Source organism: Desmodus rotundus, chromosome X, assembly GCF_022682495.2.
Source record: "Desmodus rotundus isolate HL8 chromosome X, HLdesRot8A.1, whole genome shotgun sequence".
Lineage (NCBI taxonomy): Eukaryota > Metazoa > Chordata > Mammalia > Chiroptera > Phyllostomidae > Desmodus > Desmodus rotundus.
In genome coordinates, this window is record NC_071400.1 from 86,952,105 (window position 1) to 87,096,283 (window position 144,179).

At 41.2% G+C, this 144,179-nt stretch overlaps 2 protein-coding genes, 1 long non-coding RNA gene and 2 pseudogenes across 7 annotated transcripts in view; 2 read left to right on the top strand and 3 right to left on the bottom strand.

The window, feature by feature from the left end:
• PCYT1B (phosphate cytidylyltransferase 1B, choline) overlaps positions 1 to 13,258 on the top strand; it is a 100,103-nt gene extending 86,845 nt beyond the window's left edge. For all 4 annotated transcript variants that reach the window (XM_045203263.3, XM_024569919.3, XM_045203265.3 and 1 more), the window contains one exon: positions 9,541 to 13,258. In XM_045203263.3, the coding sequence (XP_045059198.1) occupies positions 9,541 to 9,753 (213 nt within the window). In that variant the 3' untranslated portion in view covers positions 9,754 to 13,258. The remainder of the gene's footprint in view (positions 1 to 9,540) is intronic.
• A 3,022-nt stretch (positions 13,259 to 16,280) lies between these two features.
• LOC112313272 (mitochondrial glutathione transporter SLC25A39-like) lies at positions 16,281 to 17,176 on the bottom strand (annotated as a pseudogene).
• A 4,570-nt stretch (positions 17,177 to 21,746) lies between these two features.
• On the bottom strand, positions 21,747 to 89,384 carry PDK3 (pyruvate dehydrogenase kinase 3). Of its 2 annotated transcripts, none has more exons than XM_024569786.4 (12): positions 89,054 to 89,384; positions 69,357 to 69,498; positions 65,845 to 65,916; positions 61,006 to 61,190; positions 58,628 to 58,717; positions 47,871 to 47,948; positions 42,727 to 42,803; positions 41,332 to 41,433; positions 40,829 to 40,939; positions 37,966 to 38,079; positions 36,132 to 36,271; positions 21,747 to 34,131 (listed from the first exon to the last, which is right to left on the bottom strand). In XM_024569786.4, the coding sequence occupies exons 1-12, from the start codon at positions 89,157 to 89,159 to the stop codon at positions 34,092 to 34,094; spliced, it is 1,257 nt and encodes a 418-aa protein (XP_024425554.1). In that variant the 5' UTR covers positions 89,160 to 89,384; the 3' UTR covers positions 21,747 to 34,091. The 2 variants fall into 2 exon arrangements, with proteins under 2 accessions (XP_024425554.1, XP_024425555.2); XM_024569787.4 differs by having other exon boundaries at positions 36,140 to 36,271; positions 89,054 to 89,383.
• LOC128779951 (chromobox protein homolog 1 pseudogene) lies at positions 26,215 to 26,810 on the top strand (annotated as a pseudogene).
• Positions 89,385 to 96,192: 6,808 nt separating the features above from the next.
• Positions 96,193 to 103,551, bottom strand: LOC128779979 (uncharacterized). Its single transcript, XR_008425995.1, has 3 exons — positions 103,221 to 103,551; positions 101,581 to 101,647; positions 96,193 to 98,818 (listed from the first exon to the last, which is right to left on the bottom strand). It is a non-coding gene; the product is annotated as an uncharacterized lncRNA (long non-coding RNA).
• Positions 103,552 to 144,179: the final 40,628 nt, after the last annotated feature.

Below are 144,179 nucleotides of genomic sequence, written 5' to 3' on the forward strand. Positions count from 1 at the left end.
AAAAGCTATAGTCTTAAAAAAATTTTTTTTTAGAAATGTTTCAATTACAGTTGACATACAATATTACATTAGCTCCAGGTGTAAAACAGTGATGAGACATTTATATGCCTTATGAAGGGATCAGCCCAAATAAGTCTAGTACCCACTTGACACCAAACAGTTCTGCAGTATTATTAACTATATTCCACGTGCTCTAACTCTGCATCCCTGTGACTATTTTTATAACTGGCAGTTTGTACTTCCTAATGCCTTCACCTTTTTTGCCTATCCCTCATCTGGCAGCCATCAGTTTGTTCTCTGAATCCATGAGTTTGTTTCTGTTTTGTGTGCTGGCTGGGTTGGGGGCGGGCTCAACAAATGAGACATCTATGCTGCCCCCTGCCCCTCCAGTCCTCACCTGAAGCTAGTCAATTCAGTTCCTCCCTTATGTCCCTGTCACCTTTGAGCTGCTGCCCCTGCACTAGAGCCCAAAGCAAGTGAATTTGTGAGCAAGTGAGTCTGTGTGCAGGCCCGTCAAGAGGATGCCTCAGTCTGCAGTAGCCCTCCCTCTCACTTGGACACAATCTCCACTGTCTTTCACAGCTAGACGTTATGGGGACTCCTCTTCCCAGCACTGGCACCCTGAGCTGGGGAGCCCTTGCTCCTCAGAGGGGACCTCTGTAGCTGGGATATCCCTCCTCCCTCCTAATTCTTAGTCACCGCACTGTGGGTGTGGGACCTGCCCATTCCGCATCTCCACCCCTCCTACCAGTCTGGGTGTGATTCCCTAGTTGTAGGACTCCTGTTCAGCTAGTCTTCAGGTGGTTCTCAAAAGATGTTATTCTATAATATAGTTGTAATTGTGATGTGGTCATGGGAGGAGGTGAGCACGTGTTTACCTACTCTGCCATCGTGACTGCAAGTCCAAAAAGCTATAGTCTTTTATGACTTAATAACAGAGGTGAGAAACATCGTTTCTGACATACGCTATTGGTCACAGAAACTAATTCTGGTATATTTGGGGAGAACAATACACACTGTTGTGAATACCAGGAGGTGGGAGGGCTATCTTGGCAGCTGGCTAGCACAATTGCTTTTGAGAATTTGAAGCAAGCAATCTACTTCTCAATCACTATAATAGATTATCTGTTCCCATTTATTTAGTCTGATTGGTGGATGATCAGCGCAACATATTTTTCAATCTCATCAGCTGCCACTGTACTTATTTATTAGCTACAATCACGCACTGCATAAAGAAGTTTCAGTCAATGATGGACCACATATATGGTGGTGGTCTCTTAAGATGATCATGCAGCTGAAACATTGCTATCACCTAGTGACGTCATAGCCTTTGTAGCACAATGCATTACCTGTGAGTTTGTGGTGATGCTACTATAAACACACCTACTGTGCTTTCAGTTCTATGAAAGTAGAGCCCATATAATTACTCACAGTATATAATACTTGATAATGGTAATAGATGACTATGTTACTGGTTTATGTATTTGCTATATTATACTTTTGTCAGTACTTTATAGTCATTCTGCTTACAAAGTTTGCTGTAAAAGAGTATGCTATGTTACACTAGCAGCGGCCTCATGCATCTCGTGTTGATTGGGTCCCTTGATTACATCATTTTCCCTTGTACTTGATTTAATCTGGTGTTTTGTTGTAACATGCTGTACAGGCCCGTAGCCTAGGAACAATAGGCTATACCACAGAGCCTAGGTGTAGTAGGCTACATCATCTAGGTGTGTGTAATTGTACTCTATGATGTTCACATAACAACAAAATTGTCTAATGACATTTCTCAGAATGTGTACTTGTTGCTAAGTGATACATGACTGTTGGTGCTTGATTCTTGTGAACAGTCTTGACTCATACTCAAAAGATAGCCTATAACTCAGGCAGAACTACAAAGGGAAGCCTTCCCAACAGAGATTTGGCATTACCTCTCTTTGGACGGGGGTGTCTCTTTGAAATACACTTTGCGTCAAGGAAGGGGCTTTAAAGAAGCTAAATTTTGAAGGTTGGTTGCTATATTGGAGGCAACACTGTTCGCTTTCAAGGTATCAAGTGTCAAGGAGCCAGGATTGAGGAAGGCTACATCAGCTTTCAGGGTTAGGTCTTTGGGGTAGGGTCTTCCTAGGGAAAGTTTGTTGTTTTTGTTTGAAGTGTCTGAATTTCCAGAGCAGACACATTCTCTTTATAAACGTTAGCACCCCAACCACATACGCTGTTTTTAAAAAACATTATGTATCATTTTGAATGATCTGCCACAATACCCCTTCATTGACTGAACCCAGAGAATCATTTTCTATTTGAAATGAAAGTGGGTCTATTCTATTTTACCATGTGAACACAGATCCTTTCCTTGGAGCACCAGGAGGGAATGACCTTAAGTCAGGCGCAAGTTTCTAGTTCATTCCTGGACCACAAACACCCTCTGACCCAGTCCAGTCACTCTGGCAGATCCCTATGCCAACCAAACAGGCCTTTGCCATCTGATGTATAAGATTATCTTTTTTTTTTCTTTTAAAGACTTTGATGGTGTGTTTGTTTTTTGGAAAGAACAAATCTACGTAATGTGAGGTCTACTGGTGGTTGCCAGATGCTGGGGGTGGAGAGGGGTAAGTAAAGTGAGTGAACAGAATCAAAAGGTACAAACTTCCAGTTCAAAAATAATAAGCCTTGGGGATACAATGTACAGCATGGTGACTGTACTGAATACTGTATTACATATTTGAAAGTTGCTGGAAAAAAGTGGATGTTAAAAGTTCTCATCGTACAAAATTCTGTAACTATGTATGCTGACAGGTGTTAACTAGCCTCACTGTGGTGATCATTTCACAATAATATACAAATATTGAATCATGTCATACACCTGAAAGTAATATATGTCAGTTATGCCTCGGCTAAAAAATAAATGTGAGCATAGACTTTTTCCTCTATTGTTTACTCCTGTCGCCTCAAGGTTTCGATTAATGCCTGCATCATGCATAGTGTGCTGTCAGTAAATATTTGTGGGAACAATGAATCTTTGGTCGATTTTCAGACTCTTCATGGCAGGAAAATCCTCCATAATTTGTAGTAAACAAAATGTGTATTTTCAACTTCTATCATGAAAATACTCTACATCATGCTAGCAAAAAAAAAATCCCATTTCATGTATGTATATAAACACACATATATAATGGGATGTTATTTCTACTTCTATTTTGTTTGTCCATTCATCCATGGATGGACATTTGGATTGTTCCTACCTTTTGGCTATTGTGCATAGTGCTGATATAAACGTGGATGTACAAATATCTGTTAAGTATGTTTACACAATGGAATTCTACGCAGCAGAGAGAAAGAAGGAGCTTATACCCTTTGCAACAGCATGGGTGGACCTGGAGAGCATTATGCTAAGTGAAATAAGCCAGATGGTGAGGGACAAATACCATATGATCTCACCTTTAACTGGAAGTACCTACTTTCAGTTCTTTAGGGTATATACTCAAAAGTGGGATTGCTAAATCATATGGTAATTCTAGTTGTTGTTGTGTTTTTGTTTTTGTTTTTCAAGTACCATACTGTTTTCCGTAGTGGTTGCACCATTTTACATTCTCACCGTAATGCATGAGGGTTCTAACCTCTCTATCTTATCTAGTACTAGGTGGGTTTTTTGGTATTTTTATAATAGCCATCCCGATGGTACTGCTCATTTTAAAGAATGTTTTCATTTTGAGAAAATAAATATAAAATTCGGTTTGTGGATTTGAATTAGGTTTCCCACTTGAGCCTTTTTGACAATGGTTTCAAAATTTTGCCTTCCAACGAATGCACAAGTAAGACGTGAATAAACATGGAAAGCTTCTTATTATGAAAGTGGCTAATTACAGAGAGTTAGTCATTGAGAGAAGGGGCTCATTTCCTGGCTGGGGAGCCTTGGGTAAGTTCCTTTGCCTCTCAGCACCTGCTAGGGTTACTGGGAGGATGCAACTGTTTTATATTTAAAACCCTTTACAGTGTCTGGCAGGCATGTGTCATTAGTTGTTTATTGATTTGGCCACAACTGAAACTCTCCGCTTGAGTTCCATTGTTTACCAGAGGTCCAAACCAGATGTAACTAAGATATTTTTCATTTCTTTTTTTGGAGGATATGGTGGAAGGTATCTGAAATACTGAAACCTTTAAAGACATTTGTCATGCCATTTACTGCCTCAGTAGATGTTAAGATCTTCTTAAAAGGAAAAGTTCTGTAGGAGGGGGAAAAATACTTTCATATGGACAGGACTCTAAATAGGACTATTTTCTTGGGAGAAAACTTTATAAATGGAAACCTCTTGATACAGTAGAAGTCTGAACTTAAATACCTTTTCTCTTTGAAAATGCCATGCCAGGGTCTTCATTGTTTGTTATATTTTAAAGTGCTTTTCTTCCCAGGAAGCTCATTACAAATTGTCTCCAGACCTAATTCACTTCAGCTACTTTGTAGGGGAACTGCCCTTCACAGTGCACCAGTAACAGATCAGAGAGCCTGCAAATTGAGACCCACAGTTACTGTGCACAGATACCGCATTTTATGAAGTGTGACACCATTGTTTATCATTAAAGGTTCAAATGATTTCATCCCCTCAGGCAGAATGTTCTCAGTTATGAGCTTGAGTCAAATACAGTAGACAAGTTGTAGATTCCTTAGAAAGTGGGCTTCTAATGGAAATGCTGACAATCCATTAAAAGCAGGAGGGCTAATGGGTGCTACTAAAATTATACTTAAAGATTACAGTAATAAAAATACATATTTTAAAGTGCATGCTAGAAGTTCAAGGATTTTTTTATGTTACTGTTAATAATACGCCACCCTATCCTTTCAGTATTTGATTGTGTGTCATAAATGGGCTTAAGCTATAGCATTTGTTTCGTTTGATTATGAGAGGGGTTGGGCATTTTGGCAGCATTATCGATACCTTTAATGGAAGGTGAATAATTGGTGTACTTGTAGAATTGTGGAATTTTTAAATCTGGAAAGAATCTTAGTGATCAGTAAGTCATCACTATTATATGTGCTAGAGGGGACTCGAGAGTCTAAGGAGTAATGGGCTAGCGAGAGCTTATAAAGGGAAAATGAGTGCTGGCGGGACGGATGGTGTGCCTGAGGCCTCAGTGTTTTCTCACTTACGTCACTGTAGCAGTGGCCTTCAGCCTCACCTTGCTTCAGTCTTCTCTCTTTCTCCCTATCATTACTGCTTTTTTATGATGATAAAAGTAATATATGTTCACTACAGAACTGTTAGAAAATAGAGAAAAAGAGACTAAACGTCGCCTGCAGGCTCAGCACCTCAGAGTTATCACTGTTAATATTTTGGTGGTATTACCCTAATCTCTTTCCCATCTACATGTACAGGGTGGGGCAAAAGTAGGCTTACAGTTGTGAGTACATGAAATATAGTTTATTCTTGAATTACTTATTAATTATTGTAGTATTTTTAAATCCAAAAGCCTGGCCATAACACCTGTGTGAACAACTGTAAACCTACTTTTGCCCCACCCCTGTATATAATACCCTTTACAAAGTTGGGATCGTGCAGAACATACTGTTTGAAAGCCATTTTTATTACTTTGTAATAGCTGGTGAACATATTCACACATTATTAAGTATTCTTTAAGGACTTGATTTTCATCAGCTGCTTAGTGCATCCTCTAAGTTGTGCAAGATCTCTCGCCTATTCAGGGAGTTTTCAGATTTGTGTGTTACGACACTGCACTGAATATCCAGGTACAGAATAAATATTTACCTCCATCTCTGATTATCTCCCCAGGAAGAAAGTTTTTGCACCTATTCCCAAATTACCCCTCAGGGAAACACTATTTTACCCTTGCACTAGCAGGAACACAAGTGTGATCTTTTCTCTGAACTGTCACCAACCCTGGCCATTGTAAATTTTTAAAACTCTTGGGGAACAGTGACATCAACAAGACGGTGACATAGGTCGTTATTGACATTGCTCCCCCTCACAAGAAGTGACAACTAGTCACGGACGAGACACCACTGGGAGAATCCGAGAACACATGGGTGAGGCTGAAGCACCCTCTGCACCACCAAGCCCAAGACTGACCACATTAGAGAGGTTACAGGAGCTGTCACCCACCCCCAGGCTGGCAAAGCACCACGCCAGGGGGTCTCCCCTGAGCCTGTGGTTCCTTTAGTGGGAGAAAGGAGCCGGGGGCGGACATCCAGCTCCCCTATCATTGTAGGTCACTTCTTGGGAGCCCCCAATCCATCTCTCCCCACAGGGGAGTCTACAGGGCTTGGCCGGCAAACCTGCTGGTTTGGACTAGTGCTTGGGTGCTGCAGGTCTGCCAAGATCAGAGTGCTGATTGTTTCAAGCCCCTTCTCTGTCACTGTCTTCAAGATCTCCAAAGATAAAAATGAAATGGGAAAAAATTTAAATTACAACCCTGAATCTTCCCCTCCATCTCCCTCGACACCCCCTGCCAAAAAAAACCCAAAAGAAGGTAGCATAAAACTGACTGGTAATGGTAAATACATAGTCAAATTTAGATTCTGTAATGTGGTAATGCTGATAATGTAATTCACTTACAACTCTAATTTAAAAGCTGGAAAACGTAATAAAAATAACCAGAACTACAATAATCTGTTATTGTTTACACAATAAAAGCATATGTTAACTGTAACATCAATAGCCTGAAATGTGAGGGGGAGCAGAAGTGAAAGCATGAAGTTTAGGGATGTCATTGAAGTTATCAGTTTAAAATAGGGTGTTATAATGTTAAGCTATTCAATGTAAGCCTGCTGATAACCACGAGGGAAAAACCTGTAGTAATTACACAAAAGAACATCAAAACACAGAACTGTATACCTTACACTTACAAAGTGCCATATGTCAACTATATCTGGAAAAAATTTTTAAGTTGGGAAGGTTAAAATATCTTTAACAATCTGATATATAAAAAAATCTCACTTCAGTCATTTTGCATTTGTTTGTTTACTAATCATGCCAAACAACTTTTATGGTTCATTTTTAAGTCTTGTGAATTGCCTGTATATGCCATATGCTCCTTTTTCTATGAAGTCTTTTTACCTTTTATTTTTAAGCTTTCTTTATATACTAAGATCCACAATTTGTTGTTAAATGTTCCAAAATTTTTCCATGTTTTTCTTTTTCTTTTTAGTTATTTTATGGTGGCTTTTTTCAAGTTCAGAAATTTTTATTTTTTAATTTTTTTGTTATTTTTTATCCTCACCCAACGACATGCTTATTGATTTTAGAGAGAGGGGAAGGGAGGGGGAGAGAGGGAAAGCAGCACTGATGTGAGAGGGAAACACGGATCCGTTGCCTCTTGCACATGCCCAGACCGGGACTGAACCCACGACCTTTCCGTTTACGGGATGATGCTCCAACCGACTGAGTCATCCTGGCCAGTGCAAGGCTCTGAAATTTCTGTATAGCCAAACATTAATTTTTTTCTTACATGGTTTCTTTCCTTGCTTTTATGCTCACACCCGAAGATATTTCTAGAACACCAATCTGACTGTACCCCTCTCTTGACTAAAATCTTCCAGGGGCTTCTGGGGAAAAAAAAAAATCCAACCTCCACCTGGGGTTCCAGTCCCAGGCTACTGTCACCCAACAGGCACTTGTACTCAGTATTTTCTGCTTAGCTCCCCGCACCAGCACACGGCTCCCTCTCCACCTAACCCTCTCTTCCGGCGCACGACCAAAGCCCCAGCTCAGACTTGACCACGTCCTGTACAGCACCTGCTCCCAAGAGGGTTTAGTAGCGGGTTGTAAAATGGATAACTCAAACAATAACAAAGTCCAAAATAACTAATAGGAGAATTGATTTTGAGGGTCAGTTTAGGATCAAAAGATTAGACAGAGCTACTGAGTCTTGGTGATGAGCGAAAGGAAGAAATGAGGGAAGAGAGCATGGCAGGGTGCTCAGAAGTGGATGAAACAGAGCTAGGGGAGTGGGTGTGCCACAGGCAAAGAGCAGAAGGTTAGATTTGCTGGCAGCTCTGGGAGGCCTGACACGCAGGGGCTCAGGGCTATGACTGGGCTTCCCAGAAGGGCTGTGTCAGGGAAGAGCTCGGTCTGCAAAGCACCAGGCAAGTCACCTGAGGTCCCAGATTGGAAAATCCATTTTACCACCCAAACCTCCTGCACAAACCCTCCCAGTCCCCTGCACCAGCAAATGGCATCGCCAGCTTTCCAGTTTCACAGGCTAGGAACTGGAATCACTTGATTCCTCTTCCTCCCACACCCACATCCCATCTGCCAGCAAGTCCCCTTGGCTCTGCCTTCAATGTGTGGCCAGACCATGTTACTGCACGATTCTATTTACATGATATTTCAAAACCATAGAACAGAAACCGGGTCTGTTGCCAGAGGCTGAGGGAGGGGGTGCCTAGAAACAGTCCCGAGGGAATTGGGCACTGGTGGAACATTCCTGTAATTTCTTTGTGGTGATAATCACACAGCTGTAGGCATTTATCAAAACTCACAGAACTGTATGCTAAAAAGTTTGATTTCAAGTAAATGATATAGTAACAAAACTGGGAAGAGAACATACCTGGACTCCCAGCATTTCTCAGCATCCTCATGGCCGTCACCCTGGTGCAAGGTGCCACCACCACAGACCTGGATTCTTGTTGCAGAGGGCTCCCAGCAGCTCCCCCTGCCCTCGCTCCCTCCACTGTAGTCTGCTCCCAGCACAGCAGCCAGACTGGTCCTTCAAACCAAAAGTCAGCTTGTTACTCTTTTGCTCAGAACTACAGAGGTTTTTCTTCTCCTCAGAGTAAAGGCCAAAATTCTTACATGGCCACCAAGACCCTACATGACACAGTTCTCCGTGACTTTTCTGGTGACCTGCCTCTAAGCCCGTCCCCCCATTACCCTCCTCACCCAGGTGTCTTCACTCCAGCCCCCATAGCCTCCTTGTTCATCCTTGCACAGGAACTGTATGCTTTCCTCTTGGGTTTCTCTGTCTGGAATGTGCCGCCTCCTAATCACCCTTCACGTGGCCTCCTCCCTCATCTCTTCCAGGTCTTTGCTCTAGTGCCTTCTCAGTGTGGCCTCCCCTGAGCCCCCCGTTTACAGTCTCAGCCCACGCGTCCCCAGGCTCACATCCCTCTCATTGTTTTCCTTGATATCTTGTCATTTTAGTTTTCTCACAGACTGTGACACTACATATGTTGTGGATTTGATTTATGACATTCCTCCTTTTAGTCTTCTGGTACCTAGAACACTGCTATTTACCCAGCAAATACTAGACTCTCGCTTAGATTTTGTAAATGGAAGAGAAGGCGGCATGAAGGAAAGCATGCCGGGCACCAGCAGTGATGTACCCTGGTGTGTCAGCAGCTCCTTTTGCTTCAATTTCACACAGCTCCTCCCCAGAGAGTGTCTTGGCCCATGTGGGCTACAGTACAAGTCTGTGTGGGAACGCAGGCATTTGGGGTGGTGGCTCCCCTTCCCACCTTTCCTTTCTGTTTTGCTGCCATCTCAGATGCCTTGACTAACAGATGCCTTCTCTCCAATTTCTCTCCAGAAGCAGATGTTCCAGGAGAGGAGTAGCCGGATGCTGCAGGCCCTGTCTCCAAAGCAAAGCCCTGTGAGCAGCCCTACCAGGAGCCGGTCCCCTTCACGCTCCCCGTCGCCCACCTTCTCATGGCTCCCAATCAAAAGCTCACCCCCCTCCTCACCCAAAGCTGCCTCAGCCTCCATCAGCAGCCTGAGTGAGGGGGATGAAGATGAAAAGTAAAGGTTGCTGGCAGACTACAAGAGCCATACCATGCAGGCCAGGGAGGAGGGCGGGGACACCGGGGGTGCCTGGGCAGTGTTTGAAGGGTAATAGTTACAGGAGCTGCAGCTCTGCGGGGAGACCCTGAGCTCCACTAAGGGAAGGCCTTGGGACCAGCTCTCCCTCATTCTCCACTCAGCCCAGCACCTGGGCTCTGCAGGGAGGTTTCCAAACTATACAAACCTTCTTAGCATCACTTGGAATGACTCCACTTTAAACTAAGGAAAGATGCAGAGCACCTCCAGGAGTCTTGCACCAAGTGGGGTGCTTTCTGCTTTGGTCCTTACACCTACCCCCACCAAGTGCACCACCTGTGGAAGCGGCTGTTCCCTCAACCTGCTACTTCCAGCTCCTGAGGGCCCTGCACGTTGCCTCCTGCCACCCAAGCTCTGCCAGAATAAACATGTCCCCAGCAGAAACAGTTGAGGCAAAGGCAAATGCCAGCCTACTCACTTTAGCCACTGAGACCTGACATTGCAATGTATCACTTCTCTCCAGTTCCAGAACTGTGGCGCATAAACAAAGGCTTGCTTTAGGCCAGATATATAAAATGTCATCTGCTGTGGTCCTTAATTTCTTATTCAAAGGACACTTTTGTCAAGGAGAGCACCATGAAAGTCCTAATGTACTCCAGGTTGTCCCTTTTCATCAACTGAACTTGTTTTCCCAAACTACCTTAATCTGTGGGAAACTCAACAAAGAGAAACATCCTATATAACAAAGGAAGGAGGAGCTGCTTTGCTTTGGCTCCACGTTTAGCAGATGGTAAATATCTCCTGAAGCTTCTCCTTACAGGATGCTATTATGGAATGGCTTTCCCCATTTCTGACCAGTTAACAGTTTCATAGACCTCAAGTAACAGTTTGATGTACCAGACTACGTAGTATACCCATAGGGGGCGCTACTTGCACGTATCTGTTCTATAACATGCCATCCAGGGTGCAGACCATATGCAACCTGAAAATATAGTTGGTGGCATTTTGCAATATACTCCTTTCCTGTTCTCCCTCTGATAACCCTGCTGAAGTCCTTGGTGTTAAGGACTATCTGGTTCCATTGTGACTTCGGCACTTTTTTGAAACAGCTCATGCTGGATTCCTGTACCAACTGGCTTGGACCAACAAGGAAATGAGTTGTGTTTTTCTCAGGGCCTCCTCCCTATTTTTGAGTGGAGGGAGGCCCTGAAGGGTTTCAGAGAGCACTGTGGGAGCCTCGGTTCTGAGCTCAGCATTTGAACGGACTAGGGAGGACTGTAGTTATCCCTGGCCCTAGGCTTGCCAAACAGGATGCAGACCCTAAGCATTCCTGCTGAGTTGTTTGAAGTTACCAGCCCCTTATCGCAGGAAGGAAGTGAGCAGGTAGACTCAAGGGGTAAAACCACACTCTTGGATAGAAGAGGGACCGCCCAGCTGTCCCAGTAAAGCCTGAGACAAGAGGCCTCAACCAGCTTGTAGACCTCAACTTGTAGGCAGAGCCCAGCATCTCTTGTGACAGAAACACCCCTTTTCAGAGGCCTTGGGAACCGGCCTTCTGGGTGACAAGTGGGGCAAGCAGTGAAGGAAGGTAGCGTGTCTTTCCGCCTCATGTTCGGGTTGAACTACCTCCTTGTCCACCTGGAGATGAATGGTGTTTATTGGGAAGTGAAATCATGAGGTTAAGCTGGCTCAGAATGCCCTTGTTCTTGGCACCTCCTCCAGAATTCTGTCAGCACTTGTGTGGGACAGAGAGCTGGCAGGAACACGGCACATGACAAGAAAATTTCTTTTTGCAGTCAAGGCCTAGAGCATTGCTGTGCAGACAGAACAAGGCCCACTTGGTGGTGGTTCTCTTTGATCATGCACTCAGGGGAAAGTGCCTGCCACTTCAGTTGGGCATGAGACCAGCTGGGCAAAGCAAGGTGGTGGGAATGGGAAGAGAAAAGAGGTGCCTGGAGAGAGGCCTGGGGCAGACAGATCCACTTTTACCTGAATCCTGCTCTGGAGCAAATAGTGTGGGGTGGATATATCAGACTGACTATTAAGTTTGCAGGCCTTATACCCTGTACTGACAGGTGCCACTTAGTAAGATTCAGGGCCATCATAGCTGCCAATTATGGGAAATGGTCAATGCCTGGGATATTCCAGAGATGGGCCAAAACAACCCACAAGTGAGTTCTAAATCTTACCTTATGTCCCCCACCTGACCTCTAACAATACCTCCTAAGACTACAAGACTACTGAGAAGGAATGGGGGTGGATTCTGCCACCCAACATTTCATGCTTTCTGGCCATCAATTTCTCTCAGCCACCCCTCTTCCCAGGAGGAGGTGGGGTTGCTTTGTTTGGGCTGGCTGGTCAACAGTAATGGCCCAGACTGAATAAAGGCTGCAATGGGAGATGTGCAGGCTTGGGGACGTCAGCAGGAATGACAACAAAGGAAGGATTCTTTTGCTCCAGGCAGGGAGCGAAGCTTAGGACTGAGGACCAGAGCATACCACTTAGGGTTCTGGAAGGGGGCAGGTTAAATGACGGTGGGCAACAATGGGGCTGAAAGAAGGTGGGGGAGTAGTTACTCTCAAGTGTCACACCCCCTAACAGGCGAAGAAGGCAGGCTTCCTTTCACAGACACCCGAAGTCAGTGGGTACCCATGTGGGATGTGGGTCCCCTGCGCCCCCCCAGGGCTTCCTGATTTCAGCACTTCTCCATGAGCTGCCACACCCTCCTGCTGGGAACCCTGAAATCAAATGTTCACCCTTCCACCAGCTGATAACATGGGGCAGTTGTAATGTCATGGTCACATTGAATGGCCCGTTTGTGGAAAGCCAGCTCCCATGTGCCAGGACCTTACAAAGGGAACCAACCTCGAGAAGAGTGACCCCAAGACTGAAGTCTACCTTCTGACCTGCTCTGAGGGAAGAGACACAGCTGTGGGACTGCAGTCCTGCTCCATGCCCTAGGCAGTGGTTACTGTGAGTCCATCCTTGGAGGGAGGGACAGGAAGAGTGCAGATTTGTTTTCTCCATCTTCCCGCCTCATTTGAACACCCACCTGCATCCAGGGCAGGATGCAAGATGGCGGCACAGACTCAGCTGAGTCCGATGAGCCCAAACACAGCAGAGCCATTCCTGTGCCTTAGGCACCTGTTTGGCACTGGTCTTGGCCATCATTTTTTTTTTTAAGAAAATAAGCTTATGATGCATTTGCAATTTCTTTTGTCTAGACTTGAGATTTTTGTTGTCACAGCAGTGTGTTCTGGGACAAAGCCATACGAAGAGCATATATACTGTACCTATGAGACAAGGTGACAATGATTCACCTAAGTTAAAGTACGACCTTAAGCCCAAGCGTTTGCTCTGGTGCTGAATAATGAGAACTACTGGAATCAGCCCTCTATCCCACCCCGACCCTCACGCTCCAAACCCACCCCTGCTCCCAAATGGAACACAGCATTTCCAACTGTTTGTAAATAAAGAGATGCAGAATTGCACTTTTGCTTGTGTTTCTCAAAAGTGTGCAAAAATACAGATGGTAGCAGCTGTCCCCAGCTCTGACCAGCTGTGTCCCCAGCACAAGAATGGGACTCTGCGCTGTGCAGCACAGGGCAGCGTCTTGCCAAAGGGCTGACATCTGACTTAAAAGCTAGCCAGGGACAGACCCTCCTGGAGGGGAGGTTACCTGGGGAGTCCAGTCAGGAGCCTGGGTTGTTGGGGCCCCAGCCAACTTGGTTTGTGACCTTGTCCAAACCACTTCTCTAACCTCAGTGTCTGCTTTTGTAGAATGAGGGATTGGAGGGAATGATTTCTGAGGTCTCCTTTGCCTGGAAAGGCCTCTAAATTTACAAGGCAGCCTGCATTGTCCCTAAGCTTCTCCAGCTATGATGCTGTCACTGAGTGACCATGAGAAAGTGCTTACCTCTCACTAAGTGGGAAGCTGGAGAAGAGGTCACCTTCCAGGTCCCTGGAGCCTTCACAACTGTGAACTGGGTCGGTGGCTGATTCCACTCCTCAGACGCTAGGGGCTGCACAGGACCTCAGGCTCCACCCACCCTCCTTAGACCTGACAGAATGCTTTTCACCTGTACTGAAACGTGCGGCAGTGGCCATTTTGACCTCTTCCATCTTTGGGGAAAAGCTCCTGTGATAAGCTGGAGGCTGATGGGGATGGAGGTGCTCAATCAGGATCCCAAGTGTCCACAATTAAGGCAGACACCCCCCCACACAAACACATACCCTGCTCACGTTCTGACAATGCGCTCATGCCCTCCACTAGCCAAATTTAGGAGCTGTTAACGCCATCTGGTGATGTTTAGCTCTTTGAAATAACAACAGTTCTAACGTTAACCCTGACTCTAGAAGAAATAAAACCAGGCCTGTAGTCAGTAAAGGAATTCATTTAAAAACACAACACCTGTTATTCATAGCCCATATGACTTGCCTTTGCCACACACATCAAACACATTCTTGACAGGCTGTACTTAGAGTAACAGTTACAGGTTTTATCTTGACTTCCATGATACCTCAGAAATGTTTTCAAGGGCAAAACAATCAGTTGTAAGGCATAACCAAACTCATGTTTAATAACTCTGACATTTACCCCAAAGAGAAATAGCCTTTGTTAATAAATATAATACCTGAGATAAAAAGGTACATTATCAAAACTGTTTACACACACACACCCAGAGTCCTCTTGTATGGGAGTCTGCATTGGCTATTGAAGTTGAATGTTTAGGCCAGTCCTCTACGTATTCAGCAAGAGCCATTAGATTAAAAAAAGACTCCCTCACAGATGGTTTTCAAACAGAACGTGACAGTTCATAAGCACCAAAGTATATCCTGTGATCAAATTCTTTAAGAAAGCATTGAGTAAAACCCAATAAATAACCAGTAAAATTTGAAAATATCATTAAAGACATAAATATCTGTAGGTGCTAATTGATCTTTATTTTAGGCCCTCTTGAACTACCATAATTCATATTCTAGAAAACCCACTATATTAGCTGACTCTCAGCTGCAGTTGACCAAATGTGAGAAATGTGAGGAAAATGTTCAAAGTAGGGTGGCTTGTATTGTCTCCTATAAGCAACTTTTATTCTCCTTACCTTTATTATCTGTCTGGGGAGGGTGGGGAAGGGGGATTGATTTGCACAGTTACTTTATTTAAAAAAGCAAGAGTTTAGACGTTACTAAAATATTTGATACATAACCTTCCATTCTCAAGAATTAATGAATCCACACCTGAAAGAATTGGGATACTTTACCATTTCCACAGGGGCCTTTTCAACTTAAGAACTTGTCAGTCTAAAATTTCAAAGTTCAAAGAAAACCTTTGAACATGCATGTGGCAGGAGCTGACTCATTACATAGCTTGAGGGGATAACCAGTGTCTCTCATCTGGAATCATGTTTCTAGTGGACAGGCATTGACAATATACTATTTAGTAGCCCAACCACAAATCAACATTAACACAACTGAGTCTTTGATCGTTTTTCTACTTGTTTTCTGTATCAGGCACCCAGGGATTAAGGATAGATGAAAGAAGTTGAATAGGTGTGTATTAGTTTCCTATTCCTGTAACAAATTAGTGGCTCAAGAAAACACATATTTATTATTTTACAATTCTGAAAGAAGTCCAAAATGGATCTTACTGGACTAAATTTAAGGAGTAGGAAGAACTGAATTCCTATCTGGAGGCTCTAGGGGAGAACACGTTTTCTTGCATTTTCTGGCCTTTAGAAGCCACTTGAATTCCTTGGCTTATGGCCCCTTCCATTCTCAAAGCCAGTCCAGTGGTTCTCACATCACATTACTGACACTTCTACCTCCCTCCTCTATGTATAAGGACCCTTGTAATTACATTGGACCCATCTGGATAATTCAGGAAAATATCCCTACATTAAATTCATCAGCAACATGCATTCCTTCTTGCCATAGAATACTACATATTCCCAGATTCAGAGGATTAGGATGTAGACATGTTCGGGGGTGGTACCTTATTCTGTGTACCATGAGATGATAGAAGACAGTGATCATAAGCACTTGAGCCTTCTTCCAGGTCCTCACAGAGTTGAGGAACAGTGACCCTCACATAGAAAAAGATACACATGTTTTTCATTTAAACATTCCTACATCTACTTGTGATGAATCTACTTAAATGTTTCTCTTGAGGTTTTTTTTTTTTTTTTTGAGAGTTCATCATCTTTACACTCAAGGAATAACAGGGGCAGGCCTGCCTACAGCACACACACAGGGGTGTAGACAAGAGGGGGGCAGGTAACAGATTTGGTCTTGAACTTGAAAGGGGAGGGCGGGAAAGTGATGATCCCTGGGGCTTGGGGTGAAGACCAGCAGGAAGAAGGCTGTCCGAGGCAAACGTGGGTGTGCCCAAAGGAGTGAGGGGCTACCCCTGGGGCTCAGAGTTGAGAGGGAAGAAATATGAGGCCCCTCACCTGAGGACAAGGCACTTGGCTCAGTCTCCTCCCACCCCACCCCGTCCGTACAGGAGATGGCCCCCACTCCCTGGCTCCTCTCACGGGCCCAGAGGCTGCTCCAGGTTGAGCCTCCGAAAGAAGCTTTTGCCCAGCTCGTAGGTGCTGATCACGATGGCACAGGATGGGGCGGCCTTGATGATCCTCGGGAGGAAGCCTGCGAAGAGTCCCCTGGTGCCAGACTGAGCCCGGATCCTCCGCAGCAGCAGCCAGGTGGAGTCAGCGCGTGGGGGCGACACTCTCACTGCCTCCACCGCTCCCAGCGCAACCTGGCGTTGAGTCTTCGCCACATCAAAGGGTAGAGTCAGGATGGCTGCCACCGTCCCGGAGATGCCGCCAGCCACAAAGCTGATGCCCACTGACGTCTGGTCCTTTGGCCTGAGCCCACTCAGCCAGCTCTTCATCAGCTCATAGTTGAACCAATACAAGGCTGAAAGGGCACATCCCGAAGAGCGGTGGGGCCCCAGCCCAGCCACATTGAGCGCCAGCCACCCTGAGCCATGGCGGCTCGGACACGTGCACCCAACTCCCGGTTGACACATGCTGAGCCTGTAGCTTCGTCCGTACCAGCTCCAGGGGGCTGATCACAGTCACGGTGCCCAAGCGGGCCAGAGCCCCAGCCACCATGGGCGCATAGAAGTCAGAGGTGAGGGCTCGACTACACAGGAAGGCCTTGAGATGGTTGTAGGCAGTGAAGTAGATGGCGGTGGCTGGCACAGTCATCACCAGGGTGGCGGGGAGGCCGCTCCACAGGGTCCTGGTGCCCTCGTGCTTCACAATCTTCACAAAGGCGTCCATGGTGCCAGTGAAGCGGGTGGGGTCCTGAAACCAGGTGGCGCGGCGGGTGCCATTTGGGCACAAATACAAAGGCTCCAGCACTCCATTGCAGTACAGGAGGCATTTCCCTGTGGATCGGAGAGAGGAGGGCAATTTTGTGTAAGAGAGGCTCCAGAATTTGGTAGGAGGAGTCAGGTAGGAGGCGTCAGCTCGCTGGGCACTGAGGGGCGTTGAGATTGCAGACGAACCTTCACCACGTCCAGTGGGGTCATGAAGAGAGAGGTGACCACAGCCCCAGCACCCGAGGCCACCATTTGTTGGAGGGGGCTAATGCCCCCAGGCTCCAATTCTGGCTCTTGTAGCTCCAATTCTGGCTCTAGGTCGGTACTCGTGCGGCACGGGGCCCGGGGCCGGGGGCCCTTGAGGGCTCTGCGGCCGGTGTGGGGTCCGCGCACGCTCGCTTAGCTGCAAGGCTGACTAGGAAGGCCCTCTCTTGAGTCTTAAGAGAAGCACAGAATAGCTGTAATGGGAGGTGTCTGACCCAAATATACATGCAAGTTGGTCCATGAGGAGAAGAGGAAGTGACTGGGAATCAAACCAGCGACCCATTGGTTCGCAACCCACACTCAATCCACTGAGCCACACCAGCCAGGGCTAAGGAAAGTCTTTGATCATTGGATGTGTTCCTGCTGAAACAAGCTCTGGAATACAGTTTCTGGCTACCAGGCAGAGTCTGTTTCCTGCCTATTCTCTGCATTGTCTGGTTGGTGTCTTTTGGTTTCGGTTTGGTCCTTGCATGTTGACCGCAGCCAGTTTAAGCTGTGATTCACTTCCAGCTATCCAATATGAAGGTACCCCATGCTCCTTTCTAGAGTAACTTATGTTTGCATTGTGGCCTTTGACGTGCATTGTAACTTAAGGTTTAGCATACATTCCTGTGTTAAGCATTCAATAAACATTTGAGTGAGCTACTAGGTGCTGGGGATCCAAAGAATAAAGAGGACACAATCCCTGCCCTCCACTCCAAGTTTAGTACAGTAGCTTGACTCTCAACTCTGGCCTCTCCTGACCTTTGACTTTACTGAGCTCTTGATGAATGGTCCATGTTTTTCATTCTGCCAATTAGAATTTTCTGAAGATTCTACTAAGTTAATAATATCACATTATTGTATTATTCACTTTTGGGTAGGATTCTCTAACTTTCCCAAAGTGCAAATGTTGCCAATTCTTACCAAGAGTAGGGGAGAATAGGAAAAGTAGATTTTTTAAAATAGATTTTCTTTTAAAACCACTCATTGAGAATGCTGAATGCAGGAAACAGATGGTGATACCCCTTAGCTAGGCTCATGGACAATAAGGCTCTGGGGGAGCTACCAAAGTCGTAAGGCATTGGCACACATTTTCCTTGAAGGCCTTAACAAACAGGTGTGGGGCCTTTGCTTGCAATAATTGAAATTCTCCCATTCGGACAGAGCTGTTTTGCAGATGAGATGGTCATTCAAGGTCTCACCCTAGATTCTTTGATTGCATGGTAGCTGGTGGGCCTCTCTCACCTGAATAATGGAGCATTATTTGCCCTTAAAAACTGTTATTTTGTTACCAGTTGAAAGCTTAGGAAAAGAGCAGTTTTCATATAGGAAGTTATGCTCCAATTATTGTGCTAAGGTGACAACAATCATCCTGAACATCAGAAATAATGACCCTAGTATTAAGCGGTTACTAAGGAGCTGTGGAAAGCTTCTGTTGTTGAAATCATTAACATGGTTATTTTATATGAGAACTGGCAAATTCTGTTTGGACAGGAATGCCAGTGAACAATACAAGTAGCATTAGCTTAGCTTAGAGTTTTCCTAAATCCAAATTGACGAGGCCTTTTCTCTCTTTTAAGTATTTTCCAATTATCTGTTAAATAGAACATCAATAAAATGGCAAGGATCCCAAGCCTGCTGTGTACCAGGAAGACGGTATTTGCTGCTGCCAGCATTTTAGCCATTTTCAAAGGCTGGTCTGTAGTTTGGACTTTATCAGTGCTTTTCAACCCTGTCACACGTTAGAAGTTCCTAGGGACCTCTTTTTTTTTTTTTTAATAAATGCTTCCCAGACCCAGTCTGATGGAATGGATCTGAAATGGAGCCCAGCACTCAGAGATTCAAACACGGCCAAGCTGAGACCCTCTGGGCTATAGTTAATATTTCAACTCATAGAACAAAGTGAGCCTCTGAGAGAACTGGATTCAAAGAGGTTGACCATCCGTGCCTTTTATAACAAAGGTAAGAATTGATGTCTCATACAGCTATGAGAGGAAAATGTCTAAATACCATTTTGTTATTTTCTTATCCCAAGAGAATATTATGTTGATGAAAGTGTCATCAATGGGCAGAGGGCAAAGGATTCACTTAAGACCAACATCTAGAAATGATAAAAGTGCTGTGAAGCAGCCAGCCCAGTGACAGGTAAAAATGGATGCTCAATGTTAACTTAAAAAGCTTCAACAGAATGTAATGGCTGTGTATAGCCACACTGTCCAATATGGTACCCATTAGCTACAAGTAGCTATTTGTCAATAAATTTTAATTGATATATTAAATTAAAAATCAGTTCTTCAGTTGAACCAGCCACATTTTAAGTGTTCTGGTGGCTAGTGGCAATTGTATTATACAGCACAGAGAACATTCTCATCATCACAGAGTTCTAGTGGTGGACGACCGTCTACAGAAACCCTCCTACATGATGCCTCATAATTTACTCTTGTGATCAAAGAATACAATCCGCAGATAATCATTTGTAAACATGCATTGTTAAGTCATTGGAAAGATTTTGAAATGAAGGACATGGAAGAGAAAACGTACTAAAATGCACTTTTTCATGGAAGCGCAGACTCTTGAGTTGGAGGATCTCTTTATGAGGCTAAACTGTGCTCACATTCCGAATTTCCAATCAGGGCAGGAGTGGCTGCTACCAGAACGCTGTTCCCCAGTTGTGAATGCTGTGCTAGCACAGCGTTGACTTTGGTGAAATACAGATGGATAATTTAAAAATTCTAACTAAAACCACTGTCACTTGCAAGAGTCATTGGTTTTGTATTCTTTGGGTAAAATATATCACCACATGAAAACAGTTGATTAGTAATTTTAGGTTTTGTGTTTTAAATTTTTAAATATATTTTCCAATCATAAGTTTATTTAGAAAGTCATAGAGGTACAAAAGTTTACCCAGCTGGGCTGCATTAGCTCAGGAAATAAAGTGTCAAAAGAAGGGCTCTTGAAGCTTAGGAGAGAGAAAGGTCAAGGTAACTCACCTTGGGGGAAGAGGAGGTGGTAAGGTAAGACACTGGCTTGCTCCAGAGAGAGAGTGCCTAAAGAGTGCTGTAAAACATCAGACCTGGAAAGAACCTCAGAACCACACAGTCAACTGCCTCATTTTATTTTTATTTTTTTATCTTCACCTGAGGACACTTTTTCATTGCTTCTAGAGCCGGATGAAGGCAGAGAGGAAGGGAGAGAGACAAACATTGATGCAAGAGGGAAGCATCAATTGGTTGCATCCCATACACACATGGACTGGGGATTGTACGTGGCCAGTGTGGGGATTGAACCTGCAACCTAGGTTATGTGCCCTGACCAGGAATTAAACCCACAACCTTTCAGTTATGGGGACGATGTTCCAGCCAACTGAGCCACACTGGCCAGGGCTCAATTCCCTCATTTCATTGATGAGGAAACTAGGGCACAGCTAATAGCTAGCTGGTAGCAGAACCAAAGCAAAGGTGTTGGTTTCCCAACATTAACACCACCCAAGAATCATATAAACCCAAGTTTCTTGCCTCAAATTTTGTTTTTTTGTGTTTTAGTGATAAACACATAAGACAGTAGTTATGTGGGTGTCAAATTTTAAAGACATCCATTCACCACTGAAGGTTTAGTAAAAGAGTAACAACAATCACACATTGGAAGGTAACACGAAGACTGCATCTCTTACTGAGGAAGCACATAGCTACAGCCATGTGTCTTTGGAGGCACTGGGTTCTGGGGTTGGTGTGGCACCAGTTCCTCAGGAGAGACCATGGAACCAATAGCCCTTTCATTAAAAATTTCAAGTTGTTTATCTTTTGCCTATTCCATATAGCAGCAGTTCACAACTTATACTTTGTAAAGCATGTCCCAGGGGTATTTGTTACAATATCAATTCCTAGGTCCGCACTCAGTCGGAATCAGCAGAGCCCAGGAATGTGCATGTAACCAGCATTTCAGGTAACTCAGGTGTACCTGGTCAATGGCCAGTCAAAGCCAACTTGCCCAGGACAGTCTGGTCTACACCTGTTTACAGCATCAAGTGCTCTTTCTCACGGTCAAAGGTGTCCTGGCTTGGACAACATATCATATGGTCCCTTTTCCCTGATCCATGGACTGTATCTTGAAAAATACCACTGTAATAGTTTGCCACTAAGCAGCTCCTTTATTTTTGCCAATAGAACATTCCCCAGAAAGGTCAGCTCAATGTTCCTTGCTACAGAGAATCCAAATTACCTTATTTTTCCTTTGACTGATCATAAGAATTTCAGGATCCTTTGTCCATTCCCAGCAACGTGCAAAGGTGGTTGGTCATGTATTGAATTTCAGAAACTTTTGCCTTCTGAATTTCAGAAGGCAAAGCTTACAGGTGAGAGGGGTGGACTCCTGACCAGAGCTCAGGAAAAGACCACACTGAAGCACAATGAATCACAACTGCCATTTTATTGTTCAGTGATTGTGATACAGAATTGTCCACGTGCTGCAGGACTCATTTGGCTATGACACACATATGGCAGGTGGCCCTGCAACTTACGGAGAACATTGTCTGACTCACACACTTCTCTGGTCATGTTTTTCCAACGATCACAGCAACGAAACACTTTTCTCCACAGAATGTGGAGTGACAAATTAGCTCAAACCGAAGTCATCCTTCACTCGTGACAGTGTGGACCAGCCAGGCCACAAAACAGCACACAGCACGGGGGGTGGCCAGGCTTCACTCTATGAACCACGAGACAGCTCATGAGCACTGGATAGGCACATACATTCATCACTGTAATGAAGCTGACAGGTGCACAAAGCGAACCGGGTGAGAGTTGGACTTACGGGTACAAACATTGTAATGAACTTGTATTTCATACATGAGTTAATATTCTTCTCTTGTCAAGTCTGTTCTCGTTCCCAGTTTAGACTCGGCTTTTGAGTTAAGGAGTTATGATGAAAAATGGGCCAAGCAAGTAACTTTACATTTAAACACAGGGTTAGATGTGTTCACAATGGTGTATTTTACTCCACCTTGACTTTTCTTATTTGGCTCAAGCATTTCTCAAGTATTCACAACTTGTATTCTGAATCTGGGAAATACTTAAGTTCCCAGCACTTGTGGACTTTTGAGGGGATGTGAACTTAGAGCAACAGATGGTGTGATGTGTATATAAACCTGAAGCCGCAATCACAACGTCAAATGACTCGAAGACCAAGAACTCTGCACAGATTAGGCTTAGCCAGAATGCTACAGAAGTTATGTTCTATTCTTCTGAAACCTGTGTCATGTCATGCAGAACGGACGCAAACACAGCTCTGGGTTTTAACTGGAGTGTAGCCTTCATTTCTGGCGGGGCACAGCATGAGAAGAGAGCATGCTAATTGTAACAATGAACATAACAGAAACAAACACGGATGCAATATAACTCAATTCCTCCCACATGGAATCAAGTCCACTTAAATTTTTAAAATACTCAATACTTGACATTTTCTAGGTAAACCTTGCCTTGGCTGTCTACTGAGTCCAAATACATTTAGTTTGGTCTAGTCTGAAAGAATTTTAAGTATCTGCACAATTGATTGGGCAAATTCACATGCCAGCTGTAACAAGGACTTTTAAAAGTGAGAAGCGAGAAACTAAAGGATTATATGGGATGCTTCTCCCAGGAGGAGCTGCACAGGCAGGTAGAGAAAAAGGGAGCAGATAGAGGATCTTGGAGAGCCCTTTCTACTGTACCTTTTACACTCGTTACAACAGCCAGGCAAAATCTGCCCCTGCCTGCGCTCGGCAAGGAAAGCCTTGAAGTCAGCGATTCAGCCTGGTCCTTCTTCACTGGCAGGTGGTGTCTATTGGTTTCAGATCCCTATAGTTATAGGCTTTCACTGTAATTATTCTAAAACATTTGTCCTAATTAAAGATGTGGAACACTAAACTCAGCTCCTTTTTAGATACAGGCATAAACCAGTTCTTAATGTAAATTATAGTACCTTTTAAAACACAGATTGAGGTTTCCCATGATTATAAACGTTCAAATAGCAGAAAGAAAATGAAATTGATAAGGAAGGGGTGCTGTGAGGTATTATAAACAACAATGGAACAATCATACTCATCCCACCTGTTTTCACAAACTCCCCTGCACTACACTTAGCATGGATGGCTAATGGCCAATGCCTTTGACTTCCGATTGGATTGAACTTCCCTAATAGCCATTTTCATGCCCGGCATATATGAAGAGCCAAAAGAGAGTTACAACTGAATGTTAAGAGTCTTTTTAATTTCTCTCAGAGAGAATCTCGAGGTAAGAATGTTTTAAAACATGAAGTAGTTGTTCTTAATACGCATTCCATTGTAAGGTGGCCATTTTCAAACAATTTGGAAGGCAAAGATGAACTGAAGAGCCGTACAACCAGTGACAAGTGCCACAGTTAGACATTCCTTTACTTCGCTGACATAGTGCTCAGAGTATATATGATCTTGGACATTTGTGCTGTTTTAGCCCATTTGCAAAAGTTATGTACAGAACTCAAATTAGCAGGCCACTTTTAGGTTGGCAAAAACTTAGAATTATTTAATAGAATGTTCTTTCAACTGACGTGTTATTATCCCGAAAGGATTCCTCACTGAAAAGCCAAGAAGCAAAAGTACCGAAGAAAATCAAATTGCAGGATTTTTCTGTCTGTGAAAATCTCAGACGTGCGTGAGAAAGACATTTTTTGTATCTACTAAACAAAGGATATTTAGGTGTCATTGATCATGACAAGAGCCTAAAGCCCATGCAATCCGAGTGGTGATAAAGGCAAGGCGCGAATTTCTTGGGTAATCTTGTATTCCTGAGATGACAATACTTTTGAAACTCTACCTCTGGAAATGTAGACAGGAACTATCAAATTTCAACACATCATGATAGAGTTTCAGAAATTTCTATGGGGATTCTTATCAAAGGCTATTCCCTGAGACGTGGAAGGGTAGTGAAAATGTAATTCTTTGAATACAAAAAAATATAACATATAAAACCAATTTTATCTCTTTACTTCTCCATTTAAATTGCTAAAAATAAAAAAGATTTATGAGTATAGTCTAAATTCTTATGTTTTACCTTTCTTTAAAAATTTCATTTCATTAATGAAAGGCCAAGTATGGAAGGATGCTCTGTCTTTTATATACATTCTCTTTCCTAATACTTCTTTTTAAAGATCACTTCTTTAAAGATACAGAACTAAAAATACAGTTCTTACAATTGAAACAAACTTAGTGGAATCCTAAAATGATTATTAGCAATGGAAAGAATACAACTGTAATTCTTCACTTTTGGAATGTATAACATGAAAAAATTAGGCAAACTTGATGAAACCCTAAAATGATTAGAACTTTTAAAGACTAGAATTATAATTTTGTACTTCTGGAAAATATAAAGTGAAAAAAAAATACCTCTCTGTGTAAATTAAAGCTCAAGCCATGGTATTCAAAATTTAAATGATTTACATAATCTACTAAACTTTGTGTTTTGTTAGTAATTAATCTTCCTGAGGCTGATTTTGTTCTCCTTAGTGTTCACTTAACTAAAGTGCTTAATAAAATTTCTACAGAATATATTAGGCTCTCCAAAGATGAATATTATTCCGAACTACAATCTGACAAAAATCTAACTACATTTAATTATGCTTGATTAATCCAAATGTCACTGAGAGATTTATGGAACAGAGCAATATTTTTCAGGTTAAGTTCATACTATTTTCACTGTAAGCTTCCTGGATCCAATATTATCACAAATCTATTACTCAGATCTCTTAACACTTAAAAAAACCCACCCCCCAAAATATATTCCCAACCATTCAAACTGGATAGACCACAGGACTCCAGACATGAAGCTCTGATGTTTATCAATTTCAAGATATATGCAGACTCTACCCCAGACTGAAGTCACCACTTCCCAATGGGGAGCATGCTGCCCCTGTAGAGTTACCAGTGGGGGAGGAGACAGGATGGGAAGTCACATCCTGTTAGGGACGTATTAATACTGCCAGGAGAAAGGGGCAGGCTTTCTTTTGATGCAGGCACTAAACTGTATCAGGCATTTGTTTGAAGTCTTTCAGTAGGGATGCCCTAAGGTGCTTTTATGTATATGCAAATAATTCGATTTAAAGGTGACAAATTGGCCCTACCTAAGGGAATAATTAAAGGCATCCTGGCAGCCTATCTTTCTCCATCACTTAGCTCTGCCCTCTGAGCCCGACCAGAGAAGCAGGTGTTAGATAACTGGGAGTGTGCACTATGGCTTTGCTGTTCTGTCCCAGGGAGCAGGACCACCACGGAGAGCCTTCTGTGTCACAAGTAGCAGCCCATGTCCCTACCACTGGGATCATGGGCAATTCATGTCCCTGTTTTAGGGACAGAGAAAAGGCAGAAACAGGTTTATCAAGGATTTTATGACCACAATATTGTTATTTTCTTGTCTTTATTTTGGGAGGTGAACACGGCTAACGCCAACCTGTGGACTTCAGAGAGAAGCCTTCTGGGTAAAATCTTCCATCCACCTCTGACATGGGTGTGGAAGTGTTAAAGAGGGTCTCCTCCTGCCAAGCATCTATTTTAACTGCAGCAGCATCACCCAGATGCTGTAAATAGAAACTCTGTATTTAAATAGTGATTTCTGAAGCCCTAGAAAGACACGTGGACCGTGTTGTAACTGCATTTCTGGTATGAGGAAACAGCAACCCACATTTTTCAATGAAATTTGAATGTAAAAGCTGGTTCCTCTCATGTCACCATGGTTCTCTGTTGGCCAGAGAGACAATGAAATGCAATAGTGATTACTGTGATATGCCACTTCAGTGAGAGGATCGACTACAGCCACCCGGCTTATTGTTTTTCTGGGCGCTACTCCTCGGGTCCACCTAACACTACACATGACGAGCGTGGCACCGATTCCTCTCAGGCTCTTGGGCTCTGCTCTGAGCCATTTATTCAAGGAAGCTGTGGGCACTACAGTGTGGGCAGAGAGGGGCAAGAAGAAAGTAGAGGAGGTGCTACAAGAGGAAGAGGAATATGTGGTGGAAAAAGTTCTCTACCATTGAGTGGTAAAGTAGGAGGGATTCTCAGATGAGGGCAACATGTGGGAGCCAGAAGAGAACCTAGATTGGTCCGACCTCATTGATGAGTTCCTACAGTCAAGAAAACAGCACATGAGACAGATAAATCATAGGGAGGCCAGTACAAAGCTGACTCTGATTCTGAAGATAACAGGGAGGAAAGAAAACTCAGGAAGAAAAGAGTCAGAAAAGCCATGGGGCTTTGCCCAGGGTCTGGAGCCCAAGAAGATTATTGGAGCTACAGACTCCACTGGAGAACTCACGCTCCTGATGAAATGAAAAACTCTGATGAGGCTGACCTGGTCCGACCCAAGGAAGCCAATGTCAAGTACCCCCAGGTTGTTGTATCCTTCTGTGTGGAAAGGCTGACATGACATTCCTACCCCTGGGAGGATGATGACAAAAAAAGATGACAAGAATTAACTCTCCTGAGTACCAGCCCCTGTCACATCTGACTGGGTTTCAAGTGGGGAGGGGAAGGACTTCTACTTGTCTTGATACCATGGAGATGGCTTGAAAAGATGTCCAAGCTCATCTTATGAGGCCGGCATCACTCTGATTCTAAAACCAGATAAAGGCACTACAAAGAAAGAAGATTATAGGCCAATATTCCTGATGAACATAGATGATAAAATCCTCAACAAAATGTAAGCAAACCAAATCTAGCAATACATTAAAAAGATCATACACCATGACCAAGTGGGATTCATCCCAGGGATGCAAGGATGGTACAATATCTGCAAATCAATAAACATGATACACCACATAAACAAAATGAAGGATAAAAATCATACGATCATATCAATAGACACAGAAAAAGCATTTCATAAAATCCAGCACCCATTTAAGATACAAAGTCTCGGCAAAGGGAGAATAGAGGGAACATACATCAATGTCATAATAAAGGCCGGATATGACAAATCCACAGGCAACATTATACTCAATGGGCAAAAACTACAAGCATTTCCCTCAAGATTGGGAACAAAACAGGGATGTCCACTTTCATCACTCTTATTCAACATAGTACTGGAAGTCCTAGCTACAGCCATCAGAAAGAAGCAACAGAAGGCATCCAAATTGGAAAGAAGTAAAACTGTCATTATTTGCAGATGACATACACTATATATAGTGAATCCTAAACACTCCACCAAAAGACTACTAGAACTGATAAATGAATTCATTAAAGTAGCAGGATACAAAATTAATATTCAGAAATTGATTGCATTTTTATACACCAATAATGAAGTATCCAAAAGAGAAACTAAGAAAACAATCCCATTTACAATTGCATCAAAAAATAAAATAAAATACCTTGAAATAAATTTAACCAAGGAAGTAAAAGATCTATACTTGGAAAATTATAAGACACTAAAGAAAGAAATTGAGGGAGATACAAATAAATGGAAGCATACACCATGTTCATGGATAAAAAGAATGAACATTAAAATGTCCATACTAACCAAAGCAATGTACACAGTCAACGCAACCCCTACCAAAATACCAATGGCATATTTCGCAGAACTAGAATAATCCAAAAACATGTATGGAACCACAAAAAACCCTGAATAGCCTCAGCTATCCTGAGAAAGAAAAACAAAGTTGGAAGTATCATGCTATGTCATATCAAACTACTCTACAAGGCCATAGTCACCTTGTAGAGCATGGTACTGGCATAAAAACAGACACATAGATAACAGAGCAGAATAGAAACCTCAGAAATAAACACATGCGTATATATTCAACTACTACCTGAAAAACAAGGCAAGAACATATGGTGGGGTAAAGACAGTCTATTCAATAAATGCTGTTGGAAAAATTGGACAGATACATGCAAACAAATGAAACTAGACCACTTCCTTGTACCATAGACAAGAATAAACTCAAAACGGATTAAAGACATAAATGTAAGACTTGAAACCATAAATATCCTAAAGGAAAACATAGGCAGTAAAATTTCAGACATTTCTCATAGCAATATTTTTTTCTGATCTATCTCCTCAGGCAAGGGAAACAAAAGAAAAAATTAACAAATGGAACTACATCACTGTGACGTTAGGGGGAGGCACTGTGTACAGTGGAGTTTGATTAGTCCCCAACTACAGAGAGCCAGGCTGTCATTCACACTCCTTGGTCATTGTGCTAAGCCAGGGGTATCAAACTCATTTTCACCAGGGGCCACATCAGCCTCGTGGTTGCCTTCAAAGTGCTGAAATAATTTTAGGACTGTATACATGTAACTACCCCTCAACTGTTAAGGAGTTGAAATTTACATTCGGCCCTTTGAAGGCAACCACGAGGCTGAGGTGGTTCCCGGTGAAAATGAGTTTGACATCCCTGTGCTAGGCCCGGAGGGTGAGAAAAGTGTGCCTACTAGAATATGCTGGCCACCAAGGGAGATGCCACAAACAGGCCAAATTAAAACCCCACCCTATGATCCACCTGTTCTTTCAAAACATGGCCACATGTGTTTCTACAGTAGGCCCCAGACCTACAAACCATCGACATGCACGTGCATGAATAACAGAAATAATGCTGATGAGGAATCGAACATTTTTATTTCTTAATGAACCAAATTATAAAATGGGTTGACTGAAAAGAGAGGCAAGAAAAAAACCCCAAACCCTTATGTCACAGTAAAGCTCTCATAAGGGTGACTACCCTCGGTGGGGTAGCTTGGCAAGTGAACTGTTAATAAAAAATAGTATATACTTCTCTTGATAACTCTGATTATATGCTAGTTAGAAATATTCTATTATATTTAATTAACTCATAAATAATTCTCAGTGGCTGATAACATCTTACATTCATTAAAATGTCAAATGTCCCTTACTTTCAAACCAGAAGGTACTAATTTGATGGAATCGGAACCTGAGTTAAAAATTATCTTTCCACTATGAACAATAAAAAAAAATCCTGTGTTGATCAAATTATTAACAGTTCTTTCCTCCTGGCAATATTGAGTCCTTCTGCTTACTAACACGGATTATGATTATGAAGTACATTACCTTCAAAGTTAATGTTTAAGCACCTGGGCCACTGGGAAAGATGGCAGAATAAATGCATGCTTACCTCGGTGCACCTGCCCTTCAATATGCACAACCAAAAGCTGAAAAAGCTCTTGGTACCGAAACAAATAAAAACTACCACCACATACCGAAGACTCCAGGGGAGTGTCTGATAGGCACAATGAAGTTGGGGACTCATCAAAGGAAGATTCTGAAATTTTCCAAGTAAACCTTAGTTGCTGGGCCATTCATGAGAATGTTCTAAAGAATTCTACCAATGACTGTTACTTAACCTGTAGAAAACCAAGAGTGGCAACAGCCCGGAGAAGCAGAGTACATACTACATGGGCACATTTCCAGAAGAAAAACCTAAGAAGGGAGGTTGAGATCTCAGGTGCACCATTTGTTGTGTGCAGCAGACAGAAACGTAACTCAGGAGCCAATCACATACATGCTGACTACAGTAAGTCCTCAGTTAACGTTGTGGATAGGGTCTTTGACTTTAAGTGAAATGGTGTATAACAAAACCAGTTTTACCACAGGCAAATTGATATAGACAACAGTTAAGTTCCTGTGGCATCTCATCAACATTATAACAAAACGACATTATTCAAGGACCTGCTGTACATACAATTCAGCAGAGCCTATGTACAAACTCTCTACACTTTTGCTAACGCGACATCTAGTGGAAATGGGAAAAGTCAAGGGGAATCCCTCTCCCCCAATGGGACCTGGCTACCCCAGGGCAGAGGATCCCACGCTGTCCGTGGAAGGGACTCACAGACAACATGGTCCACGGAGACTGTGCTTCATTCCCTGCTTCCCCATATCTAGACAGCAGGATGAAAAACAAAACAACAGCCTCACCAGTATGACCCATCAAGATCTAGCCTTACACTTCAAGTGCTAAGGTGATCGTTCAAACACTTCTCGCTTCAGAGAGGACTCAAGAAGGCTCTGTCCATCCTCTGCTTGGGCAGACAGAACTGGTCCCGTGCAAGGACAAATAATAAGCAGAAAAGTCATCATGATACTTGTGCAACAATAACAGAGCAAAACAACAGAAAGGGAAAGGAATGAAAGAAACAAAAGACAGATAAACACACTGGAAACAGAATGATTTTAGAAACCACGAAAATGTAGACCACACTGTTCAGCCTCCAAATGAAATGAAATAAGGAGTCAAACAGGACAACACGAGGAGAGAAGAAAGCTGGCAGAACTAAGAAAGAAACAGATAAAAAATAAAACCAGGACAGAAGTGAAAGCCACATTGGAAGCATCAGGGCCTAGAATCAACACTATGGAAGACAGACAAGGAGGTGACAGCAATTAAAACAGTGATAAATATAAAGGACAGATAACCAACAGCCAATACTGGGACAAACTGTTGAAGAAGAAAACAAATAAACTAGTAAGAAATGCAGTCAGGCCAAATGTCAATAATGAATGTCACTGAAAACCAGAAAAGCCTACAGATGTCTGTCAACTCTGACATGCACTCAAATGGAGTTACTGAATTCAAGGATAAACAAGAAATCCCAAGTACCCAGAACAAACACGCAGGTCATCTACCAAAGGGGAAGAAAGTTCTCTCTGGATTCAGCCCTCTCAGCATCACCAGACACTACAAGACAATAGAGTGAGGTGTCCAAAGAATCAAGGGACAAAGGATGTGACCCAAGAACCTGAGAGCCAGTCAAGTTACTGAATATATGGAATAGCAATAGAGGTACATCTGTAACCACGCAAGAAAATCCAACTGAGGCTGCAACCAGCCCACCGAAAGATAAAAGCATCAACCCTTGAATGAGGAGTCTCTGTATGAAGGGCTGGCAGTGAGCACTGAGTTCATTCAAGCATAAAATTAAATCTAAATAACTCTAACAATTACCTACCGCTATATACTTTCAGTTGCCTGTCTTCCTCAGTAAAACTTGCCAAATCCATTCGATTATCTCTAACTAACCATGCCAAAATAAAAACACACAAAAGAAAACCTCTCCTGAATAGAATTCTCTTGCACTAGAGAAAAACTGTGGTTTACATCTTACCCTTGAGGGTTGGTACGCCCAAGAATTTCCTCAAGAGAGAGAATGCTAATTACTTGGTGCATTGCTGAGAGTACAGGCCTAGGAATAAGAAGACCCGACTACTCACTTTGGTTCTTCTATTCACTTACCATGTCACCTTGGCAAACACCATACTGCTTTGGGACTCATGAAAAACAGAGATAATGCCTGCATGCTCCCCCTCACGGCAGGGTAAGGATCAAGGGATGCTGTATGTAAAAGTTCTTTGGGATCGACAAGCAAGGCTATAAACCCATGCTGTCTGGTTGGATGGAAAGAACCAACTGTATTAAGGGGTCGAAATGAATATGCAAAGACCAAGAAAGCATCAGAAGCCTCCTGTGGATCCATCCCTGCTGAAAGAAGTAGGGACTTTCATTTCTCTACATTTTGAAGTCACTGCTTAGCACCACAACAAGGAAATTCGGCACTTCCACAGTTCCTGACTGGAACGGTTTTTAATTTGGGAACAAAGATAGTTTAAGAACTTAGAAGGATGTTGCCCTCCACCCATGGTAAATGTCTCTCAATTTTCATGCCTTCATTCAGCTAATATTTATTAAGCACCTACTATGTGCCAGGCACTGTTCCAAATAGTAGACACATTCTGCAAATACTTAAAATCAAGTCAATGAAAGGCAAAGAGAGGAACAGGTTGAACTAAATGAATTTTGTGGAAAAGGCATCAATGTCTATTTATATTACAACTTCCATGTAGACTTTTGACCATTTGTTTAGAGACAAACCTGTCAAACAGCCAGAGAAATGCACCCGAGTTCAAAGAATCATGCACAGCTAACAAAACGAATAAACAAATATTTGGGGGCACTAAACTGCAAGGATGCCAGATGTTCCTGAAACTCTTCTTACTTTGGTTACTTCGGGAGCAAAGTTAAATTCTTAATGCAGAAAGCAAAGAGGAGGCAAGATCATACTGGCATGAGATGGATATGAGTAAACCAGAAAGCATATGAGTAGAGGACTACTAATTAAATCGCTAAAACGTTGAAAGAAAACTACTTTTGAAAAAGACCTGAAAGGGAGAAATGTGATAGGATTTTCCCACACGGTGTTTTCCCTCTTTGACCTTTACATGGGAGCTTGCTGTTAGGGCATAATGATCAATGGGTCTTCCTAAAGCACAGTGAAACAGAGCAAGGTAGGAGGGAACACTTCCAGAACCTTCCTTCCCCCCACAGTGCACCATACTTGAAAGTGTAAAGGAGTAATAAATGGAGGCCTAGCAAGATACTCATATACTAGCTAATGTTGATAAAGAAGCCAGGGTTTCTAAATGTAAAGAACCACTATTTTTACATCTTTTACACAACGAAATAATCATATGAAACAGCCCTGGTTGGGCCTCCACAAGGACCATCTTGTCACCCCTGTGTTGGAAGTCATCAGCCTTTCTTTTACCTGATTGTGAGTTTTCAGATGCGATCCTTCCAAGGATGGAAGAAATGGGATCTTTCTGAAGATGAAGGGAACTACCACATGATGAAATGAAAGAAACACGTTCCGTGGAGCTATGTAAGTGATGGGGTGTAATCTGGACTTTCGGAGAGCTCCCCTTTCTATGGGTAAATAATGAATCCTATTTCCTCACCCCAAGTCCTCTGCCAATTCCAACTTTCAGCGAAGAGCAAAGGATTGTGAAAATTAGATCGGCAATTCTAAAACTGGCTAAAATTCATGAAACTTAAAATGATGAAGACCTAGGGCACTTTTCAAAATAAACTCAAAAGAACTTTTCCCTTCAATAGTCTATTTTACAACTAGTGATGTACCTCACACGAGGAGTAGCAATTCCTTAGAAATCTACAAAGCAACATAACATGACAAAGGCACAGTATTAGATTGGTAAAAAGTGTACATAAGTGTAAAAGCTCCCCTTCCCGCTCTTTACAAACTGGATAGTGACCGCAAGGTAGTTTTTCACTTAAGATCTTTGAAACCAAGCAGCTAAGTGAAAAATTCCAAGACAACTTTTGGAATGCTTTAATGGACAGAATAAAAGTATACAAATGAATTTTAAAATAAAACCAATGCATCAAAGAGTAAGATCTAGCACAGAAGTACACACACCTCACAGTGAGAACACAATCAGATGGCGGAAGCCAAAACTCTCCCTCAGAGAGTGAGGAAGGATGTGTATGAGAGAGGAGGGGCTCTGGGACTGAATCATTAAGACACACTCAGCTAGCATCTTCAACTTCATGTTCCCCAGGCCTTCGTTGGTGGTTTGGGACAAACGTGGTATTTGGTCACAAACTGCAACTGTAGAGATCTGCTGTGTCTGGAATGCGGAGGGACCTTAGAACCCTGGGTACACTGTAGACATTTGACTCATGATAACGAGGAGAGAGGTATGAGGACACGAGAGCACTCACGAGGCTCTGTGCTCTCTTATGATGGCACCAGCCAAATCACAACATACCATGAAAAATTACTCAGTTAACTACTTTAGTGGAAAATCTGAAGTTACTACAGGAAAAGTTTCTCTGGCAAAGGTCCAGCACTAGAATAATGATGGTGTCACGCTCAGAGTAGAGGAAAGGAGCTCAGAGGTTGACTTGCGCAAGATGATCTTTCTTCACAGAGAGGACCAAAGCACTCAGTTCTCTAAGAAAGTTCTATTAGTCTTGATCTTGTCTCTACAAAGAAAATAACGGGAATATCCATAGTGAGTTTATAAGCATAACCTTCTCGATTTTAAGCAAGACTTATTCAGAGCATTTAGTTACAGTGATAATTCAAAACCTCTTGCCTTATCTCAGAATTATTGTCTATGGTTACTACAGAAAAAGAATGATCACTAATTACTTATCTGTACTTTAAAATAGTTCTTTAGTGTCAGTTAAAAACCTGGTTAGAAATGAGGAATGACTGCTAACGGACCCAGGGTTTCTCTTGGGAGTGATGAAACTGTTTAAAATTAGCTAGTGATGAGGATCATGCAACTCTGTGAATACACTAAATACCATGGAATTGTGCACTTTAAAGGGATGAGTTTTATGGTATATGAATTGTATCTCAGTAGAACTCTTGTCACAAATCTGATTAGAGAATACATTTTCTTAGAATTTCTCATTCACCTAGTGAACTTACCATACCTACTAAATACTTTCCCAAGATTACCACTAATTTTTCTACTTCTGTAATTTAACAACTTTAATTGCCAGGCTAACCATTTTAGAATTTTAAAAATTGCCTTCTGCTAAAATATGTTTGTGTAATAATATACTAGAAATTAAGACTCACAATTAGTATACAACCTGCTAAAAATCTCTCAAGAGTTTTAAAATTGCCTTTAAAACAATACCCAATTAAAGTCATCCGTTTTACAATTCAAACGGCCCTTATTTATAAAGACTGCTTCTACATTACCCAGACGACTCCCCCATCAGAGCAATAGTTTGAGTTAATTAATCACACTGATGCCCACTATGCTACCTGCCTTACATACAGACTGAAAACGGAATCAAAGGAAGTTGATCCGGATGTTTCAGGTGATTTAGCTTAATCTTGGCCAGGGATGGGGTGTGTGAGTGTGTGTTTGCATGTGCGTGTGCGTACACATGCATACCTGTGTGTGCGCTTGCACTCATGGGCAAGCACACATTTCAGATTAGTCACCCGTCCTGCAATACTGCTCACAGGTCCCTCACAACGCTTCCACAGGAAAAAGTATGGACACCCTTTATGTCATTCATCACAAAGACCAATGATACGACAAAGGTACAAAAGTACAATGCCATATAAACTATATTCGCAGACAAATACCTTTCTGTGGCATTATGTTAAGACAAGGTTTTCAGATTAAGAAGAAATATATACAAATAAAATGCATTAGGGAGAAACATTGCATTCCTAAATTTGAATGAAAAATATCAATATGATTGGCTGTTTTTTAAGTATACAGTTCAATTGTGTTAAGTGCATTCACGTTGTTGTGTAACTAATCTCTAAAACTTTCTCATCTTCCCCAAATAAGGCTGTCGCCCCAGTAAACAATGCCCCATCCCCCTGCCTCTGGCAACCACCATTCTAATTTCCATCTCTATGAATCTGACTACACTAGGTACCTCATGTACGTGGAATCCTTATAGTGTTTGTCCTTTTGGGTTGGGCTTAGTTCACTTATTAGCATGATGACTTCAGGTTCATCCACATTGAAGCACGTGTCAGAACTCTGTTCTTTTTAAGGGATAAATAATATTCCACTGTGTGGCTCTATCATATTTGTTTATCTAGATTGGTCATTTGAACTGCTTTATTTTTTCAGTTTCAACCCACGGAATTTCTCTAACTGATCTTTTCTGTCAAGCTCTGGTGGATGATGATAAACTGCCAACTCAATTGCTTTTTAAATATGAGTCATGGCTGCACCCACTGCTGTTAAGGCCTCCATAGTGCACGGACCCCTGGAACAGCAGGGCCTCTATTTGAATGGCTGCTCTGGCTGCCCAGTTCTTGCTCTTGTTCCTGGGGTGTCTGGGGTGAGAAAGCTGCTGCATTCTTTGTTTTGGGGATCACTTTGCTTTTCCAGTGATAAAACCATAAGGAAGATTTGGCTGAAATTATCAGTTGTCTGCCTGGTGTATTCTGAGGCAAAATCAGATACTCTAGAATAGAAAGCAGAGTAATATATTACTGTTTTGCCTTGTATTTTGAAGCATCTCTGGGCTCACTGCTGGGATTGCTCCAATCGTCGGCTTCAGGCATGGTCTTGTAATGGCGCCAGGCTGACTTATTAAAGACTGGAAGCCTCTCGAATGATTCACTTGAGAGAGCCTAATGGAAAAAATACACACCAAAAGGGCCACAGTGTCATTTGTCTCACATGAAATACCAATCCAAATTTCACTATTTAAAATGTCAAAAACCTTAGTACATATTTTTGAATTATATTAAAATTATACTATTTTAGATTACTTAGACAAGCAGGATGAAATAAAAGCTTTTTTAAAGGAATATAAACATTCACTCATTCAAAGCCAGAACTGACGTACACGTGACCAGAACAAAAAGCATTTGAATCGAGTTTGACATACTTTTTTAAATTCTCACCCGAGGACAATTTTTTCATTGATTTTAGAGTGAGGGGGCGGGGGGCAGACAGAGGGAGAGAAATATCAATGTGTGGTTGCCTCTCGTATACACCCAGACTGGGGACCAAACCTGCAACCCAGGCATGTGTCCTGACCAGGAATTGAACTAGTGACCTTTTGCTTTGCAGGACAATGCCCAACCAACTGAACCACACCGGTCAGCGTGACATGCTTTTGAGTATATGGTCTTGGACCAAGCACTATTGTTCACTGGGCAACTGCTCTTCCAAAGGGCCCACAAAGAAATAATATTTCATACATGCTAGATTTATGAACATAAACCCATAAAGTATTATCAAATATCACACCATTTAAATGCAATGACATCTAAGATAAACACTCCAAGTAACTGGTTAAGTTATGATATAACATATTACATGTATGTTATATGTTACAACATACAACAGAATATGTGGCTGTTAAAAAGGAGCCAGTTCCACATGAACCTATATGGAAAGATATCCAAGATATACTGGAAAGTAAACAAAAAAAAGCCAAGTGCTAAAATAATCATTTGTGTGAAAAACAATTAGATTTTGCCCTGGCTGGTGTGGCTCAGTGGATTGAGTGCCAGCCTGCGAACCAAAGGGATGCCAGTTTGATTCCCAGTCAGGGCACATGCCAGGGTTGCGGGTCAGGCCCCTGGTGGGGGAGTGTGAGACACAACCACACGTGTTTTTCTCCCTCTCTTTCTCCCTCCGTTCCCCTCTCTAAAAATAAATAAATACAATCTTTTTAAAAATTAGACTTTTCTAGGAGAATCCATAAGAAACTGGTACCCAAGGTTACCTCCGGGAAGCAGAACAAGGTGCCTTAGGGCCAGTGGTGGGAGACACTTAGTTTTCCATTTTGTAGCATGGGCCTATATTATCTGTTCAAAAAATACTTCAAACACTCCAGTTTAGAAATAAATTAAAGTCTAACGCCACCAATGAATGAAAGCCTGTGTTACAGAGATCTTTGTTATTAGATTAGCCTTTTATATAATCCTATTATGATCACTGCATTGCTGTAACTTTGGGAAAGCCAGCAAGTTTTAAAGCAAAAGACTAAAGGGTAAAAGACTCCAGTTTATGATAACCTGTCTCCTTTTAGATTAAGCCTTTCAATAGCTATGCAATTTGTTTTGAAAATCACAACTTTGAATTATGATTTTACAAGTCATTATTTTACTTCCTCTATCTCTATGTTTCATGCTTTGCTATATCTATGTGTAAAATCAAGAGTGGGAATTATGTGGCATGGTTTTCACACAAACTGAAGTAACTCTGAGCTGACTATGACAGGTGATAGATGCTATGGTCTATTTCTCAGTTATTAGAATTTACAGCTTTAAAGTTTAGATGCCTTCGTACTAACAGAAATAAAGTGTAGTACCTTCAAGTAAATTACAGCATCTGTACCCACTCCTTCCATAGAATACAGTTTTAGATCTCCTTGAAAATATCTAGCATACAGGCGAGAAATTGGCAAGCCATAACCAAATCCAGCCTGCAAAGAAAAGAAAATGAATACAGTTGAGACAGGCACGCACGCAAACACGTTTGATATGAGGATCACTCAGAAGACTAAAAGCAATTCTTGATTCAGATTTAAAGAAAACACATGATTGATACGACCTTTACAATGATGTATATGCTCATCTATGGCAAACGATCCATTTTCAGTCTACAAAAACACTTCTCAGAGGTTTGGAAAATACTAGAAAAACTGCAGTTTTTGACTAACACTTTCTTAGCACTTGAAAGCAAAGGGTTTTTTTTGTTTTGTTTTCTTTTTAGTATGTTTAAAGCAAACCCCAAATTAAGCGGCATTTGAACTGGCAAGAAAACTAAACCACACTGTTCCAAAGTTTCACTATCAGACTCCCTTGGTCTTTAGAGCAAAAATTAAATTGAATAGCACAGGAGTGCAAAGCTACTAGCACCAAGGCTAATGCGCTGAAAAGAAAACAATTTCCTAAGTGGCTTCTTCCTAAGGTTCTGGGAATGCTACAAGATTGTGATATATGCTAATCTACATATTTTTAGAGACAAGAAAAGAATTCCAGTACCTACCCATATCTCTACATCATAGAACACTGTCAGTAACAGGTTTGGGGGGTAAAAAAGATCTCAGGTATTGACAAGAACAGTAAGACCACTTGAGGCTGACTTCAGTGATGCTGGGGTTACAGGGGAAGATGGAGCACACGCTTCGGTCCCTCTGATTAAGTCCACTGCCAAGGTTAACGAAGAAGGCAGCAGGGCAACATGCCATGGAGTGGCAGTTGCCTGGGCTTTAGGATGAGATACACCTAAGCTGAAAGACACTTTTTGTGAAATCGAGCAATTTACTCAGCCTCTCTGAGACTGTTTTCTCATCAGAAAATGTAATTTTAAAAAAATTACCTCATCAGACATAATAAAACTAAATAGATGGTAATTGCTATTATGGTCACTACAGAACAGCAATTCTACCAAGTTACATGGATTTCTATCATCTTTCCTAGATTTCTCCATCAGGGTAGGGACTAACTCAAAGGGCTGGGTATGACAGGGGAGTGCACCCTGTCATTTAAGGGTGTTAAGACTGGCAGAATATGACCAGTAATGAAGACAAAAATATCCATAATGGTGACTGAAATCACCACAGTAAAGAAACCAGCATAGTCCAGTAAGACACCAAGGAAATTGGCCTCCTCCATTCCAGCAAGGCCCAGGCCCCTGTTCTCAGGCCTACCAGGGACCAGCCGAGCACACCGGGGGCCCATGCAGTCCCCAGTGTGAGGAGACAGGTAAGGCCTCTAACTTGGACTGGGTGAGGCTCGGGAGAGTTTTCCCAGGGTGTCAAAGGATCAGTAGGAGTTGGCTAGGAGGACATTTCTGAAAGAGAAATGCGTGTGTCAAGACAGAGAGCTGTAACACAGTAAGGTGTTTGGCGAGGGAATTATGTTTTCTAGCAGCACACATCCACACACCCAGTTTAAAGCTCAGGACAGTTTACAAACTGGGAGAGACGTGAGCGGAAGCATGTCTTCCAAAGGAGAGGCCATGTGGTAGGTACGCTGGAAAGAACGCAGAGGCAGCTGGTGCCATAATGAGCTCAATGACCTGGGGCAAGGTACTAAGCTTATCTTCTCATTTATAAAATGGGAGGTTGTTTTTGTGTTTTTGAAGGTCTCAATCATTAACAAATAACTATGACATAACAGCTGTTCCCAAGATGCTATTCTGAGACCTGGAACAGATGATCCATATTCCTTTTAAATAAATGAGGAAGGCTCTAGTTTTGTTCGTAGTATTTTTTTGTCCTTTGACATTTATTTAAGTAGGTACCAGAGCCTGGTCAAGGCAATGCCTTTCAAACTTGATCTTTCATGAATTTACTTGAATCTGATATAAGTGACATCCTCTCTGCTTTCAACATGCTGTGTTAATAACTCTGTCTTGAATAAACAATGCAAAGTGTTAAGATTTTATTCATATAAATAAAATATAATCTTACATGCTTACCAGTTGGGTAGGACTTGAAAATGAAGCTTAATTTATAACCTGAACCATTTCTGCAGACTGATAGATGTTGCTGTGTTTAATGACAAAGGGTTCAATTGTTGTTTGTCAATTAGAAACACTCAGCTGGGGAAGAAAGTGTGGCCCTACCAGGATCTAAATGCTGCCATGGTAACCAGACTTTTCTCACTGCCTTAATAGGGCTGAAGGTTATTTCCAGACTGAGTCAGAAAGGACTCTAAAAATGCATATACCACCTATATGATTTCTGCTTATGTTCTTTAATATACAAAATTTCATGTGTTCATAATTTAACATCTTAATTATATAAACACATTTGGTGGGGAAGTTCAAAGGCCTGGGGTGATTTGGTACACAGAACCAAAATGCCAGGACACACTGCAGCCATACACGCTGTGCTGTTCCTTTGCTCACTGCGATTAAACTTCCACCTCCTCCAAGGGTAGTGCCAGGCAGTAAATGGTGCCCCTGAAGCACTCGTACCCAAAGGGAAATGGCTTTTCTCTGTACTTGCGAATAAGACACTGAGCTCTGAGTGTGTCTCAGACACAAATTACAGAAGAAATCTAAGTCCAAAGGATTGACAAAGAAAGTAGCTGTGGTATAAAATTCTCCCTCCTTCAAACCATGCAAGAAACATTCCAATTCAACAAGGTTCACGCCCAGCCCAGTCGGAGTCCCTGCTCATGTTAACAATCTTCCCTTAAGCCGCAGTTTACGATGCTTACCAGAGGGGCAGCTCTTGTAGGCTCCAGGCTTGGTCTAGGAGCAGTCGAATACATGTAGTTAAAAAGACGATCTATTTTTCGAAGGGGAACACCACCACCTAGGTCACTGATCTGCAATGGAGGAGGAGGTGGGGTAGGGGACAGTCTATACTTAGTAGAAGGCAACAAGTTTGTTAAATAAAGCCCACATGAAATTACTCTAAAAACGTACATGGGCTTTGAAGCCCCAATGAAATATGGTTCCTCTGTGAACAGTGTAAAACAAAGGAGGCAGGGAAGCTGTGGGATCCCACAGGCTTGGGTTTGAAACCCTGTTTAGCTTCCTGGAAAACGAGGTACTAATGAAATTTAAATGAGGTAACTTCAGCCAAAGATCTAATACAGTGCTTAAAAATACAACATTCAGTAAATGTCAGTTTTCTTCCCTTCCCTCTGATTCCTCAATGTCTAGATACTATTGAATGAACTGGTAATGAAAGTGTATGTGCAAATCGAGCCGTTACCTTAATGGACAAGTCTTCTTTACCCAGAGTAACAAGGGTTTTAACCGAAGGGTAGGCTTCTTTTCTGTCTTCATAGAGTTCGACGGTTGCTCTCATTGAGTTCTGAAATAATAAGACCTTTTTTAAAGCATACCACTGACTCACAAACCACATTTTAAAAAAAGAAACTCACATGAGGATTACCTATACATAATTCTTTTGTCAGAGAAATATTAGTACTATTTACATGGCTATTTTTTTCCTTCTAAAGAACTTAGCTAAATGTGTGTTCAGATCAAGGAAACACTTCCAGATGCCGGATGCTTTGTTTTTCACCTAGTTTGAGCCCCATCTACCATAGTGTACATCTGTTTTTCTTTCCTTCCTTTTTTCCATTGGTTTTGCTTTAGGGTATTCAATTATTCAGCTTTCAACCAAGAGGAGTGTTTTGGTCACATGTGACGAGGCCGCCGAGGCTCACTGACATGCTCTCAATCCTGCCTAACGCTGTGCAGTGACAGGGCGCCCGCCCTCTACAGGAGGCGGGAAACCTGCTTCCCACAAAAATTAACCATGTGGCCGAAAAGAAAAAGTAGAAGAAATGTCAGTTAAGAAGACGTTCTGAAAAAGCCACAGCTGTTCAGGAGAAAGCTCACAACTGAATGCCCATCTCGACCTTTGAGTGTTATCTCAGTAACAGTATAATTTGGGGGTGCAAATCAGCACATCTGATTTTCAGGGGTTCAATTTAGGGTTTCACACATATTAGGAGAAATGAAATATTACTGCAAATGCCTTGTGCCTGTAATGCTGTTACCGTGAATGGCACTGGCTACTGGCTAACAAAAGCAACAGCTTACACGGTAGAGTCTAAAGACTTTTTTCGGTCGGGGGGGGGGGTGGTGTTCTCTTTGGTCTAGCCATTCTATGTCTTGCTCCTCTTCCTCTGTCAGATCTTCTGAATCGACTCAGATATGTTAAAGGGTTACAGTAGCTCTCAGAACTAGAACAACTACTAATGTACCAGCACAGTTAATGCTCAGAGGCATAAATACGCATAAACATGTTTTTATTTTAATCGGGCTGCCATCAATAAAGCCTTTGCCAGGTTTGGAAACAAAAAAGCATCTCTAATCTCATAAATGAAGAAAAAACACTATGGATTTTACATAAAATCACTAAAGTACAATTAAGCTTCAAAATCAATATGTACTAATATTCACGAAAACTATACTGTACACAGCAATTTTTCATCTCACAGTGTAAAAATTATAAAGCCCACAGGATATCAGAAATAGAATTTTAAAAATGGTTATGTAAAACCTTTTTCTTATGCTAATTTAATGAATCCATTATGCCCTGAATCAAAGTAATTTAAAATGAAGACTTCTTCCCATGTTGTTAAATTCCACTTACCTTGAACAACTCGAATAGCATGTGAAACAGATGTGAGGGCACATAAACTACCTGAATAGGTTTGTTTGGCGCTTTGGCTGAAAACAGAGACAAAACAGTCAATGAGGAAGGGCCAAAACTTGAAGAAAGTCAAGAGCGTTTGCATTCTGTTTTCTGAGTACCTAAAACAGAACTCTACAAAAGGCCAATTTAGGTTTCCACCTAAAGGCAGGGCTGGACAAATCTTTGGCGGTCCAACAAATACGGGGTGCCACCCAGTTCCTTTAGTTACCAGCTACGTGACCTTGGGCAAATTACTCAATTGCTTTGGAATCTAGTTGAGCCAAACTGGAATATTATCACCTAAGCATAATGTTCTGAGCATTATGTAAGGTCTTCCAAATATTGCTCAGTATTTTCCAAATCGGGAGACACCCACCCCTAGCAGTGACCCCACAGGTCAGCAGGGGGATGTAAAAGGCATACAGGAAATAGGGCACATCTTTTCAGTGAATCAGACTAACAGTGATGTTAAATTGTGACAGACAAGGCATATTATAGACTAGAATGTAAGATTCCCATAACCTTTTACTACTAGCCGCTAACAGACAGTGTCCCAGAAACCTACAGTCCTTGCTCCTTGCATCAGGGATTCTGTGGGGAAAATCTGAGAAGTAGCAAACTCCATGTCAAACACTAAGACCAGTGTGGGCCATAGAGTAGATGCTATAAAACTTAGTCCTTGTGACCCGAAATCACTTAAGGGACTAAAATTAGGTGAACTTTCTCAAGTAGAACACAAACTCACCCATGTTATAATTCCAACCTAACTGCTTCCTCTAATAAAATACATAATGAAGAGCATAAAGTGGAGAGAACATTCGTTTGGTGTTTGGCAGTTTATGAAGAGCTTGAACATTGTGCAATTGAATCCTCGTGACAATACTGTGTAGGTCAGAGAGTGGGTGGCACTGTTATGGGTAAGGACACGGGCTTTGCAGAGGCCACTGGACTTGCTCACCATAACAGAAGAGGCACTGAAATTGGATACTTGAACCAGGAGCTTTTGATTCTAACTCCTGAACTGTCTGATGATCAGCTATTTTTAAAATTATTAATATATACAAATGATTTTGAAATTTGTTAAAAAGGAGGAAAAGGAGGAAAAGAACAAGTTCCTCCCCCCTTTCCCATAGGAGCCCTCTTTCAAAATAATGAATAGCATGTCTTGACCTAAGATCAAGTCCCGACTTAGGCATTTAATACATATATTAATAGGTACCTAACCCATTTGGGCCTCAGCATTCCATTTCTGAAATGGCACAGAACATATCTCCCTGGGTTAATACAAGGATTAAATGAGATCTTAGTGAGAAACTGGTTTACAGAGAACGTGCCACATTGTAAGCAGTCAATAAAAGTTGCCTATTATCATCACTAAAAAAATAATGTCTATGCTATTAATGGAGTTACCAGTAATGGCTTTTCCATTGTTACACAGAACCACTTGCCTGAAAACAACCACAAAAGTATCCAAGATTGGGAAACTAGAGGCCAACAAGCCCAAGATAGATATGTACCTTTTCTATGAAACATCTTATAACAAAATATACATGGTATGAATTGATATTTTTGCTTCCCACCAAATCTAAGCTATAAATCAACCTCTTGACAGAAAAGACTAATCTAGAAATGATGAAAAGTACAAGGAGTAACCACACAAGTCTTATCTTTCTCAAGTCAACCCTCACTTCCAATGGCCACCCTTTTGAAAATATCCAGTATGTGCCGGTGCTATATTTGAGGCCCTAGAAACATCATCCTTTTATTGTTCCACAGGGTGAGCTTATGGATGAGGAAGCCGGGTGTCAGATGTGAAGAGACTTGTCTAAGGCCCACATCTAAGTTGTAGGATCCAGATTTCTACTGCCTGGCTAGCTGTGAAGTTCATATCTTTCCCTTAGGCCATGCTGCCATGCCATATGGATGGATGCAGCCAAGGTCAATTAGAAATGTTTATTTGCTTAATGTTTTGGCAACTGATTTCTGAAGAGAAATGAGGACAAGTGTGATGAAATGGCTACTCGTCTTTGGTGGAACCCACATGGGTTGCCACAGGTGACCAATCAGAAATATTTGATACCTCATATGAGGCAACTAAAATGCTGTTATTTTAAGGGTCCTGTTAAATGTATTACAGAAAGGATAATAAAGGAAGCTTACTATAGCTGGTCCCCAGTATTGAGAATTGTAGTGAGGACTGGTAGATACTGTGGTGTTCACATAGTATGTTCTGCATAATACTATTTACCACTTTCTCAAGAATCAACATTGGAAAAGAAAAAAAAATGCAGGGAAAAAAGAAGGTGACGTGTCACAACTAATAGAACTTAAATTCTCAGGCAGCAACAAATTGTTCTTTTGGGTTAATAGCAGTCTTACTCTTCCAAAGTACAGAGCCGAGGGGACCAAGCACTGTCACTGACTATTGTTAGAGGCACCCACTGTTTCACGGGAGCACCCCAAAAGGCGAGGCCATGCTAGCTCACACAGGCTCTGAAAATCAATCCCTAAGTCTCTGGATCTGATCTGACCCCTCTCTGAAAACAGTCAGGTATCATGTTGTGGGAAACACGCACACACTCTCTTTCACTGTGAAGCAATAGAGTCTACTTAAGGTGTTCAGAACCAACCTCCGACCTGCATCTCTAATACAGAGCTTATTAGAGATAAAACACAGTCTTTAACAGCACTCACAAAGGGCTCTGACATTCAAGAAATCATAAATACATTACTCAAAGCAACAGGAAACTGGTGGCTGCCTATACCCACCGGCATTTATTTATCTTAGTGACGGGGAAAAGCGCTTCAAAAACCATGCGTGAAACAGTGCCAAAAATAGGCATAAAGCTCTTCTCCTGGCGGGGTGCACTGCTGTGCGTGACAGCCTTGCTGGGAAGGAGCGTGCTGACACAGCTGGCACCTGGGAACCAGCAAGAACAGGCTCGCTGATCCAGCCTTTGGAGTGAGTGAGGCTGCCATTCATGCAAAGGAGCAATTGGTTACTAGCTGTGAATTTAAGTTCCATGTTTGACAAACAGAAAGCCGGACAGTGCAGTCAGGCCCCACCTAACCAGAGAGAGAAAGAGGGGTTACCAAGATGCTATCTACTCAGCAGTATTCAAAGCCAAGTCCACTTGGTTCTCATAGTGTGTTGATTCAAAACAGGGGCACAACTCTTAGAGAACCCAACAGACTTTGAAAGCTGCTTTGATTCCATACCTTCTAGTAGAATGTAGGGGCAAATGTCTTACAACAGCGGCCTGAAGTGTCTTCACACTTTGATCTCATTAGAAGAAAAATATAGTTTTGATATATAGGGTCTGGCACAAATAACACCCCTATTTACGAGCTCGAAATCTATACCAAATCTTTTATTACAAAATCTTAAGCACGTATCCTGCAATATAACAATATCACACTCAAGCACACCATAGGACATTTTAGGGGAAATGTTCAAATTGCTGTCCATCTTATGTGAGACATTCACGCACCTTACCAACCACGCTCAAGCAGGCCTTATTTCTGCCAGACCCTGTATTTTGAGAGGGAATTCAGTTTTTCAGTATCTTTCACTGTAAATGCCCATAACCTAAGACTCAGTAATTCCACTTCTAGGAATCTAATGCACATTCCACACATTCACAAATTTTCCCACCTTCAAAACACACACAGACACACCCACACATCTCCATTGGAAAATGATGAAATAAATTATGGCAATCTACACTACAGATAATCTCTACATGACAATACATGCAAAGATCTTCAAAGTGGAGTGAAAACCACATTATACAACATGTATAGTTTCAACCCCATTTATGTAAAAAATGAAACTCTGTATGGGACTGACAACCTAGTGGAGACTTGCTTTTATTCTACATTTCTGTCTTGTTTATAGTTTTACAGTGAGTATGACTTTTTTTTGGTAACTTACAAATTAAAAAAGTAACATGAAAATAAAGGTTCATACGGTTAGTAAAAAGTTGGCTATAATGCTACTACCCACAATTCTGTTGTTTCTATCTATAATAATGGTAGAAGTCCTTACAAATATTTTCCAATGAACTTGCTCTATTACAAACCTTTATAGCCTGTGTTTAAAAGATTCTTTCTAAAAAGATTTTATGTTTTTACTTTTAAAGGGGAAGGGAGAGAGAAAGACAGGGAGAGAAACACCAATGTGTGCTTGCTTCTTGTGCACCCTCTACTGGGGACCTGGCCTGCAACCCAGGCATGTGCCCAGATTGGGAATCGAACCAGTGACCCCTTGCTTCATAGGCCAGCACTCAATCCACTGAGCCACACCAGCCAGGGCAAAAGATTCTTTTAAAGCATTATTTTAAAGGGCTTCATAGTAGTCTACTGTATTTTGTAAGTGTACCACAACTTACTTAAATACCCTCTGTTGTAGAAAACTTGGATTTTCTAATTTTTCTCTATAAAGAAATCACTGTGATCACCATTCTTATACATACAATTGTGCATACCTCTCTTTTCTTATACTAAATTTTCTGAAATTTAACTTACTAGACTAAAAATATGAGTATTACTAATTTAATTTATTGGGTCAAAGAGAAAGAATATGGGTAGCATTTTTTGAGAAAGGCCATATTGATTTGAAACTTATAACAGAAATATATAAGTGTTAGTAAGGAAGTATTTTTCTGGGTGCCAATTCAAAGCAATAAAATATTTTAATCATTGCCATTTTAAAACACAAAAACACATCTCTATGTGTTTTTCTGTGTGTTTTTGTTTGTACTTCTTTGATTAATAAAGTTAAACACTTTTCTATAGGTTTATTGTGTATTTTCATTTGCTATTTTGAGAACTGCCTATTTATATACCTTTGTGCATTTTCTACTGGCAATGTAGAAAGAAAATGTTCCAAGAACTTTGAGTTCTAGTACATTACACATTCTTGTACAAAAACTCCTTACAACAATATACCTAGCTGACCACAGATAAAGAAAAGGTTTTAAGAATATATAGAAGATTTTAAAAATCAGCATAATTTTAGGATCTCACTGAAATATAGCTCAGGTATAATCAGTTTTTTAGTCAAATTCTTGTATTTAAGGTTAAAATTATTCTTCATTTACCATTAAATTCTTCAACTTCCAACTCTGGAGCTACCATGTAATACTGTTCACATAGCATCTTGGCGGTTTCGTATGCATCTGTGGAGAAAGAAAAAAGTTTAGCAGCTGCACTAATAACTCAGGCATAAGTAGATAGATAGATAGATAGATAGATAGATAGATAGATAGATGGATAGATAGATGGATAGATAGATAGACAGAATAGATAAGGAAATAAGGACGATTCCTAGCCTGAAGGATTTAGAATTAATCAACTACTGCCTTCTTTAAAAATAGCCTTTTTGGCTTTAATAGAAATACTATGACTGAACCAAAATTTCTCCTTTAAAATTTTAATGACCACCACAACATCAAAATACTGCATTACTGATAGTATGGCCTGCTCTATACTAACCACACATTTGTTTAACTTTTAAATATTCCTAGAAGGCATTTTTCATGAAAATCTATAAACTCAAGACTATACTTCTGAACACCATGCAACCTGACTGAATTATAGCAAAATTATAATTGTTGTAATTTAAAAGATAATAATGCCAACAGTCTTAAGATTTGTCAATTATTTGTAAATGAAACATCAATAAATGTTTGCTGAATGAATTAGTTTTTCATGAACCACACACTCTAAGTTATTGGAGATGCTACCTTAGCTTAACAATGTCCTTTAAGTTAGTTAAAGGTAACCAGGTTGGGGCTGATATTCATCAAAATTTGAGGAGCAACAGTTTGCTTTTGAAAGGACAGAGAGAAAGACATAGGATAAGATGATTAGGGCCATTACAGAGAGAGCTGGAAGAGAGAATTCAAGAGGTTACATCCTAAAAAGATGGGGAACAATTTCAGAAAGCAAAAGTGCATTATTATATACTGCATGTGTGCCTTTTCTCCTGAACTGTGAGCAATTTGAGGTCAGGGTTTGTCTTACACTTGTTTTGTAACGTACATAGAACTGAATATATGCCTGTTAGATGGTCAATAAGTATTCCTTGGTTTGATAAATTTGAAACCTTTCCATAATTTATTTTTTAAAAAACTGGCTTTATTGAAATACTAATACAAGTCACCCATTTAAAGTATACATACCACTCACTGGTTTTAGTGTATTCGCAGAGTTGTACAGCCACCACCACAATCAACCTGACATTTTTAAAAAGATTTTATTTATTTATTTTTAGAGAGAGGGGAAAGGAAGGAGAAAGAGAGAGAGAGAAAGAGTGATCGATTGCCTCTCTCATGCTCCCCACTGGGGACCTGGCCCTCGACCCAGGCATGTGCCCAGACTGGGAATCAAACCGGTGACCTTGTGGTCCGCAGGTTGGCAGTCAGTCCACTGAACCACACCAGCCAGGGCTCAACCTGACATTTTCATCACCCTGGAAAGAAACTCGGTAACCATTAGCAGTCATTCCCCCACCCCAACCCTGGGCAACCACAGATGTATTCTGTGTCATTAGATTTATTATTCTGAATATTTCATATAAATCGAATCATAATATGTGATTTTTGGTGACTGGCTTCTTTCACTCAGCATAGTGTTTTCAAGGGTCATCCATGTTATAACATGCATCAGAACTTCATTCTTTCTTATTGCTGAATAGTATTACACTGCATGGAAGTGTAATATTTTTCACTTATTTCACATTTCATTTATTCATTCACCCACTGATGGACATTTGGACTGTTTCCACTTTTTGGCTATTAGGAATAACGCTACTATGAACATTCACGTCCACATTTTTGTGAACATATAGTTTCATTTCTCTTGGAGATACAACTAGCAGAGGAAAACCACTCGATCATGCTGTAGCTCTACGTTTAAATGTCTGTGGAACAGCCAGACTGCTTTCCAAAGTGAGTTATCTTTTTTAATTTCATCTTTATAATTTCTAAAGATCGGATATTCAAATTACTTTAAAACAATTCATGGTGTATTTGCAACATTCTCAACTAGATATCGGCTCTTTGGGGACAGGCTCATACTTCTTCTACATTACCTACATCAATACTGTGCAGACACTTGTTTCAGATTCAAGAGGTAAGAAAAAGAGGGAAGGAAGGAAAGGAAGAAAGGAGGAAAATAAGCCCTATAGAATTTATATATGTTAAAATTTGATGTATCAACCTAAAATAATATAAACATAAGGTTTGGGTATATTCAGACTGTAAGTTTTGGTCCATTGCTAATATTGCTACCAAATTAAAATTTTATATAGTATTTGACCACAGAGTAAAATTCTGATCATTTTACTAAACTTCTAGGATTAAATCACTGTAAAGAACCACAGATAGAGACATTAGAATAGCTCTGATGAGATGGAATAATGAGGAAATACTAGTAAGAGGAGAGGAAAAAAAGAGTTGATCAGTGTGTAAACAGTCATTAAAGTAGGACTTAATTTAAACTCTAAAAAATTGCAATCTAGAATTATATTAAATCTGCGGGTTTTTTTTCCTAGGGTCGAATAAATCTCATTAAATACCCATAAAGTACTTTTGTCCAAAGAAACCAAGATGCACTCTTTCTGTGTCGCCTACACCACCAAACAATGCTACATCTCCACCTAGTGACGCGATCGCACAAAGCCGGCCAAGAACTTCCAGGGCCACTTTCCTTAAACCGACAAATACTGAAATCTAAAAGTCACGCTTCACTATCCATACATAAAGCCAAAACATCTCCACAAAACAACTCCTCCAAGTATATAACACCTTAAAGGTGTTCTGACATCATTCTTCCTCTCACTATGAAAGGAAAAGAACCCACTACATGTGCTAGCTTCTCACGGCATTCACTTGCCCGGTGGTCATTATTAAGAAAAAGTGTTACGCAAATGTAACACGTGGAAGAGATGGTAGAGTCCAGATAGGGGCAACCAACTCGGGCCTCAAAGACCCAGAGTAGTTCCTAAAACCGCATGTGAGTAAGAATTTTTTAAAGCAACATGAGAAATTATGGTGCATCGATCCTGTCATTAAAAACTGCATTATGATCCTTGAAAAACTCAAACCACCACAGTGAGACTCACATACACCAGCCACCAGTCAAGTATTTGGGGGGCAGTAATAGTAAAATCTATATCCCTATACATCTTCATAAATTCCCATAGCACATGATATACAGCTGGCAAGCATTTGAAAAATAGAACAACTTTCTTGCCCATGAGTAAGTTTTTTTTGTGTCTCTCTGGGAACTAGTGGCCTTGTGTTGTTCCCAAACCTGGCTGTATGTGGAATTCACTACCAAGTCTTTCAAAAATACAGGTTATAAAATGAACCCCTGGAGACTCTGATGCGGTAGGTCTGTGTTGAGGCCTAGGAATCTATGTTTTAAAAAACGTAGGAAGTCCTTCTGAAGAGAAGCTAGAGTTGGGGACTGCTTGCCAGGCAAGTCAAGGCTGGGCCACGCTAATTCTGTCACTGTGTCTCCAAGGACATGAATGATCATGGGGTGACATATACTTCAACTTGTATTTCACTTCTCTTTAAATGAACTAACACAAAAAGGAAAAAGCTTCAAAACATCACCAACATAACCAAGACTCAACTATGGGCTTATAATTTCATTTCTTTTATTCTAGAATAAAATGCAAGTTCTATTTATAACAAGCTTTCAAATAAGACTTTTCTACTTTTAATGAGAAACCAAAATTTTAACATGTGATAAATTACCAAATTACTTTTATCTGCAATATATCTGAGCCAGCGTTGCAACCTTTGAAAGGAAATATTAGGAAATGGTTATGGCTGCCCCTGAACATAAATGCTATTCATTGTTTTAAGGATCAGTTTTCAAGGACAATAAGATATTGATCATAAAGTCACTTAGAGAACTGTAGGTGTGGCACATATATACTTCCCCAGGCTAGAATACTCAACCTCTAAACACACAAGACTAATTATTTTTTAAGGATTTATTTATTTTTAGAGAGAGGGGAAGGGAGGAAGAAAGAGAGGGAGCGAATCATCAATGTGGGAGAGAAACATCAATCGGCTGCCTCTCGCAGGCCCATAACCTTTTCAGTTCACAGACTGGCACTCAACCCACTGAGACACACCACCCAGGGCCTAATTTTTTATTTAAAAGGCCATGTCCAAGTCATAAAGAGTAGGGTGAAGGTTCACCAAGCAACTAGCCAAACATATCCAACCTAGCCAGGAATTAGTTTAAGAAAAAGCACACAGGAATATTTAATACATTATGGAGGTTGTTTTATTATTTTTTTGTTAGAAGACTTTCCTATTCAAAATTCACCATAGAACTTTGCTATCAAATATTGGCCTCTATCATGAATACACATAACCCTTTATTTACAAATACCTCATAAGAGGCTGGACAAGGATAAATTTGACCACGAGCTGAAAAAACAAACATGAAGGTGCCAGGGTCCCTAACTTGGCTCTAATAGGATGCAGAAAACTGTAAAGCTCAAGTTTAAGAAGCCACTATGAGAACAAGGGAATATAAATGATCACAAAGCATTGCAAAGTCACAGATGTGCTCCTTTTTAGAAGCTCTTTTAAGTTTCAGTTTCAATTCTAATAAGGTTTGTCTATCATCATCCTTCTACCCAAAACCCATCCCGAGGGGGAACCACCAGGTTTCCTTTTTGAATCCTCACCCAAGGATGTTTATTGATTTCAGAGAGAGAGAGAGACACGAAAGGAGGGAGGAATGGGAAAGAGAAAGAGAAACATCGATCTGCTGCCTCCCGTAACCACCCCGACAGGGCATCAAACCCACAACCTAGGTCTGTGCCCTGACTGGGAATTGAACCCACAACCTTTTGGGTATGGGACGACTCACCAACCAACTGAGCTACCCAGCCAGGGCCCACCAGATTATTTTTTAAGTACTGGACCCTGTCTCACCCTCCAAACCAGAGCTGACAGGATAAGTGGGGGGCAGAGCATCTAATGGAAAGGCAACCAATGCAGAGGCTGACCAAAATCCTAAAACTTGTGGTGGTAGACAGAAAGGTAGGCTGAGCCAATTAAATCCATCTTTTGAGAATTTAGTCTGGATACTCAGGCAGGGCAGAAGACAAAAGGATACACTGAAAGTTATCATCATCTAGAAGGCCGGGTGTGGCCAGTACTGCTCTAAACAAGTCCGCCAGTCTACGGACAGGAGAGAAAGGCAGAGGAGCCAGGACTTGGCAGCCCAGTTGCAAAGATACACAGAAAACAAACCTTTGTTTTCTGTTTCCCAGTTCCAGTGTCTCTAGCTCCAGCTGTGAAGTGTTTCTGCCCTCGGATTACCATGGGACCTACACGGTCCTTTCAATAAATGTTTCTTCAGCTCGAGTGAGTGGGTCTCTGTGACTTGCAACCTGAAGGGCCCTGGGTGACAGCACGAGACATTATTTCTGAACCAAAATAATGACACACTTTCAGGATACCATTTGTGTGCTATTATGTGAAGCAATAACAGCATATGGGAACAACACAGGCAAGCCGACATCACCGTGAGAGGTGACTTTTGTACCAAGTATTTGAGTTTGTACCTTTAAAATTATCTTACCACAGGATTTTCCATTTCATTCCCTGGTTTCTTACAAAGAAAGGAGGGGAAGGGTCACAATGGAAGGCACCTCCCAGAGGATAATAGAAACTACTTTACAACGCTAATTCTAGCATTCACTACCACGAGTCTATAATTTTCAGATGTGTAAAGGTAGATATTAATGTGCTAAATAAGCAGCAAGGAGGCATGCTTCAGTGTTCTGCACATTCAATTAATGTTATGCACATTGCACCCTACTTTTACACATTTATACAACTGGCTAGTCAAAAATAAAAATATTGTCCCTACCCTTCCACATAAAAGTTTTCCATAGTCTGTCTCAAGAGATCTAAGTATGGAATCATTGTTAGTTGATTAAGGCTTCTTAAGGCTGCAAAGCACATGTGCGCGCGCACATAGGCAAGCACACGCATGCGCACCACACACAATGGGTCATCTGATGCTGGACATCTGAATAGCTTAAACCATGCAGGATCTTCACGGCTGAGCAAAAATATCAGAATGGAGGCTACTACTGTCAGGTACTGATTTCACCCAGGAAGGTGGTGTGTGACGGGCTTAGGACTAGATGTGGGGAAATACACAAAGACTATGCATTGCATACAAAGATTGCTTACATCATTCGCAATTTTATAACGATCTGTAAATCTGGTATGAATTCAAATGTATAAAGCCATGTTCTCACTGGGTTATAAAAATGGGTCACTTTTTATTCTCTCCTCTCTTTCCCCACCTTTTCTAAATTTTCTTCAATGAGTACTGTTTTATGATTTTGGTAACATGGGGTTGGTTCCCTTAACTGACCCAGCTGGGAACAGGAGTTGGATGGTTGACAAAAATGCTGGATAAAGTGGGAAACCATAAAATATGACTACTACTGTAAACATAACTTACAATGTACAGGTAAATACACCACTCACTCCTCTGCCAATCTTTTCACATAAGGCCAAATCCTCTTCTTTGAATATGGATGGGTGTGGGGCTCCAGGTCATCTGTCTTAGATAAACAATACTGCATAGATCTATGAATATTCCAATTCCTACTTCTTTAAAGTGTAATGAACTTGAAGATAACTGTGAAGCAATCCGAGTGCGTATTCCTTCTAAGATTTTTACTCAGTGTTGCCCTATAACCTAACAGTTATCTTACTGACAGTCATTTCATTACATTTTTCAGAGACTCTTCATCAAGTCTTTCCAAAGCATTCAGCTTGATTTTAATAAAAATAAGACGGTTTTTTGTACTATTTCTTCAGTTTACACAACATTTTATTTTATTTAAAGATTTTATTTATTTTTAGGGAAGGGGAAGGGAGGGAGAAAGATAGGGAGAGAAACACCAATGTGTGGTTGTCTCTCGTGTACCCCCTACTGGGGGCCTGGCCTGCAACTCAGGCATGTGCCCTGACTAGGAATTGAACTTCTGACCCTTTGGTTCACAGGCTGGTGTTCAATCCACTGAGCCACACTAACCAGGGCACACACAACATTCTAATAAATTATGTAGTCACAACAGGTAGTATAACTTATACCAATAGTTGGAGGACAAATAATTGACCCTTAGTAAGCACACACCTCATCAGATGGGACACAAGCATTCTGGAAAGTGCGTATGAGCCGAGCATGCTCAGTGTGCTGTGGGTAGCAGTAGGGTGATTTATGAAGGGAATGAAAGGTGGCAGAGAAGCTGATTGTGTAGATGCTGTTATATGTGTTTATTCACTTTCAGAATCTGAAAACACCCTCCACTGCTGTTTTCCTTAAGGGATAAGGCTTTGAGAAATGACAAACATGGTTTGAAAGATGCAGTGGGGAGCAGGGGACATGCCAGTCCTTCCTCCTTACCCCATCAGCGTGGAGGTAGGAGTGTGAATGCACATGTATGTGTTGGGGGAAGTGGCATTCCGAGTGGCAGAGGAACCTGAGGATGACTTTTATTGGACATAGCCTCACCAGGAAGCCAGGCTTTAAGTTATGCCACACAAGTGATAGGAATGATTAAATGAGAGGATGGAGTAAACTTTGTTTACTGACAATAGTGATCTCACTGGTTAACACTCAAAGGGGGCAGGAGAGAGAGTGGTGACAAGGCTGTGAATAAGCCCAGGAAGGGGGCAGAGAGAGGAGGCGGGGATCTGGCCCATGGTAAAACTCATGACTACAAAGGACAAAGAAAGGAGGGAGCAGTGGGCATAAACTTCCATTTGTTTTCTTTGAAATATTCAGTGAACTGTTCTGCACATGATCCTTAGCTAGTTTTTGGTACAAAATTTCTGTCCCTAAGAGAAGCGATGGGACAGAAATTCTGGATAAAACATGGGTAAAAGTAATTCCAAACCTTTGGAACTTTACTCCCCAGTTAAATCAACAGAAGTATAGCTCACGGCTCTGGCCGGTGTGGTTCAGTGGGTTGGGCCTTGTCCAACAAGGTGAAAGGTCACCAGGTTGATTTCCAGTCAGGGCATATGCCCGGATTGGAGGTTCATTTCCTAATTGGGGGCACTTGAGAGGCAACCAATTGATGTCTCTCTCTCACATTGATGTTTCTTCTCTCCCTCTTTTTCTCCTCTCTTTCCCTCTTTCTGCAATAAGTAGCAGAAAAAAAATGTTTTTTAAAGAAGTACAGCTCATGCCACGGCCAGGTAATAGGTACCAAGTCCAATAAGAGCGGTACCAACATTAAGTGCTGCAAAACAGATTATTTTCTCCTTGAGTCCAGTTTAAATAGGTTCCTCCTCACCCTCGCCAATGCCCAACTCACTTTAGCACTGCTCATTCCTCTGTTCTATGAAAGGGCCAGCAGTTGCCTAGAACCCACTGTCACTTACCTAGTTGTACTGACTTGTGGTTAAAATTGCTCGTATAAATGAGAAGCCACACGACTTGTATGATGGCCAAGGACTACTGCTAGTAAACTTGTCTATGGCCCTGACTGGGTCCTAGCACTGCTTTAGGAGCGCTACACATATTAATTCATTTCACCCTACAACACACGACCATTGTATAGATGAAGAAACTGAGGCTCATAGAGGTTACATAACACGTCCAAAGTTGCCCAGCTAACCAAAATGTCCATCAGCTGATGAATACACAAATGTGGTCCATCCATCCGATGGAATATTATTCAGCTGTCAAAAGAATGAAGTACTAATGCATGCAACAACACGGATGACCCTTGAAAACTTATGCTAAGTGAAGAAGCCAGACACAAAAGACCATATATTGGATGATTCCATTCGTATTAATGGTCCAGAATAGGAAAATCTATAGCTACAGAGAGTAGATTAGTGGTTTCCTAGTGCTGGGGTGAGGGGGAGTAGAGAGTGATGGCTAAGGGGTATGGGTGGGGGTTTCTTTTGGGGGTGATGAAAATGTTCTAATTGAATTGTGCCCCTGGCTGCACAACTCTGAATACTCTAAAAGCCACTGAACTGTACACTTTATACGGGTGAATGGTATAGTAAATTCTCAAAAGATTTCAAATTTATTAAACCAAGGAATACTTATCGACCATCTAACAGGCATATACTCAGTTCTACATAAGTTACAAAAGAAGTATAAGACACAAACCCTGACCTCAAATTGCTCACAGTTCAGGAGAAAAGGCACACATGCAGTATATAATAATGCACTATGAATGTCTTTTTTTTCTCAGGGCAGTCAACTCTCTGAACCTGGCTTTCTGATTCCTAACAGCCACCACTGGACTAGGGTCTAATGAACATATAACTATGAGAAGACCAGTCCCGCTCTCCTCCCTCAGTAGGGGCCTGGAGAAGTCATGATCCACCACAGGGTTATCTTGTAAGAGAGCAACCTATAGGATTCTTAGGGAGCTGAGGCTGGGCCTTTCATCTTATAACGGAAATAATTTGAGAAAATGTTTCCTAATTAAAGGGAGGCCAGGACAGCTTGACAAGTGTAGGCTGAATGAGGGCCCCTAGGCCTGGGTCCTCCTCCCTGGGTTTAAAAATGCCCAAAGTAGCCCTGGCCGGGTGGCTCAGTTGGTTGTAGCATCATCCCAAACACCAAAAGGTTGGGGGTTTGATCCCTGGTCAGGGCACATACCTAGGTATTGGGTTCGATCCCAGGTCGGGCTGCATATGGGAGGCAACTGATCAACGTTTCTCTCTCACAGTAACGTCTTTCTCTCCCCCCTCCCAAAATCAATAATAAAAAATATCCTTGTGTTAAGATTAAAAGAAAAAATTAAAAAACAAATGCCCAGAGTAGAGAAATAGCACAGGTTTTCCTTAGCTATGGCTGCTGAAGGTGTGACCTGTTCCTCCAGGGGAAGGCTGCACGCGCCGGGCCACCTTCCTTGGTCCTCTAAGTCTGGCAGCAAAGGCCACTCTGCTTGACGTGGGCTTCAGGGCTTTACAAGGAGACAAGGCCCTCTTCTGCCTCCTACTGACTTAGCGACGCTGTTCAGAAAAACTAAGAGCAACAAAGATCCTCAGCGAAGACCAGGAGCTGTGGTCATGAAAACCTGTAAGTGTGTGTTTGGAGGAGGGAGACGAGGGCCACGAAAGGAGAGACACGAGTAAAGTTGGGAAGGGACAGTTTAGGGATGGGAGGCTACACAGAGAACCGTAATACTGAAGAAAACTGAAGAAGAGGTCCAGAAACCTGGTGGTCCCCTTACAACCAGGAAGGCTTTCTGAAGCTGGCGTCTATCTTAAATGGATAGCGAGGAAACTGCAGCTCATATTCAAAATGCCCGGGTACTGGGGACTTCGGGCTCTAGGGCTCTGTTCTACCCCAAGGCGACTGGGACCGTGTCTAGCTCGATGTCCAGTGGCCCCATGAAGCACACACGCAAGTAGGACGTAGGTTCTAAAGCCTAGGGTGCACATCAGAAAGCCGTTTAAATCTTACCAACACATGTATTCAGCCAAATTTTATAACAAGCATTCTCTAAAATGTTCACATAATAGTGGCAATCAAAACTTAGAATCTTACTTAAGCTGGCAAATGTGTATGGTTTAAGACAGAACTACAAGTAAAACCCTAGTCAGTGAAGTAGAAACTCCCATTTCGAGCATTACGAATTATGCATCTTTTCCTGAACTGCCTAGAAAGAACATTTCCTATTTGAATTAAGTAGCTTAGGCCCAGACTGGCCTGAGGACTCAGGAAACAACTTGGCAACCTCACCCTATCGCCAAGCTACCTTGATTGCATCGCAATCCTATTTGAACTACAGCCGCTAACATTACAGTGGTCTCCTTACCTTTCACGACATCAGCAACATTGCAGGTGGGATCGATACTTCCGATGTGTTTAGGATGAGCAGGATTAGTGTCACCACCAAAGAGAAGTGCTAAACAAACACAAAAGGGAAGGGGGAGATTATAAACAAAGCCAGCTGGGATGGTCAGGCAGAGAAATACAGAGGATTCTCGTATTTGTAAGAATCATTTTAGCATCCAGTGACTTAAAGTAATAGAAAACAGGGTGGGGCAAAAGGAGGTTTACAGCTGTGAGTACGTGAAACAGTTTATTCTTGTATTGTCACTTATTATTGTGTTATTTTCCATACAATCAAACTGTAAAACTAGTTTGGCCCCACCCTATATACACAACAAGGTAACAACAAAGGACAAAGGATGTGCTTTAAGACCTGCCAGTTGCACTTAGTAGGTCCCAAAGCAGTGACATGTGCCAGGTGTCCAACCCTTTCTTCCCGACCCAGTGTGACGTGGATGAAACAACTTCCTTTCATCCTTAGCCAGGTTTACCCACCTTCTTAGTACTACTGCAGACATTTAATCCAACATTCACTAAATAGTTAGAAAACACAGTCTGCAGCATTAGGCCAGCCTTGGGAAATGTCTTCACTGTGAACATGTCAAACGCCTCCATCGTGGAGATTTTTTTTCGATGTAGTATACACAAATGATAGTTGTTCAAGTATCTTCAAAGGTACAAATGCTTACACAATACAAAAGATTAGCAAAACTGTAGTTGCAAATAAAAGCCAAAAGGAGCCCCAAAGGAAAAAGCAATCTGAATTCAAGTGTTCATAGGTATACATATATACAGGGTCTGGCACAAATAATGCCTCTTTTTTATTGTGGAATCTTTTATGTGCAATTTTTTTCTTGTTGTTCAGTTACAGTTGTCCCGCCTTTTTCCCCATTGCTCTCCCCTTCCCCGTCCCCCACTCCCACAGTCAATCCCCCCATTGTCCATGCCCATGAGTCCTCTATTCGTGTTTCTTTGCTTGCCCCTTCCCCTTCTTTCCCCCGTTAACCCCTTCCCCTCTGGTCACTGTCAGTTTGTTCTTTACAAAATCTTAAGCATGTCATTCTGTAACATAACAGTATCACACTCAAGCATACCATGTGACATCTTAGGCGAAATGTTCACATTAAAACTATAAATTATTACACCCATGTTATTACCCTACCAACCCCACTCAAGCAGGCCTTACTTCTGCCAGACCCTGTAAATATTTATTTTTAGGGGAGATTTTAAATTATAAAAAATGATGACTATGGATGCTAGGTCAATAGGGAAAGTTCTAACTGATTAAGTGAAAGAAAACCAGAAGTGACAAGCTTAGTCCGTGCTCTAGAAACACACACATATGTACGCAGACACCCATATTTGGATCAGAAAGAAACTATTATCAAAGTAGTTTAGTTAAATAGTATTTCATTCTCTTTTTTCCCTTCAAATTTTCTGTAAATTGTCATACATTTCTTTGTTTAATAACAAATTACCTTTATTGTCACATCATCGGCGTGATATGCTTTGATTACAGTTTAAGAGTTATGTTTTGCTTGAAACTAATGTGATTTTTTTCAATTATAGTTGACAGTCAATATTTTATTAGTTTCAGGTATACAGCACATACAGTTCTATGTTTAAAAGATAGACATTTAGGACCAAGCCACATTTAATAATTGTATAACATTCATTTATCCAAATAAATACAATTAGTAAAATAAAGGTGCATTGTCCATTTTCTGATTCAGCAAAGAGGATGATTTAGACTCTAGATGTCTGGATGCTTTTTCATAAGAATTATGAAATCAGGCTAAGAGACAATGCTGAAAATAAGCCCCCCAATTTTTTTTGTGGCAAGAATTTTCGTTTTATTTTTCTTATCTGCTTATCAGCCTGGACAGTGGATTAAAACCCTCAAGACAAGATTATGGTTTGACACTTCGCTTAATCTGATTTCACTGTTCACTGTGACATTAAAGATCAATTGCTGATATTGTCAATATGCCAATATTCCCAGAAGGGAAACCACCTAACATCCTGGATAGACTAGAACTTTCTCTCAGAGACACATGAAAGTATTCAGAGATGAATGCGGCTGCCATTAAAGCTGGACCGTCGCCCCCACCAGGAACGTAACAGCAGATGCTTAAAGGCAGACAGTGGCTGGGTCTCCAATAGGAGAATCAAAGAGCCTTTCAAGGATTTCTTTCAACAAAGAATACTAATGACCTGCTTTTAATAGATAAGATTTACTTAGAAAAAAACTGAACTAGGAATGAAATTTCTACAGACGGAAATGCAGACCTGTAACAGGAAAACATTTGGAAGAAATCACTCTGGTTACGACTTCAAACCTGGGCCAAAACCCCAACTTACTGTGCTGGTTAATAAGCATGCGGAAGGAGATGCGGTTGGTATAGAAGCGATCCAGAAAATACTGTATGTTACTGCTAATGAATGGATCAAACCCAAACTTCTCCTTGTATTCAATCACTCCTTGTGCCATTGTAGGAACCACATCATTGTGTCTGTTTCTGATTTTAATCAGAACTTGTAGAAAGCTGTGTGGGAGGGAAACAAAAGTGGTCAGTCTTCATATCTCATGGCTGATGCATAACCTTCCCAGCTCCATCTCTGGACTACTTATCTTCTGGTATTTTTCTAGGCAGAGGCGGCATAATCATTCCAGGCTACAAGGAAGAACTCATGGGAAACTAAAGTATTACCCGAGTTTTTGCTTGCAACTTCCTACAGAAATTCTTCTTTGAGAAACACAAAAAGTACACGGTTCCAGTAAAGAAATAAATGCTCAAATACCTTTTTAAGGGATCCACTGACTTGTTGGATAAGTAATTACACAGAATGCAGGTTCTATAAATATTTGCTGAATAAAGAATTGCAGAGCATATTATTTCTTCTGATGACACGAAGACAATCCAGAAAACATTTCCAAAGATTTATTATGGAGTCTGAATGCAATAGCTTCCATGAATAAATAATGTGCAACTTCTGAAGAGTAAACTTTTGAAATATATTTCTCACAGCAGTAAAATATAATGATGAAATGTGGATAGAATAAAGGCAATTAAAACACCCCTATTCAAGTATTACAGTATATTATTGTAAGGATGCAGAGGGAAATATATTAAGGATGGTAACTAAGAAGAGAAAGACAAGTCAATGGAAGGAAATAAAAAGCTCGGAACCAGGACCAAGGGTGAGTGACAGTGTGTGTATAAAAATCGAGCATGTCGATAAAGCAACATTGCAAGTCAGCAGGGAAACAATCAAATTAGTTGGGACAGCTGGCTAACAATTTAAGTCACAACCCAATTTCAAGTGTTTAGCCAAAAAGTGGGTGAAGACATTTAAATGCGAAGGGGCAAAATCACAGAAAAGATAAAAAGAAAATCAGGTAAGTATACAACCTTCAAATAAGCAAGGCTGTTCTAGGCTTAATAGCAAAGGCAGAAACCACACAGAAACAAATTATATGACCAGGTGAGACTTCAGCAATTCTGTCAAAAAACAAAGTGGAAACTGGGAAAAGTCTATTTGCAATTGTTACTATCCTTAATAGAAAGATGAGCATCCTAACGGAAAACTAGGCAAGGAATCTGGTGTCAGAGGGAAATTTACCAGGGGAAACGCAAATGCCAAAAACTTCACATTCACAAATAATGAAAGAAAAACAAATTAAATCAGTGCAACAGCTCTTTTTACGAACTTCTTCAGAGCACTGTTTGTAGTCACAAAAAAACTACAAACCATTCTAAAACCCAATAATAGAGAGTTCAAATCCCATGACTTACCTGTAGATGAACCATTATGACACTACGAATAATGGTGTAGATCTGTAATGTGGACATGGTTATTTTTGTAAGAAATTTTTTATACTTATAGAAATATGGATGCCTAGTGAAAAGTAGGGATGGAAGGAAATGTTAACAGCGGTTGGCCCCTGGCAGTGGAAATGTGGAGTGACTTTCTTTTTACCTATCTGAGTAGCCTTTTTTCCCTCAATGATGAACTATGTCTGTAACAAATGCACACAAAGACAGCAGACGTGAAAAATCAACTCTGAAATTAGGAGGTCATAATTACTCACAAGAAATTTTATGATGGACAATTTGTCCTTTACCTAATGCTCATTCCAATATATTCATAAATTAAATAGCACCAAAGTGAAACAATTCATTGTGGTAGAGAAGTGCCTTAACTAATCTGAGGGAAGGAGACTTGCCTCCACGGTTCAATTCTCAGACTACTTCCCCAATCTTCGGCAGCTCTTCTGAACGTTATCATTATATAAATGTGCTTCTCCTCCAAGCTACTTTCAACTTCACTTAAATGATTTCCCTGCCTGAGACTTCTATATAACCTTCTCACTGAATGAAAAAGGCCACTACTATGAGTAAAAATGACTCACCTTCACTCCTTCCTTCGTCATGAGCCCCAAGCTTCTAAAATCCCAACACTCCTAACGAACTAGCTGCGTGAACCTGAGCAAGTTACCGAAAGTCGCTGAGAGCTACGATCATCACAATCTTGTGCACACTGGCTGCAGCACTCGGCAGTATACAAAGCAGGCTCGTGTCCATACATCGCATCGGATGGACAACCTGTTCCAGAAACTGACACAGGACTCTGGGAACCACACGGCAGAAATTCAATATCACACACTTTCACAAACCTGGATCCTAAAATTTGAAGCTACAGAGAGGCCAGTCCTAATTTTAGGTTACCAGCCAAACAAACAGTTACTTGCTAGTGACTTCTGAGAAAACAAAGCTTCTGGATTTGATTCATTTAATTTCAAAACCTTCAACAACAGCAAGAGCTGATAGTAAGGAAAACGCTGTATCTGGAGCTCTAACCCAATGCCTCCCCTCCACGTTGCACAGATTCATTACACAAAACACCTAGCAAAATATAAAACAGATCAAGATTTTTTTCCTCTTATAGTCTAATTTACATCTAAACCTGACCTCGCTACTCATGGCTCAAACCAGCAGTTCTGGCAACATGGTACATTGTAAAGAACAATGCTGTACGGGAAAGGAAATGTGATTTCTAGGCCCAGCCCTGCTACTAACTAATGTTATGATCTTGGACAAGTCAGCTTACACCTCTGACCTCAGTGTTCTTGTCTGTGAATTGAGAGGCCTGGGTTCCATGTCTCGAGCTAAGGTCTCGGATAACATGGTGTTTCTCTAGGTTTATTTTTTATGGAACACCTATATTTAAGGTGTTCAGTCTCATAATTGTGTGGACTGGGTTTCTACTTAGAAAGAAATTCCTCAACACAACAGGCCTGCCATATGCATTCACTCGGTGTATATGAATCAGGAAGGAAGAAAGTAATGTGGAAAGGGTACTTAATTTCTCTTGGGGGAAAAAAATCCATGCTCAGAGCTAAGCTTCATGTTTTCTGGTTAAAAGAAAATGAAAAACAGAAATATTTCCCATCAGCTTGAGAATTTAGCAGTCTTCCTGTAGAATGGCAGCAATAGAACTCAGGTTGTTATAGAAAAAGCACACTCTCTTCTGCTTGTCCGAAGTAAAGCCATTATTGGGTTTCTCACTTCAGATGTAATACTGCTTTGAAAAACAATTTATTTAACTGGAAGGGACTGAAAACATTATGTAACAGCTTATTGGTGCAGTGGAAGAAAAGGGCACTGAGCAAATCAAGAACTCAGAGAGCTCTCACCAATTAATCAGAAGGCAATGGAGAAATAAATGGAAGGACTTCCAGTCCTTATGTTGAAGAGAAGGGGCAAGAGGGGACATCCTTGTCTTGGTCCTGATCTCAGAGGAAAAGACATCAGCTTTGCATTGGTCCTTCCTCAAGCGGCTAAAGAGATGAACAAGGAAGAGCAAGTAAGAGTAACAGATTCAGAAGGCTGTAGGACAGATTTGTAAAGGACGGTCCACTGGCAGAGTACTGGTAGATCCAGGGGTGAGATGACAGAGGTTAGACTGTCATATGTAAAATCCTTTTTGCAAAAGATAATTAAAGCATTTGTGTAAGTTTCAGTATCATGCAAAAAAGTTTTAAAAGCTTTCAGTGAACAATTTCAAACATCTCTCCTGCATCACACATTATTAAATCACCTAATCTATATGTAATAGAGCAAGCTGCAGTTTGTAAATCTAATTCATCAAGCAAAACTTTGAACTGTCTGTGGGAGTTAATTACTATAACCAGGAAGTAGTAATTTTGATGTAAAGCAGGTCTCAATGAATGATTCAATTAATATCTCAAGTAAATGTCTTTGTAAACTGTCAGCAACTCAGACTTAACGTAACAATACATAATGCAAGAATTTTATCAGCGGTCAGGATTACTAACTTTAAACCAGCTGCAAGAAAATTTTAAGAAGCGTCCTAATGCAATAAAAAGATTTTTAAAAATGTCATCACGGTCACAAATAGCCTAGTTAGTTAACTGTATGCAATTTGTATCTGGATTGTTTTAAGCTGTAAAAGTAAAGAATTTGTAAGTCTAAATAAATGAATGCTTACAAAACACTGTGAAGGACTGAATAGGTAGATTCACGCGTATACAGAGACCACTGCATTCTTAAAACGACCACTAGGTGGAACATTTACTGCAACATTCAGAGTGAGGGTCCACACCAGTTCCCCATGAGCAAGAAGTATTAAGAATTATTAGATCACAGCATGCTTCACACCATATGATTTCACTCATATGTGGGATATAAAACTGAAAGCAACAACTGAACATACAAGAAAAACAAACGAAGAAAAACTCAGACACAGACAACAGCGTGGTGGTTACCAGAGGGAAGGGGGTGGGGGAGGAAGCAAAGGGTAAAGGGGGGTCAATAAATGGTGACAGAAGGAGACTTGACTTTGGGTGGTGAGCACACAATGCAGTGTACAGATGCTATACTATAGAATTGTACACCTGAAACCTATGTAATTTTATTAAATGATGTCACTCCAATAGATTCAATAAAAAAGTTTTTAAAAAATTAGATCACGAACCATAATTCAAGTATCATTATTCATTTTGTACTGTTAAATTCTTCACTCAATTTTTTTTAAACAAGTGCAATGTTGACTCATTGAAACCTAATACTTTAGTCCAAATCATACTTCTTGGTTCTTACTGACATGAGCTCCATTCACCAAACCATTTTTTACCTAGATCTTTTTACTTTCACGTGAGTCCGGTACCATACTTACTTATCCAAGACCTTTGGATCCTCAGGGCTCTTATTTTCATAATCCAAAAGTTCAAGGAAGCTCTGCATATACCTGAAAAAGAAGAGTTAATATGTCAACTACCTACACAACACCCATTTCTCCTTTCCCCCTTCCTTAGAGTACCCCAAACTTTCACTCAGGTAACATCCCTTCCCATCCCCCCCATGCAGCCCAAGTGCTTCAGGAGAAGCTGATGCCACATAAAGCTCCTGGGTGTCCTGACTTTTCTCTGGGTAATCCTATTTCTCCTGTCACTAATTCCTTATTAGTCTGATAGTCCACGTTTAGTTTAAGCCTGTTACTGTGTCGCATGTCCCCGGACACAGGGATTGGCTCAGGAATGGGCATAATGTCTCAATTCAGACCAGAGAAATAGGAAAAAAGACTTGGTAGAAGTCTCTGGGAGAGAAACCAACTTGCTCTGCTTTTGTGTGCCTTGCTATGTGGACGTGAAGCCTGGAACTGCTGCAGCTATTCTGTCACCAGGAGGAAGTCCAGCCTGAAAATGAAGCAAACACCATGGAAAGCAGTACCTTGATGAGCTCATGAATCTCTGAATCAAACCAACACCAAAAGCTCATCCTATGGCTGGATCTTATAGTTACACAAGGCAATTAACTGTTTAAGCCATGTTTAGCTACATTTTCTGCTACTTACAAACATATCCTAGTGGACAAAATAACTCTATAGTTATATGACCAAAAAAAATGCATATAAATTATAAGAAGTACTTGTGTGATACTCAAATGTGCGCTAAGAACTTAGAAGCTAGAAATAAAGAAGGTTGCTTCTCTCAGTTGAACTCTCTTAAACTCTGATACACCTTTGGGATTAAGAATAGCTCCATATCTCAATCAGGGCCAGTATGAGAAATAATGTGTTCAACATAAAGAGCTAGAGAACACGGAAAATGGGATCCAGAGAGGCACACTACTGGAGCAGCTACATCCAGGCAGGACCTGCAGATCCCGAGGGGATTCAGAGATTTCAGCTACTCAGAGATGATCTCTGCTTTGGGTATCAACATGTCCTGCAAGCACTCTCATATTCTCCTAATGATTTCTAACAAGTAATTACACTAATCCTACTAGCCAGCTTTGACAGAGGATGAGGGTACTTAAGCAATTAAAAATGTCTGTTAAGCACATACATAGAAATGATGTTTTGTTAATTGGCCTCACTTAAATTTTGTGACAATGCATAATACTAAAGTATATTAATCTCTGGCTATATATTTTTAAAAGTCTCTGGGAAGATAAGGCTATGGATTATATATTGCTAAAATTATCAGGTCAAAACACCCTGAAAGGCCACTTTTAAGAGGGAAAAGGAAATGACAACAAAACAGAATGCATGATCTTGCATTGGATTCTTAAATTGGGAGGGGGGCACAACAGAAAGAAAAGAACACTATTAGACATTAGGACAATTAATGAAATGAGAGCAAGTTCTATATATTAGAAAATTACTGGATCAGTGTTAAATTCTCAAATTTGATAATCATACTCTGGTTTTCTAAGAGTTATTCTAAGGAGATACCTACTAAATTACTTAGGGGTAAAGAGGCATGACGTTCGGGGGGAAAAGCACATATATCGTTCATATATATATATATGATATATATATATGAATGATATATATATATATATATCACACATACAAAGAGACAGAATATGAATGAGGATGGTAGAACAAATGTTGTCAAATGTCAACAATCAATAAATCTGTGTGAAGGTTCATAATGGGAATTCTTGCCACTAGTCTTGCACACCCTTGTGTTAAGCAGGAAATTACTTCACGATGGAATGCGTAAGAAAAGAAAAGGAAAAAATGACGTGCGTGTGTTTGGAATGGCCATGGAAGAGGAATGGTGAGGAGACACGAAAGGAGTTGACACAGTCATTTGTGCCTATACTTTGCCAGCAATTCACTTTGCAGCCTCTGAAGTCACTTGTACATAAGTGATAGTAAATGTTTGACTGTCACTGGCACCAGGATCAGGGCACTTGAAAGTCATCTAGACTGCCTAGAGCCCCATCGCAGTAGCCTGAGGTAGTGCTTATATACTTTCTTTCAGAAACCTCTAACTGTGGCCTTGAAGCAATAAAGAAGTCTCATGTAAACAAGTACTTGCTGCTCCTTCTGAAACAAGCTATGAACTTAGGGTAGAAAGCAAATGACTGTGAGATTGAAGCCACGGTCATCATCTCTCCTGGGTCTCTCAGGACCCCTTTGCCTCCCACAGTGAGGAGCTGCTGACTATCTGGGGCAGGGACGGCACTGTGTCTCTAAAACCACCCAAAAGAGTGTGTCTCAAACAATTCACTCTCAGCCCTATGAATTTATTGTAAAACATATAGGGGTGGGCAAAAGTAGGTTTACAGTTGTGAGCAGGCAAAACAGTTTATTTTCCATCCAACAACTGAAACCTACTTTGACCCATCCCTGTATTACTGAGGAATGACTACTGAATGGCCATTCTCTTTCAGTAGCCTGGTCTCCAGTGACCCTCTAAATGCAAGTTCATGAATAGTTCCATCCTCCTTCTATCCATCCACATCATTCCCTTCCCCTAAAATGCTCTCCCTGTCCCTGTCACTTCCAGCCGCTCATTGAGGGGCAGTGCAAAACCACAGCTGGCACTTCTCCCCACAGCCAGGCTCCCACAGCACTTCCTCTGTCCTGGCTTGATAGCACTTTTTGCATCTGGCCTCCCGAACTCCTCCAGCTTCTCCCCTCCCCTCCCCCTCGCGGTGCCATCTACCTTGTTTTTATAACACAGAGGAGACCTGCAAATGTTTCTGGAGTTTATGCAAATCCCTTTCTAAAAATACACCAACTCTCTTACATCCTACCACTCACCAACCTCACCCTATTTACCTAGTTGGTAGTTTACTCACATATTCAACTTCCTTAATTAAATAATGCGTGCTTTAAGCATCAGAGCTATACATGATTGAACTGTAAGTTATACTTGTGAAGATTTTTCATACTTTTCACAGGGCAAATGCAGCATAGCAGGTACTGATGTTTTTCCAGTCCAAGGTCCCTTTAAATGACTGACTTTGTTCTAAAAGAAGTACTGGCTTCAAGGAACTTCTTTAAAAGGAAAACCAAAGGAGAGTGGCTGAGACTTGAGGAAGCAAGATGCCCCACCTAGAAGATTGCAGACGTACTCCCATGGGTCACCGCACTGCTATTCCTCTCTACTTTTCTGTACTTTCCCTTTTTAAAAAATAAGCCATCACATTTGTAAACAGAAAACTAAAATTTGTAAAGTCAACAAAGTGTCTCATATAGTTTAGAAGTATTTACATTAAGATAATTTTGAATTGTCAGTTAAAAACAACCTTAATTGCCTGGAAATCCTGACTATCCCACATGACTCATTCCCATACATGCGGTGCGTGTATTTTTAGGGAGAATGGTCCCAACGCCAAGTGTTCAGAGCATCATGGGAAGACCCCTTTGATGTCACATTATGTACTTACCAACTCTGGACCAATCCCACTGAAGGGCGGTTAAGTAAATTATCTGGCAGAAGGTTAACTTCTCTCATGGTGTTAGCCAGGCGCACAGGAAGCTCCTTCCGTAGAAACATGTATGAAGTTTTCTCACACGCATTGTCTCTCCCTATTCAGAGATGAAAAATGTACCAGGATTTACAGTCTAACAGATGGAATAACGAATGCTCCCATGGTGGCAGTTACTGGTCGGGAAGAGAAAATTAAATAATCCAGCGACCTCTAGTTAAATTTTTATCCTCTGAAATAGCAAGTTTAAGAAAATAATTAGAATAGCAAAAGGACATTTATTCCAAGAGACCATATCTTGAAAGCAGTTTCTTTTTCCTTAACACAAATCTGTTCCTAGCATCACCAGTTTCGATCTAAAAGGGACCTGGGATATAATCTGAATTTGTTTTCCCTGCCAAGTATAAAAGTAGGAGAACATACAAATCCATGCCTGTTCAGAGGGGTTTCTGGAAGGCAACAGATCCATTCATTCCATAAATATTCACCTACTATGTACCAGGATTTTCGTCTAATGTGCTTCTTTGGGCACCACTCTGCCACTCAGGGAAGCAGCCACAGGCCCCATCTCTGACCAAGACACAGGACTCAGGATGTGCCAAAGAAACCAGACCACAGGTGCTCTCAGGAGCAGAGTGACCTACCATGGCACGTCTGAAAGGGCCAGACACTGCGTGATTCTAAAGACAGATGTCAGGGAGTCTTCTGTTGATTGCTCTGAGCTGGTTGTGCATCAATTTTACCTAACTAGTACACAGTGAGAAAAAGGTACCCGGTCACCTGAAAGAGGAAACCTGAGCCCCTTCCCTGAGTGGGTTCCTGATTGACCCCTGCCCCAAACCCCCAGCCCTGCTGTAAACCTGATAGAAAGGACATGACCTTTGGGGACAGAAATGTGCTCCAGTCCCATCTCCTCCATTTTGGGGTTGGGACACCATTGGTAAGTTTCTTAACCTCTCTAGGTTTCAGCTGCCTTTATCTGTAAAATGGGGATGAAACTTCCATTTTTGTTAAGACTGTGATGATGTGTGTGGAGTGTGACAAAGAGCAAGTGTTCAATAACCACCAGTCCCTCTTCTGTCCTCTGTGATACTTATGGGTCCCTCCCAAGTTGCTTACACTGGATAGGCCTTCCCACCGCTCCATATTCCCTGGAGGCTCCTCAGAAATGGGCAACCTCAGGCCCAGGTCCAGAGATAGGGAAGCTCACCTAACAATCCACTCCTCCAAACTCTCCTCATTCTTCCCAGTGTGACAAAGGTGGTGCCACAGGGAGTCGGCTGGGTAGAGCTATTGCATTCCCCCAGGCCAATGCCGTTCAGGGGAGTATTCCATCTAAGAAAGATGGGATCTGCAGTGTAGGAGAGGGACTCAGCACAGGGATCCTGGAAGCTATCCCTTCACCTCTTTCCCCATGAGACTCTAGTCTGCTCTGCCCCCCCCCCCGCCCCTTGGTGGGAGCCCAGGGTAAGTAGCTGAGAACAAGATTTTGTGTGCTGGCCCTTTAAGAGGGCACCTGTGTTATTAGCAGACTTCTGCTTCTCCCTGGGGAGAGAATCCCTGCTGCTTTTCACAGCCAGATGTTACTTCTTCCCACCTCTGGTGCTCTCTGCTGTGGAGCCGGGCTTGCAGTTGAGACCCCATGCTTCTCAGGGGGAACCTTTGCAGCTGAGATATCCATCCTCAATGTCAGCTACCACCCTTGGGAGCCAGGCCAGCCCTTTTCATGTCCCCCCCCCCCACCACCACCACTCCCTATGTGGCTCCTTCTATAAAACCTTGGTTATAAGACTTCTGTTCAGCTAGTCTTTGGCTGGTATTCAGGTTGATTGTTCTATAATTTAGTTGTAATTTTACTTTGGTCCTGGGAGGAGGTGAATATAGCTACTTCCACATACTCTATACCACCATCCTGGATCCCCAAAAGGAATTTATTTTTTAAGTTCAAAAAAATGTTGACATTGTCCCCATAGGAGGAGTAACTTAAGAGAATGGGGAAGAAGAGAAAGAACCTTGTGGTGATGAATCAGAACTGGGAGTATCAGTATGAACTCAGGAAAAAATTAGTTGACTTTTTGGGTAGGGGAAGTTTACATGCTTAAATTTCCATGTCCACAGCATATTTGGAGCATCAGATTAGAAGCGTGTGGGTAGGGTGATGAGGGAGGGTGATGAGAAGTGAGAGTGGGCTGGCAGGCGCCAGGTGGCAAGGGGAGGCCAGGTCCACATCTGTTCTGGAAACCTTCAGGGCTACATGGTTTTGGAATATAAAGGTTTTCAAATTTTAGGAAAGTAAAAAAGATTATGTACATCCATTGTGTAATATGATCTATTATACAGACTCAACATAGGTGCAGTGAAATCTGTGCACATTTGCACAGAGCAGGATAAAGACCATGACCTCAAATCAGGTTGGATAAGCTTTTGCCACGCAATGAGTTTTGCCACCAAAGGTATAAAAGGAATTTCAATTTTTAGAGCTTCTTACACATCAGAGTTCAGATATGAGACTTCGGTCCTGCAGAAAAGTAAAGCCAAGATAAAGTGCTAGCGGTAGACTTGAGTTTGAATCCTGACTCCAGTACCCACTAGCTTCGTGAATGTGGATAAGTGTCATTAAACTTCTAAGCCTCAATATCGCCATCTATAAAATAAAAACAGCCCTGGCTGGTGTGGCTCAGTGGACTGAGCGCCAGCCTGCAAACCAAAAGGTTGCTGGTTCAATTCCCAGTCAGGGCACATGCCTGGATTTTGGGCCAGGTCCCCAGTTAGGGGGCATGTGTGAGGCATCAATGTGATCCCTCACATGTTGACATTTCTGTCCCTCTCTTTCTCCCTCCCTTCTCCTCTCTCTAATAATAAGTAAACAGATAAATAAATAAAATCTTTAAAAATAAATAAATAAAATAAAACCAGTGCCTATTTTGTAGAGGCTGTGGTGAGGGTGAAAAAGTGCCAACATTTAACATTAACAAGTTGTTAAAATGTAGAAGAAGGGGCTCATTAAACAGCAACCACTAACAATGCCAAGGATGATAAAATGAAACAGCCTGAGGCCATATGTGCCAGATCGAAAAGGCCTGGTACTTTCTGAGCCCTGAGAGCCTGACTGCATTCTGGTTCATTGCTCCGCCTGTGCTCATTTGATGATTCTACATAATTAAAAAAGGATTAAAAAGAATTAAAGTATGTTCTGTGTCCCCAGCATCCACTTCAATTTATTTTAAAACAAAAGGCCTTGATGCTTACATTGGTCCACTCTGCACTAACTAGAAAACTCGACCACCCCTTTGGCATGGTCTAAGATGACCAAGTTTCAGGAAGCATGTATGCTAGCCTTGCTGGATTATCAGTCTTTTATAAACTAGTGTAGAAAGAAACTTTATTTTATTTGTCTGTCTATATATCCCCTATGGCACCCATTAGAGGGCCTCACCTATGGTAGTTTCTCAATGATTTATTGGAGAATAGATAATACTTTCCAAAATTTGTAGTTTTAAAAAAGAGTACCTGAAAAATGTCAGGTTTTGCCTCCTACATTCTAATTTAGCTTTCGAGAAAACTTCTTTGTACTCAGATACCTTAATTATACATCAGCTTAAACAGGGGATAAGTCTTTTATAGTTAATTAGTGAACCTAAAAATAAATATGAACTACCTGATTTTTCAAAAACTTCTCAGTGGTTTTCCTCATATAAGTTGAAAATATTTTATCCTGTGTGTTAATGCTGGATACTTAGTTTCACTAAAGGGTTCCAATAAACTTTTTAAAAGTAAACTTACAAAAAAAAGAACCTTTTGGTTTTAATTCAATGTCCTCTCAAAAGGGTTCTGTTTTTATAAGTCTTCTGACATACTATTTTCCAGTTATTCTTCCCAGTTATTTGACTTCATTTTTTCCCCACTTATGTGGCTTTTCTACATTCCTTAATTTTGATTTTCTATTTTATTCTGCATTTCTCTAAATACTTTTATCTTATTCAAATGTACCAATTAAATAATTCCCTAGTATCAGTTTAGAGGATGACAAAGGAGTGGGTGAGGGGCAAGGAAAATTCTGACTTTAATGAACGCAAATTAGTCATTGGCTTTAATAGACTCGTGTGTATTTTTCTTCACTGCTTCCTCCTCATTTAATGGCCCTTTTCTTTCTCTTCGGTTTTCTGTTTGTTTTTCATACTTTACCCTTTCATTGAAAAGTTGGAGACAATTACTACATTTGCAAAAGGTATGATTTGCTTTGCTTGGAAAGGTTCCAAATAGCTTTCCATTCATTGAGATGTAGAATGAATTAGACATAGAAACGCAAATGACTTTCTATTTAATGCAGAGAGCCCTCCCACTGATGGTCACCATAAGAAAGGAGCATTTGACTAGCCTTCTGAGAGCAAGAATAATACTTCAGACTTATTCTTTACATCTGGTTTTCACAGTGGCCTATATTTCCGGTGAATCTTTAATCCTCTTTTCTTCTTTTTTTGTGTGTGTTTTTAAAAATTTTTATTGTTATTCAATTACAGTTGTATGCCTTTTCTCCCCATCCCTCCACCCCACCCCTCTTTTCAACTAAGTTACAAGAAGCAGGAAAAAAAAAACCCTAAAGAAGTGACCTGATGATATATTTTATAATTAAAGAGAAGGCTGAGAAACTCAGAGCCAAATGTAGAGTCTCCTGTTTGGATTACTTGAAGGCTATCTTTGTTCACATCTTTCAGCTTTCATACCTGGTGGGAGATGGTTTGGGAGGAGTAGTAATGGAATCAGGGGGTGGAAAATGAGAGCAACAAATGGAAAAACTACAAGCAAGGCACCCAAATCCAACAGAATGATCAGCGCTCATTCAGATAATTTTGCTTTCCTTAAATACTGCCAGTTAAATGTTTGAGTTTCCAATGTATTTTTACCATTAACCATGTTAAAATGGATAAAATATAATGGAGAAAACAGCATTTTAAGGGCAGCTCTTTTATTTTTCTCCAATTATAAGATTCCAGTCCTTTGAAAACACTGAATTTTGAAGTCATAAGTAATTAAGTCTTAGAGTTACCAGGGCTAAACAATGATTAACTGAAATGTCCTTCAAAGAAACAAACTGAAGTGTGAATGGAGAGCTATCAAATGATTGTGAATATCCTTCAGAAGAATCCCTTACTTTTTTAGCTTCACTTATACTTTTAAAATGTTTGTTTTAGACCATTTCCAGAAGTACTATTTCATTTCCTGAGAAGATTAACAGTTTTCTTTTGTTTGGTAAAACTTCCTGAATTTCAAAAGAGATTAAAATACGTAGCAGATTTGGGGGTCTACCACACTTGAGGCTGCCGTCACTTCAGACCAGGAGCTTGTTATTATTACTGGCATTATTACTAACAGTGAACCAGAAACTTCAGAGCCAAAGACTAGCGAGTTCACACACACCTCATTCCCTATCACATTCAATGCCCCCACAACACCCAAAGATTACACTACTTCTTTTGGTCCAACATCTGTTTCATTATGCTCACAGGTGCTGTGGGTCAGGGATTGAGACAGCACACAGGAGTGATGGCTTGCCTGGAAGCTCAGTTGGGAAAACTCAGCGCTAGAGAAGTGACTAGACCATGGTGGGGGGCAGTGCTGGAAGTATCTGAAGGCTTCCTACTTATTAGCATTGCTGACCGAAGCACCAGCACCGCTGGGTGGCCTCTCTGTGGACTTCCTCAGCATGGCAGCCTTGGGCTAGATGGATTCTTGTATAGGTTCATTAAACAAGGTGGAAGCTGTATGGCCTTTTATGTCCCAGCCTCAGATGCCACTCTCAGCTGGTCAAAGCAGCCACAGCCTGCCCAGACTCCAGGGGACAAAGCAGCCACAGCCTGCCCAGACTCCAGGGGACGGGATCAGACTACCCCTCTTGATGGGGAGCTGGCAAAGGCACATTGTAGAAAAGCATCGTTGTGGCTCTCCTTGGGAAATGACACCTGCCCTAAGATGTTCATGAGGATGTATTGAAGATGATTTATTTCTCAAATTATATTTTGAAGCATTCTTCTATTGCCTGAATTTGTTTCATCTGGGGTCATTTTTTTTCTTGTGGCCATTTATTTATCTTAGTTTCTTTCTTTCCGCTGTGGGCTTCCCTCAGCTGTCTGGTGATCCTTGCTTATTTAGTCATGTTTCAGAGTGAGGCAGCCTAAAGACTAAGTGAGCACCTAGAACATCTGATTTAGAGGGCTTTTTGGTGGAGGTCCTAACACCACCTCAGCTTTCCTAATCCTCCTTAAATAATTTATTCAGGGTTGTTAGAGAAGAACCTCCCTTTTGCCCTTTACTGTGCCTAGGGGTAACTGCATGCCTAATAATGTTCTGATGGTCAGGGTGGAAGGCGACCCTTCTGTTTGCAGACTTCCGGTTCATTCTCCAGTGTGATAACTGCATCACACCACACTGGAGAATGAATGAGGTTGAGGGGGGAGATAAAAAGCAAATATAGTTAAGTCCTCACTTAATGCCATAGATAGGCTCTGAAACTTTTGGTAAAATGACAGATAACAAAAGCAATTTTAACTGATATAGACAATAGTTAGGTTCCTGTGGTGTGTCATCAACATCATAATAAAACATTATTCAAGGGCCTGCTAGATGGCAGTTAACTGGTGAATCTAAGTGCTAGACAGGAGTGTTAACTGTATTGTTTTTACACCTTTTCCTAAGGTCAGAAATGGGTTTTTTTCCCTTTTCTTTTTATTTATTTATTTATTACTGTTGTTCAACTACAGTTGTCTCCATTTTCCTGCCACCACTTTCCCCCACCCCACCCACCCCCACCTCCCTCCTGCCCTCAACCCCCCTACCCTGCTGTCTTTGTCCATGAGTCCTTTATACGTGTCCCTTGACAACCCTTCCCCTTCTTTCCCGTTATCCTCTTCCCCCTCCCCTCTGGTCACTGTCAGTTTGTTCTTTATTTCCATGTCTCTGGTTCTATTTTGCTTGCTTGTTTGTTTTGTTGATTAGGTTCCACTTATAGGTGAGATGCTATGGTATTTGTTTTTCACCATCTGGCTTATTTCACTTAAATGAGTGGATCAAAAAACTATGGTACATTTATTTACACAATGGAATACTACACAGCAGACATGTTTTCAAATAAAAGATTTGGAAGGGACATTGTAAACAACCTAAATATCCAACAATAAGGGAACAGTAAAATAAATTACAGTATTGTATATTTACAGGGGGAAATATGCAGTCGTTAAGAAGTGTTTTTACAGAAAAACAGTCTTCTACAAAAGGTCGTTCTATAGCTAGATCCAGTCTATTATTTAAAGGAAAAAGCCCTGGCCAGTGTGGTTCAGTTGCTTGGAGCATCATCCCGTACACCAAAAGGTTGTAGGTTCATTCCTAGTCAGGACACATGCCTAGATTGTGGGTTCGATCCCTGGTCCAGTGCACGTGCGAGAGGCAACTGACCCATGTTTCTTTCCCTCCCTTCCCTTTGCTCTAAAATCAATACGCATGTCCTCTAGTGAGAATTAAAAAATTAAAATTAAAATTAAAAAATGCACTAGAGCCATTCTATTGTTTAAAAAAAGTAGAAAAATCTCCTAAGAACATGCTACTCTATGCAGACTTTCCTGAAGGTGTCTGAAGCTCACGATATGTACCTTCATGTCATGACTGTTGTTGCTACAGGAATAGAGGTTGCAGAGTGACTGTGGTGGAGTCGCTAAAGTTAAGGCACGAGAGGGTTGTGGATCTTCCCCTGATGGACATCTGTATCTGCGCTGAGGGAAAGTGGGTGATGTCCACTAATGACTTGATCCTCTCTTTAGAAATCCTATTTGTTTACTCTTTTGAAATATATATGCCCATAAACAGACTAGTGAGAAACCTGCCCCTCAGAATGGAAGATAAGGCCAAAGCAAGTTGTACGTGGATTTCATTGTGGGCCTCAGTCTGTGCCCACTGCATGGGCAACCCTCTGCCACTGCCCCCAATCACTGAGTTCTATATCCTGTGGGTCCCAGGATCCCTCAGAAAATGGAAGAGTCTGTTAGCACACTACCTGGCACATTGCAGGTATTTAATGCAGGTATTTACTGATTAGAACTGAAAATTAAAATACCTAGTAAGTTTCAGTATAAACTTACTATAGCAAATAAAATTCAGTGGTTCAAGCTAACATTTGCTGGTAATGGTCAGTTTCTCTTATGGGCAGATCACTGCATTCTATATATTTGGTTAGAGGTATTGAAATCCTTAGAGTTAGGGGAAGAGCCAAAAGGTAGATAGGAAGGTGATACTGTGGTGGCAGTAACTGTTAATATGGTGTGTCCGGCCAGGGAGTGCTCAGAACTGATATCAAATAGAACTCTAGCCAGCAAGAACATGTAAATAACAATCATAGCCAAAACCACCACACAGATCCACATCAACCTAATTCCAGAGAGGGTTGGGATCTAGTCTTAAGGGTGGATTGGTGAGTTACAGGATGTCTTGTTGTCATGGAAGCAGGAACAGTTAAGTAAAGGTCACAGTGTACTCATCTTGAAGGTTAACTGAGGCAAAATGTTAAGTTAACCATTACAGTGAATGAAAAGGATCCAAGGCCATTCATGCTCAAAGCACAGGAGCTGGAAGTGCTGTTTCTTGGAAAATGATCAGTTTATATAGCTGCAACCTTCAGCCAACAACCTTTGAGATAATTAACATTAGAGATTTAGAGCACCCTACGCAGTTTTTATTCTTAGCAGGAAGCTGATTTCATCCAGGAAATGCTGTGTCACTAATTTCCCATAATAAAGGCATAGCCAGTATCTACAGAGCACCGACCATGTGCCGTGCATTGTGCCGCATGGTTCTCAATTTCAGCAGTGTAACAAGCCTATGATTAGATGCTATCATTTCCATTTTGCAGATAAGGTCACTGGAATGTAGTGGGATTAAGTGATTAGCCCAAGCTCTCACTGGTGGTAGGCACCAGGAATCAAGATTTGAGTACAGTCTACATAGACTGCTTCTCATATTCCCTGAGACAATAAGACAGACAACGAATGGCGGTGATCTTCAGAATAAGAATTGTTTCAGTGTAAGTAAATAAGTAGGTATTAATCTAAAGTTCAGAGATGATAACATCAGATGACCATTAGATTATGCAATTTCCTGATTGTCTAACAGAACAAGTTCAGACAAAACCTCAGTATTACTAAAACTGTCTGCTAGAAAGAATTGCATTGGGGTGATGGTATATAATATTGAAAGAAATAGTATATTATGTTGAATGGAAAATGCGTAGATTTAAAAGCCCAACCTACCTGAATGGTAACTGTGGTTTTGCCCCTAACTTTGCTTAGTCAAGGTACTTAAATCACCTAAGCTTTAGCGTCTTCATCCCAGAAATGGAAACAACTACTTCAGAGATGTTGTGAGAATTACAGCTACATTTTTCCACTATTGTGTCTGTTAGATAGTGGTACCCAAAAGGTAAGGTGCCTTTGCCTCCTAAAAAGAATAATTTCTGGTTCACTTTGGAAGAGGTGGCCAAGGTGTTATGTCAACAACCAGCTGATGGTTTGGGCAGTCTCTTCATTACTTGGGGTTTCCACTTTACCATGTGTGAAACCGGGGACTTTGGACAGATGATCTCTAAGCTCAAGTTCCCACTGAATGAATCTAAGAGGAGAAAGAATATTTGGGTTTCTCCTACACCAACTTTGCCTAATAATATACAGCCTGGAACAACCCAGAGAGCACCTATAGCAGTAAGCAGCCAAGAAAAGGATCAAGAAATCAAGAAAAAGAGTAGCACACACATTTACATTTACATTTGTTCTTCCATTTGTGTCCCCAATCCAGAAAGCCTCCAGGGACACTTTAGATAAAGGACAATTCGGTTAACACCTCACACATTCCCCCACTCCTATGACACAAACAGGTAGTAACAGCAGGAAAGCATGCACAAATTCATGGGATTCATAAAGTTTGATATATAGCTCTTTGTCCATAGCTCTTCTTGGGCTTGGGTAAAAAGTCCCATCAGAAATAATAGCAAGCAATTCCAGAAGGACTTAGGTGATAAACCTGACTGTGATAAAAAGCACTATAAATGATCGAGTGTATAAAAACTTGGGCTGTGTGCTAAATAAAAAGGAAACCAACTTCTGGTGTTAAACGGTGTAAATATATGAGCAAAAGCTGGAACGCTATCGCAAAAAAAAAAAAATGATGGAAGGATTATAGGTGATTTTCTTTGCAAATGCCTTTAATTGTATGCTTTGATAATTACCAAAGAATGGAACACAGTGGGAAACAATATTTACATAGCACAATAGCTCACTATGCCAGAAAGACAAGGAATTCACACTCATGATTAAAACTCCAGGTTCCAGCTTAAATGGTCAAGGGTATTTTACACACAACAAAACGCAGAAAATAAACCCACATGGGGGTGGGGACACGACTTTGAGCTTCTATATTACCTATTACACAATTAAAATCCTACAACTTCATTTTGGCAGGGCTGTGGAAAAACTTGTACACTTAAAACCTTGGGGACAGCCCTGTAGATTAAAGCCATAAAATTCCTCAAGCCTTTCACCCGGTAATTCCACTCAGGGGCACACACCCCAGAGGTAAACTGCCAATTACCTGGAAAAGTCTTAGGTATCCCAAAAGTCACACTCCTGATAGCCAAGGTTTACTGTTACTAGCCAAAGGGAGAAACAGAGCTCTATCATTTAAATGCAAATTAAGAGCAATCACTTCAAGTGTCTTTAACTGGGAATGGAATTCACTTAGACTAGAGGTCACAAACTTTCTGTAAAGGGTCAATTGGTAAACATTTTTGGCTTTGTGGACCAAGCCATTTCTGCGGCAACTCCTCAACTACTGTGTGTGGAGGGAAAGAAGTCACAGATAATATGTAACAAATGTGTATGATTGTGTGTTTCAAGAAAACTTCATTTACAAAAACAGGAGTTTTCCAAAACCATAGAGTGTACCAAAGATGAACCCCAATGTAAACTATGGACTTTGGGTGGTGATAATGGATCAATGTGGGCTCATCAGTTGTAACAAATGTCCCCCACACCAGTGAGGGATGCTGATTGTGGAGGAGGCTACATCCAGGGAGGGGAGTTATGTGGGAACTCCCTGTTCTGCTAAATGTTGTTGTGAGCCTCAAACTGCCCTTAAAAATAAAGTCTATTAATTGCAAAACAAAAAACAGGTGGCTGGCCTTCAGGCTATTGTTGACAACCTCCCTTAGACAGCGGTATTCCGAAAACAAGAGGATTTGCTCAACTCTGAAATCAAGATCATCATGGAAGCAAAACAATAGAAAGCATTCAATTTTTTTTTAAGTAAAAGTGATGATATTTTCTGATTCCATCGGTAACAAAACCAAAGTTTCCCAAATCTCTTTTAAAGAGTTTTATTCATTTTTACAGAGAGGGAGAAAGAGAGGGAGAGAAACACCAATGTGCGGTTGCCTCTCATGCGTACCCCACTGGGAACCCAGCCCACAACCCAGGCATGTGCCCTGACTGGGAATTGAAATGGTGACCCCCTGGTTTGCAGGCCAGTGCTCAACCCACTGAGCCACACCAGCCAGGGCCAAGGTTTCCCAAATCTTGCCAACAGTCTAATCAACTTCCCAATGCTTAATGGGTGGAAACCACTCAGTCATCACTAGGTCAGTGTGTTTGTGTCTCCCCTTCAAAAGCTCATAAAACAAATACATGGAAGGAAGCCAGAGCTACACACTTTTAGTGCCTGGAGTCTGATAAAACCAGGCTATGTTGAAATTTAGCCCTACAAGATCATTAAGGCCTGAAAGGCCAATTCTTTCCTTGTATTGAAATACTGGTCAAGATGCAGTAAGTCACATTAGATATCTTTATTATAAATGAAATTGTTCTCTTCCCCTTTAATTCCGAGTAGTTCACTTCTGTCTCCCAACAGCTTAGTCTAATTCTTGGCAACTCCTCACAGTAGAAAAACCCTACTGCTTAGAGAAAAGGTGTGTCTTGAGCATATACGTAAAGGTACAAAAGAAACACACCCGGAAATAGAATGTGATTGTTTTTGCCTTTTCTTAACACAATTAAAACAAAACAAAATAAAAATACTTTTTATCTTCTTCAGAAACAAAATCACTGTTCTCGCCTGGTTTCAAGGAATGTAATGACTTAAAAACCCGAGACATTTCTTTCAAAGAGCAGTCATTTGGAATCAAAGTCAACCTCTCAGTGGATATCAGAATCTTAAAGTACTTTCTAAAGGAAAGCAGAGGTGGCTAGGCCCCTAAACCTCAAAAATAGTTAAAACCAGGAAACTGGCTGCCTCCTTCTAATAGCTAAAGGCTCAGAGGCTCACAGAACCAGTGTGATTCTGGTAGGAATCTTTTCTGTGGAAAGAGGATGGAGTTAGCAGACAATCTGCTTTCTGGTGGTTTCATTTGGGAAATGCTATATTTAAATGTGGGGACATTATAGAAGTTTGAACTTATATAACAACTGACTCAAAGTGACAGAATGTTTAATAACCTTTGTATGGAGTCAGTAATTGCCATTTATTTAGCACCCATTCTGTGCAGAGAGCAAAACATCCGAGGAGGCTGCAGACAGGAGGAGGCTGTGACAGGTTACGAGGAAGCAAGGGCCCACCCTCTGAAAAGAAACAGTTTAGAATAAAATAACAGAAGGCAGGTGCAAATGCTTTTAATACAAAAAGTGCAGCTATGAAAAACACAAGTGCAAAGGAATTGGAAAATAAAACAAGTAGAAGTAAGTCTGCAAGGAGGGATAAAAGTGATTAATGAAGGAATCAGAAGGAAGGGCAAAAAATGATGAATGATAAAAAGCACGTCTGAATGCAAATGTGAATCAATTCGGTTTCCTATGAACTCACTCAAGATTCAGAAGGTTCTATTTTATTTTGTCATAACAGCCCAAGTTCTTCTTTTCTTATATCACTAAGAGAATTTTTTAAAATATTTTATTTATTTATTTTTAGAGAGAGGGGAAGGGAAGGAGAAAGAGAGGGAGAGAAACATCAATGTGTGGTTGCTTCTCATGCGCCCCCCACTGGGGACACAGCCCACAACCCAGGCATGTGCTCTGACTGGGAATCAAACCAGTAACCCTTTGGTTTGCAGGCCGGCATTCAATCTACTGAGTCACACCAGCCAGGGCACTAAGAGAACTTTTAATTCATAACAATTACTTAATAGAAAGACCTCAAACTTTCGCAAATATAATAAAGAACTACCATAACATTAACTCCCAAAGACAATAAATTGGTCCCAAAATCCCGAGAGTAACAGGTTTCAGGGGAAAAAAGGAAAAGTTATATTGAGAAATAAAATCAATCAATAAATGTTTATTCTGACTATTAAAATGTTATGTTCCCATTACTCCTAATAAATATATATATTATCTGAAGCCTCATTGTCCAATAGAAATATAACGTGAGCCACATGTGTAATTTTAAACTTGCTAGGAGCCACGTTAATATAAAAAGAAGTAAAACTTTTGACATTTTATTTATTCTAATATATCCAAAAGATAATTAGTTCAATGGAGAATTAATACAAAAATATATTGAGATATTTGACTATTTTAATATAAAAAGTCTATGAAATCCAGTGTATATTTTATTCTTTTTTATTTTATTTTTTAATTAATTAATTTATTTTTATTCAGTAACAATTGTCTGCATTTTATTCTTACACTGTCAATTCAAAGCTAAATTTCTATCAGAAATTATTGACCTATTGATATAGTTAGATTTCATCAATAGTTAAGGTAGATTCACATACCCAAATTGTTCCAAACACACTTAAAAGTTTTCCAATGAACTGATTTAAGTATCAGTTTTACGTTTAAATGACAATTAAATCAATTTGGTTTCTCAGCCACACCAACCACATTTCAGGAGCTCAACAGGCTCAAGTGGCTGGAGCTGAGCAGAGTGGACACAGAAGGCTAAAGAAATAATTATGAAGACAATCACTGGAACCAAAAATTCAAACCTAATTATTAAAAGAAATATAATAAGGCAAATAAGATACACAATATTGTAGAAAATTAAGGTATTAAAAACAGAAAGCAAAAGAAAATTATAGATGTTTATCATAACAGACGGCAGATCTGTCATCTCAATAAACATAAATTGGTTAAACTTAACCACATAAAAGAAAAACTATGATTCACAAAGCAAAACTTAACTTTATACTATATTTCAAGGTAATATGTAAGCAAACTAATTCTGAATATAAAAGGATGGCAATGCCAGGAAGTTTTCTTCTCGTTTATACCAGAAAGTATAAAAGAGAAGAAAATCAAGTTCTAGATCTCAATGTCAAATACGGTTGACCAGGCCAAAAAGCATTAGGCTGGTGAAAAGTCAGCACTCTCGCTAAATGGTACATCTCACAACGAGGACGCGACAGGTAACAAAATCTACACAGCAAACATAGCATCAACAGGCACAAAGCAAAAACCACAGGCAACAGATGAAGAAACAGAATCATGTTATTAGGAGACTTGACCTTCTTTTGGGCCACGGCAGAGCAAGTAGATTCAAAAAGTAAAAGTAGAGAAAATTTCAATAACATAATTAATATGGTACATTTGACATATCAAACTCTGTAACCTGAGAAGAGAGTGTAACCTTCTCTTTACTGACCAAAGAACAATCACAAGAAATGACCAAATATTGGACTACAAAGTAAACATCAATAAATTAAATAATGATTCAGATAACATCCTCTGACCACAGTGCAGCAGAACTAAACATAAAGAAAATTAGGGCTACAAAACTGTAGCCCTATGTGCTGAAATAAACAACGAAGCAGAAAAGAAAGTCAAATGAACCAGAAACAAAAGTCATAAAACTAATAAATGGATTCAATCATATAAACCAGCAATTTTCAACCTTTTTCATCTCATGGCACACTTAAACCAATTACTAAAATTCTGCAGCACACCAAAAAAATATGTTTTTGTCAATCTAACAAAAAAAATAGGTATAATTTTGATTCATTCCCACCAGACGGCTATTGTTGTGTTAGTTGTTGTCATTTTTTTAATTTGACAATCTAAGGGAAAAGAAGTCATTGCTCCTGACTAAATAGTCACGAATTGCACATTTAAAAAATTATTGGGGCACATGGGTTGAAAATCATTGCTATAAACCACCATCTAATCTAGCCAAGAAAGGAGAGAGAACAAATACAAAAGAAACAGAAAGGAAAGAGCCACAGAGAAAATTAAGGCTGATAAGAGACTACTATCTCAGCTATGCAGATTCACGTGAAATCTCAATAACTACGGTAATTTTCTAGAGAAATATATCAAAAGGGCCTGTAGAAGAAACAGGAAAGCTACACAGATCAATTCCAAAAGTTGTCAAACAATGAGAGCCTCCAAAACACACTAGGTTTAAAAGTTTTCATGGGTATTCTAACAAATCTTTAAAGAACACATAATTTGAAGGATCTGTTGGTCTTAATACAGAAAAATATTTCCTTCTAAAACAAGCATGACATTGATAAGGAAAATCTAACAGACTGCTCGCTCACACACACAACATCTGCAGACAACCAGTTGGTGGATAGCAATACAATGAACCCGGGAATTCATCATCCTTTACTCTCTACTTCTATGCATGCTTAAAATCTTCCATAAAAAAGGTCAAGTAAACAAATGTTTCCTCAAAGAGAAAAAATGCCATCTAGATACCATTTTTCGCTAATCCGAAGTTTGACAAAAATGTGGTGAATGTGTAAGGAAATAGGCCCACTTAAACTTCTTTCTAGTGAGGATAAACAGACAACCTCTATGGAAAGCAGGTTAACAATGTTTATCAAGATTGCAAATGCACATGCCCTTTGATGTTGTAGTAGTCCTATGTTTAGGAATTCTTCATATATATCTATACAAGCACAGTAATTCATTGTAGTACTGCTTGTCATAGCAACGATTCAAAACGACCTCCTAACCATCAACAGGGAGTTAGCTAATGAGTTATATAGCACACTCATAGAAATAAATTCTCAGAAGCCATAAAAAAGAAAAGAAGTTTGCCGATACAGCTATGGAAAGCTCTCTGAGTTATTAAGTTTAAAAAGCAAGGTACACACAAAAACATAAGCTGCTGTTGACGTAAAAACAGGGAGGCTAGTAAACAAAAGTTGGAAACTGACTTTTCTCTGTCCTTTAGCACCCTTTGGATTTGGAACCATGTGACTATAATCTCAGACCAAAAAGAAAATTTCACTTTTCAAAATCCCATCCTTTAGAAGGCACTATTGCCATTATAAACTCATGATCCATTTAGACCATTTGCTATTCTTGCTACCCTTTGCTGTGTGGAAGGCCATGTTTCAAGAAAAGGTTGAGTTCAAGAAACTGTTCTCATTTTAAAGGGCGTAGAGAAAAAAGGCACACGGATAAAAGGCAGACAGTACTCTAGATCCAAACCATCGAATTAGTGGTTTTCAACCCTGGTTATGCTTTAGAACCTGGGCATCTTCTAAAAATACCAATGCCCAGCACCCCACCCCCAGACCATTTATATTAGAAGTTGGGGTGATGGGGCCCAGGCATGCAAACCACTGATCTAAATACTTGACGGCAGTGGTCCTCAACAGAGGGTGATTTGGCCTCCACCAGGGGACACGGCACTTCAGGAGACCTGTTTGGTTGTCACAACTTCGGGGGAGGAGTGTTACTACTGGCATCCAGTGGGTAGAAGCCAGGGATGCTACTTCAGTAGACGCACAGGACAGCACCCCTGTGACAGTGACTTGCCCTAAAATGTCAAGAGTACTGAGACTGAGAAAGAGTCCTTTAAAATATAAGCACTGCTTAATAAGATCATATAAGTTTCAACCAATGTCACCCCAATAAATTTAATTTAAAAAATAAAAGCACTGCTTCTAAAGTAACAACCAGTTTTGGTCTTCACTCTTTTTAAGTAAGGGGTGCACTGGTCTAATCCAGCTGTTCCAGGGGCCATAGAAACAACAATGTGTTTGTTGACATGGTTCTAACAAATACCAAAACATAAAATTCCATGTATATCCTTTCTCTGGTCCCTGCCCAGTTATTCTAGTCAAAAATTGTTGTAAAGTAGCCAGGGCGAGAAGGTCATAGAGTTCACATGGTGGCAGCCTGCGGGTCAACACGGTTCACGCATCTATTTCACTTGAGCCACAGGTCTTTTAAAATATATCGAACTGGTGCCAATTCAGCTGTCCCTTCTGGAGCCAGCATATACCCAGGAGTCTGCCACCATCCCCACCCTGATGACTCATTTGTTCTCCCCTTCCGAGTCCTTGAAGAACTTCAGGTGGTCCTCCCCTGCAGTTTTCTCTAATCTTACACTGGCAGGAAGCCTCTTTACTCTTCTTCCTCCTCACAGTAAAAATACCCCCACATCCATTCTAAATTATAAAACTCCCACATCACTTGCCTAAACGGAACTTCTATCAGGAGCTAGAAGAACTAAGAGAAAAGTATTAGCTGAGATGGCCTTTGTGTGACAACTGTCTTCTAGTTCTCATCAAAGGTTAGGCTTCTTGCCACCCAACTCATCTCTGGGTATTATTGCAAACAAGCTTGTAGTTTGTAAGAAATTCCACTACAATTCTTATATGGTTCTTCTGTGAGATTCCTTACTAGAAAAAGATTTCAATTATTATGCTTCTTCCATTATCCTGGATTAGTGTAACCCTCCACCCTCCCAAAACAGGTTAGAGGCCTTTTATGGGAAATGTCTATGAAAAGATTTGGTCGTTTTCTTCTAAAAAGCTCATTCCTTTTCCTTTGAAATTACAATCAGAGAGTTTTGGAGCTGTGCTTTAGAGATTACCTGATATAATCCTCACGTTTTATTGATGAGGAAAGTGAACCCCAGTGAGGTTTGGTCACTTAGCCAAGGCCACACTCTTGAGTACTGTAGTGGCAGAGCAAGAATTAGAGCATTTGTTTCCAGATACTAGTCCCAGGGGTTTTCCACAATAACACTACCCTCCACTGCGGTGTTCCTAATCAAATATTGTACTGTCCTTGCCAAGACACCTATTAACATGGGTAGGTATTAGCGGCTACAGAAATAAATCCAGTGAAATTTCGCCAAGTGATTAGAGCTACTGCTTTGACTTTGAGGGTGGAAGAAAGGAATTGGGAGTTTCTGGGTTCCTTTTGTTCTTTATTGTGAATTAGCCTAGCTCAGTTTACCCTAACGACAGGTTAATACCTTCAGAATCTTCTCTAAACCATAAATTAGAGATGGCAAACATGCTATTCACAACCACAGTGACATTTTCTTTCTAAACTCTGAAGTCAGTAGCTGCCTCAAACCTCTCCAATTCTCACAAGTGGTCAGAGATGGTAGAGTAAAACTACTGGAAAGCTTTGGGGACTTAAGTTTAAGATGCAACTTCGATTTTCCTCATCATTCTCTGGCAAACTGGTTTCTTAAAGTTTAATCTGGTTTCAACATTACCCTATTCCTGTCTTCCCATTCCACCTTCAGTATGGACATCACATTCTGCATATTGGGTCTTCCTCGAGTGTTCTACCTATTCCACACTTCAGTTTTTATGTCCACCTGAGACTGCTCCTTGACATTTACATAAAATTCATGAAATGAACAGACATAAACAATGGGCTATTTTCCCTTGGGAGCTTAGAACATCTTCACCGCTCCTTTTTATGTTCCTTCAAGGATGCCCAGTTCCATTCTGATACCTGGGTGAGCACTTCTGCTTGACTTTAGGTATTTCACAACCAGCTCTCTCGCATTCAGTAATTAGGAGTATTCACTCAGCGGTTGAAAAGGCACCACTCTGGGGAAACATGATCCAATTAACATAAGGTGGTGGAATCTAGTCCCATCTCAGCTAGGCCTCAGGCAGGCTGGGCACCCGGTCTGCTGTACTCTCACCTCAATCCGTGGGAGCTACCCACCAGCCCAGCCCACTCAACAGGGGAGAAGGTGGGTGGGACACAAAAGTTGAGGCACAAGCAAAGGTGCTGGCACTGAGGCCGAGGTTGTATCAAACCTTGCTCTTACGCTGGGAGCCCCCACGTCCCCTCTTCCCCAGCATCTAAGGCTTAGACAGCACAGGCCTGTAACTATTTTATCATAACACGAAGAAGATAACGCAGTTCGAGTCCTGAGACTCCGGCCACAGTCGGCCACACTACAGCAGCACCTTAAAGCAGAAAAGGAACAAAATGCCATTGCATAATTTATACGACCTCAAGGTGTTTCTAAACAGCTCTTAACCAACCAAAGAAAGAATCTAAAAATAAAAACGTGAAAAAGCCACCCACATTCCTCTGGGAAGTTTTAAGGGCCGGGAGATCTGTGTCAAGTAGATTTGAAGCTAAACATGCAGGTTTGGGGAGTCCCGTTCGGGATGAGGTTCTGTATCTACGGGTAGGCCCCCGACCGGTATGGGTATAAGGCCTTGTCCCCGCGCGCCCCGAAATCAGAGCCCCCAAGAGAGTCCCCGGATAGCCCGGAGCCCCGCCCGCGGTTCCCACGACTTTACCCTAAAGCTGCGGAGACCCGCGGTAGTGGAGGGGCCAGAAGACAGCAGTCCCGCGCCCTGGGGCCGTGGGGACCGTGGGGACTGTGGGGGCCCGGGGCCCTGCACTCACCGAAGTCCAGGAACTGCTTGATGGAGAGCGGCGATGGCGAGAAGCGCGAGTAGCGCTCAATCTGCTTGGGCACCGGCTGCTTCAGCAGGCACCGGAACAGCCGCATCCTCGCCGGGGCAGTGCACGCACCAGCCGAGACACGCAAGCGGCCGCAGGGGCCGGTGCAACCGAGAGGCGCGGATCCGGCAGGTTAGCCAAGCGAGCACCCCGGCCTCAGCCTCGGCCTCGGCGCCGCGGGCGCAGCCGCCGCAGTAGCAGCAGCAGCAGCAGCAGCAGCAACGGCAGTGGCAGCAGCGGCAGTAGCACCTCCCCGGCCCCCACCGGCTGACCGCGACTACCCCAGGCTCCGCCCACGGGGGCGGAGCCGGCCACTGCACGTACACGGCGCTTGAGGGGAGCAGGAAGGGGGGTAGCGGGAGCGCGAGGGGCGTGAGGGGCGCGAGGGGCGCGAGGGGCGCACGCGCCGGCCCCTGATTGGCTGCCGCCGCATTCGCTTTCTTTTGTGGCGTGCGCGGGTTCTTTCCTCTATAGCTCCGGGTCTCTGCGGGGCAAGCAAGTGCCAGTACCTCAAGTCCCGCCTCCGACTAGGTCCTCGGTGGCGGAAAGGTGGCGGAGGTTCAGGGGGGCTGGGAGAAGGCCTGGAGACACGTAAGGAATGACCGCCGCTCCAGGCCTCTCTCAGCCAAAGGCACCTCTTCCAGGAGGCCTTCCCTGGAGGCTGGCTGTTGTGCTTCAGGGTGTTCCTACATCTTGATGCTTTGATTTTTAGATTCTGTTTGCCACTTAACCATAGTGGCTGTTTCATGCCCTCCGTCGCCACCACCACCACCACCATCACCTTTGGGCAGAATCAAATGAAACTCACTGGTTCTGTTTTGTGACCACCCCTCACTCTTGGACAGAATTGTAACATCACTGACTCGTGTCTTGCCCCCCCCCAGCCCCACCCCCAGCCCCACCCCTCCTCACCCTCTCACCCCCACTCTCACTAACACCTTTGGGCAGGATATTTACGTCATTGAGTCTGTTTGGTGACCCGCTGCCCCTGTTCCCGAACCACCACTTCCCTCCCACCTGGGCCAACACCTTTAGACAAGATTGTTAAGTCATTGACTGTTTCACCCACCACCACCATTGGGCAGGATCGAATTTAAGGTCCCTGACACTTTGTTTTGTGCCTCCTCCCCACGATCCCCTGTGCACTCTCCCTAACACCACTAGGCAGGATTAATTGTAAGGTCACTGACTCTGTTTCATGCTCCCACCCCCACTACCACTGGAAAGGATCAAATTTAAGGTCATTGGCACTATATTTCATACCTCCTTATCAATGCCACTACCATACGACAGCTCCCTGTTTCTTGCTTCCCCACCACCAGCACCGCTACTTTGGGACAAAAAGTCTATGCTTACTCCATGTGTTGGTATTCTTTGTCTACATAAGAGTGAACTTGAACTCAGGATTCAGTGAAATCATTATTTCCTAATGTGAATATATGAACTACTGCTTGCTTTAACCATTTCTACCAAACCTTATTTTATTTTTTGCAACGTGTAAACATCAACTAAAATGAAAGGCAGCATGTTCTCTAAGGAAAGGTAAAACTGTAGCTAGAAACCACTCCTTTGCTCTGATTGGACTGGTTTTCTCACTGAATAAGATTATTGGTGTGTAGCTACTGGTACTTAGCTTTTGTGCCTTCAATGGGTATGCATCCAATTCAATTGCATCTCTACTCTGAACTTAAAGAACAGTAATACATGCACTCAAAGACAGCAATGGTCTTCCCCACTTCTAAATTTTCAAGTCATCTTGGTAGTGGTACCGTATACAGACTACCAGGTCTTTTCCATCCAAACCAAAGCCTAAAAGAGACATACTAACAACCTCTTCAACCAGGAGCTCTGCTGGCACAGCTAAGCAATCCTGTTGGTCAGCCCATGTGGGCAGAGAAGAAGACCTGTGGCCTGTGGTGACTTTGTCAGATGCTACCTGGAGGCAGAATGTACTTGGTGGCTATTGTGGGAGTTAGTGAGCAGGGAGAATTCATTATTGGTGAAGAGGAAGGTTTTCCCAACTTAAGCTACAAATGCTGCTGATCTTTCTGAGCTTGAAAATCACTTGTTTCACTCCTTCCTTTTCCACTAAACAAAATGCTACTTTAAATCAATGTATTCAGTTCATTTGATTACCTAAACTGTCATGTGCATAGTTTTATTGATGATTGTCCAAAACGTGGCAAATCTTAGAATTGGAAACAATGTGAAAGAGCGTGGTGTAATAGAAACTGTGCTGGTCCAGGGCTCACATGACCCAGTCCTGAGCTTGGTTCTGTCATTAACTAGCTGTGTGACCTTACACAGGTCATTTAGACTTTCTGTGTCCCAGTTACTCCTTATATCAGAGGAAGATACCCGATTTCTCTCCCTGGTATTTGTGACAATCAAATGAAATAAATCATATCTAATAAAAACACAAGATATTGTACATGTTTTATACAGCAACATGTATTTTTAGCTAATAGTTTCGTGTTAATAGGCAAAATTCAGAAGCTAAACCAGTGGGTTGATTTCGGTGCAGGTTGTAGTTATAAGAGACAGATCTCGAGATAAATAAATAGATCCTGATGAACTTTTTATATTCCTGTACACACCAAGGTCTTTTCCCAGGGGCCCCAATCCCAGTGGCTTTCAAAGTGAGATCCTTGGACCAGCAGCAAGGGAGTTACCTGGGAACTTGTTAGAAAGCAAATTCTTGGACCCCACTCTAGATCTACTGAATCAGAAACTCTGGGGGTGAGGCCTGGCAAGCTATGGGGGTTTTAAAGATATAGCCCCAAATTCTTTAATATTCCTCCCCTCAAGAGATTTAGTAGTACTTGCTTCTAACAAATAAAGGATGGCCAGAGTGATGAGATCCCACTTCAAAGATTAGGCACTAATCTTTGCCTTCCATCATACAATATTCCTGTCCTACAGTCCTACAGTATTGTAGAACTCCAGTCCTACAATATCCCTGACCAGTAATTCCTCAAAATTATAAAGGTCATTAAAAACAAGGAAAATCTTACAAACTCTCACATCCAAGAGAAGTCTAAGGAGACATGAGAACTAATCATAACTTACTATCCTGGATGGGATTCTGGAACAGATTTAAGGACATTAGGTAAAAACCAAGGAATTCTGAACAAAGGATGGACTTTGGACCAACTCTGTTTAATAATAATGTATCAACATTTGTTCATGAAGTGTACCAAATGTACCAAGATAATGCGAGTATGGGAACTGTGTGCTGTCTCAATTTTGTACTATCTTCTCAATTTTGCTGTAATTCTGAAACTGTTCTAAAAATAGTCAATTATACAATACAGTACTGTTGATTATAGTCATTATGTTGCATGTTACATACCCAAAACTTATTTATCTTATAACTGGGAGGTTTGAAGGTTGCTAAGAGAGCAGATCTTAAAAGTTCTCACAAGGGAAAAATATTTATAACTATGTGAGTTGATGGATGTTAACTAAATTTATTGTGGTAATCGTTTCACAATATATACAGATATCAAATCATTATGTTGTATACCTTAAACTTATATGAAGTTATATCTCAATTATATCTCAATAAAACAGGGACATATAAGTACCTTTTGATTAAAAAATGTAAAATAAAATATTTTCAAATAATATAAATGAAAAAATAGGATATCAGTAAACAAATTTTATATCCATAGAATAACTACTGAACATTTAGAGGACAAGTATTACAAAACTAATAATAATAAAGTGAACATTTGAGAAAACACTGTGGCTCCCACCTTGAGGTTCATATTCTCTTTCTCTCTGTCTCACAAGCCACCTGCCATGCTGCAAAGCAGCCCTGTTGGGAAACCCCACAAGAGTGAGCCTGGAAGCAGGTCAGTTTAGAAGCAGAGCCCTCTCTTGTCCTGCACCTTGACTGTAACCTTGTGAGAGACCCTGAGTCACAAGCACTCAGCTAAGCAGCTTCTGGGCTCCTGACCTAAGAAACCTCTCACAGTTTGTTGTAATGAATGTTTGCTGTTTCTATCTGATAAATTTTTGGCTGATTTGTCATGCAGCAATAGCTAACTCACTCTGATGCATACTCAAAGGTAAGAACCTGCTGTCCTGCCCTATATGCTCTAATCCAACGCCCTATTCCTTTTAGCTAATGCCTCAGACCTCAGCATACTCAGCATTTAGAAGGGAGGCCTTTCCTGACCATAAAGGTGATTTGTTCCCCTTGTTATCTACATGGTTTCCTGATTCTCTTGTACTTCCCACTGTAACACTCAAAACACTCTGGTATAAGTCAATTAATGCCTATCTTCGGCACTAGGCATAAGCTCTGTGGGCCTAAGTCTAGCTTATTCAGTGCTTCATCGCCAGCGTGCAGCATAACTATCAGTCACCATTCAGGTTCACAGTAAATATCTATTAAATAAATGAAAACCAACAACAGTAACAACAAAACCTACCACAAATTGCATTCCTTCCCATGAGCTCTCAATAGAGAACAAAGGCAAGGGTAGTGTTCTGAAGAATAGAAGCAATAATGGAAATTTTATTAAATCATAATCTGATAAAGCCAAAGGCCCAAACCCAAAGTGGAATGGACCATACGAGGTAAAAAAAAAATAACTGCTGATTATCTTGTCACCATTAATTGATGGATCTTGTTATAAAATGCCTCCAATATCTCTTGACTTTATGAAATCCTGGTCTCCCTGTCTTTTCCTCCTCCTGTCTTCACTCTCAATCAATATTTTAAAAAATATTTTATTTATTTAATTTTTAGAGAGAGTGGGAAGAAGAGAGGGAGAGAAACATCAATGTGTGGTTGCCTCTTGTGCATCCCCTATTGGGGACCTGGCCTGCAATCCAGGCATGTGCCCTGAGTGGGAATCAAACTGGTGACCCTTTGCTTCACAGGCTGGCACTCAGGCCACTGAGCCCCACCAGCCAGGGCTCAATCAGCATTTTTTGAGCACCTACTGTGTGCTCTGTGAAAGTACCTATGGTCGTCTCTTCACAGTAAATAATCTTCTGGATTAATATTGTCCTCATTTTACATGTGAGTGAATTTAGGTACAGAAAGGTTAAAAAAATTAAGATTATACAGCATGTAAATGACAGCCTGGGTTTGTATCCGGGTCTCCTGACTCTCAATTCTCTGTTCTTTCATAATACTGGCCTGCATTTTTAAAAATAGACTTAATTATTTAAAATCATTTTAGGTACACAGCAAAATTGAGTTGAAAGTACAGGGAATTCCTGCATGCCCCTACGCACACAACCTCCCCGCCATCAACAGTGCACACCAGAATGATACATTTGTTATAATCAGTGAGCTTACACTGACACATCATTATTAACCCAAATCCATACTTTGCATTTACTCCTGCTGTTGTACAGTCTATGGCTTTGGACGACATATATCCACCATTATAGTATCGTGCAGGATAGTTTCACTGGCCCACAAGTCCTCTGTGCTCTGCCTATACATCTCTACCACCAGACCCTGGCAACCACTGATCTTTTTACTGCCTGCATGCATAGTTTTGTCTTTTCCAGAAGTCCTACAGTTGAAATCATACAAGGTGTAGCCTTTTCATTTTGGCTTCTTTCACTTTGCAGTGTGCATTAAAGATTATTCCATGTCTTTTTGTGACTCAATATCTCATTTATTTTAGGGCTGAATAATATTTCATTGTCTGGATATACCATAGTTTATTTATTCGTTCACCTATTAAAGGAAATTTCAGTTGTGTCCAAGATTAACCAGCCCACTTTTTTTATTTTAAGAGTGGGATTTTAAAGTGTGAAGATCAGTGAACTAGAGGAGTGAGGGTTACTTAATAAAGTTTTACTAAATTTATCTTTAATCAAATATGTGTGTGATTTGAAGCAGTAGCTCTATTCTCCCAAGTACCCAGATTCTTGATTTTTTTTGACAAACTTTTTTGGATGGTGCAAATCCTCTTGAAGTCTATTTATACTGGCCCTTTCATTTCTAATTAAGGAAGGTGTCCAGTCTTAGTTGTCTTCCTCTCTCCCCAAAGGAGGTCAGAAAAAACTTAAGTACAGAGATGGTGTAACAGGATACTGTATTGAGAAATTAAATCTGTGATTTGTTTTTGTTGCTCTTGGAGGGTCAAGAGAAATGGGTAGCTGATCTTCCCTCACCTAAAAGACAACGGGGGGAGTGGGGGAGACTTTGGGTGTGGGCTTAGGACTGCTGTGCCTTGGGAACTTCATTAGCTGTGTTTGTATAGCTGGGTGCTTTGGTTTCTAGGGCTGAAAACAGAAGTTGGAAGATATAGGAGACGTTTTAGTGATCTCTACAAATATATTACTTCTTCCATTGGTAACTATGTTTACTTCCCTATGCAGTGCATTTGTACTTTTGGAGGAAAATAGCCTGCTTTATTTGTAGGAATGAGATATATGTCTCAATTTAAAGACTAATGAGCTTAATTCTGACCATGGCTCTTGGTGCGGGGATGGGCATATGACCCAATTTAGGACAATGGGTAAAGAGGAGACATTTCCTGGGGGTGACTGTGAAAAAAACTTACTTGCTATTTGGAGGGAGATTCTGGAAGAATCTCTCTCTCTCTCTCTCTCTCTCTCTCTCTCTCTCTCCATCCCCCCCCTCTATCTTTCTACCTATTCCCCATCTCTGAATGCACACAAAGAAGCATGTGGCATCAGTTGACAACCATCTTGTACCAAGGTGAAGCTAACCGTGCAGAAACGGGAAGAACCTGGATCCTCAATGATGTTGTCAGGCAACTGAACCAGACCAACCCTGAAACCTCCTCTGAACTTCCAGTTAGAGGCCTGTGCATCTCTTTTATGGTTTAGGCCAGCTTGGGTACATATGTGAAATGTAGCCTAACTTTCTAGCCTAACCCAGATTTAATTTAATTTTAAAGAATAAAGAATGGTAATGTTTCTGGTGCCCAAGTGTTATAGAAGAAAATTATATCCTGTACTATCCAGAAGGGAAATAATAATGGAGAATGGTTACATAAATCATGGCACATACACTCAGTGGACCATTATACCATCATTAAAAATACAGTATATGAAGTCAATATGAAAACATGGAAAATGCAAACATTATAAGTTGGTAAAAGTGAGATACAGAATTATATATTAAGTTTGAGCTCAGCTATGAAGAGATCACAAAAACTTTATAGAAAAAAGTCTGGAAGGAAACAGAACAAAAAATGTCAACAACACAAGAACCACTAAAGAGTGCTTTGAGTCATACCTTGGTTAGATTGACATTTAAGAAATCCTTGGAGTCCCTGGAGGGAGCAAGTTCCAAAAATATGAACCAAGGATAGATAACATGAAAGGCCTTATTCAGTTCTCCTTTGCTCCAATAAATGAAGGTTAGCTATGCAGAGACTTGTCAGAGTTTACTGCTTTTCTGTTTCTATACCAAACACGGTCTTATCAGTTTCTATTAATATTTACTTAGTGCCCATAATTAACTGAGCATGAACCATTATTTGCAGTGGACTCTGACATCTAAGATGCCATCTAGTATCTGGAAAACTTGGTGTTTCTTACACCAGCAAGTCTAGTACAGCATTCATCCATCCAGGCTGTTCGTCAAGGTGCAGCCTCCCTGCCACCCAACCATCATGATCGCCAACAGCAAACGTGACAGCAAACTTCAGTCAGTCCCCAAGTTGCTTAGATTTCCATCAGTGAGGAGTGTGTAGCTACCAGGAAGGTCTCCTCCCCCAGGCCACTGGAATTTTGTTGTCACCTTCCCCTCTATCCACTTATCCTAACATTTTGGAGGTTCGAAAGTTCTGAGGAAACGAAAAATAGCCATTCCTCACAAAGAGATTGGGGCTTCCTGCTCTAGGATAATTGGCTCCATGTTCTGTCTGATGTATGAGGCAGCTATAAATTAGTGATATTACAGGAACAGGACTGGGCCCAGCACTTCCACTAAACATCAAGTCAAAATTTAAAGAGATGCAATCCCATCAGAAGTACTAAGGCTGCACTGGCCACGTGGGGCTTAGGAGCACTTGAAATGTGCTGGTCCAAACTGAGATGTTTTATAAGTGTAGAATTCATGCTGGATTTCAAAGACTTGGTGTAAAAAAAAAGAATACAAACTATCTCATTATTAATTTTTATATTGATTATATGCTGAAATGATAGCATTTGATATATTGGTTAAGTTGATTAAGTCAATACAGCGGTCAACAAAAGTACGTTTACAGTTAGTTATGAGTATACAAAACACAGAGTTTATTCTTGTTGAGTTAATAATGCTACTGTAACAATCATAACCTTCATGACAACTATAAACCTACTTGTACCCACCCCATATAGTATTAAAATTAAATTCATCTGGTTTTTTTACCCTTTTTGGTGTGGCTTTTAGAAAATGTAAAATTACATCCATGACCCGCATTTGAGGCTCACATTAGATTTCTACTGGGCAGTGCTGTGCTCAATATATTGTAGGGTTTCCCTTATACTCCTATTTATATAGAAAAGGTCACTTACATTTGCTGCTGGGCTTCTTTGTGCCAGAGCTGTGTTAGGTACAGTAATCCTGCAAAGCACACATGAGTATACCCATTTACGGATGAGAAAATCAAGGCTCAAAGAAGCTATGTAACTTGCCCAAGGCCAGCTACTGAAGTATGGTAGAGCCAGTAAATGCAACACTGAATAATTGTTCAGGGTGTTATTCAGTTGCCAAGGCTTTTCTGTCTGCCATGACTTGAAAATCTAAACAAGCAGAGGAAGTGATGCCAAAAGAAAAAGTGGGAGGAAACATGTCCTCTAAAATTGAAATTGCTTCCCACAGACAAGCCTCATTTAAAAAATAAATAAAACTAGCCCTGGCTGGTGTGGCTCAGTAGATTGAGTGATGGCTCGCAAACCAAAGGGTCACTGGTTTGATTCCCAATCAGGGCATGTGCCTGGCTTGCATGTAGGCCAGGTCCCCAGTTGGGGGGCGGGGGGTGGCGTGAGAGGCGACCACACATTGATGTTTCTCTCCCTCTCTTTCTTGCTCCCTTCCCCTCTTTCTACAAATAAATAAATAAAATATAAAACCAATTTTGTTTTTATTGTATTTTTTCCATTACCATTTAGTCCCCTTATACCCCCCTTCCCCCTGTAGGACTGTTGTCCATGTCCACAGTACTTTTTCCATTTTGCCTAATCCCTCCACCCCCTACCCTGCCCTCCTCAGCTGTCAGCCTGCTCTCCATCTATGTCTGTCTCTACTTTGCTTGTCAGTTTGTTCATTAGATTCCATATATGAGTGAGATCATATGGTATTTGTATTACTCTGACTGGCTTATTTCACTTAGCATAATGTTCTCCACCTGAGGATATATTTATTGATTTTAGAGAGAGAGGAAGGGAGAGAGAGAGACATCAATGTGAGAGAGAAACATTGATTTGTTGTGTCCCATACACGCTGGGACCAGAGATCAAACCCACAACATTTTGGTGCACAGGGACAATGCTCCAACCAACTGAGCCACTGGACCAGGGCCCCACCAATTTTGTAACTGATACTTCATTCACAAATGCTTGTTTGTGGTGATGTTTTCCTGGCGGATTCTGTTGAAGGAGTTGTCCAGTTCAGTAGCAGCTGTGCAGGCAGAAGAGCCAAATGGCAGAGGTATCTCAGAGAGCATAGTTCCAGCAGAAATCCTGGGGACTTCTGGAGACTGTGATGGACTGTGGGATCTGAGGATGGGGTGGGGACACACAGAGAAGAGAATGAGAGCAGGAAAGGACATTTAACCTCAGTCCCTGGAAGCATGGGGACCCCTAGCTCATACCTGGATGACATATAATACTGGATTGTTGGTAAAAGCACTTAGATGAGGTCCTACTTTCAACATTTAAAACTGGCTCTTCCATTAATATTTCCAGAGTTCCATGTTCAAGCTACAAGTATCATCATTAAGATCTTAGATATGAGATTAGTTTGGGTTTTTCCTCAAAGCAGAGTGGGTACAAGTCGCTTATTTGTGAGATGATGCCAAGCAAACACCACCAGGGTGCAGGGAAGCCAGCCATCAGAGGGCTTGTAATCAGGCAAGTTACCCTGCAGGTCACTGCAGCTCCACCCCACTGGGGAACTGTTGGAAGCTCCCGACACTCGTCTGTGTTTTCCTAGCCAGAGAGGCAAGGGAGCGGGGGTATTTGTCCACCCATTCCTGTGGGGATGGAGGACGAGGCATTTTCCTAGCACTTTTGGCTCACTATGTACACTACCCAGAATTGTATGCTTCCCTGGCTTTTACAAATAATTACTTTATCACGCACATATGTATGCTTATATTATTTCATTTCTATTATGTGGAACTTCAGAATAAGAGTACTATGCTGTAAGAAGACTTTTGCAACTGGCCTTTTGCACTTAGTATTGTTTTACATTACAAAGATTTATTTTATAATATGTGTGTAGGCATAGGAGTAATTTAGGCTGCTTGTAGTTTTTCATTTCTCTCTCTCCTTCCTTCTTGTTAGTTATTTCGCTAGTGAATACAAATAGTAACCAGGGCTGATGCGAATGTTATTTTTGGACATGCTTATAGATTCTGTAAGCATGTTTAACACTCCAAGATAATGCAAATTGATTAATCCAATTTATATTCCCATGGATGAATAAGAGATGTTAATCTATATCATCCTCATCAAAGTTTGGGATTATCAGACAGTTCCATCGAATGTTCTAGTTTTTGGTTTGGGTGTTGAGTTCATGGGTGTTCGTATTATTTATGTATTTATTTTAAAAGATAACCGAGCATGGGCCTGTGTATCTTGAGCCCAGGGCTATTATTAATTCAGTTGTATGTAATTACAGACCCCTTCCAAAAATAATACAGTCGCAGCATATTGGTCAAATTCTATAAATGTGTGCTATCAAGCTCCCCAAGCGCCTCAGCCCAGTTAGGGGCTCAAACACCCAGCCTCATTCTAGATGCCATTCTGAGCTGGTTAGTATCAATTCTTTCTTCAGAGACCCCTTCTCTTCACGCTGCCTCCATATGACTGGTATCATCCTACTGGGCCTGAAAAGTTCTCCTTGCTTCTCATAGTTTCCCTTCCCAACAAAACATAACTCTTCAGTGTCCCGTTTCCTCAAGACTATTGTTTCCTAGCAGTAGCTCCAAGTGCAACCTTTAGGCACCATGGCAAGGAGTTGGGTTGATCATTTTGGTGGTTGTAGGCCTTTAGGCATTCCTCACGACACCAGGCCAGGCCATCATCTGTTCTTGCTGAGGTGTAGGATCATCCCTAGATACTTATAATCCCTCCTTGTCATCCCTCAATATCAGGCTGTTCCATATTATTTACTGTCTATGTGGTCTTAGGTGAATTATCTAACCTCTCAGAGCTTTGGTTTTCTCATTAGAAAATGGGAGTGCTAAGGCTTCCTTTAAAGGTTTGTTGCGAGAACTGGAGATGGTACCCTCCTGGCCTCAGGAAGCTTTCAGTTATGGGGCTGCTGCTGTTCTGATACATTCGAGCATGACAGCATAGCCTCGTTGACACCTGACCTTGAAGTTCCAGGCCTACATCTGCCACAAACTAGCTCTGTGGTTTTGGGGAAATCGCTTCATCTTTCCATGCCCAGTTCCTCATATGTAAAGTGAGAGGGCTGGACTTCAGCTGATCTCTACAAAGGAGATCATGAGTGTATGAGAAGAACTCTGACTACAATACTCAATTATTTATTGATGTCAGTGTAGTCACCCACGGCTATCATTCCTCAAGTACTAACTTATTCAATAGATCCCTAGGGAAGAGTTAGGACCAGCACTTTCCAGAAAATGAGAGAAAATAATTTTGTTTTACTTGAGAGAATAATTTCTAAATCTGAAGAGCAGAGGAAACAGTGAAGGGGGGAACCACCCCCAAGTTTGCAAAAAGCAATGTTTGTGTTCAAAACTGAGTTCAGAACTCTGATATTATTTGCCAATTACTCCAATTATTGTTTCAGCACTCAAGCTTATTTCATAAGCCAGAGCTGTACTCTGTTTCTCCCTGTGTAACTCCCTGTATAACCCTTTTCTTCATTTATTCCTTTCCCTCAAAATGGCTTCATTCTTTCACTGCATTTTTTTTTCTTCTCAGCATTCCTGTTGTCACTCTGGTTTCAGTGAGAAAGTCACTTTTGTCTTGGGTGAGTTTTATTTGGCAGCATGACCTGAGGAACACCTGTTCCTATTCCCATTCTTATGCTCTGTTGCCTCATGGGGCAGACAAAGTTGGATTCCTATATATACCTCATAGTCATGGTCAAGGAACTCCATCTGAATTAGGTATAAGCTGAACTTCAGCAGGCAAAAAAAAAAGTAGAGGAGCATTTTCTCTTCCCATTATTTAAATCTTTAACCTGGGGCAACTCTGCTGGCTTTCCCAGTAGCCTCTGGGCTCCTCATGAGGTAAAAGACTTACTGTATCCCCCCCTTAAACTTCTCCCTGAACTTACCTACCTAATATCCAAGTGTCTTTTGTTCACAGGACTGGCCATGTTCCTGGTGAAGAACCACTGCATACACCCTGGATAAGAAACAGTTGCAATAAAATGTTGATTAACTCAAATTGCATAGAAACACAAAATCTCTCTAATAACACTAGGAGAATGAAAGGAAGAAAGAGAGAGGGTGAGTTCATGGTTCAAGTCTCAGAATAATCAAGGCTGGAGCCCAAGATGGCAGCAAGCGAGGACTAGGGAGCTAAGAGGTAGAGCAAGTGGTGGAGTAATCCTGGCCTAGGAGACAAGTGAACAAGGAAGTGCAGTGAAGATCTGGAGTCCTGTCCACCACGTACATTTGTCTTTCCAGGAGGGCAAAGTAAATGTGCATGTATACTTTTGTGGTGGACTTCTCACCACCATGCAGCTTGTCCTGAAGATCCTGTTGTAACAACTGCCAGAAACACTCAGAAGAGATGACAATTCCTAGGTTCTGTTCCCATTCCCACCCCCCACCCCCACCTCCGCATCAAATTCATGTGGTCACCAATGATCTTCAAGTACAAGGGATACTTTTTAGTCCTTATTTTCCTTGACCTCATGGTCACTTCCTTCTTGTTGAAAAACCCTCTGTTCCTTTGAATTCAGTGGCTCCACACCCTCCTTGTTTTTTTCCCTGCTTGCTAGTCATTTCCAGGTCTCTTTTTCTGACATCTGATCCTCTGCTTCATCTTAGGGTTCCTTAGACCTCTTTCCTAGGCCTTCTTCTTAGTTGTTTCTCTCTTCCTAGGCAATCTCCACTACCCACATGGCTTCACTTACCATTAAATTTCTGACTCCCAAATTTGAATCTCTTGCCTCTATATATGCAAATGCGTACTTGCCACTTCCACTGGAATGTCTCAGTGACCCCCTCAAGCTGTACATGTCAAAATTATACTCATGATCTTCCTGTCCAAAATTCTTCTCTTCCAGTATTATTCCCGTCCTTAGAAAATGGTAGCTCTGTTGAGTGGGTTGCTTAAACTAAGAGCCTAGACTTCATCCTTGATACCTCCCTCTCTAAAACCTCTCACACAGGGAGGGTGGAGGTGGGGGAGGGAGGGGGGTTCAGCTGGGGTGGGGTGGAGGGATGGGGAGAAAAGGCACACAACTGTAATTGAAAAACAATAAAAAATTAAAATTAAAAAAAATAAATTAATTAAATAAATAAAACCTCTCACACTGTGTCAGTCGTCAAGTCTTTTGATTCTCTGTCCTCTATGTCTCTTGAATCCTTCTACTTCTCTCCATCCCAAAAATTGCCACCATCCTGGCCAGGGCTACCATTCTTCTCACATGGGCTATTGCAGTGCCCTTAGAACTGGTCTCCCAGCATCTTCTCTTGCCCATCACTCCACTCTGTCATCTACTGCAGTCTAAGTGATCTTTTAAAAGGTAAATATGGCCATGACACTCTTCTCAAATGGCCTAGAAGGCCCTGCCTAGTCTAGCTCCTACTCACCCCTCCATTTCCTCTTATACAGCTCTAGCTTTTACTCAGTCTGCTCCAACAATATTGCATTTATTTTAACTCCTTAAAATGCCATGTTTTGCCAGCCTAGAGCTTTTGGAAATACCCTTCTTCCTGTCTGAAAGGTTCTTCCCACCCCCACCAACCTGAGACAGCTAACTCCTGCTCATCCTTAGAGTCTGCCTGAAACATCCTCAGGAAAACCTTCCATGACCATCCAGATGGACTAGGTCTCCTTTTAATCACTCTCATAGCACCACACAGTACTCCTTTTATAGCACGTTGTACCCTTGAAGTTAATTGATAGCAATTTTTGGTTTAATGCCAGTCTTCCCCTTGTGGCTATAAGTTCCACATCACCAGAGCCCGTGGCTATTTGTCCACCACTGAGGTCTCAGTTCCAAGCTGATAGCAGGCTCTCAGGAAAAATCTGTACAGTAACTGACTCTTTGAAAATTCCCACCAGTTGTTATTCCAACATTCTCACTCACCAAACCATGCTCATCAAGTTGAAAACACCCTGTTGAGTCCTCCTATATTAATTTCCTATTGCTGCTATAACAAATCGCCATAAGCTTGGGGGCATAAAACAACACAAATTTATTCTTTTATAGTTCTGAAGGTCAAAAGTCCTATAATCAAGGAGTTGGCAGTGGTGCATTCCTTCTGGAAGCTGTAGAGGAGAATTTTCTTTCCTTTTCCAACTTCTGGAAGCTGCCTGGGTTCCTTGGCTCATGACTGTGCATCACTCCAATCTCTGCTTCTATCATCACATCTCCTTTTCTGACTCTCCTGCCTCCCTTCCATGAGAACCTTGGTGATTACATTGGGCCCATCTAGATAGTCCAGGATCATCTCCCCATCTTAATCCTCATGTGACCCTTAATCATATCAGCAAAGTCCCTTTATCCATATGAGGTAACATATTCACAGTTGTTCCAGGGATTAGGATGTGAACATCTTTGCGGGAGGGGATATTATTCAGCCTACCACACCTCCCATGCCCAGTAGGGTAAAATTTTTGCAAAGTTTTCTGGAACAAATTCTGAACTCTGCTACAAAATATACACCATACATACTCCATACACATCATCTTACTGACTACATGGTAACTCTTTCTGAGATCCTCTTGTAAATAGTTTCAATTAGTCTATCCTCCAGTGTGCACATATACTCTGTAGTGTCCACATACACATGTCCAGATCCCTGTCCCCTTGGTGAGGAAGGCAGAGCCATGGAACGGGATGGGGATGAGGTCCAGTGAAGCAGCTGAAGCGACGTTGCTTTGTTTGATGCAAGTCTACCTTCCCAACTCCAAGGCTCCCTTCAAAGCTCTCAATTTCTTCATAAACCGGATGAAGTGGTATCCACAAGGTGTCTCAGGTAGAAGAGTTTTAGCAAGAGGCTGTGGTTGAACATTTTTAGATACATTTATAATTGTAAAACAGTGCACAGAAAGTGTTCTTACCACTGGCTAGTGTGGCTCAGTAGATTGAGCACTGGCCTGTAAACAGAAAGGTCGCTGGTTTGATTCCCAAACAGGCCACATGCCTGGGTCATGGGCCAGGTCCCTGGTTGGGGGTATGCAAGAGGCAACCGATCAATGTTTCTCTCCCTCTCTTTCTCCTTCCCTCCAGCTCTCTCTCTCTCTCTAAATAAATAAATAAATATCTTTTTTTAAAAGGGCACTCATTTAGCAATGAGTGTGGAAACAGAAAGGGTTTCATGATACAAACAATTTGCATCATAAACACTTGACTTAATTGGTATGAATATTCTTGTTTTTAAAAGATTTTATTTATTTTAGAAAGAGGGCAAGGGAGGGAGAAAGAGAGGAAAAGAAACATCAATGTGTTGTTGCCTCCCGTACACCCCCCACAGGGGGCCTGGCCCACAACCCAGGCATGTGCCCTGACTGGGAATCGAACCAGTGACCCCCTGGTTTGCAGGCCAGGACTCAATCCACTGAGCCACACCAGGCAGGGCAAGGTATGAATATTCTTAAGACTGAGAACATTTGATCTTGAAGTGCAACCTCCAGACCAGTCTCGTCTTGTGGTGCAGCCACCCTTACATGCTTTTTCTGAAAGTTATGGAAATCAAACAGAAGACATTGCTTCTGGCATCACTGAGGTACCAAGTGGGAGTGAATCCCTTGCTTCCAACAGGCATAATCTGGATTTTTGTGGAAGCAAAGACAGGCATGATTTCTCTCATGGCATCTTCTCTCCTTGCAGTAACCACCTTTCATTTCTTTAATCCATGGTCCCATCTAGAGGTTACTGCTATATGGACATTCTGGTTTTTTCCAAGTCTTGATTATTTTACTCATGAGAGAAATTTTTCTAATTTAAAAGAATATATTGATAAGAGGAAGAGAAACATTGATATGTTCTTCCACTTATTCATCCCTTCATCGGTTGCTTCATGTATGTGCCGTGACTGGGGATCAAATCCCCAACCTTGGTGTATCAGGACATTGCTCTAATCAACTGAGCTACCTGGCCAAGGCCAGAGATTTCTAAGGGGACAAGAAGGAATTGAAAAACACTTTTTGTACACTCTTCTTACCTTGATTTATTAAAATAAAAACATCACCACCAAGAAAAGCTCTAGGTAAGTTGTTCTGTCATCTATCTCTGAGATGGGCACACCATTCGTGTAATCTAGTTATGAGAGTTTAGAGCTTAGAGGGTAGAGATCAGCTGGTCCACCCCCTCATTTGGTAGGTGAGTAGCTGAGGTGTGAACACCTAGGGAAGTCATCCAAGGCCATACAGGTCAGGGCTGTTGGCAGTTTCATAAGGCCATAAAAAGTATCAATCAAGATTCTACATATCCAGTTGATAACAGTCATAGATTCAGCTTCCCTATAATAAATTCAGTCTTCATTATTTTAAGGTTTTGTAATAATGGAACCTGAACTAGATCAAAGTTTATTTCACTCAATGAAAGAAAAGCTTACTAAGCAATTAATGGTGTAAAAACATCATAAAACATACATGTAGTTTACCTACCCCTAGGGGCAAAGTGTTGAAAGGACTTTTGCTTTTAACCGCATACAACTATAGTTCTGATTTTAAAATCATTAAAATAGGCCTTGCAGCCCTGACTGGTGTGGCTCAGTGGCTGGGCATTGTTCAGCAAGGCAAAAGGTTGCTGGTTCATTCCTAGTCAGGGCATGTGACTGGGTGGCAGGTTTGGTCCCTGGTCTGGGCACATATGAGAGGTGATGGATGTTTCTTTCTCATATCAATGTTTCTTTCCCTCCTTTACCCTCACTCTAAAAATAAATGAATGTAATTAAAATAAAACAGACCTTGTAGAACCTCAGTCTTGCAGGGGTGCCCAACCTTTTGGCATCTCTGGGCCACACTGGAAGAAAAAGAGTTGTCTTGGGCCACACATTAAATACATTGCAACATGTCATCACAAAAAAGAATCTCAGAATGTTTTAATTTACAATTTTGTGTTGGGCCACATTCACAGCCATCCTGGGTTGCATGCAGCCCACGGGCCACAGGTTGGAGACCCCTCAAGAGTAATTTTATTAATTATTTAATCCTCGTTATATACTTGAAATTTAAAAAATTATTTCTTTTAAACAATGAGCCTCAGGACTTTCACTGATCCAGCCTGATGATCCCTTCTGCTGACTCAGAATGAGAAGGGTTTAACTACTGGGCTTCAAAGAGAATCAGAAATTGTATGGCAAGACCAACTCTCCCACAGTAACTGCCCTCATTCACCTCGAGTAAATTTCACATGCTTTTGCTTTGATGAATAAGGAGGGCAGAGTGTTTAGGAATTTATTTTCCCCACCAGTGCTAATGTACTACTTTTGATGGCAATCCCTAGTAATACACATCAAGGATTTCTTCAGATGAAAACTGATGAGACAAGCTACTACTAGGCACTAAGTCTTTCACAAGAAGTCTTTTGTCTTCCTGTCTGCAGCTCACACACCACTATCCTAGGCAGTTTTTGTCACCCAGCTCTCTGGAAAATAGTGAATGGGTCAGGATTTGGTTTAAACTCTGAACCCCTAGCAAGATATTCAAGAAAAGTCCCCTAACTAGCCCTGGCTGGTGTGGCTCAATGGATTGAGTGCCAGCCTGGGAACAAAAGGGCCGCCAGTCAGGGCACATGCCTGGGTTGTGGGCCAGGTCCCTAGTAGGGGGTGCGCGAAAGGCAACCACACAATGATGTTTCTCTCCTTCTCTTTCTCCCTCCCTTCCCCTCTCTCTAAGGATAAATAAATAAAATCTTTTTTTTTTTTTAAGAAAAGTCCCCTAAATTGTTTCTTAATTGCAAAATCTGATTCCTAGTGTGGAAAGTTCTTTCCCTCATTTAGGGAAGAGACTGTTATCCAATACTAGGTACTTGTCAGAGACTCTGGCTTTGGGGTAGTTTCCTGTATTGAAAACACATTTTTCATGTTCCCTATGATTACAGTTGCCTCTTGAACAGCATGGGTTTGAAGTGTGCGGGTCTACTTTTACACTGGTGTTTATCAGTACATACAATAAATTTATTTTTTCTTCTTTATGATTTTAATAATATTTTATTTTCTCTAGCTTACTTTGTTGTTAAGAATACAGTATATAATACATATAGAAAATATGTGTTAATTGACTGTTTATGCTATCCATAAGGCTTCAGGTCAACAGTAGGCTATTAATAGTTAAGTTTTTGAAGGGAATCAAAAGTTATATTCAGATTTTCAATTATAGGGGGTGTCAGTGCCTGTATCTCTCCTTCCTTCTTCCTTTGCATCTCAGATTACCAGGGAAAATACAGGACATCCAGTGAAATTTGAATTTCAGATAAATGATGAATATATTTTTAGTACAAAAGTATGTCCCATGCACTACTAGGAACATATTTGCACTTTAAAAACTTACTTGTTGAGTCCTGGCTGGTGTGGCTCAGTGGACTGTGTGCCAGCCTGTGAAGCAAGGGGTTGCTGGTCTGATTCTCATCAGGGCACATGCCTGGGTTGTGGGCCAGGTCCCCAGTTGGGGATGTGCAAGAGGCAACCACACATTGATGTTTCCTCCTCTTTCTCCCTGCCTTTCCCTCTCTCTAAAAATAAATAAATTAAATCTTTTTTAAAAAGATTAAATATCACTCACAGTATTTTCAGTCTATAAAAAAACTTACTTTTTGATTATCTGAAATTCAAATTTTATTTGGTATCCTGTATTAATTGATTTCTTTTTTTGCTAAATCTGACAACCCTGCATGATTCTCTTCTTCTAACTTTCTTTTGTTCTTTCTAAAATTTTATTTTTTAAGATTTTATTTATTTATTTTTAGAGAGAGATGAAGGGAGAAGGGAGGGAGAGAAACATCAATGTGTAGTTGCCTCTCATGTGCCCCCAACTAAGGACCTGGTCTGCAACCGAGGCATGTACCCTGACTGAGAATTGAACCTTCGACCCTTTGGTTAGCAGGCTGGCACTCAATCTACTGAGCGACACCAGCCAGGGCTAAATTCTATTTAAATGGGCTCTCTTCCCAATTCCATTCACCTGTTTAAGGACAGTTTTTTCTTCACCTTCTGCTTTCATTTGGGGGCATCATGTTTTAGTGATTTGGGATTGTGATGGTCAGCACCAGACTTCTCTATAAAGGGTCTCAGAGCTGTGTTATCCAGTGAGATTTGAAGAGGGCTTGTCTGAAGCCATCTCTTTGGAGTTTCTGCCCTCAGCAAATACTCCTTGGAGTTAAGCACTGCCTTCTCTAACTGGAACTTCTAACACACCCCAGGGAAACATAAACATTGTGAGTTACTAATACCTTAGTAGAAATGGCAGTAATGATTTTAAAATTTTATCTTCATGTACTTTTTTTAAAGTAAACTGTTTTTTGGAAGTACAATATACATATAGAAGTGTGTCCAAGTAATAAGTGCACAGCTAGATGACTTTTCCCAAAGTGAACATACCCATGTAACTAGCACCCAGATGAAAAAAATATAACATTAGGAAGGACATCCTGTCACATGCCCCCATATGATGCATCTTGAGGACATTATGCCAAGTGAAACAAAACCAGTCGCAAAAGGATAATTATTTAATAATCCCACTCACATGGTATCTGAAATGAACAAATTCATAGACATAGGAAGTACAATAGTGGTTCCTAGGGGCTGGAAGAAGGGAGAGTGGGGAGTTGGTGTTTAATAGGTACAGTTTCAGTTTCATGAGATGAAAAAGTTCTGGAGATATTTGACAGTGTGAATATACTTAACACTACTGAACTTCACACTTAGAAACGGTTAACGTGGTAAATTTTCTGATATATATTTTTTTACCACAATAACAGAAACAAATACAACATTACCAGCTCCCCAGAAGTCTAGTGCCCCTTCCTGGTCACTCCCCCTTGTCCAAGTTAACCACTATCCTGACCTCTAAAAAGAGCCCATCTACATTTAAAAGAGTCCTAGAGTTAATAAGAAAAAAAAAAAGGTTGGTCAGACCCCTTTCCTCCTGACAGGGAGACTTCTTCAAGTCAGAAAAAGATTTCATCATTCCTACCACGTTGCTTGGCATTACAGTACAAGTAGCTCAAAAATGCTTGCAAATTCCACGTTGACTGAGAGCCTCAGGCTTGTGGTTGTGGGAGGTGCCGAGGGAAGAAGAGGGCACTGAAGAAAGAAGATGGAAGTGCTGAAAACAGAGCCAGCTACTTTGCAATCTGGCCAAAGGTTAACCCTGCATATTCATTACAGGTTTATTCACTGATGATGCGTTTTTTTCCTCCTTCACTGTGTTGACAACATGATCTGTAGGTTCATATTTGAATCCAGCTCAAAGTATATATTTATTTCTTGTTACTATATACATAGCACTAACTGCTTATTTTCTTAACAGGGTGTTTATTGCCAATATGCATGGCATGAGACAAATAAGCATGTGCTTATTAATGCTTGCCTCCAAATTTCTTGGGGAAAAATTCTAAACTCAAGGAAATTTGGGTTCACTTCATTTTACAATGGCCTTAAATATTTGATCCACTGGACTTTTTGATTATGTCCTTTTTTCAAGAAGGCACCAAAGGTTCCGAAGAACAAATGACAAAACTGGGAGCAATGATCAAGAAGATGGATACAATTGTTATTTTAGACCACAAATTGTAGTGACTGGGGCAGAACTGAATGATCTTTTAACGGTCTTGAAGCCAAGGGAATATGATATGCCACTCTGATGTCACATGGTATGCAGATACGCTGTGGGCCTTGGAAACAGAAATGGTATTGTCATATTATGCTAAGGATAGTTATTTAGATCAATGGTCTCGAACCCAACAATCCCTTTTATAATATATATTTAGTAGTCCTCCTGTAATAACCTGTAAAGAAATTTGTAGGTGATACCACATATTCCTACACATCATTGTAAAAAAAAAAATCTATGTAATGACCTAGTTGAAAGGGAAAGTAAAAGGAAACTAATTTATAATAAAATAACATGCACCTCCAAATGTAACCCCTCAGGCATGGCAATGCTAGCAGACAACATAAAGTAGGCAGATGCTTATACTAATCACAGCATCCCTGTGAGTGACAGCTCAAGACACAGACCAATACAGATGTGCTTTAGGGGCAACAAATTACACAATCTGTCCTTACAATTTGTAATAACTTCCCAACATGGGGAGCAACTCCTGGAAAGTTCTAAGCATAATTAAGTACAAGCATCCTTCAATTTGCATTCTTGGAAAATTAGGTGCTTATTTTCACCTACATGAAGGTTCAGCAGGACATGTGAAGGTCACGTGGAACATGGGACAATTTGTAATTCTAGCATCATTGGGCTTCACCCACCGTTTAAATGTTAGTAATGCCCCCCAATTATTGTGACACCCCAAAAAAATACTGTGGGCTTCTAAAATCCGCCCCTCCCACTACCACCTCCCATTTAGTACTCCTGAAGTGGAATAAAAATATTTTATTTGCAGAAGGCATTTTGAAATTCTTAAAACACATCACCACACTGGCCAGAGTGGCTCAGTCGGATGGAGCATCATCCCATAACCGAAAAGCTGTGGGATCAGTTCCTGGTCAGGGTACATACCTAGGTTGCAGGTTCCATCCCAGGCAGCTCCCACTCCCTTCCTCTCTCCCTCTCCCTCTCCCTCTAAAAACAATGGGGAAAAAATGTCCTCAGGAGAGGGTTAAAAAAAAAACCATGTCATTGATAAAAGGATCCATATCCTCAGCAATTCCCCTCTTTGTGATTCACATTCTTTCACATTTACAAAACAACTTTTGATCTCTGATTTTACAATCCCGTCAAAAAGGAGTTTCCCAAGATCTGAGTCAGTGCGATCATGAAGAGAGTCAATAAATAAAATTACATAGTAGTTTTTCCTTGGGAATGCTTACTTAGTATTTTAGTCATTAAAATAATAGGTTGACAAAAGGGGAAAAGAAGACCAAAACCTTGCAGGTTGTCTCATCAAGAAAGCAATTTAATGAGAAGGTGTCATACAGATCTAGGATAGTGATAAATATTGTAATTATTATTTTTGTTCCTTTTTTGCAGTTATTCTATTTAATTGTATTTTTCAAAAATGTTCAGTGATTGTGAAAATACTTTACTAGCAGCACAAATATAAATCAAATATCCTATGAACGCTATCAGTTCGAGTGTATAGAGCACTGCCCTCAGGTAGGGTTTCATCTGTCGTGGGGCCAGTGGCATGGAGCCAGCTGCTTCTAGTGCAGAAGAGCTGCTCCCTGCACTCACGTCTACCCAACTCTGCATGCGGTGATGTCAACTTGGGAGCCTGAAATCAGCAGTGATGGAATTATTCACACCACAGAAACTGGCAAATGCTGCAGGGCAGGTCCACAGCCACCACACACCATCACTTCCAGAGAGCCCATTGTTAGAGAGTCACCAGATACCACTGCATGGGGCCAGCTCCTTGGAAGGAACCACCTGTCACAGAAGTACAAAAGAAGACTTTGTTACAAACTCTCTCGGAAAAGATCAGTCCAAATTGGGCTCTCCAGTGTTTCATCAAAGTCTAATAAAGTTCTAAATGACAGCTCATAAATGACCAAGGAGCCAAAACTAAAGAGAAGCATTAATTCACTGGTATCCAAATAGTTATTTAGTACTAATCATGTGCAAAACAGTCTACTTAAATTCTTTCTGGAACTAGGCAAAACACAAATTAAATAAGTATATAATGTGTGATGGACCAATGTATACGCTGCCAATTTAAAAGAGATAATTAAACATTGACACTAATATTTTTCACCCTCATCAAAGGGAATACTAATATTTAATAAGCACTGTGCCAGGTATTAAATATTATCTGGTTTGATCCTCACAACCACCCTGTAAGGTAATCATTAGTTTGAACCATATGAAATTGCTGCTATTTGACCATTTTTGACCTGTACAAATGGCAATGTCATAATGTTCCACCTAATTTTTTTTTCTGTGTTTTACAAACAAGGAAGTCAAGACCCCAATATAGCAATTTGTCAAATGTCGCACAGCTAGTAAGTGACAATGCCAGGATCCCTTGCAGACCTGACTGGCTCCAGAGGCCCACAGTACACACTTCCCAAATGACAGGTTGTTAAGTGCACTGGATGTGTTGCACACACAGGAAGAAATCTGAAGATTAAACTGTTCTGAAATAACTTGTAAAATCAATTAAGGACATGCATTTTGCTACATAACTAGATATTGGCTTCCTGGGTTTCTTAGTTATAAATGATTAGGAATAATCATAGTGGCTGACATATTTTAGACACTGAAAAACATTTTAATCCAGATTGCAATCATTGTTTAATTTCTTCTTTTAAAAATTTTTATTGAATTTATTGAGGGTGATATTGGTTAATAAAATCATATAGGTTTCAGGTGTACAGTTCTACAACACATCATCTGTATGCTCTATTGTGTGTTCACCACCCCAAGTGAAGTCTCCTTCCATCACCATCTATCCCCCTGTACTCTCTTCTATTTGTCCCCATCCCTCTTTCCCTCTGGTAATCACCACACTGTTGTCTGTGTCTATGAGGGTTTTTTCTTCTTTTTTTTGCTTAATCTCTTCACCTTTTTTCACCCAGCCCCCAAACTCCCTCCCCTCTGGCAGCCGTCAGTCTGTTCTCTGTATCTATGAGTCTGTTTCTATTTTGTTTGTTTATTTTGTTCACAATTTGTTCTTAAGAGATCAAAGTAATGCTTATTTGCACTTAAAAAATTCCATTACTGTTCAATTTATACTTGAGAAATTAATGCTAAATTTATACTTAACAATTGAGTTTTTAAAATGCTATGCTATTACTAGTACAAACTATCAAAGGTCTTATATTCACAGTCTGTGATTCTCAATCCATTAGAATAATCAATGCATCAGAAAAAAACTACAGTCACAAATCTTTGAACCACAGGGTATGGTACAGGAGTGTCTCTTAAATGTTTAAATTGAAACATTAAAATCTTGACATAATACACATATATATCTATAATTGAAATATAAGTCTCATGAAAAGTTTTACTCTTGGTATGTACAATACATTCTGATGTTTTCTATTCTATTCATTTCATTTCATTAAAAAATGCTGGCCTCACCCTAGCTGGTGTGGCTCAGTGGATTGAGCACCAGCCTGTGAACCCAAGGGTTGCTGGTTGCATTCCCAGTCAGGGCACATGCCTGGGTTGTGGGCCAGGTCCCCAGTGGGGGACGTGTGAGAGGCAACCACACATTGATGCTTCCCTTCCTCTCTCCTTCTCTTCCCCTCTCTCTAAAAATAAATAGATAAAAACTTTTTTTAAAAAATGCTGGCCTCAACTCAGTATATCATTTTCACAAACTGACGAATGTGTTGTGATCCCCACCCCAGTCTGAAAACACAGTCTTAGAGAAATGTATTTTAGAGATCTCACCTACATTCCTCCTATGTTATTCCTTTCCCTCTAGGTAACTCTGTTCTTTTTATCTAGAACTTTGGCCCCCAATTTACCAGCTTCCTTCCTTCCTTCTTTCTTTCTTTCCTTCTCTCTCTCTCCCTCTCCTTCCCTCCCTCCCTCCCTTCCTTCCTTCACAGATGTTTACAAATCACCTGCTATGTGCCACGCACTGCACTAGGTACTGGGGATGCAATAGATATATCCACACTCTGGGATGTCAACATCCATCTAATCATCATACAAATAAATGCAAACTTTCAGTTGTGCTTAGTGCTACAAAGGCCAGGTTCCAAGAGAGGGAAATTAGACCTAGTTAAGGAAGACTTCCTAAGGAAATGGCACTTGAGATGTAAAGATATATTCTATTCTAAATATTTGGTTCTATTCTATTGTTCTCTTCTGCTCAATTTCATTAAGAGAATGCTGGCTACGCCCCATTACCCCCAACCCCTAATCTACTCTCAGACACCATTAATCTATTCATGTCTCTATAGATTTGCCTATTCTGAACATTTTGTATAAACAGAATCATATATCATATAATATGTAGTCTTTTGTGACTGTCCTCGTTCACTTAGCATAAAAACTTTTCAAGGGTCATCCATGTTGTAATATTGTATGAATACACAATACCATATTTTGTTTATACATTTGTCAGTTGATGGACATTTGGGGTTGTTTCTACTTTTGGCTATTGAATAATGCTGCCATGAACATTTATGTATAAATTTTTGTGTTGACATATGCTTTAATTTATCTTGGGTCTATACCTAGGAGAGAAATTGCTGGGCCATATGGTAATTCTAATTTTAACATTTTAAGGAACTGCCAAACTATTTTCTAAAACAGTTATACAATTTTACATTTCCACCAGCAGCGCATGAGAGTTGCAATTTCTCCATATCCTTGCCAACACTTGTTTATTATCTGATTGTTTGATTATAGCCATTCTGGTGGTGTGAAATGGTATCTCATGGTGGTTTTGACTTGCATTTCCTTAATGGCTAACATGTTGAGCATTTTTCATGTGCTTGTTGACTATTTGTATATAATCTTTGGAAAAATAGCTATTCAGATCCTTTCCTATTTTTTAGTTGGGCTAGTTATCCTTTTATCATCGAGTTGTAAGAGTTCTTTACATATAATATTTTAGATACAAATGCCTTATCACATAAATATCACATAACTTGCAAATATTTTTCTCCCATTCTGTGGATTGTCTTTTCATATTCTTGATGATATCCTTAGAAGCTCAAAAGTTTTTAATTTGATGAAGTCCTAATACCCTATTTTATACCACACTTCCTTGATCACCTCCTCAACCATCACCCCCATTTTACCACAGCAAGAGACCTTCACATCACCCAAAACTGCTTGAACAATGCTGTCTTACTCCACAGTACAGACTCGCAGAGTGAAACCCTTTGTCCTTCTAGCTTTCTCTCTGCCTGTTTCTATCACATCGGCTCTGTTAACCCTATAGGATTTCCAATGCCTCAGCCCTGTTTTAAACGTGTTTGTCATACTCATCTCTTCCCAAACTTTTCTTATCCAGCTTAGCCCTTAGAGTTAAATACTACAAACTCTCCACCCCCAGAAAACTCCACTCCTTCACCCCACTGTCTTTTTGCTACACATGTTCTAAAACCTTCAACCATGTATCATTCTAACCATCTGCCTTCTCTACTTCTATTGCTACTAAGCAGTGTTGAAAAAGTCATGCCAACCTTAAGCATTGGAACCAGTCCTGATTTGTAGTGTCAGCTGAACTTTCAAACTTGCCCTGCATTCCTTTCATTTGACCCACTTTAGTTTCCTCTCCCATTCCCTCATGTCAACTCTAGTACTCTCCTTTTCACACATGTCATTCCCATCATGCTCTTCCTCAAACAAGCCAAGGTCACTCAAGTCTCCTTGGTGCTTGCTGTTCCTTTGCCTTAAACACTCTTCCACCAGATCCTCGAATGGCTGGAAAGTTCTTATCATTCACGTCTCAGTTCAACTGTCACCTCATCAAAGAGGTCTCTGCTACCCACCCTGTTGCTGCCTTCCTCCTATTGCTATCACATTGCCCTTATTTTCTTTTTATCCTTATCTATGCTATCTGTCTAGAAAAGTCTTACTCTTGCTTCTAAAACCCTTCCCTAGATAGAGTTAGAGATTTGTTTCTCTGTGGTTTCAAAATAACCTGTGTAGAACTCTCATACCCAGTGTATAACTCTATTATTGGGTTTCTGTTATTTGTGGATTACAGGTCTGTGTTCCCCTTCCAGATGCCAAGCACAGAGAAGGTACTCAGTATGTGTGGAAGAAAGGTATAGAAACCAATTATCTATGAAACATGGGGTCTACACATCTCAAATGAGAATTAACAATGGGGGGGAGTGGGGAAACATACAGTCTAACACAAAATCCTGCTGTGCATTATTTATAATAGCAAAAATAGGGGGAAAGTATCTGAACATAGGGAAATGGATAAGTAAACTAAGGTGTATCCATTGGAATTTCACATTGCTATTAAGATGATGTCTGACATCCAGCAAGAGATAATAACACAGAACATGCTTATGCCATGATGATAATGAAAATATAAAGCTTGTACATAGAAAGAGTGAAAGAAAATAAACTGTCATGCTGAGTTTCTTTTTCTGTTGATTGATTTAGGAGAGAGAGAGAGAGAGAGAGAGAGAGAGAGAGAGAGAGAGAAACATTGATTTGTTGTTCCACTTATTAATTCATTCATTGCTTGATTCTTGTATGTGCCCTGACTTGAGATTGAACTCCCAACCTTGGCGTATCAGAATGATGCTATAACCAACTGAGCTACCAATCCAGAGCCCATGCTGGGTTTCTTTAATGCAGTAGAAATATAGATGCTTTGCTTCTCTTCCTTCAATTTTTATAAATTATTCTGGTTTTCTCTGTGTATACATTGCTTTAATTCTGAAATAAGCCCTAATATTTTATTTCAAGAAGGAAATATAGTTCCACTCTTTCATGAAGTTATATAACTTCAAATATTAATTTATTGATCAATACACTGGAAACTTGAAGAATGCAGAGTCAGTGATTTATCCAGCTTCCCTTAACAAACTAATGACAGGAAAAGAAATATTATAGTAGTCCTAAGATGATGTTGGGGAACAAAACTAATTTCCTGTAGGCTCTGTACCATCAATATTGTATTTCAGATAGCTCTGTATTAGGTCCTTGGTAATGGCTAAAAGGCAATATTACATATAGCATTAAAAAAAGGGAGACTATAGGTGAAATCCTATTTAAATCAAGGTGAGTTTAGTTCACTTTAAGAAAATTTATAAATCTGGGCTTGTTTTATGGAAGGATTTACAACAGAATTAGTTTGAGTTCAAAATCCTCCTACTATATTTAAAAACATGACCCTACTCATATAACCTATCAGAGAATACTTTTACAAAGTGAAAACCTGTCTGATTCAGATACTAGAACAAATATTTAATATATTAAATTCCAGTCTACCAAAGAATTGGGAAAGTTCCTTAGAATCACAAAAGGATTGTTAAACTTTGGGTATACACCTTATATCTAGCACACTGTTTAGATGGAGGAGCCACTCCAACCTGGCACTGAATTTGAGAATGAACAGTTTAGAGGACAGTTAAAGCTATTCAACAAGGGAACAGAGCAAATTGGAATAAAATGGATAAAGTCAGGAGGATGTCTTAGTTTGGGTTCACCCAGAAGTAGGTGTTGATATAAGGATTCCAGTGCAAGTACTTGATTCAGGAGATTTATAGAAACATCGGCCGGCTAATGGGAAAGTCACACAAGGAAGAGAAGGGAAGGAAGCCACTTAAGGGTGTGTTGTCAAGCAAGCTGCCATTGTGGACCAGTGGAGCATAATCCTGCTGGGGAACTGGGTGACTAGGGTGGCCAGAGAGAATACATGTATCTGAATCATGCCACCTGGGAAGACACTGTTTGAGGGCTGCTCTGATGTCCAGACAGAGTCTCAGGGCTGAGCAGCCATTGCTGGCTGTTGAAGTTGGACCAGTGTGCATGAAAGAGTAAATGCTGAGGACTGGGACTGCAGCAGCAAAGCACCTCCTATAGATGGAATAAACAGACTCATGCACAGCATTTTAGTTCACGTTGGCGCATTTTTTTCAATTAATGCTGAAAAATCAGTTGGTAATCTTAATCACAATTAATGATTGATTAATGGATTAACAATTGACTCAGTAATTTAGATGGCATAAGGTCCAGTAAAGGGAACACTCTCAAATGTGCAATTGTGCCCATTAGTAATACTAACGCTTTGGTGTTTTTTAAAATGAGGTTTTCGTGATTTACATTTATGGTTGAAACTCCTTAAAGCTACCTTTCTATCTACCATAGTCTCTTGTACATACTTTCCTTTGTCTTGCCCCAGTGGGCGGAGGCGCTGTGTCCATACCTGTGAGGACACAACCTTATCCTCTGCTCGCTCCGCCCCTTCCTGGAGGTTGTGCTGGTTAACAGCAGCGGGCTGAGGGCCTCCGTGCCTAGCAGCTCATTATGGTCTGACCTGTCATCTGTTTTTAGTAGCTGTGGCCCCAAAAATATGGCCTGCGCTGCTGTTTCAGCAGGAGGCCTGACACCTTTAAAGCATTTCTACAAACAACTCGATCCAGTTTTATACTTGTTGAACATGTTCCCTGAGCAAGGAACAAAAGACCAAATGCAGTCAGTCACTCCAGGGGGAAAACTGGCCATTTGCATTCCAAGACAACTTTGTCTCCTCCTCTTTTCCTCCTTCCCTTCCTCCCCTTTCTCCCCACACCCTCTCTCGAGATGAATTCTTTCCTAAGCAATTTTCAGTCCAGAAAAAATAATTGCGGTGCTCGTAATGCGCAGCTTATGGCATGGGAACACTTGGCACAGGAAACAATAACAAATTCAATGCCACCTTGCCCTTCTGTGTGGTTATGTAATAAAAGGGCCAACTGCTGTTTCATACAGAGCTGTGAGAGGGCTGTGAGGGGGTTGGGCAGACAGCTCTGCACACATCTGCAGTAGTGGGGGGAGCATTCTTCCAGGTGTCAGAAGCCTGTGACAAAGCAGATGTCTGGGCCTCTCCTCTCTGTCTCATCACCTGGTACAAGGGCTGCATCTATGATACCTTAATGTGGATCTTAAAAGGCATCCATCTCTTCCTCCCAGAGCATACAGTTTGGCAAGTGGTGCATGGGCTAGGTTTGTGCTCCTGTCCCGTGTCCTCGGCCAAGTGTCTGAGTGCAGAGCACAGCCCACATGATACACATGGGGACCCTGTCTAAGACTGACAGAAATTCCTCAGGGCCTGGCATCGGCCACCCCACCCCAGGCCAGTGCTTACAGTTTACTCTTTAATGTTTGGCTTAAGACCCTGAAAGCTCATTCTTTCCACTTCAGAGGACAGCTTCAAACTTGCTTTCTTTATAAATTACCTGGAAATCCCTGCCTCTCCATTTGGGCTAGTTGACCTAGATCATTTGTCCTGTTCTGTCAGCATCTCCCCCACCACCCCTAGGCTATATCTATCTTCCTCTGCAGTGGCATCACTTTGTGGCAAGGTGTCTGGGGAGGCGAATTATGTGGTTAAACAAACAAAAAGCTTAAAGACAGGTAAAGGTCAGATTTGCATCTATATGGGGAAGTTGGCCTAAGAAACTCAGGTGTCTTCTGGAAGGAAAGTAATCAACACCTCAAGGCAGAGTCCCTTCCCCAAACCCCCAAGTAGATACCAAAGGACATTAATGGAGGGCCACAAGCCAAGAGAAAGGAGACAGGGAGAGTGGGGTGGACCTTGCACAGGCTAGAGGTGGAAAGAAGGCAGGATACAGCAGACACTAGACATGTGCTAACTTGGTTCTCCTGATACCAAACCATCATCCTCAGGAAGGAGTTGTGTGAGCAAGCTGGCAAGTTGCCCTCTCAGCAGCTGGCTCCAGAGTCGCAGACCTCAGATGTAGTCTAGGGATTCAGGAAGCCACTGCCGACCCACTGGCTTCAGAAGCATACCAGATCTATTGTAAGCTACATAAGCACAGTTTCCCACCACGCCTCTTTCCTCAATTAAAGGAGGGCTGAATTAGTCTCACATGACTGCATCTGATTGATGGAATGGAAATTACACACCTGCCAAGGAGTCTGGGAAATGTGGTTTTTTGATTTGTAGATATTGGTATACATAAAGGCACACTGAAAGTAGGTTGATATAGATGCTGAATAATCATCATTTCCATCATGGTTCCTCCATTTGGAAGCCAGTGGCTTCCAAATGGAGGAAGTGCTGGGTAGCGCAGTGGAAGAAAAGCAGGGTCTGGGTCCAAGATACATCAGATTGCAACAATAATTCTAAACTGTACACTACAGCACTAGCCAGTGTGGCTCAGTAGGTTGGAGTGTCATCCTGTGGACTGAAAGAAAGATCATGGGTTCAGTTCCTGCTCAGGGCACATGCCTGGGTTGCTGTCCAGATCCCCAGTTGGGGGCGTGCGAGAGGCAACCAAAAGATGCTTCTCACATCAGTGTTTCTCTTCCTCTCTTTCTCCCTCCCTTCCCCTCTCTAAGCACATCCTCGGGTGAGAATAAAAAATAAAAATTAAAAAAATAAACTGTAGACTACAGACCCTGGGGAGACTAAGACATCACAAGGTGTTCTTGACCTTCTTGCATTCCAGTCATTTTCTGTGGACTGGAAATAAAACATGTGGCTTTCATATATGTGTTCACCTATTTTTTAAACATGGAGGGAATTTTGACTCAAAAAATACAAATCACTGGAAACCTTCCTTATAAACACCCTGTTTCTCACCCACAGACCCCACTTCTCTGCCTAGAATGGGGATACAATCTCCCTCCTCTCTTGCCAATTCCTATCCATCATTTGAGACTCAGCCCAGGCCACCACCTGCCCTGACCTAGGAGGTGATTCTCACTATTTCAGGCTGAGATAGATCATCCTCATCTATCCTCTCCTAGTATCCTGGAAAGTTATACTAATGATTGTCATAAAATAAAAGTGAACTTTTATTGGCTTACTTTACGCCAGGCTCCATGAGGTATGTACTCTTATTATCTCATGTTACAGATAACACAGAGAGGTTGCACAACTCACCCAAGGTCAATTATTACTCAGCGGTGGCCGTGATTCAATCCCAAGCTGTAGTCTGTCTTCAGACTACATGCTCTTGACCAGTACTCTCGTTTCTTCTCATCCTCTCTACGATTACTGCCCACCCTGCTCTATCTATCTATCTATCTATCTATCTATCTATCTATCTATCTATCTATCTATTCATCCATCCATCTATATGTTAATCTGTATATCTGTCTGCTCTTCAAATAACCAATGTGTTTCTATGATGTTAAAATGGAAAAAAAAAGTCAAAATTTTTCCTCCCTTCCCAACACATTGAAAATTCCAGGACCAGGATTCAAATTGCCTGAACCTTCCTTCTCTCATCCTCCACTGTCTGTTAACACAGGGACTGTTTTCTTCTTCAGCAGAGAATACCAGACTAAATTACAGAGCAGGCTATGAAATTGCTACCCTCGGCTCCCTTCTTTGCCTGTTTTCTCTATAATAGATTCTTCCTGTTGGTTGTATAAATACAAGACAGAACCCACTACTGCTTTGAAATCACATGGGAAAGTGTATTATCAGCGCTGAGCTCTGCTAGAACAGACCTTCTGGCCAGGATCCACCAAGCGCTCCCCAGGACAGGATGAGGTTCCTGGGAATTCCAGCACACAGGGCAGCATCCTCATGCAAACACTTAGGAGACTGAAACTGGGGAGAACTTGACATTTCCCCTGAAATCAGGAGGTATTTCCGTATCTGTGCTTTTACCTTCACTGTTTATTTCCCCTGTCTACCACAGACAACACTTGCCTGTGTTTCCTGTGCCTCAGCACCTAGAGGCTGTGCTTGCACGTGCCAACAGCCCTAACAGGTAAGATAGCTGATCACCCTGTCTACTGGGCTCAGCCACACACCTTTCACTCGCTAGATGTGCCAATGTACCCCAGACCCATCTATCTTTTTTGTTTGCTCAACTGCCATTCTCTTCCTTTTCTACTTGAAGTGTTTGATTTCTGTTCAGCCTCTTTGTTTTGGTTCATAAAACAGGCATTTCCTTTTCTCTCTTGAAGGTAACTTATCAAAGAAAACTTCTTTAACCATCTTTCAAGTACACTGTCTAGGCTGCCGTTTGGGGAAAGTCCCCGGCTGCCTACAGAGTGCCCTTCTAAAGGCTTGTGTCCTCTACAGGAAACAGCTGGAGAACAATTCAAATGAATCAGGCATGCTAGGCTTCACAAATGTCCCTTGTGGAATTTATGCATTTGAAACCATCATTTCTTCCAGTAAGCACACTGTTTATCAAGGCACAACATCTGCAGGAGAGACAGGAATGCATATCAAACATGCTAAAGGAGTGACTTTTGTAACTCATTGTTTTAAGACATCTTAATTTCCATTCAGGCTAAATGACCCGGCATGTTCACAGTCACCTTAGAGATTGTCAGAGAGTGGAATGATGTTATCAACATAGTATTACACAAACACTTAGAGTGTTCCTCTAAGGAAAGCCAAAAAAAAGTTGATGTGAATTACAAAAATATTATGGTCAATAAGATGTGGCATTCAATTCTCAACTAATGTTGATCCTGAGCACCACACCCGCACAAGCCAAAGAGGATCTGAGGTTACAGAACAGGTTCTCAGCCTTGGCTACACAGTAGTATCACTTAGGTATTTTCACTTTTATTTTTTCACTTACATATTTTTAAAACTCTTCATGCCCAGGCCAATCAAATCAGAATTTCTAAGGGATAGGTCCCAGGTATCACTACATTTTAAAGCTCCCCCAGGGAGTCCAATAAGCAGCCAAATTTGAGGTTGACTAGTTTAGAACATCTGGCCCTTTCTCACCACTGCTTAGGCCTCATTATCGGCCTCTGTGAGGTGTGTGGGGTGGCCAAGAGGGCACCACATGCCCGGTCATGCCACTCACCCATGCCAGCCCAACTTGCCAGCTGCCCACTCAGCTACTGAAGCCACTCAAAAGGTGGAAACTCAAGGTAGAACTTATGCTCATGTGAGGGTTAACATTACCAGATACCAAAGCACTGAAAGCAGGAGAGCACAGAGAATCCTGACATGAGTGCACATTAAGTGACAGTCTGTGACATCATGACTGGCCCTGCCCCCAGGGGGTGGGTACACTTTTCAATCTGATATATTGCCAGCTGATATTCCATTGAAAATGGGGGCATGAAGCGGGCTTCTGAACTGCTGGTCATGTTCTCTTTCTGGATTTCAGTTACATAGATATGTTTCAGTTTGTGAAAATATGTCCACCTGTATACTTATAATATGTATACTTTTATATTTGTGCTTTGTGCTTTAGTATAAAACATATAAATAGAATCATAGGATATGTGTTTTTGTGTGTGTGTCTGCCTTCTTTTCCTTAGCATAATATTTTCAAGGGTCATCCATGTTGCAGCTTTTATTAAAACTTCATTCCTATTTATTGCCAAATGATCAATCGCCCATTGTATGGCTATACCATATTTTGCTTATCCATTCATTAATTGGTATACAATGGGCCATTCCTCCTTTTTCACTATTACAAATGATGCTGCCATGAATATCCATGTAGAAGTTTTTATGTGGATGTATGTTTTCATTTTCCTTGCATATATATCTAAGAGTGAAATTGCTGGGTGTGGTATAATACAAAAATATGGTTGGTCTTTGCCCATAGTTCCTGGCCAAGAAGTCTAAAACCCTTGGAATTTTCTGAGTGATAGGAGTATCTTTTTGTTTTTAGTCATAACAAGCTCCTCTCAATCACACCTGAGTTTATGCTAATGAGGTGACTTAGGATAGCCATACGATAGGGTTGATCACTGTAAAGACTGTGATCTGAGGACTGGAACTTTTAGCCCCATCCACAGACCTCTGGGAAGGGGAGCTGGTGCTGGAGATGGAGCTCTATAAAAACTCTTCAACAATGAGATTCAGAGAGTTTTCAGGTTGGTAAACACATGTACTTGCTGGGAGGGTGGTGCACCTAGGGAGGGCATGAAAACTCCACACTCCCTCCCCTCTCTAGACCTTGCCCTGTGCATCTGTTCCATCTGGCTGTTCCTGAGTTACATGCTTTGCAATAAACTGGTAAATATATCCCTGAGTTCTGTGAGCCATTCTAGCAAACTACTGAACCTGAGGAGCAGGCTGTGGGAACCTCTGATTTAAAGCCAGTCAGAAGTGCTATTGGGTAGGTACTTGTGGATGGTGTCTGAAATGGGGGCAGTCTTGTGGGACTAAACCATTAAATATATGGAATCTCATGCTAACTCCAGGTAGTCACAGTCAGAATTATATTGAATCGTTAGACATCCAATTGGTGTCCGGAGAATTGGAGAATTTGTTGTTGGTGTCAGAATATACTCCGGACTGGGTTATATGGTAACTCTGTATTTAATATTTTGGAGAACTGCAAAGCTGGTTTCCAAAGCAGCAGCACCATTTTATACTTCCCCAGCAGTGTATGAGGATCACAATTTCTCCATACCCTTGTCAACACTTGCTATTGTCTTTTTTATTATAAGCCATCCTAGTAAGTGTAAAGTAATATTTCATTGTGGTTTTCATTTGCATTTTTCTAATAATTAATGATGATGAGCATCTTTTCATATGTTTATCATCCATTTGTGTATCTTTGGAGATATGTCTCTTCAGATCCTTTGCTAGCTTTTTAATTGGAGTATTTAACTTAATATCAAGTTGTAAGGGTTCTTTATATGTTCTAGGTACAAGTCCCTTATCAGATAAATGATTTGTAAATATTTTCTCCCATTCTGTGAACTCTGTTTTCACTTTCTTGATGGTGTCTTTTGAAGCACAAAAGGTTTTCATTTTGATGGAATTGGATTTATCTATTTTTTTCTTTTCTCACTTGTGCTTTTGGTGTCATATTTAAGGAGGCTCTCAGGAACAACATCTTCTAATCTTGATATTCTTGCCACCAAGCACAAAGCCTGGCATATAGCAGGCACACAATATTTAGGAATGGAAGTGACATATATTTCTTTATCTTAACTTGCGAATTTATGAGCACTGTATCAGTTATCTATTGCTGTGTAACAAATAATCTCATTTTAGTGGTTTAAAACCACAAACTTTTTATTTTGCTCACAATTCGATGGGTTAGTTGGGCAGTCTTTCTGATCTGGGCCAGCTCATGTGTCTGTGTTCAGCTTATAGATTGGCAGGTGTCAGATGACCTACAGTGGTCTCATTCACATGTCTGGTGGTTGGTAGACTTTCAGGTAGGATGCCTTGGTTATGCTCCATGTAGCCTTTCACCCACTAGCAGGCTACCTTAAGGTCATCTTAATTTCAAGCCCCAATACCCAAACACTTTTCAAGTCTCATCTTGTATCACACATCTTATTGACCAAAGCAATTCATAGAGCCAGGCCTAGATTTAAGAGATGGAGAAATAGACTCCAGCTGTTATGAGAAGGGAAGAATTTATGGCCATTTTTGCAATCTACCACAAGCACATTCTATGTTCCTGGTACTGTTAGGCTCTCATGGAGAGTGTAAAAGGAGAACCTCTTCTCCTCTCAAGGAGTTTACAATATCTGTGTGTACATTCATTCATTCAATAGCTCTGGACTCTTGAGATTTCTCAATAAGCAGGATAGACTAAGATCCTTCCCCCTGTGGAATGTACATTCTAATGGAAATGACAATAGGAAAAATTGCAAATAGAGTTCCAACAAATTGTTCTGGTGGTGGTGAAAATTTATTTGACTGCACCTGTATACAATCAAGATTAAATCCAAGACTTAGTTTCTGGGAGCAAGAGGGAACTAGAAATGCCCTTAAGATCACATGGCAAAATAGGAGACGATTGTAAGAGATCCTAGGAAAGAAAAGCAGGCTCTGGTACAAAATAGGACTTTGTTTTTATATTTTAAAAGTGGGCCCTGGCTGGTGTGGCTCAGTGGATTGAGCGCCAGCCTGCGAACCAAAAGACTGTCAGTTTGATTCCCAGTCAGGGTACATGTCTGAGTTGCAGGCCAGGTCCCCAGTTGGGGACATGCAAGAGGCAACTGATTGATGTATTTCTTGCACACTGATGTTTCTCTCCCTCTCTTTCTCCCTCCCTTCCCTTCTCTCTAAAAATAAATAAATAGAATCTTGTTTTAAAAAGTGTTAAAAAGTACGTTTGTATCACTCAGAGTTCAACCAGAGATATGTAACCAACAGGAGATATATATTAAAAGATTTAGTGAAAAGAACTGTCTTATGGAATAGTGGGGGCTGGCTAGGCAAGTCTAAAATCCATAGGGCAGGCCACCAGAAAGAACCCCCTGGAACTCCTAGACATGAGCTAAAGCTGCAGTCTGCAGGCAGAATCTCTTCATCTTCTGGGAAATCTTAGCTCTTCTCTTAAGGCCTTTTACCTGGTTGAATCAGGGTCACCCAGATTATCTAAAATAATCTCCTTTACTTAACTGATTATGGATGGACTTCAATTACAGCTACAAAATACCTTCATAGCAGCACCTAGATTTGTGTTCAGTTGAATAATTGGGCACTGTAGCCTAGCCAAGTTTACACATAAAAATGAGTCACAAGGTTAGATTCCACAACTCCAAATACACTAAAAACCACTGTACATGCTAAATGGGTGAATTATATGGTATATGAAATATATCTTAATAAAGCTGTAAAGAAAAAAAAACATGGAAAAAAAACCATGGGCTAATTCCATGCATGAAAGATCTAAATTAAAAAAATAAATAAATGGGCCTCATTTTGGTGTTGTTTTTTTTTTAAGTTTTATTATAAATGTGTTTGACTCAGCCTGGGAAGGCAAAACAAAAGATGTAATCCATGAGAAATGCGGGTGAACTCACCCTGAGCCTGGCACTGTTCTATCCTCTCAGCTAAAAGGCAGTAATTTCTTTATGGCTTTAAGGGTAGAGGCTGGGCCTCTGTGCCATAGACCAATTAATGTTTAAACTCCCCAGCCAGTCACCACAGGAGACAAATGCTGGGAGAGCTGAAGAGCACAGTCTGTACTAAGAGCTCAGGAGGATCCTTGGGCCCATGGGCTGGTTTGGGGGATGTGGGACCTGGCACCACCTAATAAAAACCATGTCACCCCTGATTAGCTCTGTCTTCTCTGCGCTCAACTAGCTCTGGCCCATGGGCACCTATTAGAGCTCAGCTACAGAGACAAATAAGTGGGTGGTGAGGTTTTTTAAACATGTGGTGAAGGCTAGACATGTTCCAGGGATTTGGAGGAGAGTGAAATCATTCTGGGCTGGAATAGCTTGGAGGAGGCCCATGGGAAAGGAAAAAATGAACAAAATGTGAGTACAAATGGGACAGGAGGGCACTCATCAGGACCAGGAACAAATGAAGGGCTAAAGAAGGGTAGAGGCTGGGCTGGTTGGAGCAGAGTGTCCTGGAGGGGCTGAATGGGTACAGGAAGGTGGGTGCAGGGCAGAGGGTCTCTTGAAGAACAGACAGAGGAATGGGGCTGGATACAACCAAACCGCAGGCCTCCAAGTAGGGGCATACACCATCAGGGGTGGCCAAGATGATCCACCGGGGTTGGGGGAGAAAAACTGATAACTTCTATTAGATTGCTTTTTGAGCCAAAGAATAAGAAAATAAACTCAACTAATAGGTCATATATGGATTAATGCCACCATCTTCCCCTTATGGGTAGATCAGACAGTCACAACATAAGAAAAATACTCAAATTATTCTGAAGACAGAGTGTAAGTTCTTCAATGAAGGGGATGATAAGCCTCATCATTGGCTTTCAGCATTTTGCAACATCTCGATGTTTTTTTCTGCCAGGTTAAAATGTATTTACGGATTCTAGTCTCCAGTTATAATGAAACCAACCCTCACAAAATAAACAGGTGACTTTGAAGAATCCCACAAAAACAACAACAACAACAACAACAAAAAAAAACTGGTTGGAAATAATATTAATAAGACAAAAAAAACAAATAACCAGAAAATATTAGATTTGTCCTGAAAATGCAACAAATGTTGCATTTCTTGTCCTTCTGGAAATTTCTTTGTCTCCCACAGTTGAAGTCCAAACAATAACCATCTATTCAGATCTCAAAAGAGGTTGTTCAAATAACTCAAAATTATCCAGGTACCTATTGGAAATATGGATAGAGAGCTTGCCCAGGGTGTAACCTCTGACTTAAAATCCTGGTTAATGATAGTATATTATTTTTAAATACACATTTATGAATATAATGGGGTATGTACTGATGAAGGTACACAAGCAAAAAATCTGGATTTCATTGCTGTAAGCAGTGTGAAGGGCTTTTTTCAGAGAATATTGCTTAGTATATGAAATGTGCTGTAGGTTGGGTTCCCCCAGAAGCAGACCTGGAAATGAGGATTTGAGTGTGAGAAGTTGAATTGAGATGGACCCAAGAAGCACTGATAGGGAAGTAGAGATGTGAACAGGAAGGGAAAAAAATCAACATAGGGCACACTAGTGAGAAGGTTATCAACTGAGTGGACAACTGAGGCAACTGAAAATTGGTGTCCCACCCTAGAGCAAAGGAAGGTGGAGTAGTTATGATCAACTTCTGCCATCATTGGTTGAGAGCCACTCCTGGGGTATTTACTCCCCACCCTGCTCTGTGCTTGGGTAAGCCCAAGAAAGCCCTCAGACTGATAGGGACAGGGCTTGAAGGAGGAAGCCACTGGCATGGATGGTAATGGTGAGGGCCAAACAATATGGATGGGGTACACACAGTGCCAGCTACCTAGGCTTGTTTATGGCTTGACTTTTGACAATATGAAGCATTTACTCTCCATCTCAATATTCCTTGTTTTTAAACGTTTCCCTCATCAAACTCTGGGAAGGGCAATGAGCCCATGCATGGGGGTTCTGAAGGCCTTGGAAATAGTGTATTACCAAAGGCAGAGACACAGCTGAGGCAGCCTCTCCTGCACTCTAGAGGCCATTGCATGGTACTCCCAGCCCATTTTAAAGGCTCTTCTGGGCTGTTAGGTTCTACAGAGGAGGATGGCATTTGAAACACTGCCTAGAATTCTAATATGTAACACTGCATCAGAAAATACTGAAAGGAAGGGTTAGGGCTGGGAGTTCTCAGGGGGGTTGCAGAAGGTTCAGAATGTTCACTTCTGCTAGGAATGAAGCCAAGACACCCAGTTCAGCCCTAGTTCAGAAGTCAAGTCAAATTAATGCTAGGTCATCCGGAGAAGATTGGGCCATTTATGAGTTGCTATGGGCCCTGGTTTGGTTAGTATCATCCCAGTAAACCAGGGTGGCAGGTTTGACACAAGCATCAACCAATGAATGTGTAAATAAGTGGAACAACAAATTGATGTTTCTCTCTCTCCTCCAACTCACTCTCTAAAATCAATAAATTAAAATTAAAAATAATAAGTTACTGCGGGCTAGCCCAGAGAGGTCTGGGTAGCAAAGAAGACATTTTGAGGGACTCCAACACCAGGGGTGAGGGTAGACTTTGCCCATCACCTGCCTACACTGAGGGTATCCCATCTACCAAACAGAAGCTTCTATGTGCTGTGCTTAAAGCATGTGTGCTTGGAGGGATAAGCATGCCCTACTCTATTTGGTCAACCAGTCTGGTACAAGTGGAACTTCAGGCCCAGTCTAGAAGGCCCAGGCTAGACTGCCATTCAGGAACATAGTCCTTAAAAGGAGGATCCAGAGCAATAGGGACAGCATCCAGACCAATGAGACTGGCAGCCTAGTCTCCTAGGTGCCCAGGGCAGACACATCCTATGGGCAAGAGGAATAGCAGCTAAATTCAGAGTAGGCATGAGGAGCCCTCACTGGCCTATCCTCTGTGACAATAGGCTTTAATGGGGACAGTGAAGAGACAGCTGAAGGCCATTCCTCCCACCACTGTGGGGTTTGGAACAGACAGAGAGGCAGAGAGGGGACTTAGGAGAGTGCCAGAGATACACCACCATTTCATTATTTCTTTAACTTGTTCTATTGTTAGAATGACTTAGAGGTTATGCCATAGAGACCAAGTGATCATTAGTATTTTAACACAGGTGAATGGAGGTGGGGGGCATGAAGCTACTTGGTACCTTGAGACCTGAAGGGGAAGAGCTAGAGTCAATGGAGAGGAGCAGAAATAGCAACATGAAGGCAAAAAGCTGGGAATTAATGATAGCTTTTGTGTACCAGATACCAGACAGATTTCTGAAGTATATATGTTGATTCTTACTGTAACCCCAAAGAGAAGTTATGGACTCTCCATTTAACAAATAAGGAAACTGAGTCATAGAGAGGTTAGGTGATTAGCTGTGTTAATTCCTTGGGTCCTCTGAGAGGTAGATGGCAGGATAGGATTAGATGTACAGAAGAAGACGTATGGGGGGAAATGCCTGTGAAAGGCTCAGGGGAAGGAGCAGGAGAATGCAGGGCATGCCTTTTGGATGGCAATGCCAGTCAGGTCCCTGTGGAGGAGAGAGAGAAGGGAGCAGGACTTCTAGGAAGAGTCCTAGAGAGGTGCAGCTCCTAGGAAAGTCACAGCCACACTGATGAGACATTCTCAAGCCAAGGTGGAGAAGTCCCGCGTGTCATTGGCTGGGAGCAGCCCATAAGAAACAAGGCCTGGGTGCAAATGCAGCAGTGGATCCAGAGGGGGAGAAGCTAAGCCCTCAGTCAATCACGCTCCTGAAGCATGAAATAACATTTTTATAGCTGCTATGATAGCCTGAAACCATGTGGCCAGTAAATAGTGGGAATAGGATTTGAGCTGAGACATTTCTGATTCTGAATCCCACTTTTCTTTTTGCTACTGCACTATATACATATAGTCGTGAACATGAACAAAGTGGCATCAGAGGACTGAAGACAAACTTCACAGGTGCTCCAATTCCAGCAAAGGCTCCCCCATGTCAAGGATAAAAGAATCACTGGGAACGGATTCTGAACTTTCTCAGATCATCTTCAGAAGCCACACAAACTCTACAGCACGAATTTCTAAAATCAAAATCTAGCTGGGTAGCATGAGTCTTTATGAAGAGATCAGAAAGATTTTTTAAACCATATTAAAAATTGTTTTGTCAATTCTCACCCATTCCTCCCCATTCCACACACACACACACAAAATCACAAATATTTATTAAACACTTACTCTGTGCCAGATTAGGTACTGGGTACACCTACGTGGAATTTACAATATGGTGGAAGAGGCAACCATTAGCAAGTAATAATGAAAAATAACAGGTAAGGTTATGAGGGAAAGTTCAAGGTGCCTTGACAGAGAAGGCAGGAGAGACTTAATAGATATTGGGGCATTGGGATGTCAAAATGTCTAAAGCAATGAATGACCGATAGAGGAACAACCCTGGTGTTAGCAGAGCTAGGGTCTAGCCCAAAGCATGTGCTGTTGGTTCCTTTGAGTGTGAGAAGAGCTGGAAGACAGGCCACTGCACTTAACTTCCCTTCTGTGAGCCCTGTGTGTTCCAGAGGGCTCAGTGTATCATTTTTAGGAGAGGGTGTTACTTGACTGTGGTATTTATAGTGCTTGTATTGTTGATCTCTTGCAGGTGATTTAAACACATAAATAAAATAAACACACCACCTTGTTCTAAGCTTATTTTTCCCCATGGGAATAAACTGGTTTTGAGCTTCCTATCAGCTGGCTGTTCCAGCTATCACAGTGTAATGATTAAAACCCATGTATTTTATGTTGCCAGTTGGTAAAACGGCAGGGGGTACTCTCAGATTATATTGTTTAAAGGCTGTAAAGCTCCCCTATCTCCTGGTTACAAAATGTTTGTCTTTTGGTTGACTAACTGATTTTGAGGCTCACTTATTATATGGCTTATTCAGGCTGGAAATCATTAAACAAAATGACAGGTCTTGGTTTAAGAGGCCACCATCTAAAAGCAAAACATTTCTTGCGATCGAGTGCTCATCAGTTTCTCAGTCCTACTAAAAATAATTCTTTTCCCATATGGAAGCCCACAAGACCAAGCTTTTATTTAACAGGCTCAAAACACTTATCAAACATCATCTCATTAATCCTCACACTCTTCCCTGTTAAACAGGCACAAGTGTCATTACATCACAGTGAGCCAAGACCAAAAAGATTGCAGTTCACTGGCAGATTATAGGTCTTCCAAGAACAAACAGGATACCCAATTGCCACTGAGGTATCAAGGTTGAATCAAAGAACAATAGCATATTAAAGATGGAATTTTCTGTAAAGATGGAGACACAGGGTTTAAGAGCAAGTGCTCTCTCTACTCAAATGGCAGCTCTGACTTTTATCCCCTTGGGTAAGGTTCCAAGCCTGTTGAGGCCCAATTTCCTCATCCATAAAATAAAATAAGTGAAATATCTGCTCCATGCTGAGGTTGTAAGGATTAAATGAGACAGCGCACATGTAGCACTTAGTGGAGTGCTCAATGAATGGTAGGTTATTATTAGGCTCAAGATCAATTATCCAGGGGCTTTAGAGATGAGAATACTGAAGCCAGAGAGGTTGCATGATATACCCAAGGTCCCACAGTTAGGGACAGATTAATGTAGGGGAGGGGATCTAAACTCATCCTTCCAGTGACAAATCAGCAAAGGGAGTCCAGCATACCAACAATGTCTTATTAATTCAACACTCTTAACAGACTGGAGCAGACTCATCCCCTCCCTACCCTCATGCTCTATACTGGCCTGAGAGTCAAAAGACCTCACACAGGTCATATTATCTTGGTAGGCCTGACTCAATCAGTAAGGAAATCTCATAGTCTGTTATACATTAAAGACTGTTGTAAGGTTTTATTTTTTTTAATTTTTAAAAAATTTTTATTCAGTTACAATTGTCTGCATTTTCTCCCCATCCTTCCACCCCACCCCAGCCAGTCCCGCCTCCCTCCCCCACCTCTACCCTCCCCCTTGATTTTGTCCTTGTGTCCTTTATAGTAGCTCCTGTAGAACCCCTGTTGTAAGGTTTTAAAATCCAAATTCATTTGTTTCCTTAAATGATGATAAATTGAGCTGGGTGTCATGGACTCAGATCTGAATGGTGTGTCTAGGGTTATACGTACTGAGTCTGGGAAGTTCCCTTGGAGCAGTCACATGGAGCCGTTGGGAGCTTTATTTGTCTCTCTAGCTGTGTAGCCTTCAAGTCTGGCTCTCAGGCCCTCCCCAAAACTCTGAAAGTTATCTAATATTTTGAATAAACTCCTTAAACTAGTGAGAGTGGATTGTGATGTTGGCAAATAAGAACTCTGATGGATTCACAATAGAATATACAGGCTGGGGCAAAAGTAGGTTTACAATTTTTTGTATGGAAAATAATACAATAATTAATAGATAAAAATATAAGAATAAACTCTGTGTTTTGCATACTCACAACTGAAAACATACTTTTGCCTTACTCTGCATTTAAAATTAACCCAATACTCTTGCCAGAATTCCCAAAAGGTTCACAATCAATGTCTCACAATATTTTTTTAAGTAGAAGCAGCAAAATAAGAATGTTTTTGGTTCTTCCATATGTGCATTTACCTCCCAGAATGCCAATAATCTCTAAACTGAAGAATGTTCCTAGGCAAGGAATCTATTGAAATAAAGATTCCTACTTTGTGATGAGACTTTGCCAATACATTTCTTGGCTGTTTCTTCCATTATATGTCTTAGGTGCCTCATTAGAAGATGCCTGGCAATAACCTATCAGATGAATCTCAAAGTCAGAGCTTTTCTTTTACTAGTGCCATCATCTCTTCTTACTGTGAACTTTTTAATTGTGAGGCTAAAATACCATATACAATATACTCACTGTAATAAAAAATATTCACAAGCCCTAACACATTGTTTTATATTCTGCACTGGCATGATGAAAACTATTTATGGTTATCAGAAATCTCCCTACAAGGATAAAGGAATAAAAATGTCATTGAAAACAAAAATGTCACATGCACGAATATTATTCCTGACTTAACTGACAAAGTCTGACCACTTCTTTCCATTATGTAATGGACAATGGTAACTATTATACAATTACTCCACTCTTTTTTTTACCTCAGGAGGAAAATAAATGGCGCCATAAATTCCAGGTTTACTGGAATTTGGACAAACTCCCTCTCTAGTGAAGTTCCAACTTCCTTTCGCAAGAACTATTTAAAGACTCATTATTTCAGTCATATGTTAATATTTTGTTCTTATGTTGAGGCTGCCCCTTTTAAAAGCTATACTTCAAAACTCTAAATATTCTACAAAAACAAAGCCTGTTAGAACTAATAAAAAATTCAGCAAAGTTGCAGGATAAAAAATGAACACATAAAAACAAGTTGCACTTCTGTTCACTACCATTCTGAAAAGGAAAGTAAGAAAACAATTCCATTTACAACAGTACCAAAAGAAATAAAATACTTAGGAACATACGTAACAAAAGATGTGAAAGATTTAGTTATACACTGAAAACTACAAACCACTGTGGAAGGAAATTAAAGAAAGTACAAATAAATAGAAAGACATTCTGTGTTCATGGAGTGCAAGACTTAATATTGATAAGACGTCAGTACTACCCGAAGTGATCTACAGAGTTAATGCAATGCCTACCAAAATCCCAATGACATTTCTTTTTGAAGGAATAGAAAAAAATCTTAAAATTTATATGGAAGCTCAAGAGACCTCAAATAATCCAAACAATTTTACAAAAGGACAAATCTGAAGAAGTCATACTTCCTGATTTCAAAACATATTACAAACTAAAGTTATCAAAACAGTGAGGTCTAGCATAAAGACAGACACATAGATCAATGGAATAGAATAGCACAGAAATGAACCCTTACATATATAGTCAAATGGTCTTTGACAAGGGTGCCAAGACCACTCCATAGAGAAAGGATAGATTCTTCAACAAATGGTGTAGGAAAATCAGAATATCCACATGCACAATAATGAAATGAGACCATTATCTTACACCATATATAAAAATTAACTCAAAATTGACTAAGGCTGTAAATGTAAACACCAAATCATAAAACTCATAGAAAACATAGAGAAACCTTCCTGATATTGGATTTGGCCATAATTTCTTGGATATGACACCAAAAGCACAGGCAACAAAAGACAAAATAGACAAAGGGACTACATCAAACTTAAGAGATTTTGTGCATCAAAGGACACAACCAACAGAGTAAAAAGATAGCCTAAGGAACAGGAGAATATACGTGTATTTGCAAGTCATATATCTGATAAGGGGTTAATATCTAGAATATATAAATAACTCCTATAACTCAAAACCCACAAAAATCAAATAACCTGGTTTAAAAATGGGCAAAACACCCTGGCTGGTGTGGCTCAATTGATTGAGCACCGGCCTGCGAACCAAAGAGTTACTGGTTCAATTCCTTGTCAGGGCACATGCCTGGGTTGCAAGCCAGGTCCCTAGTAGGGGGTGCATGAGGGATGACCACACATTAATGTTTCTCTCCCTCTCTTTCTCCTTCCTCTCCCCTCTGTCTAAAAATAAATAAAATCTTTTTAAAAATGAGCAAAAGACTTGAATAGACATTTTTCCAAAGATAATGTACAAATAGCCAACAAGCATATGAAAAGATGTTCAAAATCACAAATCAGCAGATAAATGCAAATGAAAACCACAATGAGATATTACCTCACACCCATTAAGATGGCCACTCTCAAAAAGACAGAAAAAGACAAGTGATGGCAAGGATGTGGAGAAGTTGAAACCCTGGTACACTGTTGGTGGGATTGTAAATGGTGCAACTGCTATGGAAAAGAGTGTGGAGATTCTTCAAAAAGTTAAAAATAGTACCAGCAATTCCACTTCAGGGTATATATCCAAAAGAATTGAAAGCACGGTCTCAAAGAGATGTTTGCTCACCCAAGTGTATTTACTCTGCAGCTGGGGTATGGTTTTGGTTTCCAATTAAAGTGAGTTCCCCCCTCACCCAGTATTGCTCAGAATGCAATCCTTAAGCCCTTACCTGCCCAGACTTATGGGAATCCATCTATTTCCATTCTCTTGCCATGCCCTTAAAAGAATTCCACGTGATTTTCAGTTCCGCCTGAAAATTCCTGCCTGTAGTTATGGGATTCAGAACTCATAGCACTCTCTTGACCCTGGAGAACACTACAATTACCACCAATTGGCCACCAGACCAGGAGAACAATGCAGTTGATGAGACCACTTGCCCTCACTACAGCTGCTAAAACAGGGTGTAGACCAAGAAGCCATACAATGTGAGAAAGAACAGGTCCAGTGACCAGGGCTTTTTGGAGCCATCCACATGGCCACTTTACCAGGCTACACCAGTCCCTAGGAGGACTGCACGGGGATAAGTTCACTGATATCCCACACTTCAAATTTAGGAATACCTTTCTGATTCACAGCTGCAGCCAGCCCGCTGCTCCAATCTCATCCAGCCCTACATAGTAATTGCATTGCAGGACCCTTGTTGCCATTCCCTACCTCTGGGGTTTGCTCTGTGTCACGTAAGTCCACTTCAACAGATTTCATCTCTGAATCTCAGGGAGAAAGCTTGGTGTTGACAGTGCCTTCCCTTCCAGAAGGCCCTTGGCCGCCTTATGCTAATTTTCCTATCTGTCTGCCAACAACATTCAAACTCTATATATCATGAGTTTTCTGAAAAAGAAGAAGGAAAATTTACTAGGTACCAAATAACAACCCTTCTCTCTTTTTCTAGTGGAAGGGTGGGATAGAGTTAGGGTCAGGTAGAAATACCAAGGTGGGAAGATTCACAGAATATTTTTCACCACAGTTTTTCCCCAGCCACTGGGTTTACCACCTCTGAAAAGCCCAATGACCTTCCTTCATTCAGTAGTCCAATCATTTTCACTCCTATGTTTCTCTTTGAATCTCCAATTCTGTCTTTGAAGAGTTCCTGTAAGTTTTCATGGAGTCAAATTGCAAGTGAAGTTGGAGAGACAAGGGCCTTCTGGACAAGGTTGGAGAGACAAGGGCCTTATTTCAAATTTCCCTGGCTTTGGAGCAACTGTCAATGTATTTTAATAAGGTACGATTATCCCTAAAGGCAGTGGAAGGGGGGTTTATTCCAGGTTTGGCAGTGAGGAGCTACCCTAAGCCTTAAAGGCTATCACCTCCTCCCACCAAGGAATTCCTTGCCTGGGACTTGGTAGAGAATGCACTGCATTTTGGGGAAGACATAGGCCTGTGAGGGAAAAGGGTGTGTGTGTGGGGGGGGTGTGTGTGTAGTTTGGGTGGAGTCACATAGCCACCCAGTTGTGGGCATGAAGAAAAAGCAGAGGCTGAGAATCAGGTTAGGTATGAGGAGACCCTTGGGTGGCCTCCAGATGCAGAGGAACCAGTTCTGAGTTTTCCACAGTGCATTTCAAGGCCATTTTGACACTGGCTGACAGCTCAGACTTTCCTGGAAAACAATGGGCATTTTCCCAGAAAAACAGCTTAGAGTCTAATGCATCTTTACAGGTTTTGAAGTTACAATCTAAATTTTAAAATGTATCCCAGATATGATATTGGGACAGTGTGATACATGATATCATGGTACCATTGCTTTCCGACCAAAAACATTTATCAAGTGCCTTCTATGTGACAGGCATCATCTGAGATGTTAACAACCTTGATCATCTAAACTATACAACATCCTGTGAGATATGTAGAATTATCTCCACTTGGTTAATGAGGAAACTGAAAGTCAGAGAAGCTTCCCGAAATTCACATGGTTAGTCAGCACAAGGTATGAATTTCAAACCCAGGTCTACCAAACCTGTATGTGCCTACTACACTGTGACACCGTGGAACCTAGAATTTCTTGCTTTCTCCCCTCATCTCTGTGAAAGAAAAAATCATTCAGACATGTGTTAAAGGTGCTATGGAAGACTGTTCAAGAAGGGAACTATTTCAATGGCGGTTTTGTAGTAAGAGACAGAGATGGGGCTCAACTCCAAATACAACAAGGATAAGTGGACATTTATAGACATGGAGCAGAAAGGGGAAATTACTATGAGGAAACATCAGGCTAGTGGGATTCTTCCTAGGCTGACAGATTCAACAGGATTCTTGCTGAAGGCAGGCCAGGGTAATAAAAAATATATTGGCAGTGGGATTGAGAACTTTGATCAGATATCAAGGGTGATCACATATCAAGGTTGGGAATTTTCACTAAACTGATTCAGCAGGATTTTTGCTAAACTGGAATAACCAAACCAAACACTGGGCCTAAAGTCAAGACGTAGTCAAAAAGAGAACTCAGACTGTTGGTGGGAATGCAGATTGGTGTGGCCACTATGAAAAAACAGTATGGAGGGCCCTCAAAAAATTAAAAATGGAACTCCCTTATGACACAGTGATTCCACTTCTGGGTAAATATTCGAAGAAATCTGAAACACTGATGTGAAAAAAATATATGCACCCCTATGTTCATTGCAGTGTCATTTTTACCATAGCCAAGCTATGGAAGCAGCCCAAGAGCCCAACAGTAGATGAGTGGACAAGAAAACTGGTACATTTACACAATGAAATACTTACTGAGCCATAAAAGAGAATGAAATCTTAACGATTTGCAACAGTATAGGTGGACCTAGAGTGTACTATGCTCAGTGAAATAACCAGTCTGAGAAGGACAAATGCCATATGACTTCACTTATATAGAGAATCTAAATAACAAAATTAATGAACAAACAAAATTGAAATAGACTCATAGATACAGAGAATAGACTAGTGGTTGCCAGACTATATCCCCTATGCTGTACTTTACATCCCTGTGACTGCTTTGTAACCACCAATTTGTACTTCTTAATTTCTTCACCTTTTTCACCCTGTCCCCCAACATCCTTCTTGTCTGGCCACCACCATCAACCTGTTCTCTGTATCTAAGAGTCTGTTTCAAATACTAAACTGTAGGACAGCTGTTTCTACAAATGCCCGTAACTGGAACGTTATGAACGAGAAACTTCTGGCTGTTTCCCTTCTCAGTGGGGGACATCTAAGAACCCAATTTCCTCCTGGATATCCCTAAGTATCTGGAAGCTTCCATGATGTAGAGACAGCTGTGGTGACTATAAAAAAGACTGGATATGGGGTCAGACCAGTGATGTGACCAGCAGACTTGAACCACCTTGTAAGAGCCAATTTATAACTTTTCAGGAATTGGGCAAACCAGTTGTTAAACACAGTCATTATTAAAAATTAAATTGTAGAGACTGACACTGAGTGCTAGACCATCCCCTGCACCTCAACCCTGACCTTAGTTCCCAGGGTCCATCCTAAGGAGGTGGCCATTGCAGCGGATCACCTGACGGTGAGTGCAGCCTTAGAGGTGGGCCCTGGGCTTCTCCTGGTGCCCAGGCCCTGGCTGCTCATGGCTCACTCTGCACAGCCAAGCCCAGCTCCCATCATGGGGAGTCTTCTTCGATCCTGTTCTGTTTCTATTTAGAAGACCTGATTGGTGCTGTAATCCTGAGGTCCTCCTTGTCTGCAGTCTGGCTTTGCTCTTGAAAATCATCTCCCCAGGTTCCTGGACTCCAGCAAGCACCAAGAGCTTATGGCCACTCAAACCATAATTACTAACCCTAATCTCTAACCTCTAAACCTAAACCTAACTTTAACTTCTAACAGCTAAGCTTAATCGAAACCTCTAACACTAAAGAAAATCTTAAATAATGGTTACTCCCTTAATACTAATCTGAACACCCAACACTACCATAAACTATCCGCAACCTTCTAATCTCAATTCTAACATGTAACTCTAACCCCTAACCTTAGCCCCCCGATCCTAACCCACACTCCCAATCCCTTTCTCGAGGATTCTGCTCACTTGCCACAACTCCTTCCCCATGTTTCCTCTCAGGGTCAGCAGCTTTTCTAGAGAAGGAGTTGCTATTTCCCAGAACCCTTTAGGCCAGGCTAGTCTAGCCAGCTGGAAATTCTTTGGTCTACACTTGGAGGGTCGTCCAAATAACAGAGCCATTTGGGCCTGACTTCCAATCCCAGCATTTCTCTTCCTACACCATCCTGCTCCAGGAATGTGTCATTCCCCAGCCCAATCCTGAGACAGGATGACAAGCTTCAATTAACTGGGAAATTAATTTAGGAGGAAAAAGTCTTCCTTTATAATGTTCACTAAATTAAGCAGCTTGAATTCTGGAGCTAGCCTGCTCAGCCACTTAACTCCTGGTGTAACCCTGGCAAGTTACTGAACTTCTCTGTGCCTCAACTGCTTTCTCTATAAAATGGGTTCAATAATAATACCTCTTCATGGGGTGGCTGGGAAGATTAAATGAGTTAATATGTGAAAGCACTCAGAACAGTACCTGGCACCACAGTAACCACCAAATAAGTGTTTGCTTTTGTTCACATTAGTATGAATATTGCAAAAAAAAGTGTACATTTGCCTTTTCAGACTCCCACTTTCTTTTATGAAGGCAAGAAAAGAAAAAACTAAACATGCTTATTTTAGAAATTTTACAAAGAACAGAAAAGTATAAAAAAGAAGAAAAATGGCCCACATCCAGCCAGTTACTTACGTTTCAAGGACAAAGGATAATTTGACTTTGCTAACAGTCTGCATTTTAGCAGATTTTCAGTTGCTGCAGCCCTGCCCAGCCGAGCAGAGCTGTACTTTGATTTTATTTTGCTCTTGGCACTCAACTCTAATTCCAGGCATAACATGGGGTCCCTGCATGTTTGTTTTTCCCACCAGGTTGGAAGCTCCTGGAGGAGAGGAACAGTGTCTTTTTTATTTTTTATATTTATTGATTTTAGAGGGGGAAAGGAAAGAAGGAGAGAGGAAGGAAGGGAGAGAGAGGGGGAGAAAGAGAGAGAGAGAGAGAGAGAGAGAGAGATGGATTGATTTGTTGTTCCACTTGCTTATGCATTCATTGGTCGATTCTTGTATGTGTCCCGACCAGGAATCGAACCTACGTACGACCTTGGCGTATCAGAACAACACTCCTACTAACTTAGCTACCCGGCCAGGGGCAGAACAGTGTCTCTTTAATCTCTTCATTTCCCAGGACACCAGCACAGAGCCAGGCCTAGGACAATGCCCTCTCAATGACATTATGCTCCCCCACTTTGATCCCCCACTTTGGGTTTCTGTTTCATGTGACTTTGCTCTGAAATGATGTTTTCTAGCAGAACTATCTTAGAAATAAATGTGGGAAGAAAAGAATTACCCATTTTGAATTGGGTGGGGTTCTGCACTACCTCTTTTCACAAATCTTAGAAAGGCCACTTTCCTCTATTGGGTAATTTCAAACACTTTTTCCATGTGGTATGTGGTTCATTAAAGTGGTGATTTTCCACTTGCAGGTACAAAAATGAAAAGCGAGCTGGCCAAAGCCATGCCCCAAAGAAGCACAGCATCTCTTCTGAGCTTATTTCTGCTAACTACCTGCCAAAGACCACAAACCAATGAGGAGGTTCTTTCTCAACACAGATAACTATAGTCTAATCAACATTGGCTCCTCTCTTAAGCTTAGCAAGTGCCTCCCCAAGCTATAAAATGAGACATGGAAACCTGAGGCTTAATGTACCATGAACATGGGTTTTTAAAAGAAACTTTATTTTATTTTTAAGGTTAATAACATTTTTAATGTATAATTTTATTTTCATTTAAAATTTTTTTATTTATTTTTTAGAGAGGGGGAAGGGAGGGAAAAAGAGAGGGAGAGAAATATCCATGTGTGAGAGAAATATCCATGTGTGAGAGAAATATCTATTGGTTGCCTCACACAGGTCCCCAAGTGGGGACCTGGCCCACAACCCAGGCATGTGCCCTCACTAGGAATTGAACCGGTGGCCTTTTGGTTTGCAGACGAGTGCTCAATCCACTGAGCCACAGCAGCCAGGGTAAGAAACTGTTTTTTAAGAAAAATTTGGAAAGAGCAAGAGAGAGGATGGAACAGACATGTCAATTTCTGATACGATTCTGCTTTCCATCTCAGCCACGTCTGCCCTCTCCTTTCCCTTGGATATTATTTCCAGTTGGCCTGATGTTTACAGCAGAGAGCTGATATAACTTTTTTCCTTCCCAGAGAGGTCTTTTATGATGTTTATGTGCAAACCGAATATTCTTACTGGAAGTCAAGTAGGGGACAGATACAATAAAAGAATAAATGTGCAAGCTTACAATCCAAAAGAAAAACATACTCTCCCACCAAATCAAGAGCAGCTTCTAAATCACACAGAGCACAGGTGGAGGCAGAAAATATATGTATATAAGTATGTGGATGAAAGAAATGCTTACATATAATATAAATCTATGCATCTGCCTCCAAAAGCTGACAAGAAGAAGAAGAAAGTAATCAAGGATTGACTCTGTATACTAAAATCCAGGAAAGGGCCAGGGCTGTCTTGTCATTGCTATTTTTCCTCCCCCATAATAGATTCTCTTCATTCTTCCACAAGCCTTTTACCACGCTCTGTTTAGGATACACGTCAGAGCTGGGAAGCCAACTCCGAAAGCAAGAGTTTCCCAAGGGTGTCATCTGGTGGTGCTTCTGTGTATTACAACATGGCTTCCACCTAAAGCAGACAAAGCTGGAAGCAAGAGGCAAACGACTTGGCATCAGTCCTTTCAGGATTTAGAAAGCTGAACCTTTGGGATTTGGCATTGGATCGTGAATAGCAAGTGTCAAACACGCAGGTGTTGAGAGAAAGTGCTGCTACAGGGTGGAAATCATACATTAGAAAATAGAAAGTATTGGGTCAGCCTGAACACGCAGCTGGTTTCATTAATGAGCACACCTCGTCCTTTTTTTTTTTTTTTTTTTTAATCCAGCCATGAAAATGTTTACAAAAGACCAGTGAGGATAGACTCATAAAAATGCAATTTCTAGGGGAAAGGAGTTAGAATTGCTACATTTTAGGGACAAAATGTAGCAATCCCTTTAGCTGTGGGCTTCTTAATCTAGGGACCATGATCCTGCTTTAGGGAAACTGAACTCCTTGAAATTGAAAAGAAAAAAGTATGTTGGCACATCCGTGCATTTTAATAGAGAAGATCCATGTTTTTTAATCAGATTCTCAAAGGAGTCCATGGCCTAAAACAGGCTAAGAACTAATGCTGGAGATCCTAACCTAACCTGTAAGAAAATTCTGTCTAAAACAGCCTTGACAAATTCTTTCTCTCAATTTGGACTTTACTGCTGTGGAGACATCATTACTTTGAGGCAGTTGGTAATTGCTTGTAAGCATTTGGAAGGGTCAGTATTGAATTGGACTGTGTTTCCCTGGGATGCAAACCCACAGGGCTTAGACCTACTCTCTATCCCAGCAAAGGATAATCTACTCCTTTCCCAAATGATGTTCCTTCACACATATAGTGCTAGCTTGGAAGTCCACCTTCCAAATATCCCTTTTCCCTCAGCTAAACCCATTTAACATCTACAGCTTTCATTTGCCATAATTTTCAGATCTTCCATTTCTCAGGTACCCTCTCCCTTTTTTGAGTTGGTGCTTCCTGGAAGAGTGGACACACAAAACTGAATGCACTACCCACTATCACAGCCCCTTCCACCTACAGATTGCCTGGCTTGAACTTGCTCAAAACATTCAGGCACTCTTTTTCTTTTCTATTTCTGCATCTACCTCCAGTTTCATCAAGAGTCTTTCACCCTTTCCAGGTTTTTTTTTTTTTTAGATTTTATTTATTTACTTTTAGAGAGAGGGGAAGGGAGGGAAAAAGCGAGGGAGAGAAACATGGGTCAGTTGTCTGTCACATGGGCCCTGACCAGGGAATGAACCTGCAAGCCAGGCGTGTGCCCTGACAGGGAATCAAACCTGCGACCCTTTGGTTTGCAAGATGATGCCCAACCCACTGAGCCACACTGGTCAGGGCCACCCTTTCCAGTTAAAAGAGCACTCTCCTTAGTAAACAACAATGAAAAGGGGAAAACGAATAAAAAATCGTGTGGTTTTTCTCCCTGCCATTTGTCCATATCACCTCACTCACCCCAGCAGACCTACACTTTCCTTATTTCATTTCTGGTTCAAATGCAGCATAAAAGCCCTTTTATTGCTATCATTAGTATTGTTCTCAAATCTGACCTTATTCTTACCTTTTGATTTCAATTCTGAGACATGTATGACAGGCTTT

Coding starts and splice junctions, on each gene's coding strand:
- PDK3 (XM_024569786.4), bottom strand. CDS start 89,159: ATGCGGCTGTTCCGGTGCCTGCTGAAGCAGCCGGTGCCCAAGCAGATT. Junction 47,949..58,627: donor TGTTGCTGATGTCGTGAAAG/GTAAGGAGACCA, acceptor CTTTCTCCACAG/ATGCATACGAAACCGCCAAG. Junction 34,132..36,131: donor TCAAAATACAAGGCAAAACA/GTAATATATTAC, acceptor TTTTCTTTGTAG/AGACAAGATCAAGACTAATA.